The 122,709-nt window shown below is 39.5% G+C and overlaps 1 protein-coding gene across 3 annotated transcripts; it reads left to right on the top strand.

Annotated features, from left to right (window-relative positions):
• Positions 1 to 31,879: 31,879 nt before the first annotated feature.
• On the top strand, positions 31,880 to 118,249 carry palmdb (palmdelphin b). 3 transcript variants are annotated; one of them, XM_041814202.1, is made up of 8 exons: positions 31,880 to 32,000; positions 51,032 to 51,082; positions 54,995 to 55,075; positions 63,444 to 63,574; positions 71,143 to 71,257; positions 109,058 to 111,371; positions 111,478 to 111,569; positions 112,188 to 118,249. In XM_041814202.1, the coding sequence occupies exons 2-8, from the start codon at positions 51,038 to 51,040 to the stop codon at positions 112,269 to 112,271; spliced, it is 2,862 nt and encodes a 953-aa protein (XP_041670136.1). In that variant the 5' UTR covers positions 31,880 to 32,000; positions 51,032 to 51,037; the 3' UTR covers positions 112,272 to 118,249. The 3 variants fall into 3 exon arrangements, with proteins under 3 accessions (XP_041670136.1, XP_041670137.1, XP_041670138.1); XM_041814203.1 differs by having other exon boundaries at positions 112,088 to 118,249; XM_041814204.1 differs by lacking the exons at positions 109,058 to 111,371; positions 111,478 to 111,569; positions 112,188 to 118,249 and adding exons at positions 73,999 to 74,023; positions 75,658 to 75,765; positions 78,679 to 81,899.
• Positions 118,250 to 122,709: the final 4,460 nt, after the last annotated feature.

Here is a 122,709-nt window from a genome sequence, read left to right as displayed (position 1 = left end):
ATGTGCATACGATATAATATAAAATAGAAATATAGATATATATACATATATATATAAAATAGTTAGTGCTTATTTGCTTTAGAGAAACATTTCATACCAGCCTTTTGAAGACATATCAAAGAAGACTGCCATTTTTTACATGGTATATTTGAAAGGTGTCCGTATGGCAAACATTGAACTTGTATGATTGTTAGTAATACAAATATACAAGTAAATCTTTTTAGATCAAAGCCTTAACAGTGCCACTTCTCCCTTTAGGATGTTGAATAGAGATATCAGAAATTCCTCCAGAGTTAGATATATATACTACTTTATATAGATTGAATATAAAGAAAAAGGATATGACAAGGACATTTATATGCCGTTGTGTTATATGATTTGTCTAATTTAGAGTCCGCCCCAAAGGCCTGTGAAATCCAAATTGTTCTGTAACACATGAATAGATATGTAAATCCAATGGGTAGAACTGTGAATGGATGCTCTCTGCATGTGTAGCCTCTTGTGTTGTCTTTGGATGAATCATTCATGTTTTCTGATACTGTGATCAGCTGTATGAAGTCTATGCAGCAAGAAAAAAAATGTAAAAGTGGATTTTACCATCTGTTGAGTTCAAATGACAAAGGTTCAATACTTACGTTTTTGTGCAATGGTCAAAACAGCAAACTACTGATGGCTAGAGAGTTCAAGCAATCGCACTGAGTATTGATCAGGTTGATCAGGATAGATGGCAAGTTGTGAATTGTCTAAATGAATCGAATAAATGTTTGCTATTGAAACCAAACGATGGATGCCCTATATTGTGTTTTCTTTTCATTTCTTTTCATTCTTTAACGAGATTCAAGGCTTCCTACACCGACATGTTTTTAATAGGTAATAGGTACAGTGCATTCAGAATGTTTTCAGACCCCCTTCACGCTCTTCAACTGTATGTTTCAGTCTGATAATAAAATCCTTTCTCTCATTAATCTACACTCATAGTGTACTCAAGACCATGCTATCTGGGACCAAGACTTGCCTGAGACAAGACAAGACCAAGACTTTTGGGGGTCGAGATCGAGTCAAGACCAAGACAAGCTGAGACTGAGACAAGACCAAGGCCATAAAAATCATTTAAAAACATGACAAGGTTGAACAGTTAAAGAGCATTCTCTCTTTAACTTTCTGTTTTGACAGATAAAAACAAGGTGTCTGCAACTCTTTCAAAGAACAACATGCAAAAATCATAAATCTTAACAAAGTTTTTCAACTAACTGTAAAATATAAATCCTTGTATGTATTTAAAAGCCACTGACAGGTTCAGAATTATTTTAAATATCTGAAAATGAGAATAGCAGATCACAATAGCAGAAGGGCCTTCGTAAGAGAGGTGACCAAGAACATGATAGTCGCTCTGACTGAGCTCCAGAGATCCTGTGTGGAGATGAGACAAAGTCTCAGAAAGACAACTATCACAGTAGCCCTCCTCTTATCTGGGCATCTGAGAGTGGCTAGAGGGAAGATTCTCAGTGCAAAACATGTGACAGCCTATTTTGAGTTTGCAAAAAAGAATCTGAAGGACTCTTAGACTGCTAGAAACAAGATTGTGGTCAGAACCGAAGAAAAGCTGAATAGAAAAAAAGTGACAACAGAATTCCAAAAATGTGAAAATGTATTAAAAAGAAAAAAACAGGGGGGCTAGTGGTTTTAGGCTCACCCCATGTATGCAGGCAGCCCAGGCTTGAATCCAGCCTGTGGCCCTTTGCTGCATATCTCTCTCCCCTTGTGCCTCTTTTCGGGCAGTAATTACAGCCTAGAGTCTTTCTGAATATGGCACAATCTTTGCACACCTGGATTGGGAGATTTTCCACCACTCTTCCTTGCAAATCCTCTCAGGTTTAGTCAGGTGGACAGCCATTTTCATGTCTCCAGAAATGTTTGATATGGTTCAAGTCAGGGATCTGGCTGGGCCACTCTAGGACATTCATAGATTTGCTCTGAAGCCACTCCTGTGTGTTCTTGACTATGTGCTTAGGGTTGTCATGGTGAAAGGTAAACCTTCGGCCCAGTCTGAAATCCAAAGCACTGCAGAACAGGTCTTCATTGTGGATATCTCTGTGCTTTCCTCCAGTCAGCTTTCCCTCGACCCTGACCAGCCTCCTAGCCCCTGCTGCTCAAACACCCTCACAGCATGATGCTGCCACCACCATGCTTCACTGTTTGGATGTATTGGGCAGGTGATGAACAGTGCTTCTAGTCAAAATGTTTGGAACTGAGGCCAAACAGTTCAATCTAAGTTTCAGACCAGAGAATCTTTTATCTCACAGTCTGAGAGTCCCTTAAGTGCTTTTCTGCTTACTCCAACCTGGCTGTCAAGTGCTTTGCACTGAGGAGAAGCTTCTGTCTGCCATAAGCCCAGATCAGTGGAGGGCTGCAGTGATGGTCGTCCTCCTGGAAATTTGTCATATCTTCACACAGGAACAGAAAATAAAAATTTGATCCAGAAAGTCCACAACCTACAAATTTAAAAAAGGCACAGCATTCACAGAACATGAACCCAGTTTGATTTCATAAAGCATGGGGATCATATCCACAAATTGACATTAGACTAAGCAGATCAAAGCTTTTAGCTTAGATCAGTATTTGCAAATTCTATTCCCTCACTTAGATGCAATAAGTGGATGAGTCAGTTTATACAGCCAACTGCAGTACTTCATTATCTAAACTCCAGAGCTGTCTACTCTAGTTTTGCCCCAAATGTGTCCTTCAGATGATAGCTTAGCACTGCTGCATTAATTTAACACATATTAGGGCCATTTTTTTTCTGCTGTCTTTGGTAAATCTTGTCATTTGTAGTCCTTAGCCCCAAGTAGTCTGTTTCTTTACCTCACTGGAAAAATATCCTGTGGCATTGTCATGTGAAATTATCATCACTTGGCATTAAAGTAGGTCAATGACAACTCTTAACTTTATCTATGCCACTTATTATGCCAGTTACACTACTTCTTGAGATCTCTGAAGCATCAATTTAATCAATACTTAACCAGCGGACACCTATCTATACGTTTTTGGTAGGGCATTTTGTGGGCCAAGAGTTGGGCTGTGTTCAGCTGAGGTTAAGTTAGCGACATTAGTTAGCAGTAAGGTTGAAATGAGTGTACAGACTTTTTACACCTCAAGTTTGAATGACATAAAGCTAATGTGTAACATAAGAAAACAATATTAAACTGATAAATAAAACAAAGTATCAAAATTAATACTGAAAGTAAAACTGACTGGTCTACAATGATGAACTGATAAACCCAGTCACTGATGTCATGAAACTGAGTCCTATGAGTCCCTAAAGAGGCTTCAGCTGGTCTAAAATGCTGCTGCACATATTCCCACTAAAACCAGGAAAAAGCGGTTAACATTATTCTTATTTTACTTCTCCATACTGACCTTACGTTCCTACAGAGCTCTCGCTTGCTAGGCACCATCTACAGCTGTTTGCCAAAGCCGAACAGTTTAATTTGCTGTTGCTTTCGTCTCTTGTCTTGAGCTTCAGGCTCACCTGTAAGCATGAGCCCTGCTACAGTGGTCAGTAGGTGTCTGCTCCAAGAATTACAGCCACATTTGACCGATCTGGATGGGGCCCTTGTGATTGGGCAACTTCAAGCTGAGCCCTGGTACCGTCTCCAAACTGAAGGCCAAAATCCATAAAACAGAGGATGTCAGGTCTTAAAATGGGCGTCCCAAGAAGACAACACCCCAAGAAGACCATTTCCTCACCCGGTCAGCTCTTAAGAACTGTAAGCTGTCTTCTACAGAGAGAGGGGTTAAATTTCCTGTTCTTCAAATCTGGCCATGCTAAATGTAACTGAATCATCCCATTGTGTCCTCTGACTGAATAGTACTTTAAAAACCTTCCTTTTTCCAGTTTGATATTGAGATAAATGATGTTGTGGTGCCGTTCTCCACCTTTTGAATCACAATGTTGAAGCTTCTTGAACCAAAGATAAAAAGTAATACCTCAGTTCTCAATCTGTGCAGGGTGTGTGTGTGTGCTGTAATGAAATAAAAACTTCATTTCAAAATGATAACATGTCACAGATGGACAGGACTGTGTATCTTAATCGGTCATAAATATCTTTTCCTGTGTGTGACATAACCAAACAAAACTACAGTTTTATTTTTCATATCTAGACTAACCTTTTGTAAAATAAAACTCAAGCATTTCTACTCAAATCTTAGCCTCTTCTTTAGACATAGTCATGTCAGATTAACAGTAAATAATTCAAATAGCTATAATCAATAATTTAAAAAAGCATGAGAAATGCTAAGCTGTGTTATTCAAAAGGATGAGGAACCTAAGTTATTATTTAAAGGTGCATCGTGCTGTGTCCTACATTAGATCTGTAGAGGTTTATTTCTGTTGCATCTGGGGAAAAGATTAATGCATTTTTCAGCCCCACTTTCACATTTTTATCTCATCAGTGGTTATTATTTATTCTAATGTCTTTTTACCTGCTTTCAGACTTGGTACTGTAGTGATGAAGTCTGCTCATTTTTGCGATCATTTTTTATTGAATAGTCTTCTTTACACAAATCAGAAAAAATACACAAATCACAAAAGACAGAATATAACCAATGCTGCAGTAACACCCCCTAACCCATAGGTCTCCATATGTAGAAACAGTGGTATGCAGGCTGCCATGACCACAGAAGAAACAAAACCACAGTAACCATTTTTCTGCCCTCAGCTGCCATGCTTAAATGGTTTCAGATGCAGCCCCATGTATCCCTGCTCAGTTAACTCTGTATTAATATCAATGAATGTATTTAGAAATGTTCCTTTTGTAAGTGTATGTGGGGGCTTCCAGCGTACAGCTTGCATCTTTTTGGCAGCAGTGATGCCTGTCAGTAGTAAACGTCTACTCATATAGCTTAATCTTAATGAGGCTGTGCCATTCAGGAGTAACAGAGTAGGAATGCATGGAAGAATCAAACTCAAAACCTCTGATGAAATACCACATATCTCATACCAAAAACTTTCTACAGCTCCTTAATCCCGGTACACACACGAGGGAACCTAAGAGTCCATCTGTGCATGAGGTGTAGTTTAGAGATGGGGAACATTTTTGAGATACTTCTAGAGCCAGCGAGGGCAGGGGTGGAAGATGACTCACAGGTGGATCAGGTGGTATCAGACAATGGAACAGGCATGGCTATATGTTGGATAAGAGATTCAGTAGAAGACAGGAGTACAGACCTATCCATCAGGGTCAAACTAGATCTTGGTGTGGAGTAAATGCACCAGTTGAGGAAAGGAGCAGAGTAAGAAGAGAAACAAAGCTCCACGCTTGTCCCTGTGGTTGGCAGGAGGTAAAAATCAGTTAAAGGCCTTACAACACATCAGGGGTGAATGAAGTGTTTGGTATGGTGTGTGGTGGGAGTGCAGGGATCCCATATCAGCAAAAATCCCTGGAAGCGTCTCCACAATGCAGAAAACATAAAACCAGCTTGGAGTTTGCAAAAGACTCCAAATGAAAGCCAAGCAGACTTTCACATGTTTTGACCTGAATAGGCCTCTGTCTAGTAACTCTGCTGTAGGCTCAGATTAGTAGAAGGCTGCAGTGATGGTTGTCCTTCCGGAGCGTCCTATCTCAACACACGATCTCTGGAGCTCTTGGTCTTGGTCTCCTCAGATTGCTCAGTTTGGCGGGGCAACCAGCACTCGGAGTCCTGGCTGTGCCAAACTTCCTTCATTTGTGAAGTATGGAGACCCTTGTGCTCTTGGAACCTTCAGTGCTGTTGAATTTTATGTTGTCTTCCCCAGATCTGTGCCCTGCAACAATCCTGTCTCTGAGCTCTGCAGGCAGCTCCTTTGACCTCATGGCTTGGTTTTTGCTCTGATGTGCATTGTCAGCTTTGAGGCCTTCTATAGAGAGGCGTGTACCTTTCCAAATCATGTCTGATCAATTTAATTTACCACAGTTGGTCTCCAATAAATGTTTTTATACATCTCAGCAAAGATCGGGAGAAATGGGATGAAACTGTGCCAAATTTCAAGGGATTTTGCAAAGAGTCTGAATGCTAATGTCAACGTGATATTTCAGGGGTTTTTTTCAATGGATGTTCAATAGATAAGGTTTATATGAGGTTTGTTGAAAACGCGCCAATAGCTGGGAAACCACACCACTCTTTCATCAGTTGTTGTCACAAATAGAATGAAGAGGATGTGAGATGAGAGGAGTGTTCCATGGCTTCATATGCCTTCATAGCTGACTCTAGTTAAAACAAAAGAAAGGGACAAACCTGGTAAATTACAAGACCGTCTTGAATCATTAAAATCCCAATCATTATAAATTTCCCCAAGTGTATAAATCCATTTTGTGCACCAGGATGGGTGTGAGAATGGGATACCCCCTGTGAGCACAGAATAGTTGTGAAAAACTGGGGTCTTAAAGTGCTGCTTACAAGCAGTGTTAGATTCCTTCTCAGCGAGGCGCCATGCTGACAAAATAAAACTCCATGGGACCGAATCTCAATTTAGCTCTGTTTGAAGGAACAGCTGAACAAATCAAATCTTTGAGTCCGTTCAGTAGTGATTCTAGTTTTATTAAATGATGGAAGACTCACGCTTTGATAATCAATGATAAGTCACTGACCAGTTCTGACCCTCTGGTTAAAAGGACACGAGTGACAGCACTCAAGAATTCCTCAGATAAGCCTTCACCTCTCATCAGCAGTGGCTGAACGTGAGGCCTGAGTTTGTTTTTGTACCACATATTATCCAAATTATCATGAAAGTTGGGTTTGAGTGTCGTAAACATTAAATTTTTGGTTTTTCAATGAAACTCATGGATGGTGTTGTGTCTCAGGGCTCTCTGGATCACTGAAATCAATCTTAGACACCTGTGATAATTAGTTTGCCAGGTGAGCCCAATTAAAAAAAAACTACTTAAGAAAGACGTTCCACATTATTAAGCAGGCCACAGGTTTCAGCAATATGGGAAAGAAAAAGGATCTTTCTGCTGCCGAAAAGCATCAAATAGTGCAGTGCCTTGGACAAGGTATGAAAACATTAGATATTTCACGAAAACTTAAGCGTGATCATTGTACTGTGAAGAAATTTGTGGCTGATTCAGAGCACAGATGTGTGTGTGCAGATAAAGGCATAATGGGGAAGGTTTCTGCCAGACACATTCATTGGACTAAGAGAGCAGCTGCTACAATGCCATAACAAAGCATCAAACAGGTATTTGAAGCTGCTGGTGCCTCTGGAGTCCCACCAACCTCAAGGTGTAGGATCATCCATCGGCTTGCAGTCATGCATAAACCTACTATTCGTCCACCCTAACCAATGTTCACAAGCAGAAATGGTTGCAGTGGGCCCAGAAATACATGAAGACTCATTTTCAAACAGTCTTGTTTACTAATGAGTGCCGTGCAACCCTGGATGGTCCAGATGGATGGAGAAGTGGATGGTTGGTGGATGGCTACCATGTCCCAACAAGGCTGTGATGTCAGCAAGGAGGGAACAGAGTCATGTTTTGGGCTGGATTCATGGGGAGAGATCTGGTAGTCCCTTTCAGGGTCCCTGAAGGTGTGAAAATGATCTCGGCAAAGTATATAGAGTTTCTGACTGACCACTTTCTTCCATGGTACAAAAAGAAGAACTGTGCCTGCTGTAGCACCAAATCATACCTCTGTGTCATTGGCTGCTATGGGCATAAAAGGAGAGAAACTCATGGTGTGGCCCCCCCATCCTCCCCTGACCTCCACCCTGTTGAGAACCTTTGGAGCATCCTCAAGCTAAAGATCTATGAGGGTGGGAGGCAGTGCACAACAAAACAGCAGCTCTGGGAGGCTATTCTGACATCCTGCAAAGAAATTCAAGCAGAAACTCTCCAAAAACTCACAAGTTCAGTGGATGCAAATTCAACAAACTACCATTTTCAGTTCTTTACAACCTATAAAATGTTTTGAAACTCTGTTGTTTTTTAATAATTTGGAACGGTGCATTTGGATTTGTTTTTTACTTTTGAAAAACATAAAAGTTATCATTGGGAAGTTTGTTCATAAATTTGAATTATGCTCTTACGGTTGATGACTTGAAAATTATACTGACTGTCATTTGCATCGACTGTGGAGAGAACAATATCATTTGCATAATAATTTGGAACGCTGTGTAAACAACATTTGTGCTCAAGTAGCTCAGTCAGAAGCTTTGGCACATGCTCTGTAATACAAGAGGCAGTCACAGCTTATGCAGAAAGTTAACACAATCCGTGGCTTTGCTGATCTACTCTCTCAACACACGGGTATATTACTATAACCCTGTAGTCCTGTCTGACAGGCTCATATATAAACAAACAATAAACAAACATGATGCAGTCCTGAATTCCACCCCCACCAAAGCAGGACTCAGATTAGCTTTATGTGTAGGTATTAATATAAATCTATACTTGCTTTAAGCCTGATGAGATCCTCCTACACAGATTGCTATGCCTCACAGGCAGACTCTCCAGCTTTACATCCAGTTACAGCCAGTAATGGCACTAAAAATAGTGGAGTTAGTGCGCTTTTCAATAGTTGTTGTTTTCTGAGTCAAATAGCTTTTTTGGCATTGCTTAACTGTTTTACTGATCAAGTTGTGCTGCATCCAAACAAGGCTACATTTCCCTCACAGCCACCAGTTGGGAACCACAGATCTAGATCCTTGAACCAAATATTCCCTCTTTTCAGTCTTTTTTTACATTCTCTGTTTTAATTAGCCCCACTTCTTCCCCTCTTCCACAATCTCATGCTTTCTTCCTTGTGGTTGCCATAGCAACATGGTTCCCAGTATATTGTCTCTGAAAAGAAGATGTAGAAGCTCTGTTCCTTCAGCTAGAGGCACAGAGAGGTGAGGACTCAACAACCAAACGGGTGTCATGGTGACAGAAAGTGTACAATCCTGGCCGTTTAAACTACTCAGAATGATGACAGAGTTATTTTATATTACTGCTGTGAAACAGCAGCCCTCTGACTGATATCAGAACAAATATGAACGAAATGATCAGCTCGTCATAATGGCATTCGAGGCATGAAAAGACATCCATATTTTGTTTCTCAAAGTTATCAGATGTCATATGATTAAGAATGAATGGAAAGGAAAAGCTTCCCTTGCTCTCTTGTGGGTTTTACAGTGCAGCTGCTGGCCCTGGCCTACTTTCTTTGCCTGAAACGTTCAAGGCGAGAGGGAGAAAGGGAAAATCTGAAAGAAGCATCATTTCTCCCAATTAACAACAATTCTGTCTCAGAGTTGAGTCTTTTTCATATACAGCTCAAAAGCCCAACTATTTATGTCCGCCATTAAAAATGGCTTCATTAACTTTCATAAATTAGTAAGAATGTTACCCAAACTGAAAATATACATTTTTAAGTCAGTTTAAAAAAGAAAAAAATTAAGCATGTTGCCATGTTACTTGAGTGTAATGTTAAACATGCTTGATAAAACAAAATGTGGTTCATGATCCATGTGACTCCCAACCCATAGAATTCAGCACCTAGGGAATATTTTTTTTTATCTTTCCCTTGAGTTACACTTTTCAGTAAACTTTTCTCTGAGTTGCTTGGAGTGTTCTTTTTTCTTTGTGGTGCGATTGGTAGCCAGGAATACTGATTAACCAGTCACTGGGACTTCCAGACACAGGTGTCTTTATTCTACCATCTCTTGAGACACATTCTCTTTACTAAGGTGATACCATCCCTGAAACCATGGACTGATTTCAAACCTTCAAAAAAGCTCTCATCAGAGCTCACACAGATTTAATGATGCTACAATCATTTAAAATGGTCTTTTCTCACATCAATCTACACCCAGTACCCCAAAATGACAAAGTGAAAACAGAATATTCCATTTTTTGAAAGTCTATTGCAAACAAAAAAACTGGAATATCAAACTGACATAAGTAGTCTCTTAGTTGAGGCACCTTTGGCAGCAGTTACAGCCTGTTGTAACAAGCTCTACACACATGGATTGGAGGATTTTCTGACATTCTCCTGAGAACATTTTCTCAGGTTAGATGGGAAACTTTAGTGGATAGCCATCTTCAGGTCACTACAGAGATGTAATAAGGTTATATCCTGCAAAGCTCATGGTGATAAGTGCTGGTCTTTATAATAACAGGCCACATCAGAGAGTATGGTCTAGCCCAGCCCTCTTTGTGAAGTGTCTTGAGATCACTTTTACCTATACAAACATTGGGCAGATGACGAGCGGAGCTTCCATTCAAAAAATTTAGAGCCCAGGCCAAACTGTTCAATCTTGGTTTGATCAGACTAGACAATTTTATTTCTCACAGTTTAAGTCCTTCAAGTCCTCCAGGTGCTTTTTTTACTAACTCCAAGTGGGCTGCATGTGTTTTGCACTGAGGTGAGGCTTCTGTCTAGATACTCTGCCATAAAGCCCAGAGTGGTGAAGGGCTGCAGTGACAGTTGTCCTTCTGCAACTTTGTCCCATCTCCCTACAGGGTCTCTGGAGCTCAGTCAGAGTGACCACCAGGTTCTTGGTCACCTCACTTAGAAAGGCTCAGTTTGGCCAACTCTTGGAGTAGTCCTGGTTGTACCAAACCTCTGTGCTCTTGGGAACCTTCAGTACAACATATTTTTGTAGTATTTGCCAGATCTGTGCCTTGCAACAATCCTCTGAGCTCTGCAGGCAGTTCCTTTGACCTCATGGTTTGGTTCTTGCTCTGATATGCATTGTCAGCAGTGGGGCCTTCTGTATCTTTCAAAGTCATGTCCAGTCAGTTTGTTTTACCACAGGTAGACTTCAATCAAGGTGTAGAAACATCTCAGCAACATAAATTAAAAAAACAGTAAAAATAAATGTTCATGGGAAAACTGATATTTGATTGTAGAGAAGTAAATATCAAATAGATGTCGACACTCACACGCTAACAGGACATGGTTTAAGATATGGAACGATGCTGAAGCAACGAAAGACAGACACAGGTGCACAAGGGGAAGACAGGTTGAAGAATACAGCAAGGAAATGATGAAAACTTAGACTTTTGAGTTAAAACCCAGCCAGCCTTAGGAGGACTCACAGTTGTTAAGTCAAAGTCATTTCACTGGACATTAATGGTCTTTGTTTGACTCAAGCTGCATCAACAAAAACAAGTGTTGTCAGCTGAGTTTGAACTGCACATGAATGCTGTTGTCATTGTCCTGTAGGGCTAGCTGAACATGTCAGCGCTCAGATGAGGTCACAGACACATTACATCTGACAGTGCTGCCCTTTTCCCATCTGATGAATGTAAGTTCAGTATTTAGTCCAAGGATCTACCATTTACTTATCGGTGCCAGGCAGGAATTGCACAGCTTTTCCCAGGAGGCAACACTGTGAGAGTGGAGAGACAGAAGAAAGAGCAGAAAGAACAAAAGAAGTGAACATTTTCTGTAGAAGAAAGTGAGCTGGAACTGAAATGTTGGTAATAATTGTCTGTGTATTTATAGGTAAAAAGCAAAGCTTGCACCTCTTTAAGTACATAAGTACTCCGAAGTAAGTAGTAGTGTTGATAGGCATCTATCTACAGGTGATCCTATTGTCTTAAACACTATCTTTACATTATTGTTCATGGATCTTATAAGTTGGATGTAGTGAGGCCTTGTTTTATGCATTTCCCACTCTTGCACAAAATGTGCAAGATAATATCAAATCATCATTAAGTGGGAAACTGACTGCTGTTTTAAAGTCAATCAATAAATCATCTGACAGGTGGAAATGTTGAGCATCATCAAGATTATCAGTCATGCATTGGGACAGACTGGATGCAAAAGGGTGCAGTGGGATATCTGTCACATGTTGACTCAGAAACACCTTCAGAGTTGACCAATATTTATTGACAGGGTACAACATCATCCCAGAGCTCCTCTTTCCAATCATCTGAGTGTAACAGAAGGCCCATACACTTGATGTTTCACTTGCTTGACCACAGTCCTTTTCTGGACAGAGGCCAACAGCTGTATTCCTAAATCTGGCCAAGGCTGCTGCATGTCATCTGTCACCGCCTGCACGCATGAGATGCAAGCACGGACACAGCAAACTGTGTTGGCAGACAGGGATTTCTGGAAGTGTTCCTGAGCCCATGCAGTGATGTCCAGTATAGAGTCCTGCCTGTTTTTAATGCAGTGCAACCTTATACCACCTTTTGGATGTTTTTTTTTTTTTTTTTAAGTGACAAGACATTTACAAATTATCATATGAAGACTAACTGTCGTAAAAATATTTCCATCCTAGATAACAGGATAAATACGAGAAAATCTGAAGAAAACAATCAGAATCAGAATACTAGTTTTCCTACAAAATAAAGTACATGAATAGATGTCTGCCCAGAGCTTCAATATTAGAGATATTTTGCCTTTTTTTCCTGAAACCAGTTTGCAACCCACTGAAAACAGCCCCATGACCCACTTTTGGGTCCCGACCCACCAGTTGAGAACCACTGCTATATACTATAGATGTTGACATATTCAGAGTCTTCACACTTTTATGTTGAGGAACTTTTTTCTGAACTTCTTCCGGAGACTCTGCCTCCCTAAAATGCTTCTTTTGCACCTAGTCATGTTACTGACCTGTCGTAAATTAACCTAATTTGTTGCAAAATGCTCCTCCAGCTGTTTATCTTGTCCAGTGAGACATTATCATGTGACTGCAGGAGCTGTCATTTTTCTGCCTTCCAGTCCGGTGCACACTCGCCACAGACTCCATCTTCTTAGATAGTGGATTAAGTAAGCAGACTCACACACAGCGCCTGTCATCGTAGATGCATGCATCTGTAAACTACAGTGTAAATGGTGTGTGGCGATGGCCTTTCATGCCCGGCTGCTCTGTGTTGATCTGATCAGACAGATTACACATTGTAGAGCATCTGGAACTCCATGCTAATGTCAATCCTCTCCTTTAAAGTTGATGAGCTCTTTGTAAGACTGGGCAGCCGATTAGACATCATTCATAAAAGACCATTTTTTCTTTCAGGCACTTCAGATGGAATGGCTCTGTTGGGCCACATGTTGCTGCAGTCCTTAGCCATCATTACATTCACTTTTGACTAGAGACAACATCTTCAGTATATTCTTTCAACAGCTGCCAATTTAGCATAACCTTCATGCAGCCCTTTAATTTTATTCCCAATTCTGTCCTTTTGCAACCAAACGGCTCATTTCATTTCATACATGGCAACACTGATTTTCATACATTTTTTTCATAATCCTAAAAAAATGAACACCTGTGTCCCTATCAACCAAAATGGCTAATTTCATAAATTAGGCTATAAAAACATGATACATGTTTTTTTTTTTTTTCATTATTTTTGTTATTTTTGACAAAAAGAGAGAAAGAGGGTCTGTGAATATGTACACAGAAATTACATTACAAACATAATCACTTCCTCTCCAATCAACCTTTCCCCTGAGACGAGTGGCAGAAGGCAAAGAATGAAGTCACAATAAACACACACACACAAACACACCCACCCCCACACACCCACAGACACACTCACATATCCACACACAAGTATTCAGGTCTTAGGTATACAGAATATGGTTCTGAGGGGATTAAACAGGATAAGACATTATTCTAGAAATTCTGTATTTTCCCTATAGACCACAATAGAAGAAATGGCAACATCTTGTGGAAAATAGTTAAAATTACAACTTTCACTAATATACCAAAGAAAAATCCAAGCATTGATTACATGCTTGCATTTATGTTTTAATGGCTCCAGGATCAAAAAGTCAAATTGAAATAGAAGTGAATGCAACCAAAATGGACACTCGGGGCAAAAACGCCCACATTTTTGCCCTACACCATGCATTAAAGGCATGTGGTATTAATTAAGACAAATTTTTTGAAATGACACATAATTACATGAAATTGCCAAAGCTCATGCCTGAGGCTTAAAAACTCAAGACGAATATGAAATTGTGCCAAAACAGTACAAAGGGATGCATGAAGGTTGTAGACATGGTAAAAAGAAGATGAAAGTGGATGGAGAAAAATGTGGCACTGTGCAGATTCACGTCTGAATATGTATTCAAGGAAATAGGTAAGATTTCTGTTTGACTGGTGATAAGCCAAGAGTGAAAACCCCCATCACATATACAAGTCAAAAAGAGGAGCGGTACAGAAAGTTAACACAAGAACTTTCAACAGGACAATCACTGAGTTTCATCTGATCACAAACACTGCATTCTTACATTTACAAGGAAATTTATTTTTTCCTGTAACATCTCTGAAAATCACTGAAACACTGTGTATGATACTCCCATTAAAGACATCCATCAGGCTTTGGATGACTGTGATTGGTGCTTTCATGCTTGGATAATTTTCCTAAATCATGTTTTCGTCCCCTTTTGGAGAAAACGAATTGACATAGCACAGAAACACATAGCAAGCAGTCATGCTGAAGAGAGTATTGATAGAAACAGGCGGTGACATCTGGTGGACAGCTGCAGGTAGTGCAGAAGAAATCATATGAGGCCTGTTTACAGCACTGCTAACTCTGACAGATGTGTAGTGTGCAGGCATATCTTCAAAAATATGTTTTTTACAGTTTCTGTTAAAAATGTCCAGACTATACAAAAGTTAATTTTCATGTTTAAGTATCTTATTATTTTTATAATACTTTGGTTCTTTGATTTGAGATTCAGCTTGTATGAAGGGCCCGTCCTGGGGAAGGTATTTACAGGAAAAAAAGCTTTTTCAACTCTGGTGAAATGATACACATTTTTTTAACCTATTTTTCATTTATTTCTATATTTATTTATTTCATTATTTGGTACATGTGATCAAAGAAAGGGAAAAGGAAAAAAAATACTGCGTCACACATAAATATACAATCCATGCAGAGCACTGAAGGGAATATAGATACTGTCTGTACTTTATGTTTCCCTTTCCATTTCCCTTTCCCCCATATGACTAAATATCATATATCAGGAAGATTTGTAGAGACTGGAATAAAGGAGTGAACTGACTGAATCTGTTTGAGAATTTGATCATTTTGATGAAATGTTTTTGAAAAGAAAAAGTACAGCTGAGGTTGCTGTAATTGGTACTGACCCAAACATCGTTGCAGTATGAGATGTAAATAGGAAAAAAGTAAAGGTCCCAAAATTGACCCTTGTGGTACACAAGAGATCATCCTGTCATCAGATGAGGTATTTCTCCATCCATCCATTTTCTTTCACTTATCCGGGGCCGGATCGTGGTGGTAGCAGGTTAAGCTAGTCAACCCAGACATCCCTCTCCCCAGCGACACTTTCCAACTCCTCCTGGAGGATCCCAAGGCCCTCCCAGACCAGACAGGATATATAATCCCTTCAGTGCATTAAGGGTCTTCCCTGAGGTCTCCTTTCAGCTGGACGTGCCTGGAAAACCCCCAAAGGGAGGCGTCCAGTAGGGATTTTGATCAGATGCCCGAACCACCTCAACTGGCTCCTGTTGATGTGAAGGAGCAGAGGCTCTACTCTCTGGATGTCTGAACTCCTTACCCTATCCCCAAGGCTGAGCCCAGCCACCCTCTGGAGGAAACTCATTTCGGTCGCTAGTATCTACATTCTCATTCTTTCAGTCATAACCCAGAGTTCATGTCCATAGGTGAGGGTTGGGAGGAAGATTGACTGGTAAATCAAAAGCTTCACCTTCCAACTCAGCTCCCTCTTCACCACAACAGTCCAGCACAATGCCCACATCCCACAAATGCATGTTCCTTACATATGTGGCACCATTTAAAAGGGAAATAAACAGGCTTTCTAACGGTATAAGACTTAATGCAAAGAAATTTTGTTACAACAAAGAAATCATCTACCAAACACAAATTTCCTAACTTTCTGCGTTAGGTTTAGATCACTTGTCAACCTTCACAAGATCATTAATCAAATATTAATATCAATGCCAAACAAAGAACTTTTTTTCACTGCAGTTACTGTGAGTTTGTGACATCTGGATCTACAATGGGAACATTGTCTAATAAGATCATCTCCATAAAAATATCTACTTAAAGTGTCTTAAAAATAACAATACACATACTAATAATGTTGCTCATTAGACATAAATTATCCTAATAGAATGTTTTGCTGAACAATTATTCGTGTTTTTCTTTACCTTTTATTAATATAATGAGGTCTATTTTATTTGACATTAGTGTTTTATAGTAGTTAAGATGATTAACAGCAAAGTAATTCTTTTTTCATGCATTCATAAAAGGTAAAACTTCTTTTAAGTTGAAAAAGTACAGGAATTTGACCAAGTTTGTTACTATCATCAGGTAAATATTTGAATATTTGAAAACTATGCATGAATTAATGCATATAGATTTACCATGTATTTGCTATATTCTATATTTACCTGTAATCTAACTACTTAGATATCATTATTTATATTTTAATTCTTCATTTTTAATGCACATGCATTTGTGAATGTTAAACTATGAGTGCTGGTTGTTTAAAGACTGTTCTTCACCATGTCTGACACAAGGAGGCACTGCATGACATCTTACGTGCAGGTGACTCTTGTCTCGTTCCACCATAGCAGGATAAGGGTGTAGGTGAGGTAGAGTGTCTCCCTAAACGCTGAAGTCAAGAGCCAAAATCAAAGCCAGAAACTGCACTCCAGTGAGCTCTATATGGGACAAAAAGCAGGAAGTGAAGTAAATAGTTAGCCATCATTTAAATTTTAGAAATCTTATAATTTATTTGATAGTGAATTATATTTCTTATTTATTCATAACTTAATTAAGCCTAGCGTTAATTCATGCAGGATATGGCTGTCATACACCCAGCCGTGATCAGCTGATCCAATTACTGCCTCCCAGCTCCCACAGCCAATCACAGCTCTTTCTCTCAACACAGTGGTATAATTATATATGACGTACCTCTTATTAATCCCTGTTGAGCAACTGCTGATGTTACTGCTGCTGGCAAAGTTTCACCTCCTCCACCCCAGCCTCCTCCTTTATGGCACAAAACTTGTTGCACCCTCAAACTTAGATTCATGCTACTTAATTGCTTTTGAACTAGTTTGATTGGTTCAGTACGCATTGTCATAAATGAATCTATCTATATGGGGGTTTCCAGACATGCAAAAGTTGAATCATGCTGCTTTACTAGCCCAGGAAGTAGCTTTTGAGCAGAATTTTTAAATGTATGATGTTATGTTAAATGTATGATAAGAGTGTTGTTGTTGATATGTTATGCACATGGAGCAGATCATCCAAGCCAGAAGAGGGCGCTGGCTGCTTGTGTTTTTTCCTTTGAGATTGTGTCTGTGATTCAGCAGAGAACTGGAGTGTATTTCAACAGAAGTACTTGATGAAAAATCCCACTCTCATGATCAAAAGCAGCAGAGAATGGAAAAGTAGTTGTTAATTTCACCCCATTAAGATACCTCCCCATCTTTGTGTCTCTCCACATCTCCCTCCGTCCCACTTTTCATCTGAGTAGTTAGATTACTTTTTGTTATAACACATAACAGAGCAACGAGCTTTGTGATTCAAGTATGCTGAATTTAATCAATGGTACATCCACTGTTACCAACATTACAACTGCAGCTCAGTTTGTGTGGCGCCAACAGCAGCCTGTTCCTCAGCTGTGTGCTCAGCTGTCATGTTGGTGTGTACTGTTAGGCAATGGATCATCCATCTGCTGCTTTTTCAATCATTAGTCCATCTTTTCTGTCAAAGAGTTTATCCATCTGTTCATCAGTGCTGGCCTTGCTCCTCTGGGATTTATTATCTCTCTAAACCTTCACAGTTCTCTGTATCAAAGTACTTCTATTGGCCATAACCTCAGCAAGATGAAGCAAATCCCTATAGTACATACTGAGATATATTTTAGTTTGTATCATTCATGTATCAGTTAAGTATTAGTTTATTTGCAAGATAATAGAGTAATAGAAAACCACAATACAATGTAAAAAAAAAAAAAAAAATGCCCCTGTCCTGGTTTATTTATTTGTTTTGGATATTCGTCACACTTAAATTACGCAGATCATCAGATAAAGATAACATGAGTAAATACAAAGTGCAGTGATGACTGTTCTCTGAGGTTTTGGTGCTCTAGCAAAACAATATGAGAACCATAACCCACAAATGGAGAGAACTTCAAACAGTGGCTAACCTTCCCGGGAGTGAGCGGCCTACCAACATTACTCCAAGAGTGCACTGATGACTTATCCAGGAGGTCACAAATGAATCCAACAACACATCTGACCTGCAGGCCTCACTTGGCTCAATTAAAGTCAGTAAGAAAGAGACTGGGCAAAAATGGCAGCTATGGGAGAGTTCAAAGGCCAAAACAACTGCTGACCAAGAAGAACATAAAGGCTCACCTCACATGAGCCAATAAAGAACATTTTGGTGATCCCAAGACTTCTGGGGATAAAACGTTAAAAAGTTTACTCCTATTGCTGCTTTGAAACTCTGTCAAATGATCTATTGCTGCTCAAGAGCACATGCTTTCATTTCGTGAAGTCACCAACAAGAAGGTTTTAGTGTTAAAAAAAACTGATTCCTGAGGAATAGTAGCTTTCAAGACAAATAAAACACTGATGAAAAGGCAGGAAGACAACAAAGGGGTGAGGCAGGTAACCTGTGCTGAGTGCAGACTAGTAGCTAGTGTATGTGTGTGAATGTGGGTGTGTGTGTTTGTGTGTGTGTGTTGGAGGGATACGTAAAATAATAGCTGAAAAGAGTCAATAGAGAAACACATCAGATACCTCCTAATAATGTAAAGAGCAGAATAAAATATAAGTATCACTGTATTATATATACATAGAAGTATGTATACAGTGCACATAGAAAGTAATCCCCCCCCCCCCCCAAGTCAATGTTTAGTAGATGCACCTTTGGCTGCAATCACAGCACTGAGTCTGTGTGGATAGGTCTCAATCAGGCTCAAACATCTGGGCTCTGCAGTTTTACTCAAGCTCTGTCAGGTTACACAGGGATCAGGCGTGAACAGCCCTCCTCACGTGGTCAGAACATTCACCTTGTTCTCATTTCTATACAGCTTTCCCTGTATGCTTCAGGTCTTGCTGGAAAATAAATCTTTCCCTTAGCCATAGTTCTCTTACAGACTGAATAAGATTGTCTACCAGCATTCATTTTACCCTCTACCTTTACAAGCCTTCCAGGGCCAGCAGCCAAGAAGCATCCCCACAGCATGATGCTGCCAAACGTCTTCTTTGATTGCTAAAATGCATCATTGTGGTCTCATCAAACTGAACATCCTTACACTTGACCATGGACCATTAATGAGTTTTCCTCAACAGTTGCTTTCTCTTTGCCACTCTCCCATAAAGCTTTGACTGGAGAAGAGCCTGGGAAACAGTTGTTGTTTGCAGAGTCTCTCTCATCTGTTGAAGCTAACTCCTTCAGAGCAGCCATAGGTGGCTTGGTGGAGTTATAAAATCAATAAAAAGGTAAAACATGCAAGGGGATGATTATATTTTTACGGGCAATGTGTACTTATTACAAACAGGATTATATAGCAAATCAAACTGTAATGCAATCCTACCCTTAATTAATCAACCACAAGTCCTGTTATAAAATAAGATTGTTTTTTTAATTGTCTGACAGCACTAGTTATCATACATTTACCTTCTTACTGTTCTGTCGTTTCCTTTTCCATCCATAACAAGTTCCTTTTTCCATGGTTCGGGTGGTATCAGAATTCTTCCTATTCCCTTTAAAAATGAAAGCAGTTCCATATTCAAACAGGAAGTGAATTACCCTTAGACTAGGATGGGAAAAACAAAAAAACAAGCAAAAACACTTTTTGAATTCAGAAAATCAAAATCTGACCAAACAAAAAAGTATATTAATCAGGATGAACTATAGAGATTTTTAGATTAGTCAGAATTTTAAAAAATATATTTTGACATCCCATATGAGAACATGTAATGACCAGAGGTTTAAGTGTACACAGTAACACCACTACTACCTCTGAGCATGCCTAGACTGTTTTTGACTTCTAACCACTGTCCCTGAAGAATGCATTTTCTCCTTCCTCCCTTCTAGAAGGAGATCCTGGAAAATCACACATAAACAGTGCAAGAAATTGGTCTTTCATCAAACACTTCACACCTTCCCTGTGACTAAATTTGCAGTGATTTCATTTGCATGATTTTAGACTTCTATTGTTTGTATTTGCAAATTTTCAACACAGGATGTTTTAAGTTTCTCAAAATGCAAGGCCTTAGCAGGATATTTGCACACTTAAGTTAAACATGGGCTGTAATTTGAGGTCATTTTTTATCTTCTTATGTTGTCATCAGTCTCTAGAATGATTGCTGCAATGACCGGCCAATAACTGGAAATTTGTATAAACAGATTTATCATCACATTTCTCAGTATCTGAAATCCTGTTTCGAGGCGAGCTGAAAAAAAAAGATTTGCATAAAATTGAAGCAAATAACTGCTTGCAATTATGTGAACTGTTTCCATAGCAACAAGTATGTGTACTTCTGTTCCTGCTGCTTGCTTTTGGGGGTTTTTTGAAGCTAGAAATAAGACATTTCTTAGAACATGTACTGCACTGCTAGAATTGCTAGAATTGCAAAAAATATCTGATAGGTTTACAGTTGGATAGCATTCGGTGATGCCTCAGCAGAATAACAACAAAGACCAAGGAAATACATCAAGTCATTATGAAATGAAGAAGCTCACTGTTTTTTATTGTCTCTGTACAGACATCTGAAAGTCATTGACACCTCAACTGAAAAGAACAAAACAAGGACATCTGAGCACATTTCACAGGGGGAGTGAGGAATGAAGTGAAGCTACAACCCCTGCTATAACAGATGTCTTTAAATTACATGGCAGTTACAGTCCTGGGATGTTTTATTGTATTTCAGAAATCAATCATGGTCAATATAATTTAGCTTTGTTGACATTGAAAAAAGTTAATGTCAAAGTTCAAACTGAATTCTACTTTTACAAGCCTTCCAGGGCTGGTGGCTGAGAAACATCCCCACAGCATGATGCTGCAACCACCGTGCTTCATAGTGGGGATGGTGGGTTTGTGGTGATGTGCAGTGTTTGGTGTCTTATCTGATGGCCAAAAAGCTCATCAGACCAAAGAACTTTCTTACAATAGATCATGGAGTCTCCCACATGCCCTTTAGTGATCTCTAGTCCAGATTTAATCAGAGTTTTCCTCAACAGTGGCTTTCTCTTGGCCACTCTCCCATGAAGCTTTGACTGGTGAAGAACCCAGCCAACAGTTGTTGTATCTATAGTCACTCCCATCTCAGCTGCTGAAGCTTGGAACTCCTTCTCCCAGAGTAGTCTTAGGTGTCTTGGTTGCCTCTCTTACTCGTCTCCTTGCATGCTCACTCAGTTTGTGAGGATCGCTGATCTAGGCAGATTTACACATGTGCCATACTCTTTCCATTTCTTGATGATGGATTTAATTGATTTAACTGGATGCTCAGTCACTTGGAAATATTTTTGTACCCATCCCCTGACTTATACTTTCCAATAATCTTTTCTCAGAGTTGCTTGGAGTGTTATTTTGTCTTCATGGTGTAATGGTAGCCAGGAATACTGATGAACCAGTGACTGGACCTTCCACACACGTTTCTTTATGCTATAATCACTTGAGACAGATTCACTGCACTCAGGTGATCCCCCTTTCACTAATCGTGACACTACTAGCACCAGTTGGCTGGAGCTCTGTTGAGGGTGAATGTTTATGCAACCATTTATTTTACATGACTTACTGTATGTTTGTTTAGTTGACATTACTTTATAGAAATCAGTTTTCACTTTGACATTAAAGAGTTGTTTGTCAGAAAAGCTCAATTATATTAACCCTGATTCATTTTTTCAAATAAATAAATGAAATGTTAAAAACATCCAAGGGACTGGATACTTTTTATAGGTACTGTATCTATGCAGTCAGATGCATGATTGGTTGGTTGGGAATATTTTAAAGAGTATAAATCTATGTTGTTGCTTTTCCCTTAATACAAACCAATGTAAACATTACCTCCTGCAAGAACTTCATTCTGTAACTTTAGTCATCTCATTATGTCTTCTCATCTGAAAGTTCAAACAGTAGCTCAACTTGGATTTTTATTTTATTTATTTATTTATTTATTGCCGTCAAATAATGCTCTAACTCATTTTGTTTCTTACATACACTGAAAATAACAACACTAAAAAAATCCCGAGCATCTTCTTCCTCATTTTAGAGCTGTGATTTCTGCTGTAGCACAATCTCTTCAGCAGAATATGTTTGTTCAGAGAACAGAATGCATGACACCAGAGCTATTTCTGTCACCTGATGCTAACTGGCTGGCTATGTGCCTGTAGTCAATGGCACGAGGCATTGGAAATTAGAGGCCAAAACTGACAGTGAGGCGAGACATGCTGTAACTAATAACTAAGGATGGGCTGAGCCAAGCTAAACATTCATCAAACATGAATGGGCACAGTGCGCAGGGTGTCTCATTAAAGGTAAAACACTAAAGATTTAATGACAGTGAAATAATCTTTATGTGGGCCTTTGTATGGTGGCAAATATCTATACCCACTGTTAATAATATGCTGTGTAACCACTATCAACCCTACTGTAAAGTATCACATTATATCTCTATCACTATCAGTTAAATTCTTTTACAGTATAGTGACAAATGCCAGGGCCCTCGAGGACCCTCAGCCCCCTTTATTTGAGATATGTTGGACTATTAACTCTAATGTTTTTGGCATAAAATGAATCAAAAAATTAACAGCGTGAGCTCTCTGTGAAGACTACACCATCTGTGTTAATGTCTGTGAGCACCAACACTGCACTGCAGTTTTTCATGCTTTAAATAAATGGCCAACAGGTCAGGTAAAGAAGCATATGCTGGTCCGGCACTTTGCTGCGTCAACCTTGGTCCTGTACTGCTCTGGTCTCCTGATGGCCATCAGCTGTGTGGTTGTTCAAACATAGAGTCCTCGTGAGTAACTCTTTATTTAGTTTTCTTTAACTTTGTAAAAATATCCACATAGATATATAATTAATGACAAACGAAACCAATGACAATGTGAAAGCAGATTTCTAGAAAGTGCTGTCAATTAAATAAAAATATGTAAAGTGACTGCATAAATATTCACTTCTTGTAAAGTGACTGACCTAATTCAATAGAGGTCCAGCCATTGGAGCTAGTAGTCTCATAATATGTGTCTACATGACTGAAGAATAAAGACACCTGTGTCTGGAAGGTCCAGTCACTTGTTCATCAGTATCCTTGGTTACCATTACACCATGAAGACAAAAGAACACTCAAAGCAACTCAGAATAAATGTTACTGAAAAGTAGAAGTAAGGGGACACATAGAAAAAAATGTTCCAAGGCTCTGAACATCCCCCAGAGTTCAGTTAAATCCATCATCAAGAAATGAAGGAGTATGGCACGTGTTAATCTTCCTAGATCAGGCCGTCCTCACAAACTGAGTGAGCATGCAAGAAGGAAACTAGTGAGAGAGGACGCCAAGACACCTATGACTACTCTGGGAGAAGGAGTTCCAAGCTTCAGCAGCTGAGATGGGAGTGACTATAGATACAACAACTGTTGGCTGGGTTCTTCACCAGTCAAAGCTTCATGGGAGAGTGGCCAAGAGAAAGCCACTGTTGAGGAAAACTCAGCTTCAGTCTGGACTAGAGTTCACCAAAAGGCATATGGGAGGCTGGCATGGTTAATTGTAAGAAAGTTCTTTGGTCTGATGAGACCAAAATGGTGCTTTTTGGCCATCAGACAAGACGTTATGCTTGGCATTCAAGACTTTTTAAATGTATTTTTTAATGTAAAAAATCCCAAATATTTTGGCCATGATTGAATACGTGTCTAGGCACCGTATCTTTCTTGTCTGGATAGAATTTTATAAATAAGGCAATAGGTAACCTTGTTGGTCCACAGTCAATATTTCATATATTTCACATGTACACCAAAATGAAAATGAGGTGTCCCTACAGTACATCCATCACGCACTGCTTACACCACTAGTGTGAAGCACAGGTGAGATTTTTTCAAGCTAGCCTACTACTCGAATTACAAAGTAAAATTCATCCTGAACTAGTTCATTCTTACAGACAAAAAATAAAATAAAATTTCAAGAAAGCACTGCTATGAGTCATTTTACGCAAGTATTTAATATCATAATACACTCAGTAAAGGCATATAATATAGAAAAATATAATACAACATATAAACAAGGCTTTATGCTGTACCTGTTAAACATTATTCCTGATCTAGGTAGTAATATATCAACTGAGTTATGTACTGAATATCAAAATATTGAGTGACTGCTGTCCTATTAACTTCCTGTTTCAAATAATGATCTACTAGGGTAGTGTTCACTGACCACAGGCAATGCGCTGTGTTTTTCTTGCTCACAATATCTTCATCATTCACTGTCGTTGTTGCCCATGGCTGCATAAATCCCATCCAGGACAGAATGTGAGTGGGTGGGAGGCTGTGAATGTGTCATGAAGGCCTCTTTGAAGAGACAAGCAGCTTTACATCAGGCCCACTGATGCCAGTGCAGATGCTCCATAGATTTCCATGCATTGAAGAGCCGTGTTAGAGGAATGTCTAATGGCATTCCAGGATTCACCTGGACATGAAGCTGACATTCCCTTATAAACGTTGTTGCAGTTTGGCAGCAGATGAAGGAATTTTGCTCATAGCCTGCTTTAAAAAACTGTGAATTTACAGTATAGTTTGTCACGAGGCAGTACTTAATAAATCAATGTTTCTTCTCTATATGACCTACAGTAAATGAACATGTCAGCACTGGCATTTATAGCATGCTCTGAAAAACTGTAAATGAGCCCTATATTAGACACAAAACAACAGCAAGGCCGTTTTAAAGGTCACATATTTTACCCCTTTAAGATAAGTTTATTTTGATCTCAGAGTCCCCAAAACATGTCCGTGAAGTTTGTTGCTGAAAAAAACACTCCAGTTTTGGATTTTTGCATGTCTAAAAACTCCTCTGTTTCAGCCCTGCTCAGAACGAGCTGTTTCTGTGTCTGTAGCTTTAAATGGTAATGAGCTATCTGACTCTGCCCCTGACTCTGCTCCTCCCCAGAAATGAATGTGGATGTGGCTCTCCTGATCCTCCAATCAGCTGCCAACTGAGAGGAAGATCAGGACAGGAGGGCAGGACTTTCTTCCAAGCAGGGAGGGCCAACCAAACATGGGGTCGGGGCTAACTCCCCACATGACATCATGAGGGGAAAATCTGAGAACGGTTTGTTTCAGCACACATTTCTGGAAAGTGGTGAAAGAGAGGTGGATTTTTCTGATTCTTAGGGGGGATTGTGGACAGGCCAGGGGCACATATTTTTGCTAGAGAAGCCTGAAAAAGTGTATTTTGCACAATGTTTTAACTTTTAAGGTTCTCTCAAGTCAGATATCAAATGGACTATGGAGATTACTCACTATGCAAATTGTTGATGTATACCATCTGGTCACATACTTAATTTTGTCATGTGGCAGTAGCTACATTCCCCCGCCTCTAATGGACACTTTTCACACTGACGTCATGCAGACGTCATCATAGAAGCTGGAGGCAACAGCAATAGCAAACACAGGGTGTTCGCCATGTAGGAAACTCAAAATGTCAAGCTGTTGTTGTTTTTATGTCATGGTGTTTCTGATTTTTTATCTGTTACATGTGCAGCATTTTTCAGAATTTTCTTTTATTTCTTTATATTATGCACATCTGTGGCACAGCACAGCTCGGTGCTTTCCTGTCCTGGGCAAACAGGTTGTGGAAGTTTTGTGCACATAACAAACACAACACAAATTAAGTTAACTTTAGTGGATAGTCAAGTAAACGTGTTTATTACTGGGTTTTTAATGTTTCATTGCAAGGTGAAGGAAACTATGTCACTGTTGTTTTAGGTAAAGTCAAAGTCAACTAAACAAGTAACGTCTAAGGGCTGGGATGCCAATTTGCTGATTCACACCACTGTCCAGTTGGTGGCAGTAACAAGCTTTAAGCAACACTCAAACAAGCAGAAAAAGAGACAATTTAATACCCTGAGCATGGCACATGAACATGTGCTTGCGCTAAATTTTCCACACTGTAAACAGAAGTGAGGACACCACAAAATTTCAGTGATTTCAATTTTTGTGCTGCTGTATTGATGTTAATGAAATTATAAAGTAAGGCCTGGGTACTCAAGCCAAGTATTTTTGTCACTTTAATTAAAGTGACAATCATCCCTGAACCTGCAGTTTTCCCAGCATGCTTTAAGGCATTAGTAAAGTTTTGCACCATGCGTGAAGTTACTGACTCAGTTGGATGTTGTCAGCCTTCAGTTCTTCATGCCCACATCATGTATGGTAGCGATCATCAGCTGGAGGCCTGGGGGCCACATTAGGTCCCCAGTGACTTCTCATCTGGTCCCCAGAGGGTCATAAAAATCTGAAAATTTTAGAGGACAAAAATATGGCATACTCTTGTTTAACATTTTTTTAAACTTTCATAAAGTCTTCAATCTAGTGGCTTATCAGACTAGAGGCATACGAGTGTTTCTGTAATATGGCATGGTAAACATATACTTATAATTTTTATCTTGACTAAAGTTGCAAATTTTGCCTCAATTTTCTATATAACGCTGGCCAATCACAACACAGCATCCAGAGGACATACGTAACTAAAATATCTCAATCGCCCCCTTGTGGCTGGCTGCAGTAGAGGTGATAGGGACTGATCTAACTTTTAAAGGCTTAAAGCCTTAAAGTTCAATTAATTTTGGAAGAAAATAACAATTCTTACAATCAAATTTTAATTAGACAGAAATATTGATTTGATTTTAATTTATGTCAACTTACAGCCCCCTCCGCTTTGTTCAAGTAAAAGCTGGCCCTTGAGATGAAGGAGTTGATGACGCCTGATCTATGGGGTGGTAAGCATTGTGGAAGAACTCATCTTAGTCGGGGCTGCACTTTTTTTTCTCATTGACAATGAAGTGATTGTTAAAACAATGTTGAAATGAGATTGCTAAATAAACAGCCACACCAGCCCTGTTTCTCGCAGTTGCTAGATCACACTTTAAGTTTGAAATAAAGTCATGTGGCAGTAAAAAAAGAGATGCTTTACTGGCTTGAAGCCAATCACAAGGTGCTTCACGTATTCAGTATCATCCTATCTTTTCTGCAGTTACATCTTCCTTCTCTTTGTCAGAGATCATAACTGCGGTTGTGCTGCCCAAATGGTGTGTTTAAAAAGGCTCTATCTTTAGACTAGAGCAACTAAAACACTCCACTTCACTTCAGTTGTTGCCATGGAAACCAGAGTGCCAGCCTAACGGCACTTGAGTAGAAGCGGTTTGTTGGGGGATAGGAACAAGGGAAATAATGAAATGATGAGCATGACTGTGCTATGAATGATTGAGTGATTAAAGCAGGAATACCTCTCTCTTTACATCACTGTAGCTTTGATCATGTTCACAGGGTGTTGATCCTGTTCAATAGAACTAAATGACATCAACATCAGATTTTAATCTGATATAAGGTATTTTTCCTTAAACTTGACCACTCCAGAACATGCACCTTGTTGTCTTTAAACCATTTCTATGTAGTTTTCTCTGTATGCTTCCGAACACTGTCTTGCTGGAAAATAAATCTTCTCTCACCTCTCTTCTTGTCACCTCTACTGAAAACAACAGACAAGGACAACTGAGCACATTTTACAGGGGAAGTGAGGAATGAAGTGAAGTTACAGCCCCTGCTATAACAGATGTCTTAAAAGAACATGGCAGTTACAATGCCCATAAGAAAATATTTACCGCCTTGGATGTTTTAAAAAAGCAAAACAATAAATAAATAAATAAATAAAAAACTCCTCAGTGCCAAAGTAAAAACAGATTTCTACCTTTACAAACATTCTAGGACCGGCTGCCGAGAAGCATCCCCACAGCATGATGCTGCCACCACCATGCTTCACATCACAGAGGTGATGTGCAGTGTTTGGTGTCTGCCAAACATAGTATCTTGTCTGATAGCCAAAAAGCACCATTTTGATCTCATCAGACCAAAGAACTTTCTTATACTTGACCATGGAGTCTCCCACATGCCTTTTGGTGAACTCTAGTCCAGACTGAAGCTGAGTTTTCCTCAACAGAGGCTTTCTCTTTGCCACTCTCCCATGAAGCTTTGACTGGTGAAGACCCCGGCCAACAGTTGTTGTATCTACAATCTCTCCCATCTCAGCTGCTGAAGCTTGGAACTCCTTCAGAGTAGCCATAGGTGTCCTGATGGTCTCTCTTACTAGTCTCCTTCTTGCACACTCACTCAGTGACTCCGTTTGCCCTGCCAGCCATTAACTAGCAATTTAAGCACACTCAATTGCTAAGCATGTATTAACGTAAATTGGATTAGTCTTACTAACTTTAAAATCCTCATGGCATGGAATACGAATGTGGCTCCACCAGCTCCTGATATATTTCTATATAAGGCCCTCTGTGGAAAAAGTTTGTACACCCCTGCCCTACGGAGTCTAGACACTGGTAGTGGTGGCTGAAGACTTGCAGAAGCCGGGTGGGTGAAGAGATGATGGCTGATGACTCTGCAAAGACAAGGGACAGACAAGGGGCAGACAGGGAATCATATTTAAAAAGGGAGCAGAACCGTGATAGGAAAACAATGACTGAGTAGCACTGTGCTATTGGTTAGAAAACGCAGGCTGACTAGACAGCTGCCGAGACAGCGACAGCCCCCACAATGACAGCTTCAGCAAATGACTGCGGGAAAGTTAGTGAGCATGTGAGAGAGGGGTGATGGGAAACCAACTGTAACTAAGAATGAAAATGCATAGTCTTTCTGATTGAACTGAAACGAGACCCTAACCCTTGTACCAATCTGAAGTGAATCTGGCTACAGAAGATCATAAAAAAATGACAATCCAGGGCATCAGCTCTAGGTTAGAATGTGTAACCTGTGTACAACTGATATCAGAGAGAGTGGAGGTAAAAAAACAAATTAAAAAAAAAGAGTAATTTGAAAGTTATACTGATACTGCCTTTTGCCATAATGAGGACATACTTTCTAAAGATTGATCCTCCACACTGGATTTGCGACTAACAATTACCATATTTTAACGGGGTACTGTTGCTGTGGAAACCGCACTCTCTTAAATTAAAGCTTTTAGGCCTTGCAGTACTTTTACAAGGAGCATGGGAATTAAGCGCCATTACCGACAATTAAGCTGTACCAGAAGGACTTTCAGTTTCTGCATTTACATCCATGGCCGTCAGTCAGCCTGAAAGCCCGCAGTAAGTGTGGCTTTTTATTTATAGAACCGCAGAGTTTGACCATGTTTTTGGGCCAGAATGAGTTGAGTCTCAAAAAATGACAGGTCTCTTGTCCAAAACAGCTTGCTGATACTTGTCAGTGTATTTTATCCTTCCCTCCTGGGATGGCAGAAGGACTTGACATCAGACATTTGACATTAAAGCACAGAAAAGCTTGTACGCCTACATAGCTGTCCTCACTAAACAAAGAAGTCTTTGGTTTTTCATTAGAATATCAAATATGCTCATCACACTTGTATTTGACGTAAAACTACACAAAGAGGCACTTGTGAGTACTCTCTCTGTTTTCAGCATCTCATTCTGATGAAAGTCAACATGGATGAACAGTTTGAGAGGTCCATTTTTATCAGAGTCCTGCTGCAGTGTTAGAGCTTTAGGGGCAGTTGCATTTGCCATATAGCTCTCAGGGCTCTGGCCAGGGTGAACATATGAACTCCACCATCAAAGAACAATTGATCAAAACAATGATGGCAACAGGTTCAAAATGACCAGGTGCTCTCCCATTTGTGTTGTATTCCATACAAAGCATACCAAATATAAAAGTCAATCTTAGCCCTCATGAAGTTTTGATGGGAGACCGATGTTCATGGGGGAAAGTCCAACTTTACCCCCCAACAAAGTAACATTATTATTGGCCAGTGAGTTCATATATAAATATATGAAAGAAACAACAGCAAAGAAAGTTACGTTTGTGTGTGTCTGAGCCCCCCCAAAACCCACTGGCAAACTTATTCAACCTTTACAATGGAGATTATTGATCATGTCTGTCAAAGTCTCTCTTGCTCAAGGTATTTCAGGTCATGTACACCACTCAAAAGGTTAAGGGGGAGGGAAAAGAGATATGTAGATTACAGATTACCATGGGGAAACAGTTGTATTTATTCAGGACTAGCATTCATTTTCTGTCCATCCTTTTTCTGTGTCCAACTGGCTGAATAGACCTCGAGACTTTGGACTGGACTAAATTGAATTTATTGCAGTTTAACATAGTTTCATTACAGAGCATAAAGCTGATGGGCCACACATAAAGTTTTTACCTATCGGTAATTTCCAACTCTTATCCCTACTTGCAATACAGTCTGGCTGCAGACCACAGATTTGAGACGTCCCCCATTGCAGACCACTGCTGTGACACTGCAGATGTAGGACAGAAATACATGCTAAAACGTTCAAAATGAAATGAGAAAAAAATTCCAGTTAGGGTTGAATTAAGGGTTAGGCTACCAAAAGTTAAAAGTCAAAAACCCGACCTTAAAACCTGATTATAAAACATTTAATATAGCCAGCTAAAAACCAGCCATATACAACAACGCCAACGTTTGCGGTTCTGCTACATTGGATATGAGAGTAAGTTGAAAGTTCTTTGCTGGCATTGTTGTATATTTTGGCAGTCGAATATTGATGACGTCATGTGCACTTCCGCTTCCTTCAAAATAAAATAACCTTTTGTGTTTTTTCGGGCTGAGATCGTTTTATCTGGGGTGTTTTTTTTTCTGATGTCGTTTTGTCTGATTACTTTAATTTTGAGGCAGTTTAGTCTGAGGCCGTTTTGCCTGAAGCAGTTTTATCTGACGCCGTTTTATGTGACGGCGTTTGGTTTGACAAATGACGCCATTTAATCTGATGCCGTTTGGTTTGACAAATGACGCTGTTTAATCTGACAGCATTTGGTTTGACAAGTGAGGTCATTTAATCTGACGGAGGTTTTTCCTGAGTAATGAGGGCGTTTGGTTTGACAAATGAGTCTGTTTGGTCTGATAAATGACAGAGGTTTTCCTGATGACTGATACCTCATTCTGAGACCTGAGGATGTCCTAAAATGTACACCGTACACGTGTTTTGTTGCTCTTATTGGCCTGTAGAGATGTGATAGACAGAACATTCATCCATTCAGGATTTTTTCAAATCCTCTGCCTTCTCTCAAATGTTTCCTATTGAAGCTTTCCCAGATGGATTTGTGAAACACATCCATCTGGCGTGTCAGAGTTTCATCATGTCACAAGTTTCATCATACTTCATATATCTTCATTGGTGTGATTATATTTCAGGGTTAAACGCTCTCAAATGTGTCTTGTCTGAAAGGTTACAAAGTGAGCACTAAATCAGGCAAATGTGACTCTAAAGGAAAAGTCTGATGTGTTTAAAGACACTTTTTTAGAGCTTCTCCAGAAACTAAGTTGTGTATTCTGTCCTGAGTGAGTCAACACAGAAGTGATTCAAGACCATCTTTTCAAACAGAGCCACTATAATATATAACTTTCAAACTTTGAAAAACCCTTCTACCTTCTACGATTGTACTTGAGATATTTTTAAGAAAGCTTTTGATTTATAAGACTTGGCTTAAAATGTGTGCATGCAGCAAATACCTCTCCAGTGTGTGAGAGCCTACAGAGCACATTTGTTGGGCAATTGTTTGTCAGAGGTATTTCAGGCGCATGGTTAGGCTCTGTGACCAGCTCACGGGAGAAAATAAAGACGGAGAGAGAAAAAGAAAGCGAGGGAGAGGAAGGGAGGGAGTTAGCGAGGGAGGGAGGGAGAGAGTCTTCCCAGTCAGTCTGAATCTCTCTCAGCCTACACAGCCTCCCAACACAACCTCAGGCTCAGTAATGTTGGATACGCTGCAAGACTGAGTTCTCTCTTCCACACACGCTCTGCTATCACCTGTTTGAGGACACACACTCGGTGAGTAGACCTCTCTATCACTGTTGCTGTATGCCTTTCCCTCTGTGTGACATTAGTGTGAAGAATCTATTTGGAGCTGAGGGCTTCCAGCCCGTACATATTCTTGTCAGATGAGAAGATTGCAACGCACAAATGATGGATCCTACCATAAGTCAGTTACCTAGAGGTAACTTGTTAAAGGAGCTAAAATGAGCTTCAAGAGTCTTTTGATACTATAATCTTTTAATTCCTCTAAGCTGTCGGCTGCTTGTAGCCTCCCAGCAGGAGTCTGGCTTTAACTAACAAGCACTTTCACTCATTGGTGGACATGCACAAATCCACACATACAGTAAGCAGTAGTTGCGAAGCCTATAAAGTCACCTAATGACAGCTTCTGTTAAATCAAATACAAGAAAATGACAACTTTCCCAAAAGTGCCGAGTTCACAGATACAAAAGCACTCCCACATACATGCTGGGCTGCCAGTGGAAAACCAGTCACCCTTCGCCCTTTCCCTCCCACTCAACCCAGTCAGAAGTGCGCCCAGCACATGTGGCACAGCAAGGAAGGGAAGATGCTAATGAGGTAGGGAGAGGAGATTCACACTTATATATAGGTATATACAGAGATATGATTGCCTGAGATATTTTATATCCAGGAGTCCCCACGGATAAATTAACTAAATTTTTTTAAAGGGATGTTTATATAGGTTGTTAATTTTATGTGGATATGTTCAGTATGAAGCAGCAGAAGACTGAATTTTAACATTGGGACTGAAAAAGTAGGCTCATCTCTGCAATATGTAGTGTAAAATGATATTTTGTAGTCTTAGAGCAACATCAGTGTTGGTACTGATGTATTTCTCTGTGCTAACTTTGGACAGAGGCAAGAGTAAACTTGCAGGCAAGATTATCCTCGCCCTTCATTAATGTTATCAGCTGTCCTCCATGGCTGTAGCCCACATGGTTAAGACCTACAAGAAAAAATAGAAGCCATTTTTCTCATAAATATGTGGTTAAAGACCAAACCAGGCTTGGAACATTTCACTAATGTTATTAACACAACTCCAAAATAAATACAATGCAAATCTGTATCCAGTGAGTTGAAACAAGCAATGCAACATATTACACCAAAAATGGATGCTATTGCATCATTGTTTGTTTATAGCTTCTTATAATGCATTGCAAAGGAGTTAACTCTTTCTATAACCCCATAAAGAAGTTAATTAAAAAAATGCGTTTCAAAACAGCCCGTGGAGGCTTAGAAATCCCATTTATCACTGAGAATGAAATCACTGAATAAGTTATTTGGGTTTGAGAGACAAGCGGCTGGTGGAAATGTTATTAGAGCAGAGCTCCATCACCTTGATAAACTTGTTGTAGCAAACCATGCTCTGGTAACTGCATCCACTGTTTGCTAATGTGCTGTTAATCCACTGGAGCTCAGATTAAGAAGGCGGAGCAAGGATTAGAAGTCAGAGGGACTTTGGCAGAATAACCAGACAGACAGACGGACAGACGCAGAGTTATTGGGGTCATGTCACTGGGACTGGAGTCGGTCATGGATTATGAACTGAGATCTGCAGGTCAAACCTCAGGGAACTCTAACAAAACTCTTGTTGAAAAATCCAGTTATCCCCCACAATGCTGAGGCTACATGAGGTTCAATGTTGAACAAACTAATAGTAAAATGCTGTGAGACAAACTATTAGTAGCTGTGAAAAAAACCCTTACTAAACCAAAACCACACCTAGGAAGTAATCTGAGCTACAGCAATACAATACAGCAATACAATAGTATATAATAATGTAGCTACCAACATCCAAGCTATTTTCTTTTATCAATACAGTTATTATTATTATTATTATTATCATTATTATTATTTAATAATAATAACTATTAATTATTATTAATAATAATAAAATAATAATTGTTTATTTTTTAAAAGATTTTAATAATAATAATAACATTAATACTAGTGCTAATTATTTTTTTCATTATTTATTTATTGAATCCTTTTTTTAATTATTATTCTGGCTGTTATTATTTTTATTACTTTTATAATTGTTATTATTATTGATGTACAGTTTTTGTTAATTAATTAACTAATTACTTTCACTGTTATTCTTTTTCTTATTTTTATTATTCGTTGCAAAGTTTATTTGTCTGAATAATCTTCGTGTGTCTGTTGCCAATGCAATTATTTTGCTGCTCCAAATCACGCCGTAGCCTGCCAGACTCAGAATCCAAAATATGACCAGGGACAAAATATCAAACATGTTTGATATTTGCGATTCTAGGTCGTGGTGCCTCTGACAGAGTACCCACAACAACCAATGAGAGCGAGCAGACCGAGTAGTGTCACTGACCGGATCATACGTACTTTCAACACCCACAACAATAAACTCAACTGTACCATCATTCCAGCCAGGATTTCATCCCAAGTCTTTCCCTTGTTTGATGATTTTTGCTACATCTGCAACACATGCCAAGGCAGCCTGTTGGACAGCAAGAGGATATCGACAGACATCCGTGTTCGTTAGGCTGTGATATAACAATTAAACAGAAGTTCACTTTTCACTAAAATGCACGTCCAAATACAACAGGCATCTTTGAAAAAGTGCTCGACTGGGCTTAAACTTTGTTGTGAATTGTTGCTTGTTTGGATGCTACCACACTGCTTTATCAAGAAAACAGCTACTGAAAACCAGATAAAACAGCAACTCAGGCATGTTGGGTATCATCCAAAGTAAATAAGGCTAAGGAGTCTAATAATGTCTGAGACTGTGCGACTGGTAAACAAGGCCATCTCTGCCTACACCACCAACACCAATCAGTCCCACAAGTCTGGTATGACCTAAGATAAACTGGACCTTACTGTGAAAGGCACTGACTTTAAAGACACTGGCATTAGTGTCATAGCCAGCGTCAGCCTGGCTTACAGGATAAGCACTTTAAACACTGTGCACTGTACAGTACACCTTTCCCTAGGCCATAACCTCAGCTCTTTCCTTTGTTTTGAAAGTCACAAGAGGTAGCTTTTTGAGTGGAAGAGTGAGAAGCTTTGGAGACTGCTCAGACACTTTGTGCATGCCACTGACAGTCCATTTGGCTGATAAGCGCATGGTAATTACTTTAAATACAAGTGCCGTGGTGGCACCAACAGACTCATGCTGGCTCCCTGAGCTATATTCAATTAGCTTGTGTCCATGGTATTAATTATGACTTCTTCTCCATGCTATTCCTGCTCAGTTCAGGCATTTTTATCAGTTAAGGGGGATTTTCCAGAGGTTTACTGGCATGAGGTAACTAAACATGACCTTTATCCTAAGCTTCTGTCACTTAGCTTTCACAAAGACTGCAGCTCCACAAACCTCGAGTGTGCCTAAATTGAATTATGACTGACTGCATTTCACATATGGCATCATATATTCAAGGTGGTCATATTTATCCTGCATGATTGAAAGGTGTGTTTCTCCCACCGTCAGCTCTCTTTCATCACCTGCTGCTAGCACACATGCAGACGCTTATGCACACAGTTGGTCCAGCTGTGAGTCAGGCACAGTCTCTATTTTCAGCAGTATGGGATCAGGCCTCCATAGTGTCAACAGGTGGGCACACTTAGTGTTAGCATGACATTGAGGAGCCTCCTCTCTTTCCTTCACTCCCCTGTAACTCAAGTTTCAATCTCCCTTCAATCCTTGAACACAGCTATTCCCAGCACATGCTGAAGAAATAGCCTCACCTTTGTGCCCAAAATGCACATTACATAACTTGGCATGTCCATGGCAGACAACACTGACCATCCCAGTGTCAAGGCTTGTGTAAGTTCTGAGTGTTTTAAAAATGAAACTGAAAAACAGAATATGCAAATATGTCAGACCTACATTTCTTTAAATTGGAAGGAAGCAATGCGAAGATATTTTTATGACTTCTAAAAGTGAATTAAAGATATTTTAGTCTCTGCCTCAGGTGAAGGAGTTCAAGTATCTCATGGTCTTGTTCAAGAGTGAGGGTAGCTGTCAAAGAGGGAGATGAGCCAAAAAGCAAAGCTTTCGATTTACCTGCCAATCTACCTCCTGACCCTCACCTATGGTCATGAAGTCTGGGTAATGACAAAAAGATTAAATTCACAGAAACAAGTGGCCAAAATTAGTTTTCTTTGTAGGGTGGCTGGGCTGAGCCTTAAAGAGTGGGTGAGGAGTCCAGACATCCAGATGGAACTAAGAGTAGAGCAGCTGCTCTTTTGCATCAAAAGGAGCCAGTTGAGTTGGGCATCTGATCAGGATGCTTCCTGAGCACCTCCCCTTGGAGGTCTTCCAGGCGTGTTAAGCTGGGAGACCTTGGGGAAGATGCAGAATGCACTGAAGGGATAGTATATCCTGTCTGGTTTGGGATCTCCAAGAGGCCACTGAAAAGTGGTGGAGAGAGGGATGTGTAGGTTGACTTGCTTGGCCTGCTACCACCACGGCCCGTCCCCGGATAAACTGAAGAATGGATGGATGGATGGATGGATGATGGATGGACGGACGGACGGACAGACTGCCATACGGAAGGATGGGCGGATGTATGGATGGATGGATATTTGTGGGACAAGTGCCCAGTGAAGAGATCCCTAAACCCTAATTGTTCCTTTATTATTAGCCCCCACAACTCAACTGTGTAGATCAGTGGGCAGCAAAAATCTAGCACCAGCTAGGGCTGACAAGTGGAAACCTCCCTTTACATGTATTTTATCCTGTTAGCTCAACAACATCTCAGGTTAGCTGGACAGGAAGCTCAGGTGCCTCAAAGCCATCCTCCTCTGGGTAATCCATCACCGGCCCCTATACCATACAGCCATTCCTTTTTTACCAATTCGACCTCATAGTAATTACAGCTCAGGCAGCTCTGGAACCAGTAACAGACTCAAAGCTCTGTACATGCAAGCTCTATATAGTGGCAGCACAGATATTACCTACTCTTGCCCCTGCCCCCCAATGGTCCCTTCAAGCAAAACACAACTATTCCTGATACCAGTATTACACATGGGAACAATGGCAGGAAAAGTCCATATAGAAAGCTTAGAAAAAGAATAGGGGAAGTAAAACTAGGGTGAGGTTCCTTGATCAGGATTAGCACTTACCCCAAAGGCAAAGGCACAGTTTGACTCTTTGACCCAACTGCCGTAGGCAGAATGTAGACACATTACTGAACATAATGTTCCTCCACATGTTCAGGTTCCAGGGCACTTGTTGCTGACACCAGTGCAAAAGTGGCCTGACTGTGAAGGGCAGTCATGGCAGGCCTCCTGGCAGCCTTATGAAAAAAGAGATTGGCTGTGTGCAGTCTGATCCGGATTGGCTGGGCAGATATTCCTGCAAACCTTAACTGCAAATCTGTAGGCAGCCTATTGTTCCTAAGTGCTGACAGGGTGAGGTAACTGTCTTTTTGGGGTGTCGTCTTCTTGGGATGCACACGTGGCAGCCTGTCTCGGATATCCCCCGTTACATGGAACTTGGCCTTCGGTTTAGAGATGGTACTAGGGTTTACTCCAAATAATGCTGCAACTTGGTTTTTCACACCAGCTTGTAGTCACCCTTTCACACATGCCCTATCCAGATCAGTCAAACAAGGCCTGCCAATTCTTGGAGCACCAACTGACCACTTCAGCAGGACCCATGACAATCACGCACCTGATTGTCAGCACCTGGGGGTACAATGAGCTCAAAATAAGTCAGCAACAGCAGAATAAGCTGTTTGGCACTGGCAGAGAAGATATGCCAAATTTTATGGACACAACCCACATACTCAGCTCAGCTGCTCATCCCACAAATACATGTTCCTTACAAATGTGGCACCAGTTGAAAGGGAAATAAACAGACTTTCCAACAACATAAGATTTATTGCCAAGAAGCACTGAGAAATAATCTACATAACAGAAATTGTCAGGAAAAAAACTGAATGTTTTGAGTTAAATTTGAAATTGTAACACTCTCTTCAGACTGTATGTAAGTTTTCCAAATAACAAGCAAAAATCTAATAATAAAGGTTTGATTATTATATTCTGCTGTTTGTATTCTAACCCAGGTTATTTTTCTGTATTTTCTGGATACACGATGACAACTGTCTTTCCTGCGGTGACATTAGTGCAGTGTATGTGTTTGGCATGTGTGGGTGTAAGGCTCCTATTAGTCGGTATGTGTGTGGGTGTGTGATGAGGCTGAACATGAATGTGTAAAACATGAGCACTGGCATACAGTATTTACGACAGACATGGCCGGTGTTTCTGTGATCCCTCTCTCCTCAGCTAACAAATGTGCGTACTGTCAGGACTGTCAAGGACATTTGCATTTAACCCGCCTTCATGTGCTCAATATTAAAGCCCTTCAATTGTCCCTTAAACAACAGTCAGTTCATTAACTCAGCGATAGATGTAGTATTATCTAGATGAATAAAGCCTCTTTTAAGACAATACAGTGTTTGTTTCTGTGGGTCCTCTCTCATCACTCTCCTCCCACAGTGCAAAAATCATGCTCTTAGGTTTATAGACCATGTTTCCATGGAAGCCATTTTCTTGTGATGTCACACTTGGGGTGAAAAAACCCAAGTGCTATCTTGTCACACTGATATACTTTAGGTCAGTGATCATCACCAGGAGGCCCGGGGGCCACATCAGGCCCCCACAGCTTTCCATCTGGCCCCCAGAGGATAATTAAACAGAAATTTTGAGAGAGCATATCATGGCATTCTGTTGTTTAACTTTTTTTCTTGGGGTTTAAATAAAACCTTAAACCTAGTGGCTTGTCAAAGAAGAAGCACACTAGTAGATTTGTAATCTGTTAACACATACCTAGTACTGTTCTCTTTACTAAAGCTGCAGTTTTTTGCATCAATTTCCACAGAAGCTCTCTGAGAGTGCAATATCCCTCTCTGAGAATCTGCACAGATCCGTTTCCTGTATGTGTTTTTGGCCAATCACGACAGCATATTAGCATCGGACTCAGTGATATGAGCTCAAATTTCTCAATTGCTCCCTTGTGGCTGGCTGCAGTATAGGTGATAGGGACTGATCTGGCTGTTAAAGGCTTAAAGTTCCATTCATTTTTGGAGGAAATAATAGTTTTACAAGAGCATGTTAGTTAGGCGGAAGTGTGGATTTACTCCAGTTTATTTTAATGTCTGGCCCCCAATGCATCAGTCAAGAAGCTGGCCCTTGTGAAAAAGCACTTGATGACCTCAGCTTTGGGTTGTTATTCATATAAATAATGAGATTCTGACAGCTGGGCTTATTGTATTACTTCTTGTTTGAAACAGACAGGCTACAGAAATTTAAGAGAGAGTTTGGACCACATTTCAGGTTAAAAATGTGTTTTAGAAACAGGGTTAACTGACATTTTTTTTGCACTGAGTAGAGGCTTCCATCTAGCTACCAGAGATGGTAGCCTCCTCATCAGTGGTTATCCTTGTTGGATAATTTTAAGATACCCTGGTCCACAACAGCATCCCGCTTAGACTAATTTAACTCCTGGTTATGGCTTAGTAATAGCATTGTTAAAGTGATATTTAGAGACATTATTTACACGTCTTTTTTTTCAAATGTCATACTGAGGGGAAATTTTTTCCTAAACTCTTGGAAGTTCTTGAAAGTTAAAAACGGCAAGGAGAGGGATGTTTTTCCCCCAAATAACTGCACAATGGCCTAGCATCTCTGGCGCTGCTGCATATTTGCTGTGATTGACCTACAACACAATAAGGACAGCATTAAAGCCATGTCTTTTGACTTATCTTCAAAGTTTTGCAGCATACAGTTTATTGTGGAGCTTTAACAAAGCATCACACTGTTTGGCTGCACAGTGACGGACCCACAATCAAACATGTTTACATGGCATCGCCAACCTCAACCAACAAATAACAGCAAATAAGCTGTGATTCCTAACAGTAAGTAGTCATATCTCCTTGTTAGATATAAGTATGGAGAAGCGTTTCAAAGAGAGCTTACTTTAGTCAGGGATTGTGCAGCACATGTATCATCCCATGCAAGTGGACCGGAAATTAGGGATGGGAACCGAAGACCAGTTCCAATTGGCTCAATCCATCAGCATCATTTACACTTTATCTTAACCATTCTCTTATCGATGCCTCACTTCTGTGTGCCATAAATAACACGGTCTCGCATGTGGCAGTCAACAAACAAGAACAGAGAGGTTGAGGAAATAAACAAACATTTACCGGCTATACAGTATCTCCTCAAGGTGTTTAAAAAACACATTAAACACGCATTTGTCAGTGTGCACGCATAAGCACAACAAGCAGAGCGCGCCTCTGCAGCGCTTCACCTAATTCTTTATCAAAATGTTTCAAGTCTAAAATAAAACATGTTTAGAAGGAGACATTTACAGGAGCGAGGGAAGTGATTAAGTAAAATAGGTTGTATATGCCAATGTTTGGGAATGTGCTAAGAAATTTTAGAGGGAATTTGCTTTGAAGTTTGGGAATTTGTTTGAAAATGTTTAGGCTTTATGATAAAGTTTCACTAAAAGATATCTGGACTACATGAAGAAATTTTTGGGTACTTTTAGAAAGCATAGTTAAAACTAGAAAAGCACTCGGAGAGCGCAGACCTCCACCATTAGCCTCTCCCAATAGTGAATAATCTCTAAAAAAAATTCCTGGATCCAGACAGTGATCTGGATCACTCCCAAAATCTAACCAGTTCTTCCTTATGCAATTTCTGACATTTCCTGAAAATTTCATCAAAATCCGTCCACAACTTTTGAGTTATGTTGCTAACAAACAAACTAACAAACTAGCTAACCCACCCAATCACATAACCTCCTTGGCAGAGGTAAAAATGTTATGAATTTTCATAGGAATTTGAAGTTATTTCTTTTAAATTTCTGAGAATGTGTGTGATTTCAGGCAATGAAAATTTCCAAGAAATTCCCGTCCAAAGACAAGACTGATGTTTTGATTTATTAGGTCCTAGTTTTCTAAAATAAGTGGGAGAAACTAAAAATGCATTCTGAACAAAAGCTCAGGTCTCCAAAGGTTAAACAGCTCTTTGGATCAACAACTGATTGTATTTGTCAGTCAGCTTTTATAATGCTCCAGGCATCTTTCACCGTGTTAGTAGTAATGTAGCACCACCATCTTGTCTTATCCAAATACCAATACATTCTGTTAGAACATCCAAGCCCACTAAATCCCTGCTTCATAACCTGCTTCTATTTATTCTCACCAGCATCAGGCATTCCTATCAGTTTCACACAAAGATGCTGAAATGAAACACATCGCATTTTTATGAAGCCACTCTGAACTCCACCACCTCTTGACTGTTTGAACCCACAGATCCTCACTGATACATTGAGAGAACAAGATGCAGAGGATGACATTTACCCGGCTCAGGCTGCTAGCTGTGTGAACAACACCACTCATAAATAAACTTGTCCTGGACAATTATTACAGAGGATCATATTCCTACTACTGTATGTATATCTAAGTATATCCAGCAGCGTGCAACTATCCTAGTGATCAAGTATTCAGGAGTTTTACATAGTCGATCTAGTGAGGGGTCACTCGGTCACACAGGATTCATTATAAGTGACACAAATGAAGAAATATGAATCCTAGCTTTTATCTTTTTCAATCTGAAAGATGTATGTAAAAAATGAATATAGGAGTGTATATTAATATACATGTGTGTTAAAAAGAGGGGTAACCCTGACCTATTGGCTTGTACATCTAAAGGTCATAACTATATTCTGAAAGACATGATTCTGTGGAGTTCAAACCTCCAGTGTTAATTCTGACTTGGGCTGCTGTATTTGACTTTTTCATTGCTTGTCCTGAAGTCCAAAAGGTCCTGCAGGGGCCCATGACTGCAGAAGACCATTTGGTCAAAGGGGCCCCCTTCCAGCCTTTTATTTAAACAGCCTTGAAAATAGAAGTGTGTGCTGATCCTGCTAGAGCTAACTGACTTTTGATATGCTAACAGGCCAAAGTGAGGTCCTATAAGCAGACTTTGGTATGAGGCCCCCCCCTTACCTCCAATTTCCACCTACAGCGACCATGCCGCGATTCGCCGGCTTACATACTGCAGAGCAAATCGCTCCCTCTCTAGTCCATCAGAGCATTTCCACTGCCCGCGCTCCAGTTATGCAATGGTGCGTCCCATGAGCGCCACTCCGCTCCACTTCTTTCAAGATACACTGCAGGTCTATTTTCAGCGCCAGCCGCTGCCAAACTACATCAATTCCCGTCAATCAGAAAGCTCCAAACAGGAAGTCACAAGCGTAGAATAGCCAGTTCTTTCAAAGTAAAACATATTGCATGGACTATCCTGCAGCTAGAACAAAGGGTCACCGGGAGGTCAGAGGGGCACAGAGCTACAATGGGGCCATTGATGAGGAAAGTTAACTTTGAGGACATTTAGCCAAAGAAACATAAAGCCTTTTAACTTCCTAATGAACTCACCCAATGGAGGAAGCAATAGTATTATGGACTTATACTGGAATGAATGATAAATTAACCCCAAAAGGTAAAACTGTCCGCTGTTGATATTCTATTTCTGCGTGAACTCGCAGTTCTCCCATAATCTCTGCCTGCTGATCAGGGCTGCTCGCCATGGCGCAGCACTCTAGACACACTTCCAGTTGGCGAGGTCACTTGCCTTTGGTCAGAGCAAACCTGCGGCACTTCCTTGAGCAGCACAATCATCTTATGTGGAAATTTTGGGTTACACTGACTGTGGCTCAGTGGTATAATCACCTCTCAGCCAGAAGGTGGGGGATCATTCCTCAGGTAGTCAGCGGAAGTATAAGTTAGGGCTGTCAAATGATTTATTTTTCAAAATCCAGATTTATATTAAATCACCATTAATCTCCCTGAATTAGTGTTTTTTACAATTCCCTTTATTTGCATTCAAATCAGTTTCTGTTAATTTTGGATTTTGTATCGACTTAGACTAAGGATAATGAGCTTCCCAGTCAGGGCCTTTCTGTGCTGAGTGTGTATGTTCTCACCGTGCGTGCGTGGGTTCTCTCCAGGTACTCCAGCTTCCTCCCACCACCAAAGACAAGTTCGTTAGGTTAACTGGTGACACCCCCCAATGGGCAAAGGGGTATAGAAAATAGATGTAGTATTAAAAGGTGAAATGTTTGCTAACACAGATGAGTGTGAGTTTTTAAAGTGAAATGAGACACTGAGGAGCAGTGGTGGACTTATTTTATATGATTGTGGCTGCAGGGAGATGCTGTAAGGATTTGACCAAAGCCAGCCAGCATTATTTAATAAGGTACTATATAATAATCCAGGCTTATAGTATTCATGTTATTGGTTATTTAATAAGAGACAGTTGGTGCATATATAATCCAAACTGTCACTCATTTTAAATCTTGTTTTTCAACCTGTAATTGACCATGCAAATGCTTGCTGTGCTTCCTACAGGGATATTGTAAATACAGAGGCATCTCCCTGCATAATGCATGTCAGACTTGCTAGATTTTTATTTGTGTGTGTGCAGTTGCTGCAGTCTCATGCCAAAATTCAGGCTTTATTTAACTACCTTGGACTTGTAACAAGTAAGACTTTGCCTCAAACACACCTCAAGATAGACTAGTTGCAGAGTCAAACCATCCCGGCACACAGCCGCCTGTAAACATTTGACAGCAGCTCTCAGGCAGAGATGATGTGGACAGGTTTTTTGGTCAGTCACCTTAGGTCTGCTCAGCTTTGCTCATAAAGTAGGAACAGGGAAAAAAAGGGGGGTTCATTTGTGATGTTAACTGTCATAAAATCATTCAGTTTGGTGCTATTTTCATTCACCTGCCCCAGTGGTCAGTAAGTTTACTAAATTTACCTGACACTGTTCAGAGGTACCTGCATCTGGCTGGTGGCAGGTGTTAATTTCCCACTCTGTTGTAGTTGCCTACATTGTCCTGATCTCTACAGAGCTTTGCACTGGTGTGTTCCCACAGCTCAGTAAAATCCACCTAAAAGCTGGTCTGCTGTGTGACTTCCATGCAATTTAAATATCCAGTCCTGGTCCCGCCACAGTCTCTGCTTGTTTGTCTACAGGAAACCATGGCGTTATACCATAAATATCACAGAGAAGAAAAGGGGGGAGACATTGCTGTGAACAGTCACTGAATCACTGAGGAAGAAGACAGGAATTTTGGTCTTTTTTGGTCTCATACAGATAGATTTAATGATTTTGTATTGGGGTGTAACGGTACAGAAAAATTTTGGTTTGGTACGTACCTCGGTCTTGAAGTCACGGTTCGGTATGTTTTCGGTAAGGTGATTGAAACGGATAAATAAAATTTCATTTTAATTTTTTAATTAAATTGTATTAAAATAAATAGACTGAATAAATTACATTTAAATTAGAAATAATACTGCGACCTCCCTCCAAAAGTTCTTCAATGATTAAAAATATGAATAAATAAATACATTTTTGAATAACTAGGTTATTTTCATTGACATATTGACTAGAGTTGCCACCCGTCCCGTTTTTCCCAGAATTGTTCTCTTTTTTTACCAGCTGTCCCGGGAAAAAAAAAATCTCTCCCGGGACATAATTTGTCCCGTTTTTTGGGGAAAATGCAAAACCCTCATTTGATTTCCTTCGTTCTGTAGTCTAGAAAGGTCCCCCGTGCTTCGGTGGCTTTTTTAAAATTGTCTCTGTTTTCTTCCCGTCTATGCGTACGTCACACGCACGCGCCCCAGCGCTCAAAGCGGCTCACTCAAACAGGGAGGGAAAGTTGACCGAAGAGAGACAGCAAGTTGAATTAGCAGACGCCCGCGCTGAGACCTTCTTCTCACCAAGTTTTGGCGTCTTCATTTGAAATGGAAGGAGAGATGACTGACAAAGAAGGAGATGCAGCAAATACATGTAAGCCACCAGCACGAAAAAACGAGCTGAATTTTATGTAAATTTGGTCAGTCTGAACTGGTTATGATGCCCGAACCCTCCGCCCCAAAAATTTGGTCAAGTGTCCCTTTTTTTTCGCAAATCCAAGGGGGCCCCAATATTGACATATTTATACCCATTCTTTAAACCCTAAAATTTCCCAGCCAACTTGAATGCATCATCACACAACCGCAAGTTACTGGTAAGTATGCAAATTGGTCTTTTTGCCGATTTCAACACGGACTTAAGCACTGGACTACTTTTTCAAGCAATGGGACCTACTACAAAGTTTGGAAGAACTTTTCACAGCCCATTTTGGGGATAAAGAGGTTAAAGCCGTCTGAAATCTGAGGATAGATTTACCTATGACACAGCTGCAGAGTCCCTCTCTCACTCCTCCGAGGCTGATATTTGAAGGTAAAGTTAATACACAGAGCCAGAGCACCATTGCTTTATGGGTGATTTAAACGAAGCCGGCGGCGCTTCTAACTGCACACGTGCCATCACTCTTCTTCGTTTGTTTTTGTAACTGCTCCTTCTTCTGTAATGAAGGTTGCTGCCAGCTTTTAGGCTCATTGCCGCTATCTGGACTGAAGTGAGAACTCGACTTTTTATAATACTCACTTGGACGTATTCGTCGTCTACCTTACCACCCCTAATTAGCATAGGCACGTATCTCACAAGAGTACAGACATCATGTCTGTAGACCTTACTCAGAGACATCAAGCTATGCTACAGCAGCAGCAGAGTTACCCAACCGTATTCTACCCAAGAGCCACATTGTCTTATAAATACTTGGTACAGTTTTAGAAGGAAGGACATGTCATTGACAATGACCATATTTTTTATTAATGGAAGTTCTGCCTGGCCTAAAGACATTTTAAAATATTTGCATGTGCCAAGTTTGAGCTATGAGACGCCTTTAAAGAGCTAATGGGTTATGGTTGGTTATTTGGGTATTTATATCTCACATTTGGATATTTACTGTAGTTCTGTAGCTCTGTTAACCACTCATTATTAATGCTTTTAGCTAAAGTTGGGGGGGTGTCATCTTGGTCTTTGACCCGGGCCTGCAAATGACTAAAACCGGCCCGGCCTCACACCTGCAGCTCGGCCAGACACATCATTTTGCCCTACCTCATTTTGTAGCTTTCATTTAATGTTTCTACTCTTTTGACAGTTTTTATTGTCAGTATCATTAAAGATCAAATAAAATACCCATGTCTGGCCACGTTTCACTAGATATTGAGTTATCTCAATGTGTAGTCCATGTACGTTAGGCTCGTTGATGATGACACGTATCGCATTAATCATCACAGGAGAGCACTGGTAGAAGTTGACTGAAGAAACTAGTTAAACTGTAACAAGCTTCAATTTCAACACATGACAGCATACCTCAATGAATGGACCTACTAAAGAGATGCACCACCAACAGACATCCTCTGCTCTCTTTCTCTTATGCATGTTCATGTGGGGCATGCACCAAATGGTAATAATGCACGGATCAAAGAACACAAAAGTTTCCATTTAAATTTGGCAATTATAGCCCGTCCTCTTTGTTTGGGTAATTGATTGATTGATTGGTGTGCCATTTGATGAATCCCTACTGATGACAGTGTTTACCTTTATTAAAGTTTTTCGAAGGATTATTTTGTTCCTAACTAATCTTTGAAAAGCCAAAACTGGTCAATGCAGAGCCACATGCGGCTCAAGAGCCCAAAGTTGGCTATAGCAAAGATTCAAAGCAAAACAAAGAATAAGGCTTAGGTAGAGGTGGGCAATATGGAAAAAAATTATATCACAATTTTTTTATGGCCAGATCACAATCTCGATTTTATCATGATTTTTTCATTCAATTTTTATGACAAATTTGTGCGTCAATAACCACATAGAGCAACCTTTTTCTCTGTATAATTGTTCAAATACTGTCAAACAAGTCAAGGTTTTCTCTTTTTCTTCTTCACCAACCTGTTGGCCAATGAAATATTTTAACTAGGGGTGTGAGAAGACAGTATCTCAGACGAAATGAGACTAGATTCTACACTTTTTTTTAATTTTTGAAAAAATACATGAGTAGAAAATATGTCATTTATATGGCTGAAAGTCATAATTGTGAAGCATACAGGTCTATTCAGAAATATTTAAACTAACTTCTCCTTTACTTAATAGGCTATCAATGCTTACACAGTTTATCTTGTCTGACTCTGAGTCAAACTGTACTTTGCAATGCTCTTCAAATCAAACCTTTCATTTTAATAGTCTACCACATTTTTTATTTTACTACAATATGCATCCATTACTTCAATAAAAATAACTATAATAATAAAAGCATTTAGATTATTTTGAAAGCAATTTAAAAGCTATTTACAACAGATCTAAATACAAGAGGCCGGTGCAATTATGGCAGAAGACATTAATGTGGATGCTGCTAAAGCGCCAGTTCTATCAGAACTTGACAATATTTCTTTGTTAAAAGAAGAACAAAGAACAGCATTGAGTTGTTTTCTTTTCAACAACAACAGAATCGTGTACTGACATGTCTACAGTCGCCATGGTTCGCGTTATGCAGTTCTCTAAGGAGTTTACTTCTTGGTAGAGGCTACGTCACGTGTTTTGTTGCTCTGATTGGCCCGTAAAGATGTGACAGACAGAGCATTCATCCAATCACCTTCTGAGTTTTTTTTTTTTTAAGGCTCTGCCCCATCCCAAATGCTGGCTATGAGAGGTTTACCAGATGGATGTGTGAAGCACATCCATCTGGCGCATACAAGACTGAAATCTTCCTAAGGACTAAATCTTGAGTTTCACTTTCACTTGCAGCCTGAGTCTCCAATAGTCCCTATCTGCAGGCTCGCAGTCAGCAGTTTCAGGACCACAGGTTCAGGCCCATAGAACTAGGCTGTTGTTTTTCACAACAGCGCCATCCAGCGAAATCAGTGAGCATTGCAATTATGTTGCTTGAGTTAACACGGCTTTGATAGGCAGGAAATAAAAAGTTCACTTAAAGTAGTTTTTCATAAGTGTTTTTTTGTTTTATACATGATAAGACATTGTTTCCTCAAAGTCTTTAATCCCCAATTAAATTCACAAACTATTTTTCCAAACTTTTTTATTTTCTACTAAATACAACACAAAAATAAGAAAACAAACAGAACATTTAGAACAGAACCAGCAGATAAGTGGGGTACAGGACTTGCCAAAGGCTTCAGGGACACCTGAGGGAGGGAGGAATGCAAGGAAATGTACGGTAAATATAATATTTAGATTCTAATGACCTGTGTAACATTATTGATAACATTATTGATAAGACAACATTAGTTCCCTTACTATCAGTAATGTTAGCCTGCAGATACCCCCTTCTCTGAGTCTCCGCTACATCGGGAGGCAGAAGGGGAGGGGGAGAGGGAGCAAAGAGCTAGAAGTAATAGAGCTGATTCCCTAACCCTAACCCTAACAAGTGTGACCTGCAGTGCTAAGCGCAACAGTCACTCATTCATTGTGTAGCAGCGATGCCGATTTTAGCGCAGGTTAACCAGCAGTTAACTCATTTGTGACTCAGTTACTGTGCTGATTTCTGTGTACTTTGCTGCAAAGTCTTAAAGTGCACGTACACAACTTCATTATTGACGGATGGATCTACATTCTGTCATGTTCATTATTACGTGTTTACACGGTGGGATGCAGCCCCTTGCTTGGAGGCTGTTATTGATCAAGCAGTAGTGTGAAGTGATGGGCACTGAAAAAAAAATCATCAATATCCCCTAAAAGTAATGGTACAACATTATTTTTTAATGCTCAGTATCGATTCATGACTGAAACATAATGTGTTGCTATTTCCAAAATATGCTGTTATCAATAATGTAAAATGTTTCTGTAAAGCAACACTTTTCAAGAAGGTTTTCTCTCAGTATCTCTAGAACTTCAGTAGATCCAGGTGAGAAATTGATGTGCATCTTTGTACAGTAAAAATGTAAATAATGTTTCAACATTATCACCATAAAATACAGCTAATACGGTCCATATTTCCTGTGTCTTTCGTTTCATTTGTAGAGCCTTATTGTCTATTTTCTCCCACCTTCCCCTGCTCTATTTCTAGCTTTGCAGCTTCATTTGCCTCCCCGCTATTTCTCCCACAGCACATTATCACAGTGTGTTTGCCTTGCTTCCTCCTCCCTCACGTGTCTGTGGAAGTGATATGCTCACTTTTCAAACAGCTCTGTGAGATGTTGCTGTCTGTGCTATGTGTCAGGTGCTTCTTAACCCTGAGTGCTTCTCTGGTTTACTGTCATGCATTACAACACAAAGTCCCAACATATCCATGTTACATTCCTCACAGCCATTGTGCCATTCCTGTGCAGGGATCAATCACCCACCTGACATGTGACACAGGCATGCCACTTCTGTTTCAGTTTCTCTCCCTGTCAGTGGTGATGGAACAAATCCGTCTTATGTGTTATAATGACTGCAGTATATCATTGTTCCCAGAACAGACTGTGTGTGGAAGGCAGATCTTCATCTAAGGCACAGCTAAACAAAAATGGCATAGAGACGATTTTAGAATAAGATCTTTAGGGACTCAACTACATCTATGTATGGTTTCAGTCATCCTGCTGAAGTACACCACAAAAAATATCTTTTCGGGAAAAAGAAATATGTCTTTATATGTTTATTTTTTGTGCATATGGCATTTTCAGTTTTATATAACAACAAAATGATCCAGGTCTTTTGTCATCTGTTGATAGTAAAGGGTTTTATAGTGACCAGCATGAGTGAAGAATTGTTTGCAGGCCCGACCACAGAAATGATGGAACCCTCCGAGGTTCGAGCAAATCGAGCCCCTAAATCTTATTGGTGTAAATGCACAATCTTTCAAAATGCATTTACACTGCTAAAATGTAGAGCTAATACGTTTGTAGCTGGTCTTCATGCTGACCCGCCCACAGAACTAACTGGGCCCCAGTTCTGTGAATGGGCCCTCCCCATTTATGATGTATTGATGGTATCAGTGCATGTGTGTTGGATCAGTAGTACTGGTGCTAGCGTCTTTGCTAACAGTTCCGTTATTTTGAAGCTGAAAAGTGTGCCAAACTATTGCTGGTCTCTGATGTTGGTATTATTTATCTATGCCACCCTTTTCACAAATTTTATCATTCATTACTGTCTTTTCAATTTGCCACTTTTTGCCCAATTTTTAATTTTTAATCCAATTTCTGCCCTTTTTTGCCATTTTTTTAAACTGATTTTTGCCTGTTTTTCCACTTTTTGTCCATATTTGCCATTTTTACCCACCCCTGCAAAATGTTTTAGCATTTTTTAGCTATCTTTTGCCATTTTTTTACCCTTTTGCAACTTTTTTTTGGTGCTTTTTGCCTTTTTTTTGCCCCATTTCACCCCTTTCCCCCTTGCTGCTCATTTATGCCACTTTTTGCCCAATTTTACATTGCTAAACAGCCACAATTTGTCCATTTCTACCAATTGTTTTTGCCTAACCCAATTTTTGCTTTTTTTTTTTTTTGGTCATTTTTGCCCATTTTGCCACTTGCTACTTTTTTGGCCATTATTGTAACTTTTGATCGATTTCTGCCTTTTTTGCCTATTTTGACCCATTTTGTCACCTTTTGCCCTTTATGCCATTTTTCTTTCTTTTTCTTGCATTTTGACCAATTTTGTTTCTTTTCATGATTATTCTATTATTTTCCAAGAAATTTGATCTCCATTTCTTCTACTTTATTTTCTGGCATCCTGACATTTGTGCACATTTTTGGCCTAGCTGTTAAGTGTGACATCACTTCCCTAATCATTTAGGTTCAATATGCCCATCCACATTGTTAACATCACAAATGAAAAGATAATTCCGTTTTAAGGAAAAGGGGGTTTGAATTTTTAAGAACTCTATAATGGACCATGTTTTGCAGACCTCTATGGGACCCCAGTTTGGCTGGGCCCCAGATTACTCGCCCCATTTTCCCTCCTTATGGGCAATCTTTCCTGAATCCTAGGAAGCCCCCCCTTCAAAGGCAGTCCTGATTGTATGCTCACTGGCGCCAGCCCCCACTTGTACAACGCAAAGGTCAAAGCGTGTGTTCTGTGCTTGTTAAAGTATTTTTTTCTGGCCATTTCCTCTTGTTTATTCCCTACTGACTCCTCTGTTTTCTCTGCAGGCCATCATGGAGGAGGCTGACCTGCTGAAGGAGAGGCTCCAGGCGATCACGGTAAGGACCTGTACCAAGTCTTTCTGGACTTCTTCTAAGTGGACACATTTTTAGCTTTCATTAGACTTTCCACACAAGTCAATAAAGAACTCAATGGTTTGCTTCCAGAACTAAATCCTTACTTGATTATCAGCCTGTCAAAGCTACTCTAGGCAGACTTAGCAAGAGCTACCCCGGTGTGAAATTATGGTACAGCAGGATGCCATGATGCAGCAGTGAGTTGTCTCCATGCAGGGTCTGAAAATAAAAAGTGTGGGTGTACTGCAGGAAGACAGAGCGGTAGAGGAGAATCTGATAGATCTTGCAGTAGATGTGCAGGTCAGCTCTCCCTCCTCGGAGTACAGGGAGGCAGCACGACTTTAACGGAGGGCAGAAATCTGCTGACACAATTCAAGACTCAAAAATGTAAATTGGAAATTATTTAAGACATGATTCTGGAGTGGTAATGTCATCATCGTTTTTAACCTGAAAACTAGACATGATCTGTTTCTGTGTCAGCGTGGAGATCAAAGTGATTTCTCTCAGTTCCTCCAATCCTTTTCAAGACTGAATCAGGGGTTAGAAATCTTAAAGAATATTTATTAGGATAGACAGTTTAATCTTTTTACTGGAGTATGAAACAGAACGGTACACAGTTAGCTGTGAAAGAGCTCAGACACATGATTAATAATGACGTTTTGATTAATCACAGAATATGTACGTCCAAAAAGTTTACAGTTCCACAGATTCTAATAATATATAGATTATTGTTTATATCATTTTTTACCATTGTTATTAATATAATAATATTAATAATAATAATTATTATTATATTGTTAATATTATAGTTTATAATAATAGTAATTATTATTGTTACAGTAATACATAAAAAAAATAATGAAAGCAATAATAATTACTATTATATCATTATTTTCATTACTATTCTTATTGTCATTGGTAATGATAATAATAGTAATTTTTGACAATAAAATATTAGTAATAAAGACCCATAATAGTAAATATATAATTGTTATTATTTGACTGCTCAGTACAAAATAATGAGTCTTACTAAAAACTGTTTATCATACTGCTATGCTGCACTGTTTCTGTGACACACACAAAAAAAACTGAAGACAAATAATGCATAATAATTTTGATGAATATCTGTAGGAGTTAGTCATGTCAGATTAGGATTTACCAGCATTCCCTACTCATCTGTACACTCTCCTGCAGCGGAGACATGGAAGATTAGACAATGATGTGAATACATGTCTCAGCTGTCATCTACTTCTCGTCCTTAGAAGTTTGATTTGAGATTGTGAGATTGTGAGATTGGGATTGAGAGCTCATCCCTTTTCTAAGCCAATGTGAAGCTTTGTCATACAGAACAGTACAAAAGTCACAGCAGAGTCTGTGTGGATAGGTCTCAGTCAAGCTTGCACATCTGAACACTGCAATTTTACTCCATTCCTCTTTGTAAAACTGCTCAAGCTGTCAGGGTGCATCTCTATTGGAATGATTCGGCCACTCAAATTTTCCTATATTTTTCCACAGTCATTTTACCCTCTACCTTACAGGCCTTCCAGGGCCAGCTGCTAAGAAGCATCCCCACAGCATGATGCTGCCACCACTGTGCTTCACAGTAGGGATGGTGTGTTTGAGGTGATGTGCAGTGTTTAGCATCCTGTCTGATGGCCAGAAAGCTCCATTTTGGTGTCATCAGACCAAAGAACTCCCACTTAACTGCAGAGTCTCCCACATGCCTTTTGGTGAACTCTAGTCCAGATTGAATCTGAGCTTTCTCCAACAGTGGCTTTCTCTTTGCCACATAAAGCTTTGACTGGTGAAGAACCCGGCCAACAGTCGTTGTCTGCAGAGTCTCTCCCATCTCAGCTGCTGAAGATTGTTACTCCTTCAGAGTAGTCATAGGTGTCTTGGTGGTCTCTCTCACTCGTCTCCTTCTTGCTCGCTCACTCAGTTTGTGAGGACAGCCTGATCTAGGCAGATTTACCCAGGTTACTGTAGTTAACTAAAACTAACTAAATAACTAAAACTAAAATGTGAAATCATTTCAGTTAACTGAAATTAAATAAAAACCGAGCTTTACGGATAAAAACAAAACTAACTAAACCAAAACCAAAAACTGTACTTTGCACTAACAAAACTAACTAAAATGAAATAGAATTAGGGACAAAATCTCCTTTTTAGCCTGTCACAGTAGCTGACTGACATGAACACCCAAGCCTGAGTAAAATCGCCTGATTTGTTTGAAGACAACTTCAGAGAAGGGTCGTTTTAGGTCTTAAGCTGCATACAAACATCAAAATCGATTAATTCAAGTAAAAAGTGAAGACAACTTTTGGGTCTTGCACCTGACGGGCATCCCAAATTGCCATCAAAACTAAAACTAACACTAAAAAAATTGAAAAAAACTCAAATTAAGCATTTTTTCCAAAATAAAAACTAAACTTAACTAAAAAAACAGCAGTAAAAATTAAATTAAACTAAACTGAAAATTGAAACAAAAGGTGAAAACGAATTGAAAATTAAAACTAATGAAAAATCCACAGCTGTTATAACCTTGCACATGTGCCATATTCCCTCCATTTCTTGGTGGTTTTAACTGAACTCTGGGGGATGTTCAGTGCCTGATTTATACTTTTCAGTTACTTTTTCTCTGAGTTGTTTGGAGTGTTCTTTTGTCTTCATGGTGTAATGGTTGCCAGGAATCCTGATTAAACAGTGACTGGAGCCTCCAGAGACAGGTGTCTTTATACTACAATCACTTGAGGCACATTCACTGCACTCAGATAATCCCCATTTCACTAACTGTGAGACTGCTTGCACCAGTTAGCTGGACCTCTGTTGAATTAGGCCAGTCACTTTTAACAGGGTGAATATTTATGCAGTCACTTACTTTACATAACTTATTTTGGTTTGGCATTATTTTATAGAAATCTGTTTTCACTTTGATATTATGGAGTATTTTTTTGTCTAAAGAGCCAAATTATACCAATTATGATTGATTTCTAAATTTGATAAAAGGGTAAAACATCAAAGGGGGTGAATTCTTTTAATTGGCAATGTTCTTCTCCCAATAATTTGTATCTTTCTTAAAGTGTAGAGGCTCAAACAAGGTCCAATAAAGGATTTAAATAGGCCTCTGCTGTCTGAACATTTTTATTTAGAGGGTGAACATGTTCACTCCGGCTTCCAAGAGCTACTTTGGTGACGTTATCTTCAGACATTACGCACAAATCTGGAACCTGGTTCATCTGATTTATAAAACCCTATAAGAGTGATTTAATTTTAAGCCTTTAATGATCTTGATACCAGTTGTCTCTGTGAAATGGTTTTCATGGTCCAAATTTTCTCGCAGACTTACATCACTGAGTTTAACAAAGCCAGACAGACAGAGACAGGACTATAAATACCAGCAGACGTCATTAGGGAGATCCCCTTTCACTGAGGCTTAGTGCCACATTGATCCATGATCCAGGAGCTAATTTTAGCCCACAGTGACCCCCATCAGTGTGACATCTAGGAATGTAGAGCGTTTGTTTTGATGCTGCATTAAATAATAATGAAGCCATGAAGCAGCCTGTTTGTCTGTGATTATCCAGGCAGGACTACTACCTGTCCATTATTCTCTGATGATAAATGTCAAGCTGATTGAACACAGTCTTCTTTACTGCTCATTAGCAGGGAAAGTTGTCCAGGTTTTAGTAAGCAGGTGGACAGAGACCAAACGTACATCCACAGAGAACAGGTAGGCTGGGCCTGGTCATAAACAGTTCCAGCTATTCATGGCTCTGGCTCTCAGCTGTCAGCTCAAGGTTGAAATGTCATCACAGGAAGACAACAGGTGGAATAGTTTCCATGCTGTCAGATGTACACATGATGTAAACGTGTGTTTGATTCTTCTCCCCACAGGACAAAAGAAGAATCCAGGAGAACATCAACATGAAGAGGAGACAGATCGAGGAGGAGAAATTAAAACTACAGTATATAAAGGTACCGTGTTGTATTTTGAACACAGTTACAGCAAATATATCAAGAGGAAAAAACAATTCAGCTGATTAAAAATGCTTAACAGTATAAGTTTAACCCTGTCATGCAGGAATTATGGAAAAAAAAAAAAATTTTTATATTACAGGAGATGTCTATAACACTCATCACTACATCCTTTACAGCAGGGCTATTCAATTAAAAATTCAACTTGGACAAATTTTAAAATCAAGCTTTTTATTTACAGTCTCCCTTTTAAATTTGGCAACATGTCAAAAGCACATCAAGAAGTGTATAAAAACACAACTGAGTTGTATTGAACATAACCTGAGGTAGTAGAAATGTTTTTCTTTCACTTGAATAGAAATAAAATAAACAGAATGAAAAAAATAAAATGAAATTCTGTAAATAATAATTTTGGTCACATCTTACCCAGGCATATCTTTAAGTGGATAAAAACTAAATATGCACAGTTGTAGCTACAGATGAAAAGGAAATGTTTTATACTCTGTATCTTGGGGCTACTTCTGTCAGCATCGCTAGCAACGCTTCAAAACAACACAGTGCGTTGTAGGTAGACTGTTGCTAGGCTACATGGAGTGTTGCATTCATGGTCTGAAATACTGTAGGAAATTATGAAAATTTGTCCTCTGCATCTCTGGCATGACCACAGGTTGGGCCACTTTGGGGTTGGTTCTGGGCCACATGTGGAGCCCAGGCTGCTAATTGAATAGGCCTGCTTTACAGTAAGGTTGGATGGTCATGGCTCTCTGAGAGACGTGACCTACATACACACCTTGCACTCATGAATATGCATGGAGAAATTGTTGAACAATTGGATATACAAGACATGATGAAGAGTTTCATCAGTGTGAATCCTGAGCTCAAAAACACCTTTAGAGTGACCGCATGAGGTAAGATCACCTTTTCCACACACAACAGTAGGCTGAATACATGTAGAGTTGTTCTTTGTTATTAGTTAAATTACCTGGTGCCATATCTTGGTCTGTATGCCAGTTGTCTATTCCTCAGTGTTGGACTTTGTTGTAAATCTTGCTTTGTTGACAGTCAGTGCACAGCTGCTCTTGTATGAGATATGAGAAGGATCTGTGTCTATGCTTGCTGTACGATTCTGCTCTGTGAGCATGTTTTGTTGTAGTTCAGTACTGACAGTAAAAAAAAACATGAATTAAGCCTACCAGCACTTCTCAAAAGTCACTTTTGCTAATAGCCACCCCCCCACCAAAACAAACTGACACCCTTGCATGGAACTAACTGGATATTTCTCGTCCCATAAAGATTTTATCAACTTGTTTGTTTTTCATTAATGAACCACAGGATCTCCTTGTTTATTGTGTTTAAACTGAACAACACTGCATTATCAGTCCATTGTGTCCTGATCTCTATTTGGTTCTCTGCTGTTCATTTCATGAGTTCTACTAACTTCACTCTTTCTGTCCTGATTGTGGTTATTATTTCCCATTTAACCAATAGAAATTGATAAATCCACTCAAGCAGTGCAGGTGGAACCAACTGAAGTTTCCTAAGTTTTCAGTCTAATAATTTGTCATTAATTCAAACCCTGGATTATAAAAACACAACACAGAGAGACAAGGCTATACTGTACATATACTTTATTAAAGCACAATAAAAGTTCATAATACATGTAAGACATGCAGGAATGTTATATTTAAAGAGGCACCTCTTCACAATGGTGGCTGGTATTAAACAGGACTGTGTCTGATGTTAGTGGTGAATATTTGAAAATCCTCTATGATAAAATCTACTAGTGTGGATAGAAATCAGTGCTGTGAATAATTTGTATCTCCGTCGTTGGTCACATCAAAATTTCAGACATGATTGGATTAATTTTTAAACAATTTAAACCAGCTATTTCAGGAGGTTTTTAATTCTACTAATCGGACAATTTGCTGCCTAGATGTGTGAATCAGTTGGAGGCTTTGGTTAACCTCTCTGCTCCTGAATGAAATGGATCTGTGCTGATTCAACATCATCAGAGCTGGTGATGCTCATGTTTGCAAATTTGTGGATAATATTATCAACAACGAATCTTTATTTAAAGAGTGGCAATAAAAGCCAATGAGATCTGAAACTGATAAAAAAAAGAACGTATTCATCAAAGTTTACCAGCTTCACCATCTGATTTCACTGTTCTTCCTCAGCTTTAGATTAATGATCCACAATAACACTGTCTTACAAACATCAAAACAACTCAGATGAGACAGGCTGATACAAACAGACTTCAATGGAATCATGAATTCATTATTTTGTCATGAACATTTATTTACAATTTATTTACAGGAATAATACGACTGAAGGGTTCTCAGTCTTCCTCCTCAGGCCGGAGGCAGCAGAAGAAGGTGTTTCTAAACCACCTTAAGAACCTTTGGAATCCAGTCTCCGGGACCTTATTCTGAGCCCCATCAGTGGAGCCCTGAACGGATGGCGATCTGCTGGGCTGTTGAGTTTCCCCCTCACCCTCCAGGCCTGAAACCATCATTTCAGGTTCAGCCTGCAGGGCATGAAGAGGCTGCGACTGCGTCGCACTAGCAGAGTCTGGTACCTGGCCTAAATGCTCTTCAGTTGAGACCCGAGTGATCCCAGATGGTTGTTCCTCATATTCCTCCTGGATTGGTGAAGATAGAACCATAATAAGTTCAGGTTCTTGGTCCTGCTGCTTGGTCTCAACCTCACACCCCAGGACTGAAACCATTGCAGAGGGTTCAGCTGGCGGGGTCACATGAAGGAGAGGTGACAGCGTCACAACAGCAGGGTTGGGTTCCTGGCCTGGTGAGGGCTCTTGTGGTTCTCTCTCAGTGGCAGCAGAGGGAACATCGTTAAAATCAACAAAAAGCTCTGGAGCTTGTGCACTAGCAGGTTCTTGATGCTGACAGGGCTGCTCATCAACTACCTCACCCCCCAGGACTGAGACCATAACTGTAGGTTCAGCTGGTGGGGTATCAATGGTTGTTGGCGACGGCGTCGCAGCAGCAGGGTCTGGGTTTTGGCTTGATAAAGACTCCTCATAAGCTGGATTGACAGAAGGAGCTCCATCAGCATCCACTGGAAGAAGTGGTGGAGAAGGGTGTACGTTTTCCTCTGAGTCTTGACTAGTCCGCTCATCCACGACCCCATCCCCCAGGACTGAAATCAAGACTGAAGGTTCAGCTGGAGGGGTATAATCAGGAAGTGGGGACTGCGTCTGAGCAGAGTATGGTCCTGGACCAGTTAAGTGCTTCTCTGGTCTCGCCTGACTGATGGAAAACTTTGTTTGTTCGTCCATCCTGATGGTGGCAGGAAGTTCAGCCTTGCTCAGAGGTTTGGTCTTTTCAACAGGAGCTTGTAGGACAACATGTGGAGCATGGTTTTGTGTTTGCTGGCTCATATTCAGAGTCTCCCGGACAGCAGTGAGCTCTGAGGGTTTTTCAGCGTTGATACCTGATCGAGTCTGACGCTGAAACAGGAAACAGATGTAATCCACAGCAGCCTTGGTGATGATTTTTAACAGCTCTGTTTCAAAGTTGTTGAGCATCCTCCGCAGAATATCAGGAGAGTACCTCTGTCTCACCTTTCCCTCTATGGAGCGGACCATGAGATCCCTCACTGAGCGGGGGAAGGCAACCTGATGGAGTGAGGTAGACAGAGAGGATAATACTCCATCCATAACGGCTTTGCTCACGCTGACAGCCATCTTCGAGAGCTGTTCTGAAGGCATGTCCCTTGAATTTGTTCTTTTAGGAACCCAAAAGGCCTGCAGTATTTTTGGGACCAAATCCAGAACAACCTCTTGTGGACTTAGCTTCTTGGTGATGGGAGGTTGTTCTAGTTGCTCCACCAGGGTTCTAGCATAGTCATGAGCCTGGCTGAGGATTTTTGGGTGCTTGGGAGGGATGTTGTTTGGAGAGTCAAGCAGACGTTTTGCCTGAAACTCCACGTCCCTGTTAATCATCCTGGTGTTTACTTCCCATACAAGCTTGAGAAGAGCTTTCACGTCCTCGTCCTCGTAGTCCTCAACCTCAAACTCCCACAGCTGTACTCGTAAGGTCTTTTTGCTCTCCTCCACCAAAAAGTTTGTCATGTCCTCCACCGTGATCTTTGACGGGAGTTTGTTCTTCAGTTGAAGCTGCAACAGTTCAGTCACAATTGCAACTTTCACTTTGAAGGATGGAATGTGCCAGCAAATTTGCATGGCACGTTCATAGATGGGTGTGTCGAACAACACTCGTACAGGCTTGTAAATTCCTTCACTGAACTCCATCATAAAGCAGTTTCTGTATGCCAAACACAGAAAAAGATCGCACGATATACTAGCAAGAAAACTTCCAAACGGTTCAAACGTAACTCGACAAATTCGAGAGTCAACCAACACGCTTGAATCTTCAGGCTTGAAAGAGCAGACTGTCTGAGAGAACTGAATTTATAGAGTCTTAGAACATGATGTCACAGTGGATAAAAGACTAGACTCTAGAACTCATGGTTTAGAACTCTTATCACCATGGCAACATGGAGATATTTACATACATTTAAATATTAAAGAGTTTTGTTGTTGGTTGAAGTGGCAAAAAAGGGCATGCAAGTGGTAAACAGGGATAACAGTGGCAATACTGGCTTAAAAGTGGCAGAAATGGGCTGAATGGGTGGTTAAAACTGACAAAAATGGGCAGAACAAATACTAAAATTTGAATGAAATGGTCAAAAATTGGCATAAAAAGTGTTGAAAGGAGTTAGTGGTGGTAATAATAGATCAACAGAGGCAACACTAGATGAAAAGTGGAAAGAATTGGTTTAGAAGTGGCAAAATCAGGTAGAAAAAGTGTTGTAAAGGGTTTATAGGGGACAAAAATGGCTTGAAAGTGGAAGAAACAGGCAGACAAGAAAATGAAATGGGATTAATAAGTGGCAGAAATGGTTTCAACATAGCAAAAATAAGTTCAAAATTGTTTTAAGTCTTATTGCACACCTTCCCCACTTTGCTGTCATCACTTTTTTCCAAGTCTACTTTGTTGTTTTGCATTTTTTGATCCTGCATAAATAAAAACACATGTTGTTGTCGAGGTATAATCTATCCTGAGAATTTGATACTCTTATATCTCTACTAGGCACAGCTGCTGTGTTAATTCTATAAATTAACATTTTGACAAGAAGAATCTGTTGAATATTTTTCAGTTAATGTTCACTCAGTGGAGACATCCTCTGGTTTTTCACTCATGAATGCCCTAATGTGCGTGTAAGACAACCGTCCCGTTTCTAGTAGTTAACTGTAAGATGGGCTTCTCCTTATTGTCATCTAGTTTCATTGTTTTTTACTCAGTGACTGGCATTTAAAATATAATGAAATGAGTATATATTAGAAAATTACTGTTTTTTAGAGCTACTCAATGAAATACAAGTAGACAAAAAAAGCTTTTCAATGACTAACTTGAGTAAATAGTTAATTTCCATCCTCACATATTACTTTAATTAACTGATACATGTTTTTTAAATGTAAATAAATGGCCAAACGTGAATTTAATGATATTTAGACAGATTTTGATCAACCCAAGTAAGTCCCTTGGTAGGACCCCTTGCCCCGATAGCAAAGTCCAAGCACATCAAAAAACTCCAAAATGATTTTTTATGACATAAGCTAGATCCATATAGACATACTGAAAGAGGGATTTGTGGATTAGTGTGTGTGGTAAAATGGCATACATTAAATCAAAATTACAGACTTGTGGCAGAAGAAACTAATAGTTCACTGATAGTGAGTATATTTTTATTTCTTCTGCTTCTTTGCTCCGTCCACTTGAAACTCACTACAGAGCACTTTAAAAATCAAAGAACTTGTGTCTTTGGGTGATTTCAGATCATTAATTCAGAATTTCTTGCCCTCTAAATTCACCTGTTTTAATTGACTTTGGTGTTCTATTTCTGATTGATTTTATCTTTTTATCTTGTTACTGTTTTTTATATCTTTAGAATATGTTTGATATATTTGTTTATTCTTTATTATCGTGCATTTTTCCTTTATCTGCTAGACGTCATTGTAAATGAGGGCTCGCCCTCAATGATTTCCGAGTCTAAATAAAGATTATATAAAAACTAAAGAATTTCATTATACTTTAAAATATGCACACATTTGTGACCATTTTTGTGAAGACAAATTTTGCACCAGTTGGGTTGATTAGAGATTTAAGAAGTGTAGTCACTTTCCATGCAGTGCAGTGAAAGTATCCAGGCCCCCCTTCACTTTTCTCAGCTTTATGATGTTGCAGGCTGATGCACAGTTGGAAAGGAATATACCCCTTAATGTACACTCAGTGCCTCATCATGACAAGTGAAAACTGATTTTAAGAATTTTTGCAAATTAATTGAAAATATAAAAACTACTAATATCCCAGTTTATGATTTGTTTTTTATTCATCTGTATTCATAAACAGTCTTAGAGTCACATTCATGTAATATCTGCACTGCAAACATAATAGGCTATGCAATATGTCATAAAAATGTCATTAAGTAGAGAAAAAGGTCAGAGGTCTAATCTGAGATTACATTGTGTTTAGACCCATTTTAGGAGTTACGTGAATGGTGGCTCACTTTAGCTCCATTAGCTTAAGCTAAAGCTAACAAAGTTATGCTGGCTCTGTAATAAACATTACTACATAAGCCAATATTGCCAAGTTTGCATTAGCAAACCAAAGCTAACTCATCTATGTGGCTTATGAAGCCACCTTGAGCTAAGCTTTAGATACAATAACTACGTAGCTAAGTTAGTTTAAGTTTGCTAAAGCTCACATTGTTAAAGCTAACTTAGCTACATTGGCTGTTGTAGTAACGTAGTAAGTGTTAGCTTTAGTTAAAGCTAACCTAGCTATGTAGCTATATAGCTAAGTTAGCTTTATTTTGTTAAACCTCACGTTGCTAAAACTAACTTAGTACCACTGGCTTATGCATTGGCATTATGTAGAAAGCATAGCTATGCTAGCTTTAGCTAAAGCTAATGAAGCTAGAGTAAGCCACCGTCATGCTAACGTCACTATGTAATTTACTCTGGCTTTGTGAAAATGTCTTCATGGAGGACGAGCTTCTTTCCTTCTTTCCTCTTTCCTGCCCGGCTTTATTAAATGTTTTAAAATCAGGTTTTGCAGGTCAGGTCCTAAACTTCTAAATTTTGGTATCCTAACCTTTACCTTAACCCCTAACCTAAACCTTAACAAATGAATCCAATTTTATTTTGAGAGATTTAGCATGCATTTCCATTCTGAGTTGTACAGTGTCTCAGATGAACAGTCTGCAACCAGACTGCGCTCCCCAAGGCTGTGTTCTCCGCGGTGTACTGCAGAAGAAAGCCCTTGTAAGTGTGTACCACAAATACTAAAAACATGATCAATTAAATTCAAGAATTAATCCAGCATTCATGGTATCCATAAAATAATCTAAGTCTATTTAAATAAGGTGAGTTTAAATTTAAAGTTACATGTCAAGAAGTGATGACTACTACATGTTTGGATTTTGGATCACATCGACCACCACATGGCTTGCAGTCTTCTCCTATGCTGCTCATGAGTAAAATATAAAACTTGACACTCTGATGTCAAATATATAAAAAAATAAAAACATAAAAGGCGTAAAAACATCTCAGCAAAGATCCAGAGAAATGGGAGGAGTCTGAGCTAAATTTCTAGTGTTTTGCAAAGGGTCTGAGCACTTGTGTCAATGTGATATTTCAGTTTTTCATTTTTAATGCATTTGTGAAATTTAGTAAAATTCTGTATTTTTTTCAATTGTAGCATCAGGCTGCAACATAAAATTTAAGGGGGTCTAAATGCAAAAGCAACAGTACAGAAATTTACATACTGCATGTTTTAGCCTCAAAAGTTTACTCAAATGAGACCAGTAAAAGTTCCAAAGATGCAACATTTTATTTCCTTTTTTTCATTCAACCAATGTTGGCAGACAATCCTGCCAAGAGGTAGTTTAATGGGTGAATTACACTGATTTTGTAAGACTGGGGCATCACGTATCCTGCAGCAAAGATCATGAAGTCCAGTGGCTTTGTAACAGGTGACTCATTGTTGTCCTTGCAGAAACCGACCTAACATATTGAGCCATCAACATAGAGACCAAGTGTGCACATAGTGAAATATTTTCCCTTTATTCCAAGCTTTTGGACCCTCCTCTCACAGCTCCAACATGACCTGAGGGAGAGGAATCTTTGAGGACATCTAGTGGAGAGGCTGGGAATGAGATGCTCTGTGAAAAGGAAGAGAGAGCAGCATTTTCCAAAAAGATAATAATTTGTTTAAAATATGAATAGAATTCTTAACATTGTCAGGATCTGATGAACCTGTTTGTCGCTGTGTTTGATTGACAGAAAAAAGCCCTGAGAGAGCAGTGGCTGATGGACGGTCTGAGTCAGCAGTCGGAGGAGGAACAGGCAGCGATGAGACTTCAAGCACAAGGCGAGCAGCAGCAGAGCGATGAGCTGAAGAGCAATATCCTCAGGTAAACTGAGCTTGAAAGAACCTGGAAGGCACATATAAACCCACACTATATCTCATAACAAGTAAAATCTGCAGAGCATTGTCAGGTTAGACAAATTGCTGACACACCAGGTGATACATGTGTGTGGAGGCTTGGATGATGAGGCATGTAATAAGAAATCACCATAAACTACAAGTGCATGACTTTTCTCTCTTATTCACTCCCTCTCTCTTGCTCTCACACCTGATGGTGAAAATATACAGATCAAAAAAGGGTAGCAGTTATACTAGGGCTGCCTGCTTCATCTATCATCCATGTGTGAGAAACAAAATGATTGATGTGACCTGAAATGAACCACTTCTGCAGACATTGTCTTCCTTCTTATTTTTATTATTACTTCCACCAAGGAGGTTATGTGATCGGGTGGGTTTGTTAGTTTGTTAGTTTGTTTGTTAGCAACATAACTCAAAAGTTATGGATGGATTTTGATGAAATTTTCAGGAAATGTCAGAAATGGCATAAGGAAGAACTGATTAGATTTTGGGAGTGATCTGGATCACCGTCTGGATTCAGGAATTTTTTTAAGGATTCTGTACTATTGGGAGATAGGGCTAATGGTGGAGGTCTGCACTGTTACCACTTTACACCAGGGGATGGCGGACATGAGCAACTTCAATCCCAGCAGCATTTTGGGTGTGTTTCTATTCAAAGTTTTGGAGTTTATAGAGTTTGAAAGACGCACGCCCGGTCAAGGAGACAAGTCAGAGCGTAACAGAGAGAAAGACAGCAAATTGTAGCAAGAATACTCACAATGCTGGGAGGAATAGAGGAATATTCACCCTCTGCCATGACTTCCAGTCGTCCAGTAAGACCATGGGTGAGACTGTTGGCACCAGCAGACAATGCTTCCACAATGACAGTCCACCCATCGCGAAGCTCATGCTTTGCCTCACTGCGTGTCCACCCCACTGGGGAGGGAGTAATCAGCGAATGCTGTGGTGGGGAGCCAAGGGGACGGATCCAGGAATTTTTTAAAAGATTCTTCACTATTGGGAGGTAGGGCTAATGGTGGAGGTCTGGGCTCTCTGACTGCTTTTCTAGTTATTATTGCTTTGTTTTGGTTTGGTTTGGTTTGGTTTTTACTTAAAAGAGCCATGAATTATCAGAAGCGCCATATACAGCTTGGCAGCTGCAGGTTGAGTATTGCAGCAGAAGATAAATCAACACCCTAAAAATGTAAGGAAGGCCTTTGCATGGCAATACATTTCTCGGTTTTCCTTCTTTAATCAATTATTGAATGTTAAAGGAAAGGGGGCACTCTAGAAACCAAACAGAAGATTATCAACCATCATGTGCAGAAAGGCAGAGGAGCTAGTCCATTTTAAGATTTGAACACAAACTTCACATAGTGGACATGAATAAAATTACTGAAACTTAATATCTTGACTTAAAACAAGGCAGTGATGTTGTTAATTTTGTTTTTGTTTGGTTTTTTTTCTATGATTTTAAGAGCCCGTTTGTAGATACAGTCTAAGGATTTGACTGCCAACCGATTTGTTTGAGATCAGTTAAACCATAGTACAAGTGGGAAAATATCGAGTTTAAAAGCACAATTAATGGTCAGGCAGTTTCTTATCATCAACAGCAAAGATTATCCCTAACGGTTTGGCAAGTCTTTATAACATGACTTTTAAAATTAAACTGAGAGTCTGAAATGATCCCAAGAAACCATGTCATTGCATCAGGGGGTAGCTCTTTGCCCCTAGCTGCCACTGGCTCTGCCCCTGGAAAATTTTAGCTTCTGCTATTTGCGCTAAAACTCATCAGGGAGTTAGAAAACAAGATATTATTAGTTTGACTGCCAATATTCAAATGTGGGCCATATTTCATTTTATGTCTAGAATTTGCTGCAGGCCAATCAAAATTGGTCCACGGGCCACATTTGGCCCCCAGGCCGTAGTTTTGACAGCCCTGGTGTAGCATGTATCTCAAAATGTGTAATGCCAAACTAATATCAACTAACTTTATTTGCACACTATTTAATTTTATGTCAACTTGAAAGCGCCATCATGGTCTCGATCCCTTACGTTTAAACAGGACATCGTTTATAAATCCTGTAGCGTATTTAACTCCAGGTCTCGTTAAACAGTAAAAATTCCTCTCATAATGATAAAACAAATTCTGTATAACCTAAAATTCAATCCTAATCTGGACACAGGCTGTGCTATGACATCAGAGGTTGCCATTTTTGGTCTTGGCGCAGCGCTAAAGGCTTCAAAATGATGCACAGAAATGTGCCACTTCATGATGCATGAAGTGATCTCAGGGGGATTCAGAGAAAACGGACATGCACATGAAGGACTGTTGGAGTGCAGACATTATTAATAAGTCAAGTTTTCACTCAGTAGGTGAGGGTTTGTAGCTCTGTGAGCAGTACGATATGAGCAGTCAGTCTCTGCAGGGCCCCCCCCGGACACTATGCACTGATCCTAGGTCGGGTGAAATAATCTCAGGGTCAGATCAGATATAGTGGACAACAGGTTGCCGTTTTAAAGCCATAAACATTCATGCTGAATGTATAGTTATGATGAATATTCCAGTCTTGTTAGCATCAGTGGGTCTTAAAAACATTAGAAATGCAAAAGAATTGCCACCTGGTACAAGGACAGCATATTTATGACTGACCTGTTTAGATTACTTGCAAGTAAATCCTCTGTCTAACGTAGCTAAATAACCCATATATATATATACAGTGCTTAACAAATTTATTAGACCACCTGTCATATTTGTCTCAGAGACCATCCAGCATCATGAAGTGCTTTAATGCAGACTCTCATTTTCAGTGAGCTCTCTACGTTTTACCATTTTGAACAGGAATGAGGAATTTCAAACTGAATTCACCCAAATTCGAACCCGCTCACTGGGCTTCTCTGAGAAGAAATGAATCAGAAATGAATCAAGCATAACATTCAACCACTAAAACTCATTTTTCTGTATAGGAATGCAAGTACATAACTATAATTTGACATATTAATCAAGAAATATTAATGCGCTTTACTGTTTTGTCAGTCTTTTTGTAAATCAGTAAATTTGAAAATTCATGGATAACAATAATAATTATATTTTAGCATTAAAATATCATTTCGGTTAAAGAACTTCTACATATTGGTGTATTAACCATTGCAGAAACATAAAAAATGATTTTGGTAATTACCAATGCTGTTAATTTAGGGCAGCTGTGGCATAAACTTTACTTTGGTTAGGGTTAGGGTGGTCTAATAAATTTGTTAAGCACTGTACATATATATATATATATCTATATCTATATATATATAGATATATATATATATATATATATATATATATATATATATATATATATATATATATATATATATATGCAAACATCCAGGGAATTTTAAAATAAAAAAAATATAATCCAATGTCTGGCCCTTGGCTTTCTGTCCTTCAAATATTTTGGCCTTCGGGAAAAAGTAATTGGGGGACCCTGCTCTAATGGAGGATGTGTATAAACTGGGAATTTACAATTGCACTAAACCAAAGGCAGCAGCATCCTTTCCTTGTAACATCTCTGTAATTACAGACATAAAAATGTCTTTTCACAGATGAACAACTGGCAATCTAATCTTGTTGCGTTTCAGAATTCCATTTGTTTCTTCCTGCTATTCTACAGTATTAAAAATTTAAATTATTATCAGTTATTGGACATTTCTATATCGATTCAGAATCTACCGCATCCACATCACAATGCATCTAAGAATGGATTTTTTCTCCCACCTCTAGTATCACGGCAGTATTATCATTACTCTGCAACCTTTCTTTATCAAAACAAGAGCAAAGAGCCACACTTAAAGCTTCTCTTGGCAGAGAAAATGTTTTCATTCTTCTCCTGACCAGCTTCAGCATGAGTTTTATCCACAAACTCCACCAGTCATCAACTACGGCAGAGCCCGCCTGTTGAGCTCAGGTTATCAGTGCAGCTGCACATGCCTAATTGATTTTGTCTTCTTGCTCTGATTGACTCATCATAAATGTGACAGAAAGAACATTCGTCCAATCATCTTCCAAGAATGTTTTGAACAGTCCTACCATTCCTTACTGCTTTGTATGGGAGGTTTCTCAGATTGAGCTCAAATATATAGATATAAAACTGTGTAGTTGGCATGTCAGGTTAACTCAAACTGTAAGGTTTTCAGGACTGTTTGGGGGCACTGGATGTGAACTATCACCCACTCAGTCTGTTGTTGTTGTAATCCCAAGACTGCATGTGCTCGTGTTTGTGCTGAAGCATTGAAAGCAGTGGATTAGTAGCAGACAGTTTCAACTGAACTTCCTGTCAGCAACATGTGTGTCAGCCCGAGGCCAGACTGTTTAACTCTTTATTACGTAAGAGAAGTACTTACCAAAGGCTTAGTGACTGTACACAACAACACTGAAGCCTTACACCCTCTACATTCATAGAAAACACTGCAAAGCTGTCACAGATTCCTGTGTGACTATGATTGAAGTAACTGATTTAAGAGTTTAGGAAATTTACCAAATGTTTTTTTGACTCACCTTCATTTTATTTACCAATATACAATAGCCTGCTTTATTTAACACACACACTCATTTATGGGAAGCAGAGCAAACGAATGGTAAATAAATTTAAAAAACCTCAGCATGATAGGCTGATTAGATAGTTACATTAATGAGAACTTAAACAAAAATATATCTAATAAGGAGACATGCATGTTTAATCCAAGTTGACTGCTTAATTGATCTCTTAAATACCTAATTAACTTATTGTACAGTTACATAAAAACTTAAATAAACAGCTAAAATCCTCACACTGTGGTGTCTACTTTGGCGTATATCCACTAAATTGAGCATGAAGAATAAACTAAGTTTTTAAGATTCTCATCTTCTGAGAACAATCTAGTATCTGCGCCTGGGGGGAGAAAAAGGTGTCCTATTGTCTGTGGATGTTAGAGCAAGGTTGAACTCTACTCACCCTGTTAGCTGAGCCTTTATTGCTGCAAACTAAGAGCTCACTCTGCTGAGCTGGATCACAGCTGCCTGACCAAAGTCACACAGGCAATATCAGGACAAAATCCTTGTCTCAAACAATCCATCAGCACACAGGGATGGGTTTCAAGTAAGTCTGACCTCTCTGATTAACAATAAAATCCTGTCTATTTGTTCAAAGGCTGGCTGAAATGGATGGCTATGGAAAGATCATAGCTAATCATGGATGTGCACTGTAGATCTGAGGAGGCTTTAACACTCAGGGGTCTGCTTTCTTTTCTAAGCCTTCCAATTCATGTGTTGCTGAGTTGCCACCATCATACTACAATCAGCCAGTTGATCTTTGTTTATATGTAAAGTGCTAATTCAAAGCAAATGTTACATCAAGAATCTCAAGACCCAACATTAATCCACCATGACCTCAGCACTTAGCCATATTTTGAAAGAGTTACAGTCCCAGGGAAGGATGTGCTTTTACAGTGCTATAAGTAGTAAAGACATCTGTGTCTGGAAGGTCCTGCTCACTGGTTAATCAGTATTCCTGGATACCACTCCACCTTGAAGACAAAAGAACACTCCAAGCAGCTCAGAGAAAAGGTCATTGAAAAGTACAAGTCATTGGATGGATAGAAAAATATTTCCAAGGCGATAAACCCAGTATTTCCTGCAACAGGTCACGGGAGTTGGGGCTCTTACAGAGGACTCGGCAGTGCCACTTCAGTAGCCTACAAAAAGCCTGCATCTTCATGTCGAGTTTAAGATCTGTTGTTTCCAAGTTATTTACAGCCTAACCGCTGTGAAACAATCAGAACAGAAAATGTTCTGCATCACTTTGTGTGCCTCACTGCTTGTATTGCTCAGCACTGCTCCTCTCTCTCTCCTGCTGCGTCTGTCAGTCAGCCGCCACTCCGCTGTTTTGTTCTCACACGCATGTGACCAACCTTTGAACAGGAATCTTGTTTCAATGAGAGCAAACCAACCAACCATCCAACCAGTCGAGTGAAAGGTGTCAGCCCTAGAAAACTCAGATTCAATCTGGACTACAGTTCACTAAAAGGCATGTGGGAGACTCCATGGTCAAGTGGAAAAAAGTTATTTTGTCTGATGAGACCAAAACATCACCACAACCACACCATCCCCACTGTGAAGCACAGTGGTGGCAGTATCATGCCTTGGGGATGCTTCTCAGCAGCTGGTGCTGGAAGACTTGTAAATGTAGAGGGTAAAATGAAGGCAGCAAAATACAGGAAAATTCTGGAGGACATTCTTATTCAGTCTGACAAAGAACTACAGCCTGGAAGACGTTCCAATGAGAAAATGACTGGAGGTGTACAGCGAAAGCTACACAAGGTGAATAATAATAATAACTTTATTTATATAGCACTTTTTAAAACACACAGTTACAAAGTGCTTCACAAAACCCAAAAGGGGCAAACAGATAAGCAAACAACATAACAAACATACCCCCTATAAGTAACGTAAATGACACAATTGCAACATGTGTACATACACACAAAAGCAAAACAGAGTGGGGTAAAGATTATAAAAAAGTTAATTTATAAAAATGAGTTTTTAGCAGCTTTTTAAAAGAGGCTACAGATTCGGCAGACGGTGTCTGGGTTGGCCAAGTCAAAACCCAGAACTCAATCCAATAGAGAATTTGTGGCTCGACTTGAAAAGGGCTGTACACACCTGCAGCCTAACAGGACTTGAGCTGAAGTGCAAGCTTTACTGAGACCTGTCCACACAGACTCAGTGCTGTGACTGCACCCAAAGGTGCATCTACTAAATACCGACTTAATGGGGGTGAATATTTATGCAGTCACCTGTTTTACCTGACATACTTTTATCTAATTGACATTACTTTGTAGAAATCTGTTTTCACTTAGACATTTTAGAGGTTTTCTTTGTCATTTTTGTGTGAAAAATGACCAAATTATATTGACCATGAGTGATTTAGAAGATCAATAAAAGGCTAAAACATCTAAGGGGTGACTAATTTATATCGGCACTCTAAACAGGCAAAAACCTCAAGGAGAATTAGACTGATGTTGACCAGCTGTCTGTTGAAGCTGTGTTGGGGTTGTAAAGGGATGGGAAGATGCCGATAGAGAGAGACAAGCTGAGTCAAACCAACAGAATAGCGATAAACCCATCTGAAATTTGTTTTCTTTTATATGACTTAATCTAATAACAAATATCCATGTTTGATTGTGCACTGGACATTTAAATTATAAATATCAGCATTAATAACGAAGACAATAATGAAATGGAGCGGACTGATAATGGTAGCTCAAGATGAGCAGCCCTAGATTTACTTATGCACGGGTGATGATAAAAGCTGTGTGGCCGATAGGGGGATGAAGCTGTCAATCGAGCAACAGCAGGTCATCCTTTATGTACTGTTATCTGAGAGAACAAGTGAAGCAGTGTGTTGTGCTAGCTTTATTAAAAGACATCCAGGGACTCTCCAGCTGCTACTGTTGGTAGAACTGCTGAAAATGCAGTTAATTTAAGGACTTGTTCTAGTTCTAACCACAGTTTATTATTCTCTTGTGCAGAATAGAGAAAGAGATCGAGGCCTTGGAGACTGAGGAGCTCAACATCTCAGCCAATGAGGAAGTAATTTTGAAGCGCTTAAAGGAGGTGGAGAGGACGACTGAAGACATTATCAAGGTAGGAGCAATAAACTCATGTTCTTTAATCACTCTGCTAACTTAACTGACTCTTTTGTTTCTTACTGATTAACTGCTGCAATGTGCAATTTTTCATCCAAGGGAAGTATGATGGCAGCTAATAATTCTGCAGACAAATGCCTTTGCCAAAGGTTTTGTAAAAGCAGATATGTTGATGAAGCACAGAAAATGCCCTCAGCACCATCATTATGCTAGAAAAATGTGCTGCACTTTGAAGGCTGTTCAGTTGGTGCTACACTGTTATTTATTCCTTCTTCTAAATGTCACCAAACAGCTTATGCCACTGCTCATATTTGTTCTGGTTTTTTCCATTGAAGAAGCATTTCATCATCTATAAGCTCAATATTTATATTCAAAGTTAAAAGTGCAATATATAAAAGCTTACCTCAGCTGAAGGCCCCCAGTGTGTACAGTTGAGAATATTAGTGACATCTAACAGTCAGATTATTGCGACGCTCACTTCTTGTGGTAACCGAGGCTATGTGGTATCAAGAAAAATGTTCATCTGTTATCTGGTCCCTTAACATAACACCAACGTTGTGCACTAAAAGTATTACATCTGTAGCTCCAACCATATTCATCTAAAGTTGTTTATCATAAATGAACATCTTACTCCTCCTCAAAAGCCTCAGAATGTTTTCGTATCAAGAGCAATATAGATAGGATAGGAAACAAAAGATGCTGGTTTGAGGAAGAAGAACTACAGAAGACGATCAGGGACACCTTTGAAAGAAAAAACAATTTTGGGCAAATCGAAAATAAAGTCGAGATTTTGAGAATAAAGAAAGAAATAATCTCAATAATGAGGTATAGATCCCCCACCCCTGCTGGTCGTAACTCTTCTCTAATTTGCTCTGGTTTTATCTGTCAGCATGCAGCTGCCTGACTGAGCGTAATATTCCTGTGAGATACTGCACCATTGCGTTCATCGTGTTGTTACTGACTCGGCTAAAGTTAATAGCTTGCTCATGTGAAGCTAGGTTAATCTAACTGTAGCTTGTGAACAAAAACTAACACAGTGAACAAATCTGATGCTCAGCCACGCTGCTCTGAGCTCTAGTCTCTCTGTTTCAAGGAGGTAAATGTGGAGCATGCGGCACGATAGGAGTCAAAGTGCCCTCTACTGGATAAATAATAGAACACAGACATTATTTTTAGGTAAAAACAAGTCATAATACCGGCACTTTATTTGTGAAAATACAAGTGTTAACATCAGTGTGTATCAGCCAGCTTTTGGCCTATTAAAAATTATTTTTAATAAGATTAAAATCAGCAGGCCAATACTCTTTATCTAGTTTTATTCTCATCTGCCTCATGAATAAGAGGTAGCTTACAAACATTTTTAGTCAGTTTTAGTCAACAAAATTAACACTGTTTTACATGCGCAAATGAAATCAAGTGTTGTAATATCCCTTCAACATGTGTTTGTGCATTTATCAAGCGGCAACCTCCGGTGCTGAAAAATGAAGCCAGTACGGAAGTGCAAAAGTATTGCAGTACTGCGAGTGTCCACTTGGGGCTGGCTGCAGGAACACTGGAAGTCCCATACAGGACACACGCTAAAATAATGATTTTTACACTAGAAATAAACTGGTTTACAGCCTGGTCCAAAAAACAGCAAGTCTCATTAGCTAATGTCTTCATGTGCTCTCAATGTACAGGAGGGTTAATTTTTTTGTACCGCAGTCGTTTTGATTATATTTGGGAAAAACCTCACTGCCCGCTGATTGGTGCATCTCCTTCGATTGACAGATAACTTCACAGGCAGAAGCCACCTATCTGTCAACCAGAATGCTAGCTTGCTTAGCTGACAGGAAGTCGAGCTTAGTGGGTGGGTCGTTAGGTTGATCCAAAGTTCGGCTGAGACTGCGATTTCAATATGGAAGCCGCCACGGATTGGCTTCAAAAGCTGTTTGTGCCGCCTGTTGAAATCAAACGGCTGGTGTCACACTGGCTTTGTCCAATTCTTTCTACAGTCTATTACCTGTTAGTTTGCAGTTAATATGTGCACATCAACAGCTACACCGGTGTTATGATATTATGATTAAAGCTCATACTTAAACATGTATTTGCTCTTTTATTAAACTTAAACCACACAAGGAAAAAACAAGTGTATTTGTGATAGCATCCTCATATCATCGATACTGTTAGTATTTTATTGCCTGTCTGATAGCCCAGTGTGGTCACATCATGCTATAATGTATTACCGTCATCCTTGCAGTCAAAGACGATTGTTTTGCACATTGCAGCTGAGGTTGCAGAAGTCTTTCCTCCGTCCTCTCTGTGCATCAAAAAAGGCAGACTAGAAACGTCCTTTGTGGCTTTAGTTGTCTGTAAATATTTAACACTGGATTGAGATATTATTGTTTTCTACTAACTTCATTCAGCCCCTGGCTCTTCCTCTAATCTTTGCCTGTTTCTAACAAGATGCTCTCCCTGTGGACTGTGTGGGTGTGCTTTTGTTCACAAGAGGCTTCTTTAGCGAATAAGGTGGCAGGTAAATGAATTGCTCATGGTATATGTGTGTGGGGATCAGGGATGTGCATGATTTGCTTTCTGGTTGCTGTCTTTACTGAGTCTGAGGAGAACAGAGTGACTGTAGAGCTAATAAGACAAAGTAATGGTCTGCTGAAGCTAACACCATTTATCTGTTGCCCAGCTGTGATGTTCACTTCTTGCCTCTCTCACCATTTTGACCCTCAACTCTGTCTTCACATGTAGGAGATAAATGCAGAATTCCATGCAGGTAAACTCTCTGTTATCATTTCTTTTTTGCTGTTGCTGGTTCATTTGTTGCTCTACATTTCCACTTCCTACAAACTTAGAATTTCTTAAAACTAATTTTTAGAATAACACTAGAAAGTATGAATAATTACAGACATGCTAATATGTGAATACATTCTTGACAAACCTTTACTAATATTGTCTTTTACTCTGTACAATTACTTTAATATACTAACCTCTCAACCTTGGTCATTTTCTGTTAAACAGCAATAGCTGCTATTTTTATGCTTAAATTTTCCTAAAGTGAAATTTGCTTGCCTAATCAGTTTTTCCTCTTATTTTTCCATGTCCGTTATTTCTCTTAACAGAAATAATAATCCTGATTTCTACAAAACTATTTTTCTTTATGTATAGATAACACTTAAACCCTGTTTACATGTTTGCATTAGCAATGCTTTTTTTAGCATTTGAATACCAAGTGACTGCACTTTAGTCTGCAGGTCCAAGGTATGCATTCATAATACGTCTTCAGTGACGAGCACTAGCAGTACAAATGAATGGGGGTGAATTAGCCAAGAGCTAAGAGACTAGCAGTACCTCTCTATGACAAAATGAGGGAGAAAAGCTGCTAAATGTGCTTTTAAAGGACACAATGATATACAAGCTCTTTTAAAGGTCACATATTTTACCCTTTAAGACTAGTTTATTTTGGTCTCAGAGGTCCCCAAAATATGCCTGTGGAGTTTGTTGCTGAAAAAAACTCCAGTATTCGATATTTGCATGTCTAAAAACCCCACTGTTTCAGCCCTGCCCAAAACAAGCTGTTTCTGTGTCTCTGTGGCTTTTAGTCTTACTGAGCTGTCTGACTCCACCCCTCTCAGGAAATGCGTTACTTAATGATGAGAGAGGAGGGCAGAACTTGCTTCCAAGCAAGGAGGGCCAGCCGAACCTGGGGACAGGGTAACTCCCTATATGACATCATGAGGGGTAAATCTGAGAACGGCTTGTTTCAGCAAACATTTTCTGAAAGGTGGCGAAAGAGAGGGGGGTGGGGGTGGGGGTTCTGATTCATGGGGGGATTGTGGACAGGCCAGGGGCACATATTTTTGCTAGAAAAGCCTGAAAAAGTGTATTTTGCATAATATGTGATCTTTAAGAACCTGCTCTTTCTGTGAGTGATGGGAACCAGCTCCCACTTGAGAAATGTTGTTCCCTTTTCTATTGTTGCTGTTGTTTAAAGACACTGATTTGAAACAGGTGGATCACTTGATTTGCCACAGAGTTGGACTAACACAGGTGGAGCAACACTGTCAGATAGCTCCAACAATAAACACCATTTAACTCAGAATGGAATCACAATTACACATCAACTCTGAAATGTTTAACAGTGAAATATCAACAACATATGCATAGTAGATAACAAACCAGTTTCCATATACCGCACATTAAAGTGTATCCCCACAAAGCATTAAGGATTACTTGGTATTCAAAAGCTGAAATGAGACATAAATCCCTATTAATGCATTGTATAAACAGGATGTTTGTGCTCCAACACTACATTGCAGACAAATCTTTGTTTTATGTTTGTTCATTTCCAACCATAGATAGACTGAGCTAAAATTTTATTCCATTAATAATTTATTATTTTCTCCCCAGATCTGACATATCATGTCACCTCGCCACTTCCAGATATCCCACCATTCATCCCACTTGTACCATCAAAATCTCCTCTTCCTGAGACTGATAGTGAAGAACCAAAGAAAGGTATAGATGACATAACTGCTGTAATCACACAGCTCACAGGAGAAAGGGTTTAAAATACGACAGGATGCAAACAGAACATGCTGCTAAAAGGATGTTTTTTAGATGCTCATCAGTAATATCAAAGCTGCGACCTCCTCTGCAGACATCCATTTTGTACTTTCAGGGGAAGCTGTCTGTGAGCGACTAGTAGCTCTGACTGAAAACTCCTCCTTGTTCTCTCATGTTGCTCTAAGAGCTGTAATTTTCCATTTTAGCGGGAGGCTAATTATAAAGCTGTGATGTGATGGGAACAGAACCATTCATATGGTTTTGTGATTTTGCCACAGTCATTCATCGGTACACAGTAACTCAGCTGTCATTACAATGATAAACGACGGGAGCACACTGGGATGTTTGGCCCTAAAAAAATGTATCTTCATTATTTTTCACATTTTTTATTAGTATGTGGCACATAAACATAGTTGAGAGAGGATCAGATGGAAAGAGGATTATTTATTCTGTCATGGTGATGAGCCCATCATGTCCTCATGTTGGTTGTTGAGTTCCAGGATATTGCATGCAGCGCTGTGAAAAAGCTTACATTTTGATTTTTTCATATTTGTCACATCAAAATGTTTCAGATCATCAAACACATTTTAATGTTAGACTAAGATAACCTGAGTAAATACAAAATGAAGTTTTTAAGTGATGATTTCAATTATTAAGGCAAGCATTTGCCACAGAATGGCAATGAGTCTTTAATATCGCTGTGGAGGAATTTTGGCTGCTCTTCTTTGCAGAATTGTTCTAATTCGGCCATATTGGAGGATTTTCCAGAATGCCCCACCTGTTCAAGACCATGCAATCTAAACTGAATATATATTTAAAGCCATTCAGAGTTGGACCTGCTGGTGTGTTTCAGATCATTGTCGAAGTGCACTTGAACTTGAAGTCACAAACTGACTGCCAGTAGAGATGCTCCGATACCAAGGTGTTGTGTATCAGCTGATACCGAGTACTGATCCGATACCAGTGTGAACTTTCTAGACTAACCGTGCAAACTAGCAAATTACTGTAGACTTATATTTGACTCAGAACATGGCTCAACAAATAGAATCATAATGTACAGCATCTCTGTGAGCCCAAAGTTGTTTTTTTGCTGTTTATTGAGTTTTACTGTTAAATATTAAAATAACAATAATACAGGGGGCTGCATCACAGGGTCTCTCTTTCTCTCCATCATGCTTTATTCGGGCAGCTTCATGTGATTACAGAACAGGCTGCCATTGGCCGACAGACACTCACAAAGGGGGAACAATATGGCGGTTAGCATTCGAATTAGCAGTAATAAATCATCAAAATTGGATTAAAATGGATAAAAAGATGTTCAATATCAAGTTTACTGGAGTGGATTTAATCATTAAAGTCCCCCAAAGTCACAAGAGTTCCAGGCTCACTAAAAATGCTGCTGCAAGGGATTCAAAGGCATCAAGTGTCTATGGGAAGGAACAACAGCTAGCGTCAGAAGAAAACAAGTAAGACACAATGTTTTATGGTTCAACAGTTATTTATCTTTTGATAAACTGTGTAACATCTTGTCGTGTACGACAGCGCCAATCTGGAAGGTATTTTAACGATCACATTCAGAGAAAAACTGTTACGCAGCCACCATTCTTTGCTGCTGCAGAGGGTCCTTTGGTTCTTCTTCACTGCTCTAAAAACAGTAGCCCGGCAGTTTTCCGGCAGTGAAGAATTGATTTACAGTTTATAGTGCTAACATTTATCATGGCTAACGAAGCAAAATATAAAGCTAAACCAAACTGTATCGGATCAGTGCATAGACTCGTGTACTCGCTAATACAAATACCTGCGTTGTAAGCAGTATCAGACATATTTCTGATACTAGTACCAGAATTCAAACAACCCTAATTGCCAGACATTCTTCTTTAGGATTTTCTGGTTAAGAGCAGAATTCACAGTCTCATCAATTACAAGACCATTGCACTGCTACCACCACTTTTGACTGTTGGTTTTGATGTTCTTTTCATGAAATGCTGTATTAGTTTTACGCCGCACCTTCCAAAAAGTTCATCTTTTGTCTTGTAAGTTAACAGAATAGTTTCCAAAAAGTCTTGGGGATCATCAAGATGCTTTTGGCTAATGGGAGACAAGTCTTTGTGTTCTTTTTTGTCAGCAGTAGTTTTGACCTAGAAACTCTCCCATGGGTGTCATTTTTGCCAAGTGTCTTTCTTATTGTTGAACCATGAACACTGACTTTAAGTGAGTCAGTAAGGCCTGCAGGTCTTTAGATGTTCTGGGTTCTTTTGTGACCTCCTGGATGAGTCGGAGTAATTTTGGTAGGCTGGCCACTAATGGGAAGGTTCACCACTGTTCCAAGTTTTCTCCATTTGGGGATAATGGCTCTCACCATGGTTAACTGAAGTCCTGAAGCCTTAGAAAGGACTTTGTAACCGTTTCCAGACTGATAGATGTCAATGACTTTGTTTCTCATCTGTTCTTGAATTTATTTAGATGGCTGCATGATGTGTTTCTTTTTGAAATCTTTAAGCCTACTTCACTTTGTCTGACAGGTTCTATTTAGGGTATTTCTTGATTCAACCAGTCTGTCGGATATCAGGCCTGAGTGTGGCTGGTGAAACTGAAAAACTGAACTCTGCTTTCCAAAAAGTTTGTGGCAAATCACAGTTAATTTGTGATTTTTACTTTTCACACAGGGCCAGGCATGTTTGGATGGCTTGTTTCTCTTAATAAATGAAATAATCATTTAAGAACTAGATTATGTATTACCTCAGGTTATCTTTGTCCAACCTTTAAATCTGTTTGATGATCTGAAACAGTACCATACACGTTCCCACTGTTACAATGTTACAATGATTGGCCAAGTCCTTCACCTCCATCTTTCTTTCTTTCCAGCTACATTTGCATTGGAAATCAGTGTGGAGCATGATAAGAGAACTGGTAAAAGTCAAGTGGTCTCTACTGCAATGATCACCCCAGAAACCATCCAAGAAAGAGGTTTAAAGGTGTACGATGACGGTCGAAAGTCTGTTTACGCGCTGAACACAGATGAAGGCAAAATGTTCAGTGAAGCAGTAGGAGAAATGACATCCAAAGATGTTGAAGAGCTGCTGGATCAGGCCGCCGATAAGAATGTGCCTACCGATGTGCAGTACCATCAGCCTGTCTACTCAGTCCCTTACACGGGAAACAGCAGGCCTTCAACACCCAGGACACCAAATAAAGCACAAAGGCTATCACCTAGCCCAAGTCTTTTCCATAACACAGTTTCATCTAGAAACGGAGCTCCAGCCCTTCGAGAGGAACAAGAGAGAAGCAAAGATCTTGATGAATGGAGGAGCCAGAGTAAAACACCCAGCCCAAGCTTTGCCCAAAAAGACTTCCTGTCAAGAAACCTCAAAAGACATGGAGCAGACAGCAAGCTGCCATGTTTCAAAAGTCAAGAACAATCCAACAATCTGGATTCGCCTTCTAACTTTGGTGCCAAAACTCCCCAAGGACTGACCAAGAGCAAGGCCAGCAGTTCAAACCCAGCAGCTCTTGTTTCAGTTAAAGCAAAGTCTGAAGACATGCCAGAACGAATACAGCCAGTGTACCTGGCTGTCGATAACGGTCGTCCTTGTGTTGACATTGATCGTCATGCCTTTAGAGAGAGCCCAGGTGATTTGAACAGATACTCACCTTTCAGTACAGAGAGCACCCCCTCTCTGAACCCTGTCAACACCCTGCCAGAGGAGCTAGACTCAGAGCCCATCACCATGATCTTCATGGGCTATGAGAACGCTGATGAGGAGGAAGAAGACATCCAAGCCGAGCTGGTAATCATAAGCAACAGCGATGACGATGATGATGATGAGAATCACAATGTTAGAAATGAAAGCGACGAGGAGGAACGCCTCTCATACCACCCAGAAGGATACAAGAGCAAAGTCTTCCAACCCAAAGTAGGAATGGCCAAGGTTGCAGACTGCAGAGACACTATCGAGGACGCCTACACAAACGAGGATGATTCAAGGCTTCACAAGCCAACTTTTACCCACAAGCCTGGAAAACAAAGTCCCTACCTGCAGGGACAGAGTGTGGATGGATCTGCGAACGCAGGCAGCATAAATATGGAAAAGATGAAGCTGTGCTCAACAGGAAGATGAGACAAAACTTTGCGTGTTGCTATGAAACTGGGTCATTGAAAGGGGAATGCTCTGATAGAATTGTAGTGCTTCACCATGTATACCCATGGTTCATGGCTTTGAACATATCTTGTGTGTAAATGCATAACCTGCAGTCAATCTAACTGACAGTACCTCTATGCCTCAGCATTTCTTATGCAATAGGAGGGATAAAATAAGTTATTTCCTGCCAAGCCATTTGGTGTAGAAGATCCCTCAAAAGCCTGACATGCCTGTTCTGCTCAGTAGAAACTGTTCATAGTCAGATTTTGTGTCAATCAGTCCTTGTGCCTTGTTGATTTAGAAATCTTTGTTGCCACCTCCTGGTAAACTAGTCCTATTGCACAATCTAAATGACATGGGATGCCTGATGAGTGCAGTTGGATCATTTTGATATTGCTATTGTTTAGGGTTTTATATTTCATTTCTTTTTGGAGACTAAAAAAATAATTGTGTTATTGATAAATAACTCGTATGCTCATATTTGCTGCCAGTGTAGTTCCTCCAACTTCAGTGTTTGTTGATCTAATCCCTTGACAGGAAATTTAGAATAATACGCATATGCTTAAGAAATTTTCTTATTAATTTTATGGCTTAATATGAAAGCCATAAACATTTAACTGCAAACCTGATAAGATGATAAATTTAGGATTAAGAAAAACATGAATTTAACTCCTTATTATCTATGGAGCCTTATGAATTATTTGTATGTCATTTATTAACACAGTTATAAATGTTTTATTGATAACTAGGATGTTTATGTATGATATTTTGAAGGATTCCTGTTTTACGCATTATGAATAATGGATTTACATTCATAAATCAGCTGTTACATTAACCATTAAAGCATGATTAGGGAGTTGTTAGTGATTTATCTGATCAGTTACTGGGAGTGAGTAAATAATAAACAAGGTATTTAATCTAAAGGTGGTTTCAAAGTGTGAGGTGGGCTTTCCTGGGGGTGCAAGAGGACATGAGGTATGGCTATTAAATAATGAGACAACGCTTATGAGGATAAAAACGTGGTTCATAGTCACCCCGAGTGTTATTTATTAAAGGTCAGGTATTCACACACAACTTCTGTAAATTTCTGAGTGACGTCTTTAGTTCACTGCTAGCTACTGATTTAAGTGCACATGTTTTTGCTAAAGCAAAAGAAAAAGATTAGCTTTAGATTTGAGAAATGCATTAACTTTAAATTTTGGTGAAATCCAGCAAAACAGTACCCAAACCTTTCCTGTATTGACTACGGTATATGGGGCACATTGCATGTCACATGCACGTGTTTTATTGGCACAAAAGATTTGGGGACAACAGAAAGGATGTCCAAGACCATGACTGTACTGGGCGCCCATGCACAACAAAAACTTCTGAAAAATAATCAAGGACTCAGTATAAGAATGAGAGCAGAAATGGTCTCATTCATAAAGAGACAGTTTGGCAAATTTTGCATGAAAATTTCAACATGTCAATAGTGTGCCAAAGTTGACCCAAAATTTCTGACTCCTGATCAAAAGGAAAAATGCATGCACATTTTTGGATCTTCCAATACGATGCTGAGGCAAAATGGCAGTTAGTGCTTTGGAAAACACCATCGTCCCCAAGGATGAAGAAAGGGCCACAAGGCAAGCCCAAATTGAAGGCCATGGCGGTTGTCAGTTGGTGTAATTTTGGAGGAGTGGGTTTCAGAAGGGTCAACGGTAAATCAACATTATTGCAAACAGGTTCTAGAAAAACTGAGAGAAAATGTGAGAAAGATAAGCCTGGTAACTCACTGAGTGTGAGTCAATCAGTGCACGGCCAGGTGTGTGCCAATCAGTGCACGGTTAGGTGTGTGTCAATCAGTGCACGGCCAGGTGTGTGCCAATCAGTGCACGGCCAGGTGTGTGCCAATCAGTGCACGGTTAGGTGTGTGTCAATCAGTGCGGTGCCAGGTGTGTGTCAATCAGGGAAGGGCCAGGTGTGTGTCAATCAGTGCACGGCTAGGTGTGTGTCAATCAGTGCGGTGCCAGGTGTGTGTCAGTCAGTGCACGGCCAGGTGTGTGTCAGTCAGTGCGGTGCCAGGTGTGTGTCAGTCAGTGCACGGCCAGGTGTGTGTCAATCAGGGAAGGGCCAGGTGTGATTCAATCAGTGCACGGCCAGGTGTGTGTCAATCAGGAAAAGGGTCAGATGTTTGCCACAGTGGCTGTTTGTCGCTTATTGGGGCCAGGTGTAGAAAACTTACATGTACTCCTGGGCTGCAGTCCTCTGTGCTGACTTGTTATCTCACCTTCAGAGATACTGAGAGCATCTCTCTGGGTTTTCTTGTGGTGTGTTTTTATGAAAGCATTTGCATAACTATATCTGAAACTTTAAATAAGAATTCTTAATTTATCAGTCATTTGTAAACCATTGTGTGACAGTGCTGAAGGTTATAACTCAGCCATTTTTGTTTTTTCTTTTCTAACTAGTCTAGTGGCCTTTGCATTTCATTTTTGAGTTTTCTCAGTCTCCAAAGTTGTTACAGTTTGTTGTCAGATGCTTGGCAGTAGTGGTTTAGTTTCTTCATTATGCTTAGAAAAGGAGCTTTTGGGTTATCACTTACAACATATAGTTTTTTGTTTTCTTTTCCTGTTGATCATTTTATGATTTTAGTGGTTATCCTTTTTGGATAACTTTTTGAAACTCGTTGTCTTCATTTGTGTCCCACTCCTTCCCTCCTTCCTGACAGAAACAGTAAGAAGAAAGAGACCACAGTTGTGGAAAACTGGTTTCATTCTTCATCAAGACAACATATCAGCTCACATTACGCTCTCAGTAAAGCAGTTTCTGTCTCAAAACCAAAGCACAGAACTCGATCACCATCCCCATTCTCCTGATCTAGCACTGTGTGAACTTTTCCTTTTTCCCAAGATCAAATCTGTTTAAAGGTTTTGAGTCTGTGTCAGAAATTAAGAACAGAACAACAGAGGATCTAAGAGAACTGTCTGAAGACCTACAGCACTGCTTTGATCAGTAATGCAGTGGAGTGTTTATGCAGAAGGGGAGTATACTGAAGGAGGAAGACACTGAAAAATGTTTCTATTCAATGAAATTGTATTACAGCATTAGCCTCGTTTTTTTAATAGCCTTACTTTGTAAGTGATGTTCTTTCAGAGGAGGCTTACTCCCCCACACTTTGAAAATTTCTATCTATAGACATAATGGCAACAGCTGAATACATGTACTCCTTGTGCAAACTGCTAACAACAGGCTTTAGCTGATAGCAAAGTCATGTATTTGCACACAATTCGATGGCATCGTTCTACTTTGTCGTGGCTCTTTGTTTTCGAGTACTTCTTGTGCTGGCCATAAAAAGCAGATTGCGAAAGGTCGGCACAACAGAGTGGCCAAAGCACTAAGAGACCTACAGTTGGCACCAACGACCACCACACCCAGTTTATACATAATGATGTTTAAAACATCACCAAGAAAACAATGTCCCCAAAGTTATGTAGAAACAATCTTTAAAAAAGTGGATTTGGATCCCTCTATCTTAGCAATGCCTACTCAGTTAATCAGTCTATTATATAAAAAAAACTGTACTCTGTGATTCTGTAGACCAAAGACTTTCTGTTTAATCTGAATCATGCTGCAGTACACAAGATTTTCTCCTCTCTGATTTTGTATGTAACTGTCCACAAACTGACCTGTGTGATGTTGTTTCCTCTGGGATTAAAATACTTCCTCACCAATAAAATATCAATGTTGTATTTGGCAGAGATAACTGATTCTAAATTTGTTTTTTCAGAAAGAGTCATTAAAACGCCAGACAACTTTTTCAGCAGAAAACTCTATAAGTGCATGAAAATATGAACTTGGGTCCATAGCTGAACATTTAAGAACAAGGTGTTTAAATTCTACAAATTGTGTTAGAAATATGCATATGTTGAAATGGTATGGTAGGTCATAAAGGGTTTTAAATTCAGACATTTTCCCTTTTGAATTTGATGGCAGCAACACATCTAAATAGAGTACTGATATGGCCATCTTTACCGCCATCTAGCATCCCCTTTTCTTTTCACAACAGTCTGTAAACGTCTGAGATGAATGTTGTCCCATTCTTGTCTGGTGTATGATTCTAGCTGCTGAACAGTCCTGCTCTTCTTTGTTGGATTTTTCCTTGTATGATGCTCCAAATGTTTTTTATTGGTGAAAGGTCTGGACTGCAAACAGGCCAATTCTTCTCCTGCAAAGCCATGCTGTCGTGATGGATACGGTTGTGGTTTGTCTTGCTGAAATATGCAGGTCTTACCCTGAAGCAGACGTTGTCTGGATGTGAGCATATATTGCTCATAGGTCACATATTTTACCCCTTTAAGACAAGTTTATTTTGGTCTCAGAGGTTCCCAAAACATGCCTGTGAAGTCTGTCGCTGAGAAAACACTCCAGTATTGGATTTTGCATGTCTAAAAAAACACTTTTGTTTAAGCCCTGATCAGAACAAGCTGTTTCTGTGTCTGTGGCTTTAAATGTTAACAAGCTGTCTGACTCCACCTGTGTAAGAAAATGGATGTGGCTCTCCTGGGCTGCATCTCACTTTGACTTATATGTATATGGCTTTGGTCTCTGCTGTAAGTCTTTTCCTTGAGTCTTAGTCTCACCCACCAGAGACTCATGGAGAGACTAGAAGAATCGACACGGAGGACTGAAGCCAAAAGACCGATGTTTAATGGACCATGGGATGTCTTTCCCCCTGCAGCCTCACGTGAAGCAATGTCAGTTTATGATGACTGTGCCGGCTGATCATCAATCTGCTGTCAGAAGGCATAAGCAGCTGGTTGTGTCTCCATAAATTTGTACTGTATTTATCTCCACATTTACAGTGTTTGGTCTCAATGCCAATGAAATCTGCAGGGGGTTATGTAAAGGGTTCCGTATCTTTGTTCGTTTCTTTGTTTCTTTGTTTGTATGTGCACAAGATAACTTGAGAACGGAAAGACGGATCTTCACCAAATTTTCAGGGAATACTGGGATAGTGACAGGGAAGAATCGATTAGATTTTGGTGATGAGCCATGCATCCATTCGGTTTTTCTCGGACTTCGAAATTTTGAACACCATAGTAATCAACGGGAGCGTAAGTTCCTCTTTGGCGTTGCTTAGGCGTGGGTCTGCCGCCGCAGACGGCTATTCTAGTTATTCAGTGTGAAGGTTAATGATCAAACCTGACACTTCTTCCTGACAGACAGACTGCTGCTGTCAGACTTTACTTCTCTTCATAATTTAATAATCAGAAATGACTGACTACTAATCAACCCAGCAAAAATTAGTTGAAAAGACGTTAAAAAAACATCTCCACTATATCCAAACAACATCTTGAAAAGTGAAAGATGAAAAGCTGTAATTTTTTAGGTCATTGAAAAGATGTCTCTATAAAGACGTTGTCATAATGTGGTCATATTTTAAACCACTAAATATGGACCAAATTGTGCTGAATATGGACCAAATCAGACACACAAAACGTGGCTCAATTTTCTACAACTATCTTTTGACTAAATCAAGGCTATGACAGACCAAATTTAGCCTGAAAAAAAAAAACGTCTAAGTGATGTTGGGTGTTCGGTTGGAAATGGAAGATTTATATCTGATTCTTTTGATTTTATGAGCTTTTAATGTTTCATGTTTGAAGGTGAATCAGAAAACAAATCAAATATTAAACTCCATACTGATTCACTCTTTATTATTGATTTTATTAAATGTATTCTTAATAATTCACTATAAATACTTATTTTAAACCCCTTTTAAATCCCAGCCCATCAGTTATTGAGCCTTTTAGAAATTCTGATGTTTATATTCTCTCAAGAGTCTGTTTATCGTCTGTTAGAAACTCCTTTTCTCGTCTATTATTTTTCTCTGCTGGTGCTGTTAAGTTTCACTGACATCCACTGTGTAGCAGCGTCCAATCAGAGAGTGATATCCAACAAGTTCAAAAGACGATGGCGCTTGTTTACCGTGTTCACATACGGCTTCTTCTTCTCATGATTCAGATTTCACTGACATTTGTGGATGGTGGGGGGAACTGTGTTGACAGACAGTGATTTCTGGAAGTGATTCCGAGCCCATGCAGTCATTTCCAGTACAGAATCATGCCTGTTTTTAATGTAGAAACACCTAAGGCCGGAAGAGCACAAGCATCCAGTGTTGACCTTCATCCAGTGTTGACCTTGTGCCCAGAGATTTCCTCAGATTCTCTGACTCTATATGTGCTGTATAGGTGGGATATTCAAACTCTTTGCAATTTTGCATAGAGGATTTTTTTCCTAAATCAGTCCACAATTTTTAGATGCAGTTTTTCACAGACAGATGAACCTCTGCCCATTTTTACACGCCTATTAATGTGATTAGTTGCAAAATGCCCCTCAAAAATTTTTTTTTTTTTTTTTTTTTTATTAGTACCACTTATGTTTCTGGCATTTTGTTTTCAAATTTGAAATAAGCTAATATTTTTCATGAAATCATAAAAATCATTTAGCTTCAACATCTGACATGTTTTTGTTCTAGTGTGAATGAAATATGGGTTTATGAGATTTGTAAATCATTACACTTGTTTTGATTCGCATTTTCCACATTTTTTTGGAATTGGGGTAGAATGTGTGAATGGGTATGTAGATGTGCTGATGTCGGCTGCACAAATCCGTGAGTGGGCTTGTTTTAAACCCAGGAGTTTTGTTTTCAATAAAAAAAAAAAAAAAATTTAAAAAACATTTTTACTTTAAAGGCCACAAATTATGGAAAATACACTTTTTCTGGGTTTTCTAACAAAAATAGGTGCCCCTGGCCTGTCCACAATCCTCCAAGAATCAGAAAAATCCATCCCCCTCCCACTTCCCCACCTTTCCAGCTCATTAACATTTAAAGCTGCAGACACAGGCCCCATCCACATGGAGACGAATTCAGGAGTATACGTTTTTTGTCAGATCAGCAGTTCATCCACACGGAAACGGCGTTTCGGGTGACTGTAAATGATACTTTTTAAAAACGGGTCCCAGAGTGCATAAATCCATAAACGACTACCGTTTTGTCCCCGTGTGGATGGCTATCTGCATCTTTCTTGAAACGATTACGTCTCACACAGCGTAGCTCTCTTACGATGCCTGCGTGGGTCCGACCAAAACAACAATGGCTGAATACAGGGTTGTGTTCGTGCTGCAGAAGCTACTGAGCTTGTTATAGATTATATAGTAAAATCTGATGCTCCTTTACCGCATAAACCATATGTTCTTAAATCCAACGCGGAGAACAACCAGAAAAAAGTTTGTGTCAGTTTACTGTGATCTTCTTCTCTTGTTTGGTGAATGTCTGTGCATTACAGCGCCATGCACAGGCTTGGCATATGCTTTGGCATATGTTTTCAGCAGTTCCGTGCTTACTCTGATATTTCTTGAAACACTTCCATCTTTATGGAAAACTTTTTCAAAACAGAATGGCAACATATCGTTATCATCTCCATGTGGACAGGGCCACAGAAACAGCTTGTTCTGAGCAGGGCTTAAACAAAGGTGTTTTTAGACGTCTTTTAAAAGGGTAAAAAATGGGACCTTTAACCTGTTGGCTCACCAATAATGTCAGCTCAGTTACAAAAACATGAAATGACTCGTAAGTCTAAGAATGTATGTAATTATGCTTAAAGAAATAAAGGAATCAATGATATTGAATGGTTTGTGTAAGCTGACAGCAGATTTGCCCTGAATCACGTTTTTATGGACACGTGGACTGACAGATGAATGTTGCTCTTGTACAACACTCGTCCTTGCTCGCCTTCTTTTCCACTCTGTCTCTGTGGCATTATGAAGAACATGGAGGAGGGTGAAAAAACAAGGTGGCACTGTAGACATCTTTCTTAAAGGATAGTTACATAACAGCAATTTCTTATGTAAGGCAAAAAAAAACCTGAAAAGCAAAAAACCCAGGGGCATCCGTTTTAATTACTGTCACTGAGATTCAGTTTTCATTTTCCAGAATTTTTCTTAAAACGCTGTGTGAATAGAATTCATCGTTTTCCTCACACATGCCTCTTTCACTGGGCACTTTCTGCTTTTCTTGTTTTTCTGGTTGTTAAGATGACTCAGTTTTACTCCTCTTGAATTAATTAGAGCCAGTAGTACACACAGGATGTAGTCGCTTTTCCTTCCAACAGTCCTGATAAACAGAAAAATCAATGCAGGAGAAAATCTTGCAATGGAATAAAATGTGCTTTTGAAGTTAAAAGTGTTTTCAGTAAGGTGAAGATAATAAAAAAGTAAAACTATCGATTATACAACAGTGATATTTCATATAGTTATGCACACCTGCATTGTAACACCTATATCAACCTTTACGCAGTTCCAGGGGGAGCCCACAGGTCCTCACTGTTACTGTAATGCCTTGGTTCCCCACCTGGGGTCCAGGACCCACTTGGTGGGGGCAGAGTTTTGGGGGGGGGTGTGTGGCTTTGTCTGCTTCGAGGTTGTTAAAATGAGGGTCATTCAGACTATCTGAAATCATGATAAAGTACAACAATGGTTCATACAAAGGTCTTTTGTTAATAACACGTTTTTGGCTTTTTTGTTTGACTTTTAACATGAAAACAATTTAAATTGGTGTGTATTTTTTACAGCAATAAGGCCCCTTTTTTTTGTGTAGGTTGCGGGGGGCCACAGCTCTTCTTAGACATGTGAAGGGAGGGCTCAATGGAAAGAAGGTTGGGAACCACTGCTGTAATGCACTTTGTTGACCTGTCCACCAACAACAATCATCCTCACTCCTTTCTAATGTCATTTTCAACCACTACATACATGACTAGGTTAAAACCTTGTATCTGGCTGCAACTGTTGCGTGCCTGTTCAAATGCCTGACGGAAATGTCTGGCTGTTTTTTCATTATTATTTTATTATTATTAATCGCCAGATTTATTATAACTGGTTACTAAAATTTATATAGCTACATTTTCCCCCTCCCATCCTCATTTTCTTTTATCGCACTGATTGATTAAAAGTGACATACAAAAACAAATGCCCTGAAACATCAAGTCAGCCCTTGAACGGTGGGGAGAAAATACTCTCTCTTTACTCTGTGCTGTTTTGTGCAGGGAGGGGAGACATCACTGCAAAAGATGCGCAAAAACATCTTCACTGCCAAGACAAGTTTTCGGTGTGGCTCTCTGCTCTGGTTTTAACAAGAAATGTGGTCCAGTTCCAAGTAACCAGCAGTGGTCTAACAGTGATATCCAAGCTAACAGCTAACGCAGCAGCAGGCCCTGGATATACCGAGCAAGCCAACCGTAATGGCTGGAAAGCCATGGCAAAACAGACCAGGAGTAGAGCGAAAACATTTTTCTGTCACAGAAAGCTGTCAGTGTTGCTCTTTGCTTGTTTTATAAAGAAATCTCCAGTTTTGACAAAAGTGCAGCTGTGGCTAAGTCCAAGCTTATCACTCCACCAGTAACCATTGTATACAAGCGCTCACACAACAAGAATTCCTCTCCCCCGTAAGTATCACATAGTCATGCTGAAGCAGGTCAGCAGAAGAGTGAAAACATCTTTCCCAACATGAAAAGCTTTTAGGGTTGTTACCCACGCCGATGAAATCGGCAGGGGGTTATGTATGTGTACAAGATAACTCGAGAACGGAAAGTCTGATCTTCAACAAACCTTCAGGGAATATTGAGATAGTGACGGGGAAGAATTGATTAGATTTTGGTGATGATCCACGCACCCGTTCGTTTTTTCTCGGACTTCGAAATTTTGAACACCATACTAATCAATGGTAGCGTGAGTTCCTTGGTGGCGCTGCTTCGGCGTGGGTCTGCCGCCTCAGATGGCCATTCTAGTTTTATTCTGTATTTCATACAGAGACATGGTCCAGCTCTGGTAAAACAGACGCAATGCTAAAGGTATATCTGAGGTATTTAGAGCAATGGAGGCAGCCTAACCAAACCCAACTCTGCGTGGTATGACTCTGAAAGTAGCATCACTCAGTCAGTCAGTTAGCCACAGACGGAGCCATCTGTAAGGCTGACCTCAACGGTCAGCCATAAAACTCAGAAAAATCTATCTTAGCCCTCTGAGATTGGCATCGTCACGTACTTCTGGAAGAGACACGTTAAATCATTTTTGAACTGCATTGTAACCACTTGCTTGTTTTTTCCTCTGAAAGCAGCGCCGTTGTGCCGTTCTAACGGCGCTATCCACACCTTTGAAGCACTTACAGAGGCTTTTCTAGCAAGCCTGGAATTTTCCTGACTTTCCAGGGTCTTTAAAGATTACATCCACAAAAGTACCTCCAATATTGTAAGTCTTTTTATCAATTTGATCATCTATTTTTGATTGTTCCTGCAGCTAGTGGCTAACACCATCCACCATATTGCCTGCTTGAATCACAGAATGCATTGTGACTGGGCTTTGACAACCAATGGCAGGCTGTTGGTGAGAAATAGAGACAGAGAGGCTGTGAGTGTCCCTCAGAGTCAATGCAGACAGGACTTGCTTTGAATTTTTCAGTGTAGCTAGGGACAGTGCTGCCTAGATATCAGTGCTAACATTCTAACAAACTGGTATAAACAGTGTTCCAAATTATTCTGCAAATTGGATTTCAGTGTCAAACATTAAATTTTTTGTTTTTCAATGAAACTCATGTATGGTCACCAAAATCAGTCTCAGACACCTGTAATAATTACTTTGCCAGGTGAGCCCAATTTAAAAAAAAAAATGACTTAAGAAGGACGTTCCACATTATTAAGCAGGCCACAAGTTTAAAGCAAAATGGGAAAGAAAAAGGATCTCTCTGCTGCCAAAAAGCATCAAAGAGCAATGCCTTGGACAAGGTATGAAAACATTAGATATTTCACGAAAACTTAAGCATGATCATCATACTGTGAAGAAATTTGTGGCTGATTCAGAGCACAGATGGGTTTGTTCAGATAAAGGCATAATGAGGAAGGTTTCTGCCAGACAGATTCATCAGATTGAGAGAGCAGCAGCTAAAATGCCATTACAAAGCAGCAAACAGGTATTTGAAGCTGCTGGTTCCTCTGGAGTCAAACGAACCTCAAGGTGTAGGATCCTCTTGGCGGCTTGCAGTCGTGCATAAACCTACTATTCAGCCACCCCTAACCAGTGCTCACAAGCAGAAACGGTTGCAGTGGGCCCAGAAATATATGAGGACTCATTTTGAAACACTCTTGTTTACTGATGAGTGCCGTGTAACCCTGGATGGTCCAGATGGATGGAGTAGTGGATGGTTGGTGGATGGCCACTCTGTTCCAAGGCTGCAACGTTAGCAAGGAGGGCGCGGAGTCATGTTTTGGGTCGGAATCATGAGGAGATAGTTGGAAGGCCCCTTCAGGGTCCCTGAAGGTGTGAAAATGACCTCGGCAAAGTATATAGAGTTTCAGACTGACCACTTTCTTCCATGGTACAAAAAGAAGAACTGTGCCTTCTGTAGCAAAATTATATTCATGCATGACAATGCACCATCTCATGTTGCAAAGAATCCCTCTGTGTCAATGGCTGCTATGGGCATAAAAGGAGAGAAACTCATGGTGTGGCCCCCATCCTCCCCTGACCTCAACCCTGTTGAGAACCTTTGGAGCATCCTCAAGCTAAAGATCTATGAGGGTGGGAGGCAGTTCACATCAAAACAGCAGCTCTGGGAGGCTATTTTGACATCCTGCAAAGAAATTCAAGCAGAAACTCTCCAAAAACTCACAAGTTCAATGGATGCAAGAATAGTGAAGGTGATATCAAAGAAGGGCTCCTATGTTAACATGGAACTTGGCCTGTTAAGATTTTTTTGATTTACAAACTATAACATGTTTTGAAACTCTGATGTGCGTAATAATTTCGAACAGTGTATCTGAGTTTTTTTTATTTTTGAAAAAAAGGTTATCATTGGGAGGTTTGTTCAATAAAACTTGAAATAGGCTCTAACGGTTGATGACTTGAAAACTATGCTGACTGTCATTTGCATCGACTATTTAGGAAAATCATAGAAAAACATAATTTGCATAATAATTTGGAATGTGGTGTATTATCCATTCAGCTGGGGAAAATCATGTTGTAGTCCGTAGGCCTTAAATTCTCTCAGATTGTGTTGGATTATTGTCAGCATATGTAGCTTTTTGTGTTAACATTTGGACTGGTGATTTAAGAAAAAATGTTGCGTTGTTCACTCCAGGGAATTTTTTGTTACCGGTTCATTAATTTAAGGACCCCATCTCTTCCTGTGACGTCATGTAAAAATGTCAATACCTGACTAGGGCTATAGTGTGTGTTCAAGAGTTCATTCAAGGTTTAGTAGTAATTATTTTGGTTGTGAGATGACCTGTTGTGGAGAAACTACATGTCCACAAAGAGCACTGCATAATTCTGCCTACAGCCAGCTCCAAACATGTTCGGGGCAAAGTGTCATTGCAGAACAATTTCAGAAGTGCCTCTTACAAAACATATGTTGAGTCTAAATAGTTTAAATTGAATAGTAATTTAGGAAATACAGCATGAAGCCTGAAATAAATAATGTAAGTAAATTTATGTGTAACTTATAAACTAATCACTTTGAGGTTTTAAAAAGCAGTAAAGGCAGGGTTATTCCAGGCTGTTGAAATTAGCTCCTCTGTGTGATTGAATGCATCTCTGAGCACAAAATGAGCTCCTCTCAGCTTGAGTATGTGTTAGTGAGAAAAAGCTCATGTATTGGCTGTCTCCATTACACCCCCCTTCCCCAAACTGTCCAATCAGAGGCAGCAGCAGCCAGCAGAGCTGCCAGTATGAAGCTGCACACAGAAACAGAGCATAGTCCTCTGCATTAGCCCGCCACACTGTCCAGGTAGGTCCATTGATGCACACTCGCATACCGAGCCAAAAGTTTGTAAAGATTTTCCTTTGTGTCACAGTATAGATCCACAGGGCATTATCTGCTGCAGCTGCTAAAATGGAAATCATGTCATGTGTTTGGTATTGATGTGGATGGAGGGGTGCTGCAAGCCTTGCGCCGGAGCAGAGTTATTGGGTTGATAATATGCTGAGTATCGACTAGCTGCAGTAGACTGAATGTGTGTGTGTGCAGGCTTTAAAGGGTGTGAATAAGCTGTGAGGCTAAACTGTCCTTGTGTCGATCGATGCTCAGTCTTTATTAGATAATATTTCCAATTTTCAGTTGAGATACTGATCATTACTGATTTGAGTATCTCTTATGAGGGGCTGACTGACATAAACATCCTATCCTGTCACTGCTATCTAGTCGTATAGATGGTATGGATCTGACCACGTCTGAGGATTTAGGTCTCACTTCAGGGGAAGAGATAATTTCATTTTTATTTCCTTTATTGCAAGTTGTGGGCATGCCTTTGAATTGAATAATTTTATCTTGTGCATGGCCAATGTAACTCACTAAAAGAAAGTCCAGCATGTTTTTCATCTAAAGAATTCAACAATTAAGTTTGCAAGACACAGACTGCTTCTGACGAGCACCATTTATGTGTGTTGTTGATCTTTAATGTCAACACTGGTAAAGAGTAAAGGATCTTTCTAAAGCTGAACACACTAGACAATTTAAAAATATTAAATGGTTTTAAAAATGTGAGACCACAGACATAAGGACAGTTTGTAAGGATTTTTCATCTCATAATATTCTGAGACAGTCCAGATCATGACACCCTACACTTTCCAGTAGTAAGGATTTCACAGTGAAGATCTCACAGAATCTCACATGATCAAATTTGACTTCAGGAGAAAAAACAACATGGAGGACATTCATAATCCTTGCTCCGCTATCCTAACACGCGTGTCCATTTCTCAACCTGAACTGGGGGTCAATTCCATTCGTAGCTTTCACATGATGTCTTGGTTACGTCTGTTTTTAATCCATTTGTTTTATATTGAGAGAAAGTCAACAATCCAAAAGAACCTCAGAGAAAGAAAACCCAGAGAGGAGGAAGAAGTGGATTAATGCTGTTTGGCACCCCTCTGATTCTGCGGGTTACAATATGTAGTAGAGCTGAATAGGGATGCAACGATTTGCCGCCGTTGCCGACAATCAATTATTACTTTCGCCACAAACTTATTTCATTGCTGATGATTCATTTGTTGCATCCACGTACCTTTTTTCATGCAGCGTGCTGCTATTGTGTTTGCAAAACGTTGTTTCCTTCAGCTGAGCTGCTTGGTAGTGAGCCATCTGTCATTCATACTATCTGTCGAGAACTATGTTTGTCAGCAGTGATCGACAGGAAAAGAAACACAGAGAAATGGCGGCGTCTGATGCAACATCTGCATGTTATGAAACTTCGAAAGTCTGGGAATATTTCACTCTCGACAGTTCAAAAAGAAAGACTGCTTGTAAAGCAAACTCAGCCAGCTAACATTTTTACTTTCTATGCTAGCGAACGTTGGTCATCCACTGGCAATGACGTCCTGGCTTTTAACATTTATGTAACACTACAGTGCTGCCGACAGAACCCCACACCTTTCCCTTTTTACTTCTAACTCAATAGTATAACGTTATGGTGGCATTTTTTTTAACCCCATCTTATTTTCTACCTCTGATGTTAACACGTTACATAGGGAATGATGTATGTCATCTCTTTCACTACTTGTCATCACTTAAACAGTGGAGTGAACTTTCACCAACATACAATAATACGGCTTTACATTCGTAAAAGAAAATCATTCAACCTTACTTTAACACTAATTATGTTAAAAGCAAAGACAAAAATATTGCTTGAAATTGAAGTTTAATCATATAAGCAATAAAGTGTTATTAAATACATTTATGAATGAAGACCTCTGACTTGTATTTATTTTTAGTTCATACGTCAAAGTTCTTTTTTAAGCTGTTAGAAAAAAAATTGAGCCGGCCCACAGCACGGCACCCAACTAGTCAACTATAGGAATAGTCATTAGTTGCATCCCTAGAGCTCAACAAATTTCCTTTATCTTGACATCAACATTATTATAATAACTTCAGCAAAATACGACTGTTTTTAACTGACATTAAAGCCAGTGTTATGTGTAGTGTAGTACAACTGGAATGGCATTACATCTGTCTGTAATGCAGAAGTAGGGGTGTTGGAAAATATCAATACACTAAGGTATTTTTATATTTTGCTGCGTGATACTGTTTTGATATCTTAAAATGCTGTATGGATATTTTCATCTTTTATAATTGACTTTGTTGGTGCAGTAGTTTTGTGGTGTAATTTCAACCTCTGACCTCTAGTTGGCAGTAGACATTCAGCCATCTGACTCTTCCCTCCTCTCCTCCGTTTAGAGATCATGTAGGACTTCCTGTCTGAGCAGCCTGGTCACTTTTGTCTATCCAGCAGAGCAGCAGGCAGTGATACCAGCTCCAGCTACATTTAAACCAGGATGTTATTTAAGAGAAACTTTCATCCAAAGCCATGTACATCTGACAGGTGGACAGGAGGGACCTTGCCCAAGGGCCCAAACTGTTTTTTTTTTTTTTTTTCACGTGGAGGTGTAGATATATTTTTCATTATCATTATTATTAATTTCAATATATTGCCTTGTTCATAGTATCACAATATATTGCAATATATGTTGTATCAGCACCCCTGTTTTGCAACACGTTTCATATCACCAGATTCTTGCCAATGCATAGCCCTAGAAAGGAGCCTGTTGTAGCGACCACTGGCCCCTACTTGTGGAACCGTAATTTCACAGTCAATAATTTGTTTTATTTGTAAGGACCTGTACTGTCTTAGTTTTAGTCTAAAAAAGATGGCTACCATAATGCGATAAAAACACCATAACCTGTTAAGTCAGGCTCTCCCCACAAAATAGTCGGCCAGTCCTTAAAGCTGGGAGAGAGTGGTAACTCAGCCTCACTTAGTGTTCAGTGGTTATTGCCACTGTTCTATGCTCCCTACTTTTTACCCTCCATGCCCCTCTGTGATTATGAGTGTAAAGGTTGTGAAAACCAAGCCCAGCTGCTGCAGTCACATGTCAAAGTCTCTGGGTGAGACACTGAACCCTAAATTGTTGACATTTTAATGTAAGAATGAGTAATTGTGACCTATGGCGTAAAAAGTGCTTTGAGCTGTGGCTGTTATTCCTGTAAGCCAATGGAAGTCAGGCTGATGTTGTCATTTAAATAAAACATGCTGCTCTATAGTGAAGGGAATCCATCTGCTGCATCTCATATCTTTCCCATTTCTTATTCTATAAGTGAAACAGCACCCCTCTGTGACAAAAGAAAAGTTTTGTGGTGAAACTGAGCTGGGCTTGAACTACAGTATTTAATTGCTCATACTTTTGAGAAAGCCAGCTGAATTTGGCATCACTTCATGAAAAAAAAACAGAGTTAGCCAATCAGATGAGGCCATTGCTAAACAGTGAAAATTCAGGTCTCTGCCCAGTGAAGCCAGAGGTCCTCTGGCTTCACCAATAAAATCATAGCATAACAGCAACGTCACTGATGTGAAGAAATGAGACATCCCTTCAATAATACCAGCAAGGACCAGCAAGCGCAGCAATGGAGGCAGAAAATTTTGAGATGTTTAGTTAAAAACAACTTCTCTGAACTGCCATTAGCAACATCTGGAATTAAATCTGACAACAGCAAAAAGTCCAAATCCAGCAGTTAGACTTTTCATGATGGAAAATAATGCTGCTAAAGTTCAGAACCATCAGCCCCCTTCATGCAGCCAATAACCATGTCTTTTACTAACAGAAGAAAACTCCTCTTCTAGGGTGAGTTGAATGCATTTTTTCTTCTTTCTCTGCAACTTTACTGCCAGTTAAACTGCTGATTTGGCTATGAATGCATGTGTTTGAGTTGTCTTGTTTAATCCATATTGCTAATCTGGAAATAATTTGCTTTACAGAAATGGATAATTTAATGCAGTTTGAAGAATAAAAAACATGAAGTCACTTGAATTGGAAATGTGACTGCGACATCTGCAGGTTGCTAGGTCATGTTGTAACATGAATATTATGCCGGCTTATAAATGTGAAAACTATGAGTGCATGTTGCAAACTTACTAAGGGGATCAATAACTTACATGTGACCTACTGAGAAAGCATGCCACTGTCATCAGTGTTATCAAGTGTACAAGTTCTGCATCTGTATGCAAAACATGTACTTTAAGAGCACATGTGACTACATGTCCTATAGCGCCTCGATACTCCTTCCCACCTAAAAATGCACATGTGTGTTTTTGTACAGGGCTTCCTCAAAATTCCAAAAATGACTCACACCACAACAGTAGGTTTGCTTTGTCAGATGACTAGAGAAGCCCAAGTCCATTTAACAAGTCCATATAGGCTGTTCTTCTCCTCCTATCAGACATTTCTATGAAAATATCAAAGTGAGCGTTATGTTTGTTCCTGACTGCCCTTCTACACGCTCTCTTTTCATTCCTCTCCCACGTAAAAGCCCATTGGTTTGTACTGAATACATAATGCTTTAAACCAAAGGGAAAAAAATAATAATTTGAGAACTGCTCAGTAATTTTCTAAGAACAAGTTCCCACTTTAGTTGTTATTAAGCTCTGTTGTTCCACTTAAACACCACTGTGCAGTGCATTTGCTGGAAGCTATCTGAAGCAGCGGATCAATCGGTCCTCTAGTGAGTAATGCTGGCTGCATCACAGTGGTCTACAGGATGATTTATTGATGTCAACCATAATTAGTCACCTTTTAACTGAATATTTAATTGTTTTTATTTTGCACTCAAAATGAGCAGCAGTTCCTACTGGTTGTTGTTTTTTTTTAGTCTAATATTGACTTTCTGAAATTAAATTCATACTACGTGGACTAAGGGCCGCCCTTAACCAAAGTGAGGCCCTAAGCAGACTTTGATATGGCCCCCCAACATGCCCCCCCCAACACTGCCCTGACTCCCCACCATCAGCTCAACATACTCACTTAACAATACTCGTACAAATATATCTTAAAATAACTAAAAGAAATATTATTAAAGTAATAATTAACTTTTTTAAGTCTTTGCAATTCAGCCTGAGTTAGATGCATATAAAAGACACCGTTCTTAGTTGTAATTGAGTCATCATCAATGATAACATACTAAAAACTACCACAGACCAGGGTCTTCCAGCAAAAATAACTTTTATTTTAAAAGTCACAAAAATGATCATTGCTTTTAACGATCTCATTCCTTGTTGCAATAATAAAAATGTTTTTTCTTCTTTTTTGAAAGGTTATCCCTGTGGGTTAATCATTTTAATTATAACATTAACCTCACTTTATTAGGTATCTGTTTCGTGGGGTCTTCGCGTCAAAATTAAACTGGCATAAACCAGCTGATCTTGCCCCCCCACCACCCCCCTCAAACACACCTCTGCACCCCTCCCCTTCACTCACACACAGCAGCACATTCATTTTGCTTCTTCCTCTCCTCACTGTTTTTCTGCTTTAGTGTTATCATCTGTAGCCTTTCTTTTATTAAATCACCTGAAAATCTACGTTGTCTTTATTTATAATTCCGATTTTAAAACAGCTGATCTGCAAGAGGAAGTTTGACAACATCAGTTATTTCCTGATTAGAACCAGCATGGGAACTTTATGAAGTCTTATCATAAATTCACAAATTAAACAATGGCAGATGTTAACGTTTGACAAGAGAGGTTGCAGGAAAACAGGTGACAGACGCGATGAGATGAGATTTCTGTGCTGCAAATATCAGGAGATAACCATTTCTGTGTAGCTTTCTCTGTATGCTTCGGGTCATCGTCTTGCTGGAAAATAAATCTTCTCCCAAGCCTTAGTCCTCTGGCAGACTGAATACAAAGGTTTTCCTGGATTTTCCTATACTTTGCCGCATTCATTTTTTCAAATTCTACCTCTACAAGCCTTCCAGGGCCGGCTGCCAAGGAGCATCTCCACAGCATGATGCTGCCACCACTGTGCTTCACAGTGGGGATGGTGTGTTTGTGGTGATGTCAGTGTTTGGTGTCTTTTCTGATGGCCAAAAAGCTCCATTTTAGTCTCATCAGACCCAAAAACGTTTCTTCCACTTGACCATGATGCTGCCGCAGCATCTTGCATGCTCACTCTGTTTATAAGGACGGCCTGATATAGGCAGATTTACACTTGTGCCATATTCCTTCCATTTCATGATGATGGATTTAACTAAACTCTGGGGGATGCTCAGAACCTTGGAATCTTTTGTATCCATCTCCTGGCTTTTACTTTTTCAATAACCTTTTCTCTGATTTGCTAGGAGTGTTCTTTTGTCTTCATGGCAGCCAGGAATACCGATTAACCAGTGACCGGACCAAAAAGGATGAAAAAGCAGGTGATATATGCAGTTTAAAAAACAGCATTAACTTAGGATCTAATCTCAATTGACACACATCAACAAGCCCAAAAGTAATATTTACAGTTTCTATAATTAAAGCCTTACTTTTAACAGGCTCCTCTGGTGTTTATTTATCAATAGATTATGTAGAAAGTGTTACATGTGCAGTTTAGCCTGCAGCTACCTTCCACACTCAGTTGCAATGCTTGCATGTGAGTTCTGAGAGCAGAGATGGATGACGCCTGTATTTTAATGCTCTCATAGCCATGAAATGAAAACCCTCTTCACTGCTGGTGTGGAGCTGCTACAGAGATGCACAAACCTAATACACACACACGCATGCTTTTTTTCACTTGTGTATAAAGCTGAACTAGAGGAGACACATGACAGAGACATCAGTGGAGGTCCACTCAGAGGGATACAGATGCCTGTGGACGTGTGAGTGTTTCGTCCGTGCGGGCTGGGAGTTTGAGGCTCTAAACACAAAATAATAATGCTCCCTACTCTTTTTCCTCTGTTTTGAAGACAAAGAAACCTTCCAAGCCTCCTCTTTTCACTTAGAGTCTGCTGGTCATTGTGAATATGTAGTAAAAAATCTGACACTACTACTAGATGCTGAACACACTCAATGAATCCTTTGTTTCTAATAGAGGAATGTAATTGACCATCTTTATCCAGCCTCTGGATTTATTCAGTATCATAGATTTCGGTTCATATTAGCAATTAATTTGAAAAAAAATCAAGACTTGGCAGAAGATATGATATGATATATTGCCGCGCAAAATATCACAATGCTGGATCGATTTTTTTCCCTCACCCCTACTAGTAGGAAAGTTTGCAGGGTCACAGAGTAGATTGTGGGGGATGCATATGGACAGAATGCTCACTCGAAATAAAAGTAGCCAGGTAAATCAAGTCTCTTAATAAGATTGTGGGAGACTTTTGGTGGGTGCCAGAAGGTTTTCACATGTCAAATTTGGCTGTTCCATATTCAAGGCTGCCCTGTGCAGCATGATGTATTTAATGGAACAGCTTCTATAATTATTGTTTGTTGCGTATTTATAAATCTAATACTCTCTGTAACTTAAGATAACTGGAAATTCACAGACACAAAAATTTAAAAGCAGTAGCATTCTTTATTTTTGAATTAATCACAGCTTTCACAGTAGACGGGACATTCCTGATTGGGATTGGAACGGTTTTTGTGTCTGTCATTGGGAAAGTGCCGCAGGAAGCATCATCTCCACCCAGTCTCATCCTAATGACAGTTCTGCCAATACTCCAGTGTGTGTGTGTGTGTGTGTGTGCTTTACACAAGTGTCCCCACAGGAAGCTGTCAACCTGCCTGTACTGAGTTACAACAGTGTGTCAGCATTTGGATAATAAGCAGTAGCAGTGCTTCTTTTCTTTTCTATGCCACTTGGATGCCATTGTTTGGATATGATTTCTGTATGGATGACCTACTCCATGTTGGTGGTAGGTAAAGCTCAGTTCTGAAGTTTGTTTTGAGGAATAACAAGTTATGGAAAAATTAGCCAAAAATTTAGCAGTGAGCTCTTTCATTGTTCTGTTTCATTAAATCATAATAGAATAGAAAGGTTTAAGTTACAAATAATTTGGGTCTATTTTTGAAAAAGAAATACATATTAACTATTCTTAAAATCATGTATGCAAAGCTGAGCGTAGGACAAAGTGTTAAACCCATACGTGTGCATGCCACACATTTATTCTGTAGCACTGTGCAGTCCAAACATTGTAACTGGTGAAAAAAATAATCTAATGACAGGTTTCATTTTAATGAGTCATGGTTAATTGCATATGTGGATAATGTTAAAAGGACTGTATTAGAGTTTGGCACTGTGTAAAATGTAAATAAAAACAGAATGCAATGATTTGTAAATTTCACAAACCCATAATCTATTTACAAAATAAAAGAAATAACATGTCACACATTGAAACTGAGACGTGTTACCAGTTCATGAGTAAATATAGACTCATATTAAATTTGATGGCAGCAACACATCTCAAAAAAGCATCGACGGGTAACAAAAAGTTGGGAAAGTAGGCTGGAGGAGAATTTGCAACTGATTAGGTTAACTTGCAACATGTCAGTTACATGACTGGGTATAAAAGGAGCATTTTAGAGAGGCAGAGTCTCTCGAAATGAAAGTTGGAACAAAATTGTGGGACAATTTCAGAAAAAAATCCTCAGTGTAAATACTTTGAATAACCCACCATCTACAGTCCATAATATCATTTAAAGGTCACATATTTGACCCCTTTAAGACAAGTTTATATTGGTCTCAGAGGTCCTAAAAAACATGCCTGTGAAGTTTGTTACTGAAAAAACACTCCAGTATTGGATTTTTTCATGTCTAAAAAAAACCCCTCTGTTTCAGACCTGTTCAGAACGAGCTGTGTGTGTAGCTTTAAGTGTTACTGAGCTGTCTGACTCCGCCCTTCTCAGAAAATGGATGTGGCTCCCCTGATCCTCCACTCAGCTGGCAGCTGAGAGAAGGATCAGGAGAGGAGGGAAGTACTTTCTTCCAAACAAGGAGGGCCAACCGAACCTTGGGGCAGGGCTAATTTCCCACATGACATCATGAGGGTAAAGTCTGACTCTAGTCAGATTTTTCCCAGCTTGTTTCAGCATGGCTGTTTCAGCACACGTTTTCTAAAAGGTAGAGAAGGGGGGTGAGTCTTCTGATTTTTGGGAGGATTGAGGACAGGCCAGGGGAACATATTTTTGGTAGAAAAGCCTGAAAAAGTGTATTTTGCATAATATGTCCCCTTTAAAGATTCAGAGAATCTGGAGAAATCTCTGTGTACAAGGGGCAAGGCCGAAGATCAATATAGGATGCTTGTGATAAATGGGGCCTCAGGCAGCACCTGCATTAGAAACAGTCATGATTCTGTACTAGAAATCACTGCCTTGGCTCAGGAAGGCTTCCACAAATCATTGTCTGCCAGCACAGCTTGCCATGCTCTCCACAAATACTAGATAAAGCTGTATCATGCAAAGAAAACCACTATTAATGCTGAAAAGTGGTTTTAGAGCAGCTCCCATTCAGACATCTGGTGACATCACCAACCCACATATTTGCCCCGCCTAAATTAACCCAGCCAGGAAAGAAGTGAAAAACTTTCTAACAGTCTAAATCCAGAATTCAGTCACATATAGATCTCAGTGTTTTCACATGTTTACAGCAACCATATTCCAACTTATCTAGTGTGTATATACAACAATGTTGGATTTCACTTTAGTTTTTTTTAACCTGTTTGGCTGCAGGAAGATACTAACAGAAATGCAGAGTGCTGAAAGAGACAAGAAAACATGCAATTATTGTGGTTTTAAAACATTTCTATAATCTGTCCATAATGAGCCTACATTAACTTCATTATTGGGGGGCACTTTATTCAGATCTAATTGATCATTTATGTTGCGTTCAGAATTACCATGACAGTGAATTCTGTTAATTTTCATCTTCCAGTTGCATAAAAACAGACCAAATAAATAGTCAATACACATTCCATTATGCAGATCCATTTGGAAATGTCTCTTATTGCTTTTCACTTTGAGCAGTGCAGTCCAATCACATTTAACAGTCTGCTGATGAGGTGGTGAGGAGGAGGTGGAGGAGGCGACAGCTGAGTAGTGTCACGCCTGTTGATAGTTGCTATGGTAATCAGTCTGTCATATACACGTGTCCTAGTAGGTCTGTGACCATTCCTTATACGTCTGTATGCACTAGAAAACCTTTACAGATGAACAATAACAATGTTCTTCACCTTGTAATAGCTGCTTAAAGAAGGAGAGTTTCTCAGGTTTATTGTGGGTCCTTAACTTTTTAAGGTAAGACGTGGACCTCAGTGCCTTAGAAAGACTTTTTTTTATTTTTTGCAGTTTATCTTGTCTGTCACAGTACAGGCCACATAAACAATGATATTTCTTCAGACTTACCCTTTCTTAAAGTGGTGTATAATCTAAAGTCTTGAATGTTATACATTACAGAATGCTGCCAGTTAAAACAAACTTGCTGTTTAGAAATAAATCAGGTAGTAGCTGGTATAATACACCAGCCACAGCAGCAGGTAAACCTCTTTCCTAAATCTGATTCAGGCTCTTGTGGATTAAAAAAGAACAGCTGAACGATCTAGTTGAAGCAAATATTTAGTCCTTTTTTAAACTGAGAAATGTTGGTCTTTCAGAAGGTGAGGCTATGACCTTGTTAAAGGCAGAGGCATCATTAAGAGATGAGAGATTGCAAAATGAATAAAGCCTATTCAAAGCTGCCGAGACCTGTGCAGTGAGCGGTCATCCTGTGCTGGTTAATCCTACTGAACAAATTTACACAAAAATATACTTTATTAACATGTGTGGTTTAAAGCAGTGGTTCCCAACCATTTTTACTTGGTATACAGTGGCTACAACCCTTCTACCTATTACACTGCAAATCCGAATGAGTTAAGTTTTCTTGAAAAATACTAGTAAACCAGTTACCTTAAAAAAAAACTAAGTAATAAGAGATTAAAAACTTAAGTTCATGTAACTGAACATCTTAAGTAGTTGCAATTATTATTGAAGATGATTCTTCTGAATATCTGTAATTAAAAAAGAGTTAATGCCTATTTGATACAACTTAAAATATTAAGTAATGTTAATAATTTTGCAAAATAATAGAACTAGGCATTTTCAGTTAAGTCGATTTAATTCTGAGTCAATTTCACTTAAAATCTTTTGTACAACTTATGATTCCATCAAATTATTCTACTAAATGTTTTTCCCTTTGAGTGATTAAACAAGATAAACACCACAAAAGCCAAAATACAAATCAAAGCCATGGCCATGGATAATTTTTATAATGTTCATGTTCATTGCAAATTTGTTATTATGCATGTTTAGTCTATTAGTTGGTGTTGTTAGTGAGAAGTGTTTTTTGAAGTGACACCGTGAGTGAGGGGGTCAATGTTGCCGACCACCCTGTCTGTATGTGACAGTATCTGTGATCGAGAATAAATAAAAGCTGCTTATGCTTCCTGTGCAAGAGCTTGTCAAAATCATTCAACTTGACTGGGAGCCATTCCTCATCACTGCTTACCACGATATGGAAGTACAAAAGCACTCACAAAACACAGACCTCCACCATTAACCCTTTCACCCAATAGTGAAGAGTCCTTTAACAACACTGCTGAATCCAGACAGTGTTCCGGATCAGCCGATTACTCCCTCCCTAGTGGGAAGAAGACATGATGAGGCCAAGTATTGGCTTCACCACATGTGGAAGTCTTGATGGAAGCATTGCCTGCCAGTGCCAACAGATGCACTGACAGTCTCACCCATGTTTTTTTTTTTTTTTTTTAAATAGCCCCTCCCTTGATCGTGACTGACTGACAACCAGTCAAGGGTGTACCCCTGCCTCTCATCCAATGACAGCTCTGATTGGCTCCAGACCCCTCAAAACCTTGAATGGGACAAGCTGCATAGATAACAGATGGATGAATGAATGAATGAGATATGTAGTATAAAAGCTCTTGGAGTGGTTAGAAGATGAGAAAAGTGCTATATAATTACTGTCCACTCACCATTCCCATTGAAACAATAACCACTGAGCTAATGCTCTAATTCCAGTCTCTGGTGGGTCTCTACTTTGTGACAAAACGCTTACTGAAAAGAATGTGCCTACAGTGAATGTTCCAAAGAGAGATGGGGAGAAAGAGGAAGGCTAAGGGATTAGAAACTTGGTGGAGAGTGGACAGGCACTGACAGTATTAGATATTTGGAGTCAGCACTCATGGGTATCCTGTTAAATACTCTGCTTTGGTGTGAAAAGAGCCCACAGGCCCTGGTGAGCTGTAGGCCTTGCACTTGGCAGCAGGAGAACATGACGTCAGCTGCAGGATGTGGAGGATTCATGCAGAGCCTTCCACCACAGGCAACAAAGAAAGGAATACCTCATTTTTGTGGCACTGCTAAAATGTTTCCTTCCCTAGCAATGAATCCACTTGCTGTGTATTTGCATGTCGTTTGGGCGGGGTTCTTTTTCTTGATCAAGTCGTGAGTCTAGTATGACCAGAAAATCTTCAAGCAACATCAGTATTGGGGATGCATGAAATTGGATTTTTGCCAATATAAAATTTGCCAATATATTAAAACACATTTTAGCCAATAGCGATACTGATACATATACACCTTCTTTTACTGTTAAAAATACAAAGAGAGGCTGAGTCAAGCAGGAAAGTACACAGGCTGGTAGTTGTTTTACACTTTTGGCTTCATTCAAAATGTTCAGGGCTTATGATGGCTCAAGAGTGTGGTGCTCTAGGCAATCATATACCTGATGGTACATCTGTATATTTGGTCTATATTTACGGCCAATATAGGAATTATACTGTTGATATGTATGGCTGATGTATCAGCCATGTAAGGGTTAATGCCAGACAAGGTGTCCAATTATCAGGGATTAATGGACGACGTGGAGGCCTAAACCTCCCTTGCGCATCAGACAGTTGTCTCCGCGAAGTCCATTAATCCCTGATAATTGGACACCTCGAAGGGCATTAACCTGCTTTTAATGGTCACTTGCCAATGAAAATATTTAATAAAACTACTAATTTATAATTTCATACGTTTTGTGATCAAAATAGAAAGTTTTACTAAAACAACAATTTCTTTCCCCTAGCAACACCTGAGGGCTTTACTAATAACTGGAATAGCCATTCCAATCCCATAACATTCTTAGGGGAATGTAAACATAGTTCAGTACTCCAGTAAATAGGACGGGCCATAGATACAAAGTCACAACAAAACAAAAAACTAGTCCGCTCAATGCATTTTCTGAATGGATTTATCAATGAAAAGACATGAAGACGAGTGAACTGAGAGTCATCTGTGATCAGACTATAAACCTGTACGTTAACATGGACAGTCATCTGATAGAAAGCTTGGTTTTAGCAGATCAGCTGTTTGAATAAACAGAATAATTCCCCCTTCTGCTCTACGAGGTCACAGAGGTGAGATGGAGCTATCCACGCCCTGCAGGTGCTGATTGTCCATCAGACACGTCAATATTAATCAGATATTATCATGCCGGTTTAACAGAAGCATTTCCTTTGGCTTTACAAAGAAGTAATGGCTTCTTTTCTTTTGTTTGGGTTATTTGAATCTTCTGACAATAGTTTGTAGAAGTTAGAACAGGAGGGAAGTGAGTTTTTCGCAACACTCACCTCTCAGTGTTAAGGTGAGCCTGGAAACAACAAGACATACATAGGATATAGAAGATAAGACCGTCTTACGTTACTGGTCTTAAACCTGGAGTCTGCCGTTTTATTTGTGTTAGTTAAGTGACGGTTGATCTCAGGTTGCTGTAGTTACTCCTAACGGAGTAACAGCTAACGGCTGCTGCGCGTTAATTTGAAACAGTGTAATGATTTTTTGGCCGGAACTACTTGTTAAGTTCGGTGTCCATATATCAGAAGTTAATGGACACCAATGGAATTTCCAGAGCCAATCAGAATGGAGTATTCACCAAGACCAAGGTATAAATACATGTATATTTGCATCAGTGTAAATCATTGACTGATCTACAGTGCTGTGAAAAAAGTTTTTGCCCCCTTTCTGATGCCTGATTATTATTTTTTTTTATTGTTATTTATTTATTTATTTTTTGCATATTTATCACACTTAAATGTTTCAGATCATCAAACCAATTTTAATATCTCACAAAGACAACCCATGTAAATACAGAATGCAGTTTCATAATGATGATTTTATTTATTAACGGAAATAAAAATCCAAACCTATTTGGCCCTAATTGAAAAAGTAATTGCCCCCTGAACCTAATGACTGGTTGTGCCACCCTTGGCAGCAATAACTAAAATCAAGCATTTGTGATAACTGGTGATGAGTCTTTCACATTGCCGTGGAGGAATTTTGGCCCACACTTCTTTGCAGAATTGTTTTAATCAGCCATATTGGAGGGTTTTCCAGCATTAGGGTGGGTTTTTTTAACCATTCAGTCTTGCAACTTTGCATGTTACTGCAACAGCCGAGGAACTATCCCGGAAACACTTCAGAATAAAAGTACCGTATGAAAACTGGAGTCATCTCACATTGGAAATAAACTGATTGGGCTTTTACTTTGAAAATCCCTGTGGTGGTTTACCATACCTGTCATGTCAGCCTGAAATGAATTGAAAGACAAGGCACACAGAGACACAGGTGCAGAGATCTGACTGCAGCTCTGAGCAGAAAAGTTTTTCAATTTCTTGAGCCCTGAGCGGACATTCAGCAATTCTAGAATGATCTGTGGTTACGTTTATTCACACATCACCAGCTCCCATTGGTTGTGGACGACTGTCACACCACTGAGAAACACAATTTGCATACCACCAGACTAAAGACTTAAGACAATATCAAACATTTTTGATATTATCGGAACACCAAGACTGAAGAAAGACCACCTTAAAACGGCCAAAATCAACACTCATGACCACATTAGACTCCCATGATTTTACGCTTATTTTTACTCAACTTTAGAATTTTTTCTACGACTTTGAAATCAGAGGAAAAGTCGTTAGGTGTACATTGTGCAAGAACATGATGGAAAAAACTCCACCCCCAGATTTGAAATGACAGTGGGCGGAGCTTGTATTAATTATGACTACTATGACTATGCTTTAACACTGTCAATTAACTCCAGCGTTAAAGGCCATTTCACTCAGAATGAGTTAAAATTACACTTTCAGGGTTATAATCAACTCTGAAATGTTAAACACTGAGATTTCAACACCCCAGGTTTCGCTGTGTAGACTTTGCACCAATATATAGGTTAAATTGATACTCATCAAAAAATCACTAAAATGGTAATGGATGAAGATAAAAACAGGCATTACAGTGCCATAAAAAAGGGTAAAAGCAGTTAACAGACTAGGTTTTATATTTACAGTTGAATATTGTATTTCAAAATAACAGGACAAGGCTGTTGAAATTCAGCTGTAAATTTACAGCATTTTTTTCAGTGCATCTTCCCTCTTCTTAAGACTGTACATTTCACCTGGCGACAAGGCCCCTGGCAGGGAAGAGTGAGTGAGGGACGTAAAATTCAGGAAATGAACCTGAAATGTTACTTACTGTGAGCAGCATTTGTGAATTCATCTCTTCAAGTATGTGTGTGCAAGTGTGAACAGGAGGATTGTGGGACATCATCATCTAGGGACAGTCTGGAAGTGTGTGGGAGGCAGACCCATCCCTGCAGTCTTACATAACAACGGTTATAATGCAATCTCATTCAGCTGCTTTTGATGTGCTTTCTCTCCTTCTGCACATAACCCACTTAGGGAGACATTAGCGCTGAACAGCGATGGCAGCTCCAAAGACATCGCCTCCCCTCTACACCACACACCGTCCAGCATACACAAGACACAAGCACACCCACGTACATGCAGGGTTGTCATAACTCCCCACGGATATCATCCAAGAGTGTGTCTCTGCTTGGCAGAACATTTAAGCGCCATCCACAGACAAATTGCTGCACTTATTGCACTTGAAGACTTGTTAATGAGGATTTGTCAAAGTCACGTTGTGATGATATTCACAATAACATCCTGAAGTGTAACTGAGCTTGTTGCCTGTTGGGTTAAACAGAGAGAGCGAACACAAGATTGTGTGGACAATGCAGAAAATGCAAGGGTGAAGTGAGGATAGCATGAAAATGCTGCTATTGATGACTACGCACAGTCTGTCTCAGCTCAGATGTGGATGAAGCAGAGGGACAAACTCGCAATTTCCTTTCTGCTGCCCAAAAAATAATTGTCTTTTCCTTATTCTCTTTATTTTCAGAGAGCTACTTCGATGGAAATGGAGGCAGATGGAAAAGAACTGAACGAAGGTTGCAGCACAACTGAGAATCACAAGTCCCTCTCCATCACCATGGAAACCACTGAACAATCAGAGCAAGCAATGGACTGTGAAGTGGAGGGCACTGTGGCTGATTCACCTGAGCAGGGGAAGGATTTTAGTGCAAATGACTGCCAAGTTTGTTTAGAGACAGACTCCTCAAACTCCACAGGGGAAAAGGCAGTGTTCGATGGCTTATTAAGTGACCCTCCGAGTGAAGAAAACAAAACGGAGAAGGCTGACTGCTCTGAGACCAGTATTTGCTCTGAAATGCCAAATCAGGATCAACAGGAAGCTTTATCGTCAGAACCAGGGCACGAGGAGCTCAACAGGAATGAATCAATCACTTCATCAGTGTCTGACACACTCTCAAGTGCTGATAGTGTGTATGAGAATGAGGCACATCGGAAGAGGCAGGACACACCTGAACAAGATCCCGAACAAGACCAGGAGGCAGAGCGGAACCCTGAACCAGAGCAGTGTCCCGAACCAGAGCAATACGACAAGTCAGAGCATCATGAACCAGAGCAATACAATGAACAAAACCGTGACCAAGAGCAGTATAACGAGCCCCTTGAACTAGAGCAATATGTTAAGCAAAGACACCCTGACACAGAGCAATACCCAGACCCAGAGGAAGACCTTGGGCTCTACCCTGAGCCTGAAAAAGACCTTGATCCAGACCTGTTCCCTGAGCCGGACCAGTACCCCGATTTGGACTTGTATCCTGAGCCTGAGGACAATGAGCTTAATCCGGTAGATGATAACTATCAAAATCTGACAATAGACACAGGATTAGACCCTGAGGCCCAGTTTGGAACCGGCATTGTGGAAGAATCTGTACTAGAGCAGTGCATCAGAGAGGAGGCGATGTCTGATGTGTCTAATGAGTCCTGCCATGCCCTTGACCCTGAAGATATGGATGAATGCCTAAGAGTTGAGATTGCAGCAGCTTCGTCGGATAGTGAGACTGATGAAAAATGGAGAACAATATTCTCCTCCTCTATCAACAAAGAGGACGATGACTCCTATTTAGACAATCTTGAGCTCAGTGCCCAGGAGCTCTTTGTGCAGAAAGTTGAGGTGACAGACTACGAAGAGCAAGACAATACAAACTTCGAAGAGGTCAGCTTTGAGGTTCCTCAAGTGCAAGAAGTTCTGGAACAACCTGAGGATGTCATTTCTTTTCCTGTCCCTTCACAAGAGGTTAAATATAAACCTTTAGCCCACCAAGGTTTGTCCAAAATTTCAGAGGATGATAATGAAAATGGCAAAGATTCCAGTCAGAATCCCATCACCCACCAGCAGCACATCATCGCAGAGCCTGACAAGAAGCTGCCGAAAGACTTCTGTGTCATACAGGAGACCAAAAGTGAGAACGTTAGCACAGAGCATGTGGATTTCCAACTGGCTCGAAAACAGTGGAGGGAAATGGAGGAGCAAACTAGAAACAAGATCGTCTTACCTACGACCAAACAGCCCAGCTTTCATGGCAGCCACAGCTTCATGTACACGCCAGTCCGCCACATTGAAAGAACCCCGAAGAAAGCACACGATCTGGAGAATTTAAATCTGATTGGGGACTATGCTCACACCCAGTTCAGTCCTTGCTCAGAGGATTCTGGACTGGATGATTCTAGTTACAGGTCCCCTAACGATGACCTGGAAACACCAGTTGAACGGGAGATTCGCATCGCAATGGAGAGGGAGGAACACTTCAGGAGAGAGAGGGGCTTTTCCAGGATGGGAAAATCAACCGATTGTGCTCCATCACGAGGCATTCCAAGATCCATGAGCACTCCACTCACGCCGTCATTTATTATAACCTCCTCACCAGCAGAGGAACCACCAAAACATGATGTGTCAGCAAACAGCGTTGTAGTTGTAGACAATGATTTAGCTGGCGGTGCCAAGAATGGCAAAGACAACATCGCAGCTCGGACCGGTGAGTGGCGCTCTGAGGACAATAGCTCCAACCTCATAATACTAGAAACATCCAACCTGATTATTCGCAGTGCCTCTGAGTTCTCCCTGAGCAAATCCTGTGAGCAGCCCCAGGAGAAAATGTTCCTAAACAATCCCTTTTTCAAGCTGCGTTCAAGAAGCACGCTTTCACTGGTGGATGAAGAGATAATGATGGTGAAGCAGAGGGAGGAGGAGCTAAGGAAAGAGAGGGCTAATCTGTACGGCAAAGACCAGAGCAATACAGAAAGGATGCTATCAAATCAAAAAGACACTTTGACATTTGAAAATTCAGGTGTGTCACTGGAATACTAACTATAAATCATGTCAGCTTCTTGCATACACTTATTTTATCTACTTTTCCCTTTATGTGTGTTAATGTTGTTCTTTGGTCTTATTAGGTGATGTACCACTGAAGTGCAAGTCATCGCCATCATCCCCAATGAGAACAGCCTACAGGATGGACCGCTCTGCTTTGTCCTGTGATCACAGAGTAAGTTCTGGCTTTTTTTTTTTCTTAATAACAATCTAACAAAAGACAAAAATGAATTGTGTTACTCCTTAAAGTTCCTATTAGAAGTATTTATTTGTCAAAAAATAGTCTTAGATTTATGTAGATGCTTTGTCATGTTACATGAAACTAAATAGGTATGGCATTAAGTACAGTGCCATGAAAAGTATTTGTCCCCCTTCCTGATTTCTTGATTTTTTTTTCATATTTGTCACACTCAAATGTTTAAGGTAATCAAAGAAATTTGCTATCAGAAAAAGGTAACCCGAGTAAATGCAAATTGCTGTTACTTTGTTTCTTCCATTTTCCTGAATTTCTTTAGATTTTGGAATGATGTGTTGCTCTTTGAGATCTTGTCCTGTCAAAATTACTCCAAGATATTACTCCATTAAAATTTGTTGATAGTCTGAAACGGGGGGCAAATACTTTCTCATAGCACTGTAGCTTGCTTACTTGAAGTGCAATATCATCAAAATAAAAATGACATGTTTCACCTTCAGTCTAACAAGAAGAGAAAGGAGATGGAAGTAAAGCAGGTGGAAGCAGAGGAGGTGGAGGGAGTGATATAAAAGAAGGTAACCAATCAGCTTTCTTGCTCAGTTTCCAGATGTCTACACCGGAGGAAGACGCAAGAGTGCCATGGCTTTGCGCTGGGAGGCGGGCGAGTTTACAAAAAACAACTGAAGAGAAACTCAGCAGTTTGCCATGTATTGTAAAGGCATTGGGTCTCATTCACCAATATCTTCTTAAGATTTTTCAAAATTTATGAAGCATGTTCTAAAGAAAAACCTATGAAAAACCTAAAATGTGCTTAAACTGCAGAATTGTTGTGAACAAATACAAGCCCCTTTAACACCCATATAAGGGCATCTGATTGTAGGGCCATGTGCATAAGCAGGAGTTACACAGAGAGGCAAATAAAAATATTTAAAGTATTACACACTGGATTCAGAATTTAAAAATACTAAAGTAGTTCAAAGTAATGCTGCTTGACATGAAACCCAAATAGGATGATTTAATGACATGAAATTTTATGTCTTACACAGGAAATAGATAGAAATAGAAATAGATTCTGTTTTATGACTTCAGACAGCGCTGTTCTTACAGAGGCAGTGCATATCAGGAGCTGTTATCAGGAAAGAAAACATACCTGGTGAAGAAGGAAAATAACATTAAATAAAACAGAGACTATATAAATCTCTCTTTTTTTTTAATTAAAATGATTTGATGGAAATGATGGGTCTTGTGAAGGTAGGTTTCAAAACAGTCTGGCTGCAGACTGTTCATCTCTGATGGCCACTCTCACAGACTGGCTAGGGTAAGCGCTAAGGTTTGGGTTAGGGTACCAAAGGTTAAAAGTCAAACACCTGACCTGCAAATATTATATCAAGCTGAGAAAACTACTTACAAGAAAAAACTAATCCTCCACAAAAGAACCCTAACACAGCAAGCGTAGCTTATGTTGCTCTGCAAACTGCGTGAGCTACATAGATAGTAGATACACATAGCTAACAGATCTTAAGCTTTGTCCATTAAGTAGCTATGTAAGCCACATATCTACTTTAACTGTGTAGCTAAGTTAGCTTAAGCTATGCTGGCGAAAGTTTACATTTCCAAAGCAAACTTAGCTATAGATATCAGAGCTACATAGCTAACATAAAAGCTTAGCTCACAAAACAGCTAAGTTACGTATCTACATTATCTGCATAGCTAAGTTATCTGTATTTACATCCTTAGCTTACATTTCTAAAGCTAATTTAGCTATAGATAATGGAGCTATGTAGTTTAGGTAGCTACCATAGAAAGATGGGCTCACAAATTAGCCATGTGTCTACAATAAATGTGTAGCTAAGATAGCTTTAGCTAAGTTTGCTAAAGTTTACGTTGGTAAAACATATGTTGCTTAAGCTAACTTAGCCATTGATAACAGAGCTATGCAGCTAACACAGAAAGCTAAGCTCACAAAGCAGCTATGTCAGTTATGTAACTAACAGCTAAAGATAAGCACATAAAGTGGCTAAATAAGCTACTTATCTATATTATCTTTGTAGTTAATTTAGCTTTAGCTACATTTTCTGAAGCTTATGTTGCGAAAGCTAACTTAGCTATTGATAACAGAGCTGTGTAGCTTACATAGAAAGCTAAGCTCACAAAGCAGCTATGTGAGTTACATAGCAAACAGAGTTAAAGCTAAGCTTACATAGCAGCTATGTAAGCTTTCTATCTATGTTATTTGCATAACTAAGTCAGCTGTAGTTATGTTTGCAAAAGTTTACATCACTAAAGCTAACATAGCCGAAGATAACAAAGCTACATAGCAAACATAGCTACGTAGCATACGTAGTTGAAGCTACATTCAGAAGTTATTTGTGTTAACTCTACCTACTTTTGCTAAAGCTCATGTTGCTAAAGCTAACTTAGCTACAGTGGCTTATGTAGTAATGTTTATTACATAGCTGGTGTAGCTATGTTAGCTTTAGCTAAAGAAGCTAAAGTGAGCTACCTTTTGTGTAAGTACTTCCTTAACAGTTCTATACATGATTTAATCCCAGATTAGGCCTCTGACAGTTGTAAGTAGTGTTTATAATGTGGTTATTTCATGGATGTAACTGGCAGACCTTTGTGTATAAAGTTGAATTAAGTTATACGGCATCTCAGATGAATTGTCTGTGAGAGTGGCCGTCAGAAATGTACAGTCTGCAATCTCTTGTAGGTTTTCATTGTTTGATGAATACAATTCTTACTGAAGTTTTAAGCTTATATTTGGAATTTTACATTTGCAGTGAAGATCAAGCATTGTGCAGCTGAAGTAAGTTGACCATACTTAAATTGTGTATTGCTTGATGAAATAAGAATGCTGAATTCATAAAAACAAACATTAGCATCACTTAAAATCCTTTACTGTTTCTAGATTGCAGATACATGCAAAACTGATAATTTTATCTTGTCATATCAGCCAAGAAATGTGTGTAAAAGTGCATTTGAATGTTCATCTTAAGAATGGTTGGTAAATGAGGCCCATTGATTTTCAGTGTTACACTCATTCAAAGTTAGATGCAGCATTTCAACTGTTTGTTTCATGTTGTGAAATAACCTACACTCTCTTGCTTCTGTGATGCTTTGGGCAAAACTAGAAGGACATTGAGAATGCTTCTAGGAACACAAGTTTGGATACAGTGCAAAGAAAACTCAGAGAAACAGTCTTATATACTAAGTGTAATAAACATACTGTACGTCATACTTGATTATTGCCAAAGGGTGTGCTGTATCTTTACACCACGGCTCTGAATTGTCCTCATCACTTCTTAGTCAGAGGTTTCAGCACGTACTATAATCCAGCTTTTTCCATTTGGAGTAATAAAATGACGCAGTGCCAACACATTCTCTACTTTGAAAGCACCATCCCAAATAATAATTATAGTATAAAACAGAACCTTCTAAATCAAGGCAAGTGGTAATTTTCAACAGGCAACACCTCTGCTATCAGTGCAGGTGTGAAAAATGTTGCACCTACAGGGGCAATAGAAGCTCAACAGTTTGTGTAATGCAATAACTTTAAACCTCCCTGTCTCCTTCAGGGGTTTTTCCTTGCCTTTTGAAGAATTACTTCAAAGAATTACTCCAGAAGCACAAAATCTCAGAAGACTGCCAGTGGCGTGAGAAAAAAATAAGGTTTATAAAAGCACTAGTCTCTGAATTCCTCTTTGGCTTTCTCTCTAATAATGGTAGTGAAGAACAAGGCCTTAACTGAACATTTTTATGCTGTAGTCAAATGTCATATGTGGACTGAAAAGTTAAAGGTTGTTATCATAAAGTTTAGACATAAGACCTGATGACCACATGCAGGTTTATGGTTCTCTGTCTTGTATCAGCTCTGTTTCGCAGTCTGTTTCCCATTCAATGAATTTTTGTAAACTCTTAGGCAGTGATCATCAACTGATGTCACCCGGGGGCAACATCAGGTCCCCCATGGCTTCCTATCCGGCCCCCAGAGGGTAATTAAATTCTAAAAATTTGAGAAAAAAAGAATATGACATTGTATTATTTAATTTTTTCTATATTTAAATAAAAACTTCAGCTTAGTGACTTTGAAAACAAGAAGCAAATAGTTATTGTATTTCTGTAATTTGGCATGATAGAAAAATACTTATCATTCCTGTCTGCATTTTTTAGGGCTCTTTGAGAGCACAATTTTCCTTTCTAAGAATCTACACAAAAGATCTGTTTCCTGTTTATTACCAATCAGGACACAGCATCAAACTCAGTGAAAGACACCAAGAGGATTCCAGAAATATAGTATGTAGCTAAAATATCTCTATCGCCCCCTTGTGGCTGGGGATAAGTATATTGCCTCGCTGTTGAAAGCTTAACGCTCCATTCATTTTTAAAGGAAATAATATGTTTACGATATGTTAATTCAACCAAAATATACATTTTAGTTTACTTTGTTCCTATGTCTGGCCCCCACAGTGCCTGAAAAGAAAAAGCTGGCCCTTGTGTGAATGGAGCTGATGACCCCTGCTGTAAGGTCTGATTTGATGTGACAACAATAAGTGTTGGAGTTTGTCAAAGGTTGGGTCAACATTAAAGTTCTAAAGCTTTTAAACAAAAAAGGGCCCCATTTTGATGGCATGAAGCATGTTAGCACAAGGCACATAGAGATCTGTGGGTGTCTGTGTACATTTTGCTATCTGAATGGTGCTTAATCCAGGTACAAACCCAGGCACAGAGCCCAGAGAGGATGGATTATGTGCCTTGTTTATGCATTGAGACTTTTTTGGTGTAACATCACTGTAGGCAGTCAGGAACATACGGGGCCACCAGGTTTCAGCATCCCCATTTCCAATTCTATCCACTGTCCTCCTCTATCAAGTAAAGGCACAAAAAGCCCAAAATAAATCTTTCAAAAAATGTTCTAACGGTCTAAAACCAAATTTCAGTCACACATAGATCTCAGTGTTTTCACATGTTTACAGCAGCATTTTTCCAGTATATCTTGTGTGTTAAGACACACATTTTGGATTTCACTTTACAGGGACTTTAAGATAGGAAGTAGCACTGGTGTAGAAATGGCAGGGGGAAGAAAGGAAAGACACCTGTGCTATACACGTGGCTTTTTGCCGGGGGTTCAATCGGGCCCATGATGTAATGAACACAGTGGTTGTTGTCAGTGATGTAGTGAAGGATCTATGCAGGCACACAGAGTATCCCACGTATTTTTCAGTCTACAAAGAACATACCCACATCTAAATCCCCACTCCTAGGATATCAAAGACAACAAAAAAGTAATCAGAGAATAGTTATTCAAATGCAATTTTAAGGAGAAACGCCTGAGCAAACTGTGAGTAAAGGGAACAACAGAAACGACAAATCTTCCTGAAGTTATAGACCTCATAGGAAGCTGTCCACTGTGGCTCAGGAGGAAAACAATAGCTTCAGCTGGACATTTATGTAACTTTTTCCCTGCAGGACTTTGGACTTGGTTATATTTACTTCAGTGTGTCATGCTATGAAGAGATTTCTGCAGCATTAACAATGAGAAGACTGATAAACACAACCAATAACTCTTTTGAAACACATGTGACATTTGACTGTGGTATAAAGATGGAATAAACCAACCTAGTCTTTATGTAAAAGAAGATTATTTGCTGACTAGAAGTATTAGTAATACAGGTCATTTGCTGAGATGCCTCATTGTTGGATACATGTATTGTTGAGTCAACTCTTTGCTAAACTTTTCTTGACGTGATAAATGTAAATCAAATTTTAAACATATTTTGATGTATTGTATGTCTTGATAAAGCAAATGAAACATTATTAAATGTATATTTATTGTATTTTCATACTATGCTTTTTTGCTTCAAGCTATATTTCAGGGTGGGCTGGATGTGAAAGACCTTACACAGACATCTCACATAGTAAAGATTGTATTGAGAATGAATACAAATGCACACAAGCACATTTACATTAGAATGTTGTCCATCCCATGTGGGAAATTTCAGGAAGCAGAACTTTTAAAAATGACCTAAGAAAGACAATCTGACACCTACAGGTATTTCTGTGGTTAAAGAGCCAACGCACAATATGGAAAGTGAACATATAAAGTTTATTATCAGTGCAACTGAAATCCTAAAACCAACCAGGTTTCCACAACACTACACAGATGTAGAGGAGGAGCATCTCACTTCAACGTTTTAAACCCTGACTTTATTTTCAGAGACTGAGCATGAACTTTCTATTTATCAAGGCCTTTCTGCCATTATTTATTTTAAAGCACTTTTCTTTGTAGTTTTCTGTTCTGTGAGTTTCATGACCACGTAAAAGTCATTTCCAAAGGGCAAAATCTCAGAGCACTTACATCCACCAGTTGTAATTAAGAATTTTCAAATGTTAGTAATTGTTCACACAACACTGATATTTCCAGCGACTCTGAAAAAGCAGCTTGTAAAAGCTGACCTTAAACTGCATTGTTCAACTCTTCATGTTTGTATGCTTAATTGTTAATGTTTAGCTTACAAATTTCAAAGATTGCTTGCTGATGTCTTTTGACACTCCGTCAAAATCCCCTCAGTGTCTTTTGAGGGGGCTTCCTGGGCTCCTTTTGATTTGATATGTCAGGGCTTTTTACTTTTTATTCCTAATGCAAGTATTTGAAACGATAAGTGCGTGCAACAATAAAGTATGTATATGAAAATGTGTGCAAGTTGTGTTTCTTTCAAAAAACTTTTTCAAAGATAACCTTTGGGGTTTTTGTGCAAAAAAAAGATCACAACAAAATGCTTGATTATCCAAGAACAATTGCTCAAGATTGATCTTTCACTGCAATTAATCTTAGATATTAATCAAAGGTCACATTTGCCAAGTGTTAAAGTAATCAGGATTTAATGTTGATTTTTCTATAATATGCAGAAAGGTCTTCATTTATAGTTAATTAGTTTATCAGAAGAAAATGTTTTTTCATTTTGGACCTGGACAGCGATGAGTTGGCTCGGAGGTAGCTGGGGTGGAGATGGGTTGAAGCAGTTACAATTAAACTGCTGACTGCCGAGAAGAAATTTTAACTATGATAGCTGCAGGATGATTGGATCCAGAGACTTCATGGCAGTGATTATTGAGTGAAAGGATGAATGGAAATGAAGCAATCTTCCTGCTTGAACTGAAGCTAAGCTTCAATTATCAATTTCTTCTCAGCTATTATGATTTTCGAGTCTAAATAAAGATAAATAAATACATTAAAATGTTAAATTTTCAAATAGTAAAACTGCAAAAATAAGCCCAAACTAAACTGAAACCAGAGTTTTCCCTTAACTTGAACATTTTCAAACACAAAGCAAATATTGCACATTGCATGCTGTTGTATTATTTTATTATTTAATCCCTAGTATTTTTTAAATTTTGTTGTTATAGCCAGTCGAAAAAAGTGTCGTTTTTATTCTCCTTAATCTACACTCAGTACCAATCATGACAAAGTGAAAACTGAATTATATACATTTTTGCAAATTCATGAAAAAAAAGACCTGAAATATCAGATTGACATAAGTATTTAGACCCTTTGCAAAACCACTTGAAATTTCACACACATTCCTCCCATTTCTCTCGATCTTTGCAGAAATGTTTCTATGCCTTGATCGGAGTCCACCTGTGGTAAATTAAACTGATTGGACATGATTTGAAAAGGCACACACCTCTCTATACAAGGCCTCAGGGCCGACAATGATGTCTGAGCACAAACCAAGCTATGAGGTTAAAGTAACTGTCTGCAGAGCTCAGAGACAGGATTGTTGCAAGGCACAGATCTGTAGAAGGCTACAAAAAATGTCTGACACACTGAAGGTTCCCAAGAGTTTAGAGGCTCCATAATTCTCAAATTGAAGAGGTTTGGCACAACCAGGACTCTTCCAAGAGCTGGTCGTCCAGCCACTGAGCAATCGGAGAAGTAGGACCTCGGAAAGAAATGTGACCAAGAGCCTGATGGTCACCCTGACTGAGCTTCAGAGATCCTATTCGGAAATGGGACAAAGTTCCACAGGAACAACCATTACTGCAGCCCTCCACTGATCTGGGCTGATGGAATAGTGGCTGTAAGGAAGTCTCTCCTCAGTGCACACATGAAAGCCTGCTTGGAGTTTGCAAAAAGCTCTAGCCACTCTGCCATAAGCCCTTATCAGTGTAAGGTTGCTGAGAGTGAGCATAAAAGAGTTAAAGTGTACATGTTAGTGTATTTTTAACTGAGCAATGCAAAAGTTCTCTTTGCATGACAATCAGGATGTAAAAAGAATAGGAAAAGAAAAAACAGCACCTTGGTTTTTACACATCTTCCCACTGCTTTCCTTCTAATGAGACAAGTTCATCCTTGGTCAGTCACTGAAAGAGTAGAACAGAATGCTGACATTTCTAAGCTATTTAGCATTCACATAACACACACACACGTCCACGCACCCTCCTCTCACACATTAACACAAGCAGACACACATTTTGGCATCAGTCATAAAGCACTGGAACAGAACTATTGATTTTGCTCCTGCGGGCGTATGCAGCACTCATTTCTAACTGAAACAAATAAGTAACTGCTGACATCAGGCATTAAGAATAAATCCACTAAAGAAAATTAAAATGCACTCATGTTGTTGGTAGATTTTCATATTCCAAAGCATACTGTGCATGATGATGAAATAGACCAAAACATGTCTTTTCCTTCTGTGTGACTGTGTCTGAATGTGGAGAGAAGCTATCTTGACCTTGACTCAGAGTGGCACTTTACTCTCATACTAATGGAGCACTACTTTGTCCCCATTAAGATGATCAGCTAAGACGGAAGGAGACACTCTTTCAATTTATTATGAGGCCACCCTTGAAATTGGAAATGTGTTTCACCATTTAAAACAGAGCCTTTTCCCTGAGTGGAGCAAAAAACCAAACTTTTCAAAGAAATAAACACTTCTATCCTGTCATGTATTGAAGCTCCACATGTGGATGAAGTATGGAGCAGCTGGCAGCCCTGGATCCAGACGGTGATCTGGATCACTCCCAAAAACTAATAAGTTCTTTCTTATGCCATTTCTGACATTTCCTGAAAATTTCATCAAAATCTGTCCATAACTTTTTGAGTTCTGTTGCTAACAAATAAACGAACTAACTAGCAAACCCTGCTGATCACATCACAACCTCCTTTTTGGAGGTAATACTAATAACAATAATAATAATAATAATAATAATAATAATAATAATAATAATAATAATAATAATGTGTTCATTTAGATAGCATCTTTCAAGAACAGCAGAGTCACAAAGTGCTTTACAAAGATGCAATGATACAAAGGTACAATGAAAGAATACACAGTACTTTAAAACAGACGAAGTAAAGGCCAGACCAAACAAGTTGGTCTAAAGTTTCTTTTAAAAGGGATCAACAGTGTCTACTGATCTTAAACCAAATGGAAGAGAGTTCCAAAGAGTTGGAGCAATTACCTTAAACCCACAGTCTCCTTCTGTTTTCAGTCTGGAGTGTGGAACAACCAACAGACCTTGATCATAGGATTGTAAGGTTGTGAAAGTTCAGACAGGTATACTGCATTTGATGGACTTTTTTTTAACATATTAATTTTCAATATTTACTAACTTAGGTGTTTGAAATACAAATTTTCACTCATTTTTCATGATCTAACTTTAATATAGAAACGAAAGATCATAATACAATGCAAAAAATGAGTAAATATGGTACTAGTGTAATATCTTGGACAAGGTATGAAAACATTTGATATTTAGGAAAACTTAAGCGTGATCATCATACTGTAAAGAAATTTGTGGCTGATTCAGAGCACAGACGGGTTCCTGCAGATGAAGGCATAATGAGGAAGGTTTCTGCCAGACTAATTCATTGGATTAAAGGTGCAGTGTGTAAAATTGGGACTACCAACATCTAACAGTCAATTCTGGAGTGTGATGCTCATTTCTCTGGTGATAACTGTGGGAACCAGTGAAGTTTAAAAATCAATATATGCTTAACTGTTATTTGGTTCCTTCTATGGTGCCACAGAAACAGGCAAAATGCAAAAAATCCAAGATGGCAGCGTCCTTGGAGGGGACCCTCCCTATGTATGAATAAAAGGCTTATTCTGAGTTAATTTAAAACATAAATTTAAAGAACGTGTTATCAGATGTCAACACTAATTTAGATCAATCTACTTATAAATTTTATGTTTCATTTTAACCAAGCTTGTTTTGCTAAATGCTAATAGGCTAAATATTACACACTGTGCCTTTAAGAGAGCAGATGCTAAAATGCCATTACAAAGCAGCAAACAGGTATTTGAAGCTGCTGCCTCTGGAGTCCCACCAACCTCGAGATGGAGCATCCTCCAGAGGCTTGCAGTCATGCATAAACCTACATTCTGCCCCCCCCAACCAATGGTTACTAGCAGAAACGGTTGCAGTGGGCCCAGAAATACATGAAGACTAACTTTCAACCACTCTTGTTTACTGATGAGTGCCATGCAACCCTGGATGGTCCAGATGGATGGAGTAGTGGATGGTCGGTGGATGGCCACCATGTCCCAACAAGCCTGCAGCATCATCCTCCCCTGACCTCAACCCTATTGAGAACCTCTGGAGCATCCTCAAGCAAAAGATCTATGAGGGAGGGAGGCAGTTTACATCAAAACAGCAAAAAAAAAAAAAAAAAAAACAGAAATCTTTAGAAGCTCACACTGCCAAATATGCATGTTCATTTTTGTTATCATAAGCTCACAGCTCAATGTAAACGCCCCAGGTGGAGATGACACAGGTAAAGGTGAACCAGGTGTTCAACACATAACACAGCATAGAGTGTGCAAACCCTGTCCAACTTTATGAATCAAATCATCGTATTGTATGATTTTATAGCCTATACAACAACATATAAGTACAAAACACAAATTCTCCAAAAGAAAAGACGAGCCTTCACTGCTGATAAGAAAAAGCCACAAGAATGCCTATTTGAACATTAATATAGTGAATATACTTAATCCGCAACTGAATAATTTTGGTGAAAGGTTGTGAGCTAAAGTGGGCTGGTCTAAGCCATTAAACTAATGAAAATGAATCTCACTCCGGCCCTGGTATTTACGGAAAAGATGTAATTGGC

This window comes from Cheilinus undulatus, linkage group 19 (genome assembly GCF_018320785.1).
Source record: "Cheilinus undulatus linkage group 19, ASM1832078v1, whole genome shotgun sequence".
Classification (NCBI taxonomy): Eukaryota; Metazoa; Chordata; class Actinopteri; order Labriformes; family Labridae; genus Cheilinus; species Cheilinus undulatus.
This window is presented reverse-complemented; position numbering and strand designations above follow the sequence as displayed.

Bases quoted from the DNA above. Each gene is read 5' to 3' on its own strand.
- palmdb (XM_041814202.1), top strand. From the start codon at position 51,038: ATGGAGGAGGCTGACCTGCTGAAGGAGAGGCTCCAGGCGATCACG. The intron at 51,083-54,994 runs GTAAGGACCTGT...TTCTCCCCACAG, and splicing joins AGAGGCTCCAGGCGATCACG to GACAAAAGAAGAATCCAGGA. The intron at 63,575-71,142 runs GTAAACTGAGCT...TCTCTTGTGCAG, and splicing joins CTGAAGAGCAATATCCTCAG to AATAGAGAAAGAGATCGAGG.